This window comes from Mirounga leonina, unplaced genomic scaffold (genome assembly GCF_011800145.1).
Source record: "Mirounga leonina isolate KUSES-001 unplaced genomic scaffold, KU_Mleo_1.0 Mir_173, whole genome shotgun sequence".
Lineage (NCBI taxonomy): Eukaryota > Metazoa > Chordata > Mammalia > Carnivora > Phocidae > Mirounga > Mirounga leonina.
In genome coordinates, this window is record NW_023270447.1 from 7741104 (window position 1) to 7885282 (window position 144179).

Sequence of the window (144179 nt, forward strand, 5' to 3'; positions counted from 1 at the left end):
AGGGGGCCAGAAATAATCACACTCTGAGTGTTTTAAAATAATCTTTATTATAATTATAAAATAGTACAGAGTAAAAATCATAGTATTATGAATCCCATACCCATTACTCATAAAGGAGAATTATCAGGATTTTGTTATATTTTCTTTCTCCCTCTTTATTATGTTCTTTCTTACAAAATATCTTAAGGCAATCCCTAAATATCTCATAATTTCCCCCCAATTGCTTTATTATGAGTTCCCAAAGCTACAGAGTTATCATGCTCAATAAAAGTGATGATATTCCATAGTATCTTCTAATATCATAATCAAATTTCCACAATAAAATTTCTTTCAGTTCCTTTAAAATGTACTCATACAGTTGCTTTCTTGGAATGGAATCTAAACAAATTTCTTACATGGATTTTTGTTTTATTGTATCTCTTAAATCTCTTCATTTTAAAACAGATGCCACTTAAGTTCTTTCAAGTGAATCTCTAGTAGACAACATATAAATAGATCATATTTTTAAGTTACCTATTTTGCCAATTTCTGCCTTTTAATTAGAAAATACATTTACATTTACATGTAAAGTAATTAGTGATAAGGAAGAATTTCTGCCATTTTGCTCTTTGTTTTGTGTATGTCTTTGTTGTTCCTTATTTCCTATTATTGCCTATTTGTAATTATTGGATTCTTCACAGTGTACAATTTTTATTCTGTTCTCATTTCCTTTCCTGTTTTTTTTTTTTTCTAGTGGTTTCCCTGGGGATTACAGTTAACCTCTTAAACTTGTAGCAATCTATTTTGTACTAATACTGCCTTAACTTCAATAGTATACAACTTCTCTGCTCCTATACAGCTCCTTTATATTGATGTCACAAATTGCATCTGTTTATACTGTTGCCCATTAACATAGATTTTTAATTAATGTTTTATGGGTTTGTCTTTTAAATCATATAGGGAAAGAGAAGAGGAGTTACAGACCCAAAATACAAGAATACCAGCTTTGTATTTACCCATGTAGCTACCTAAAGAGTGTTCTTTATTCTTCATATGGCTTAATGTGCTTGTCCAGTATCCTTTAATTTCAGCCTGAAGTACTCACTTTAGTATTTCCTATAGGCAAGTCTACCAGGGACAACACCCTCTGCTTTTGTTTTTCTGGGAATGTCTTAATTTCTCTTTCATTTTTGAAGAATAGTTTGCCAGATATATAATACTTGGTTGACTTTCTTTTTTCTTTCAGCACTTTAAATATGTTATTCCACTGCTTTCTGACCTCCATGGTGTCTAATTGTTTTTTACTCTTATCAAGGATTTCTTACATATAATCAATTTCTTCTCTCTAGCTGTTTTCGAGATTTCTCTTTGCATTTGTCTTTCAACAGTTTGATTGTTTTATTTTATTTTTAAATTTAATTTTATTATGTTATGTTAGTCACCATACAATACATCACCAGTTTTCGATGCAGTGATCCACGAGTCATTGTTTTCATACAACACCCAGTGCTCCATGCAGTATGTGCCCTCCCTAATACCCATCGCTGGTCTAACCCCTCTCCCCAAACCCTCCCCTCTAAAATCCTCAGTTTGTTTCTTAGAGTCCATAGTCTCTCATGGTTCATCTCTCCTTCCGATATCCCCCCCTTCATTTCTCCCTTCCTCCTCCTAATGTCTTCCATGCTATTCCTTATGTTCTACAAATAAGTGAAGCCATATGATAATTGACTTTCTCTGCTTGACTTATTTCACTTAGCATAATCTCCTCCAGTCCCATCCATGTTGATGTAAAAGTTGGGTATTCATTCTTTCTGATGGCTGAGTAATATTCCATTATATATATGGGCCACATCTTTATCCATTCATCTGTTGAAGGGCATCTCGGCTCTTTCCACAGTTTGGCTGTTGCGGACATTGCTGCTATGAATATTGGGGTGCATATGGCCCTTCTTTTCACTACATCTGTGTCTTTGGGGTAAATACCCAGTATGCAATTGCTGGGTCATAGGGTAGCTCTATTTTTAATTTTTGAGGCACTTCCACACTGTTCTCCAAAGTGGCTGTACCAACTTGCATTCCCACCAACAGTGTAAGAGGGCTCCCCTTTCTCCACAACCTCTCCAACATTTGTTGTTTCTTGCCCTGTCCATTTTTGCCATTCTAACTGGTGGAAGGTGGTATCTCAATGTGGTTTTGATTTGGATTTCCCTGATGGCTAATGATGATGAACATGTTTTCATGTGTCTGTTAGCCATTTGTATGTCTTCTTCAGAGAAGTGTCTTTTCATGTTTTCTGCCCACTTTTTGACTTGATTATTTGTTTTTTGGGTGTTGAGTTTGAGAAGTTCTTTATAGATCTTGGATACCAGTCCTTTATCTGTAGTGTCATTTGCAAATATCTTCCCATTCTGTGGGTTGCCTCTTTGTTTTGTTGACTCTCCTTTGCAGTGTAGAAGCTTTTTATCTTGATGAAGTCCCAAAAGTTCATTTTTGCTTTTGTTTCCCTCACCTTTGGAGATGTATCTTGAAAGAAGTTGCTGTGGGCGATGTCAAAGAGGTTACTGCCTATGTTCTCCTCTAGGATTTTGATGGATTCCTATCTCACGTTGAGGTCTTTCACCCACTTTGAGTTTATCTTTGTGTATGGTGTTAGAGAATTGTCAAGTTTCATTCTTCTGTATATAGCTGTCCAATTTTCCCAGCACCATTTATTGAAGAGACTGTCTTTTTTTCCATTGCATATTTTTTCCTGCTTTGTCAAAGATTATTTGACCATAGAGTTGAGGGTCCATATCTGGGCTCTTTATGCTGTTCCATTGGTCTATATGTCTGTTTTGTGCCAGTACCATGTTGTCTTGGTGATCACTGCTTTGTAATATAGCTTGAAATCAGGCAACGTGATGCCCCCAGCTTTGTTTTTCTTTTTCAACATTTCCTTGGCAATTCAGGGTCTTTTCTAATTCCATATAAATTTTAGGATTGTTTGTTCTAGTACTTTGAAAAATGTCATTGGAATTTTGATCAGGATGACATTGAAGGTATAGATTGCTCTGGGTAGCATAGATATTTTAACAATGTTTATTCTTCCGATCCATGAGCATGGAATATTTTTCCATCTTTTTGTGTCTTCTTCAATTTCTTTCATGAGTGTTCTGTAGTTCCTAGAGTATAGATCCTTTACCTCTTTGGTTAGGTTTGTTCTGAGGTTATCTTATGGTTCTTGGTGCTATTGTAAATGGAATCATTTCTCTAATTTCTCTTTCTACAGTTGCATTGTTAGTGTATAAGAAAGCAACTGATTTCTGTGCATTGATTTTGTATCCTGCCACATTACTGAATTACTGTATGAGTTCTAGTAATTTTGGGGTAGAGTCTTTTGGGTTTTCCACATAAAGTATCATGTCATTTGCAAAGAGAGAGAGTTTGACTACTTCTTTGCCAATTTGAATACCTTTTATTTCTTTTTGTTGTCTGATTGCTGTCGCTAGGACTTCTCGTACTATGTTGAAAAATAGTGGCGAGAGTGGGCATCCTTGACGTGTTCCTGATCTTAAGGGAAAGGCTCTCAGCTTTTCCCCATTGAGGATGATATTCGCTGTGGGTTTTTCATAGATGGATTTTATGAACTTGAGGAATGCTCCCTCTTTCCCTATACCCTGAAGAGTTTTAATCAGGAAAGAATGCTGTATTTTGTCAAATGCTTTTCTGCATCAATTGAGAGGACCATATGGCTCTTCTCTCTCCTCTTATTAATGTGTTCTATCACATTGGTTGATCTGCAAATGTTGAACTAACCTTGCATCCCATGGATAAATCCCATTTGGTCATGGTGGATGATCCTTTTAATGTATTGTTGGATCCTAATAGCTAGGATTTTGTTGAGGATTTTGGAATCCATATTCATCAGGGATACCAGTCTGAAATTCTCCTTTTTGATGGGGTCTTTGCCTGGTTTGGGGATTAAGGTAATGCTGGCCTCATAGAATGAGTCTGGAAGCTTTCCTCCTGTTTCTATTTTTCTTTTAAAAAAACCTTTTTATTGTTATGTTAATCCCCATACATTACATCATTAGTTTTAGATGTAGTGTTCCATGATTCATGGTTTGTGCAAAACACCCAGTGCTCCATGCAGAACATGCCCTCCTCAATACCCATCACCAGGCTAACTCATCCTCCCACACCCTCCCCTCTAGAACCCTCAGTTTGTTTCTCAGAGTCCATCGTCTGTCATGGTTCGTCCACCCCTTCGATTTCCCCCCCTTCATTCTTCCCCTCCCACTATCTTTTTTTTTTTTCCTTAACATATATTGCATTATTTGTTTCAGCTGTTTCTATTTTTTGAAACAGCTTCAGTAGAATAGGTATTATTTCTTCTTTGAATGTTTGGTGGAATTCCCCAGGGAATCCATCAGGCCCTGAACTCTTGTTTTTGGGGAGGTTTTTGATCACTGTTTCAATCTCGTTACTGGTTATTGGCCTATTCAGGTTGTCAATTTCTTCTTGTTTCAGTCTTGGCAGCTTATAGGTTTCCAGGAAGGCCTCCATTTCATCCAGATTGCTCAGTTTATTGGCATATAGTTGTTGATAATAATTTCTAATAATTGTTTCTATTTCCTTGGTGTTAGTCGTGATCTCTCCCCTTTCATTCATAATTTTATTAATTTGGGTCCTTTCTCTTTTCTTTTGGGTAAGTCTGGCCAGTGGTTTATTGATCTTATTAATTCTTTCAAAAAACCAGCTTCTAATTTCGTTGATCTGATCTACTGTGTTTCTGGTTTCTAATTCATTGATTTCTAATCTAATCTTAATTATTTCTCTTCTAATGTGTGGCTTAGGCATCGATTGTTGCTTTTTCTCTAGTTCTTTAAGGTGTAGAGTTAGTTGGTGAATTCAGGATTTTTCTATTTTTTTGAGTGAGGCTTGGATGGCTATGTGTTATCCCCTTAGGACTGCCTTTGCTGTATCCCATAGGTTTTAGACCGATGTGTTTTTGTTCTCATTGGTTTCCATGAATTGTTTAAGTTCTTCTTTGATTTCCTGGTTGACCCAAATATTCTTTTTTTTATTTTTTTAAAGATTTTATTTATTTATTTGACAGAGAGAGACACAGTGAGAGAAGGAGCACAAGCAGGGGGAGTGGGAGAGGGAGAAGCAGGCTTCCTGCTGAGCAGGGAGCCCGATGCGGGGCTCGATCCCAGGACCCTGGGATCATGACCTGAGCCGGAGGCAGACGCTTAACGGCTGAGCCACCCGGGCGCCCCGACCCAAATATTCTTGAGCAGAGTAGTCTTTCGCTTCCAAGTGTTTGAATTTCTGCCAATTTTTTTTCTTGTGATTAAGTTCCAGTTTTAAAGCATTATGGTCTGAGAATATGCAGGGAATAATCTCAATCTTTTGGTATCAGTCAAGACCTGATTTGTGACCTAGTGTGTGGTCTATTCTGTAGAAAGTTCCATGCGTGCTCAAGAAGAATGAGTATTCTGTTGTTTTAGGGTGGAATGTTCTGTATAATATCTATGACGTCCATCTGATCCAGTGTGTCATTCAAAACTCTTGTTTCTTTGTTGGTTTTCTGCTTAGATGATCTGTCTATTGCTGAGAGTGGAGTATTGAGGTCTCCTACAGTTAACATATTGTTATCAATATGACTCTTTATTTTGGTTAAGAGTTGGCTTATGTAGATGTCTGCTCCCATGTTGGGGGCATAGATACTTACAATTTTTAGATCTTGTTGGATAGGCCCTTTAAGAATGATATAGTGTCCTTCTGTGTCTCTAACTACAGTCTTTAGTTTAAAATCTAATTTGTCTGATATAAGAATTGCTACCCCAGCTTTCTTTTGAGGTCTGTTGGCATGGAAGGTGGATCTCCATCCCTTCACTTTCAGTCTGGATGTGTCTTTAGGTTCAAAATGAGTCTCTTATAGACAGCATATGGATGGGTCCTGTCTTTTTATCCAATCTGCAACCCTGTGCCTTTTATGGGAGCATTTAGGCCATTCACATTGAGAGTGATTATTGAAAGATATGAATTTATTGCCATCATATTGCCTGTGAAGACCTTGTTTTTATAGATTGTCCCTGTAAATTTCTTTTCTATATCACTCTTGGGGTCTTTCTCCTTTTATAGAACACCCCCCCCCCCTTAATATTTCTTGCAGGGCTGGCTTAGTGGTCACATATTCTTTCAGCTTCTGCCGGTTGTGGAAGCTCTACATCTCTCCATCCATTCTAAATGACAGCCTTGCCAGATAAAGTACTCTTGGCTGCATGTTCTTCTTGTTTAGTACCTTGAATATGTCTTGCTAGGCCTTTCTGGCTTGCCAGGTCTCTGTGGTAGGTCTGACATTATTCTGATATTCCTGCCTCTGTACATAAGGAATCTCTTCCCCCTAACTGCCCTTAAGATGGTTTCCTTGGTTCTAAGATTGCGAGTTTTACCATAGCATGCCGGTGTCTTGGCCTGTTTTCCTTGATCTTGGGAGGGGTCCTCTCTGCCTCTAGGACACGAATGTTTGTTTTATTCCCCAGATTGGAAGTTCTCAGCTACGATTTGCTCAAATATATCTTCTAGTCCTCTCTCTCTCTCCATCCCCTAAGGGATTCCAATAATTCTGACACTGGAACGTTTCATGGTGTCACTTATTTCTCTGATTCTATTTTCATGGATTCTGCGTTGTTTTTCCCTGGCCTCCTCTTTTCCATTTTGTCTATTAATTGGTCTTCTAGGTCACTAATTCATTCTTCTTTCTTGCTTATCCTGGCCTTTAGATTACCTAGATTAGGTTGGATATCATTAATAGCATTTTTAAATTCTGCCAATTCAGCTTTCATTTTTGCCCTTAGAGCTTCTATGTTGCCATTAACTGATTTCTCCATTCTAGCTATTGTCTTCACAATTACTACCCTGAATTCCATCTCTGACATCTTGATTATATCTGTATCCATTTGTAAATCTGTGGCATAAATCATAGTCTCTGAGTCTTTCCTATTTTGGGGGTTCCTCCTCTTAGTCATTCCGTTGAGGGGTGGTTGAGGGAATATATAGAGTCCAAATTACTGACCATGATCCAAGCAAGATGCACCTGTTTTAAAGGGACCTTAGGGTTCCTGGCCTCTAATGTTCTCCCAGCCTGTCTTCTGGGGGAGGGGCCTGCCATGCTGTTACTCAGGCAACCCTGTTTGAGCAGAGTTGCCCTGCCCCCTGTGGCAGGGGATGGGTTCAGTGGAAACTGGTTTTGGGGGCCTTTTGTTCCCTGGTGGCCTTCCCTGGTGGTTTTCTGTGTCTCTTCCAAGAGAGCAAAAGAGATCATTTCCAATCATCTGCCTCAGAGCAGAGAGATCAAGTCTGTTCTTCAATGAGCTCTCCAGGCCACACCATCTCTGTTTCTGTCTGTGCTGCTATAAACTGCAGTCCTGGGATTGTGCACCCCTCAGCAGCGCTCCCAGTCCTCACCTCCAGGTCGGGGCACATCTCTGCCCTTTGTGCTTCTAAAACCACCAGCCGTCCCCAGGTTGCACATGCGGCCACACCCCCACTCCAGTTTCTGTCCAGGAGGCTTCCCTAAAGTCCTTTCCCCACCACTACCAGTCTGCAAGTCTGTGCCCCATCCCCAGCATGGGGAGGCTATAGCTCACCGGCGGTATAGGATCCCGATGGCCAGGTTTCCTCCCCCTTCCAATTATCCTCTGACATTTGCCCATGGAATCACAGCTCCCTGCTTCATACCTTGAAACCAACCACCTGCAATATTCTGTTTGTAGAGATCCAGATCTATTATCTTACATCTCAGGCTGATTTCTTGGGTGTTCATAGTGTTCTGGTAGATATCCAGCTCAATTCCAGGACCAGTTGGAATAGGGTCCCCTACTCCTCTGCCATCTTTACCCCCAACCAGTTTGATTTTTTTATTATGGATCTCTTTGTGTTTATCCTTCTTGGAATTTGTTGAGCTCTTGGGTGTTTAGATTCATGTCTTCTATCAAAAATGGGAAGTTTTAGGCCATTATTTTTTTTTTCAAATATTCTTTCTTACCCTTTTTCTCTCTTTTCTCCCTTTCTGGGATTCCCATTGGGTGGTATACTTGGTCGTGTTGCACAGATCTCTTAAGCTCTGCTAATTTTTCTTCATTCTTTTTTTCTTCTCCTTAGAATGGATAAGTTCATGTTTAGGTTTGCTTACTCTATTCTGCCTGCTCAAATATGCCATTGGAAAACACCCCCAAGTGATTTTTTTATTTTAGTTATTGTACTTTTTAGCTCCAGAATTTCTGTTTTTTTTTTTTCTTTCTATAATTTCTATCTCTGTATTGATATTTTATATTCATTAAGGCATATTTCTCGTGGTTTCTTTCAGTTCTTCGTCCATGGTTCCTTTAGTTCTTTGACTTTATCTAGTAAGTTTAGTGTCTCTGCTCTCTCAGGGACGTTTTCTACTAAATTCTTCTGTGATTGGGCCATACTTTCTTGTTCTTTGCATGTTTCATGATTTTTTTTTTGTTGAAAACTGAACATTTTGAAATATTATAATGTAATAACCCTGGAAACCATTTTCTCTTCCTTCTTGTGACTTGTTTCTCTTGATTGTGTGGGTTATAGCTCTTTGTGTAGTGACTTTTCTATACTATTTTTGTAAAGGTTATATTCTTTATTATGTGTGGTCTCTGAGATCTCTGATCCTTTAGTTTTGGTTTAGCTATGGTTTTAACAGATTTTTCTTAAATACCTGGAGAAAAAAAAAAAAAAAAAAACCTCTTCTGGTCTTTGCAAACTGGTTCTATGCTGGGGTCTTCTTTAATGTTTAGCTAGGCTGTTTACAACTATGCTTTAGCCTTCACTTCTTGTTTTTGCAGAGGCTAAAGATCAGGCATAGATGAAAGCTTAAGTTCTTCTCAAGGTCTTTTTTGAGCATGATTCCTGCTATGGGCATGTGCATGGCTTTCTAAATCACCCCATATACACAGAAAATCTCAATGCCCTAATTCTCAAAAAAAAAACCTCTTTCCAGTTTTTCTCTTTTGCCTCAGAGGGAAGCAGGTTGTTTATTTCCTTTTCAGTGTTTTTAAGAAATGTCATCTGTGTAATCACTTTTCTGTCATGAGGAAGTTCTAGTTAGGAAAAACAAAGACCAGTATTTTGCATCAGTTTCTCAGGTAACTCTCAGATCAGACAGAGAAATGCAGTCCTTTGAGAACAAGGTCTGCCATGCTCTTTCTGGAATCAGGAAGCAGGATTCTATATTGGGAACATGAACTGTCATCTTTAAAATCACAGTGGAGCCAAGGAGAGAGGTGGTGCATAGAGAAGTAAACATGACACCAAGTTCTTCTGCTCTTTTTTCATTGTCTCTTTCTTGATTCAGTATTTGCTTAGTTGCTATAGACCTTTGCTTATTTTTCTAGAATTCTGTTAATATTGATTCTGACAGCTTTCACTCATATTTCTTTTGTGTGGAAAGCTATGCCTCTGGAGATACCTACCTACTCCACCATGTTCACTGGCATCACTTCATTTGTTTAAATTTTAATGTTTCTTATTATGAATAAAATTGAACATCTCTTTCTATGTCTGAGGGCCATTTTTATATTCTATAAACTGTTCATAATTTTTGGCCATTTCTCTCTCAGGATGAATATATTTTGAAGGAGAGAGTGGCAAAACATATCAATTATCACCAGCCAGTGTCCAATCTTCCCTTCTCTGTCATAGTACAAGACTCTCTAATTTTTTATTTACTTTTTCTGTTTTTAATTTTATTCTATGAATGTGCACATATAGTCAAAACATACTTTTTATTTTATTTGAGAGAGACAGAGCGTGGGGGGAGGTCCATAGGGAGAGATTCTTCAAGCAGACTCCCTACTAAGTATGGAGCCAGAGGTGGGGCTCAATCTCATGACCCATGAGATCATGACCTGAGCTGAAACCAAAAGTCAGACACTTAACCAACTGATCCACCCAGGCACCCCTAGTCAAAACATATTTTTAATATTTTACTAAAATTTGTTATTTCTCAATTATCCATGCCCTTTTTTAGAAAGCAAATATATTAACATAAGCAAAAAGAAGAAAATAAAAATCATCTACAACCCCACAATCTAGAGATAACAACTATAAGCATGTCGGTATATAATACTCTGTCCTTTCGAAAAAATACAAAAAAAAATGACCATACTTGTACAGAATTTTTTAAAAACATGACCATATATAGAAAAATATAGCCATTCATATATTTTAATAGAGAATTGTTTTTAAAAGATTGTTATGTTTAATTGAACCAAAAAACTAAAATAAAATCTGTATGTAAAAACAATATAGGCATTTTAGCAAATGATGCTGGATCAATTAACTATCCATAAACCCAAAAAAGTGCCCCATATATGTCATCACATGAAAAAAATAACTCAAAATGTATCACAGACTTAAATGTAAAACCAAAAACTGTACAATTCCTAGAAGAAAAAACAAAATAAAATCTTTGTGACTTGGTCTTAGGCAAAGATTTTTTTTCTTCAATTTTTGTATTGTGGCAAAACACACTTAACTTTTACTATCTTCACCATTTTAAAGTATACAATAACTAGACCAATGGCTGACTAAAATAAACTCTATATCTCCGAGCCTTTCTTGTAGCTAAGTGTAGAGTGATGATCACATCCTGGCCAATGTTATGTTTGCAAAGGTAATGTAAGCAACTCTAAATTTTACCATGTAAGGGAAGGGGTATGCGTTTCTTATTCCATTCTTTCTTCCAATCCATTGCCTGGAATGCGAGTGTGATGATGATACATTTGGGACCATATAAAATAAAGGCAATTTTCTATCACAAAGCCACAACATAGTAAATGCTAAGTCCCTAGAAAATGTCATGGAACATATCTGCCAAAGCAGCCTTTAGCCTCTATTTGCATTTCATTACCTGAGAGGGAAAGCTAGTTCTCATTTAAGCCACTGTTATTTTTTTTTTTTTTTCATAAAGTAGTCTATATCCCAACAAATACAAATATTCACTAAGGATGCATCTAGCTGGCAGCAGCCATTAACACTAGAAGATCAAATAGACCTGACAGCTAAAGTATCTAATAAGGACAACACACAAAATGAATATATAATCATTCATACTTTAAACAAACACTGTTATTATCTATTAGAAATGGAGGGAAAAAATATTTTTAAAGAAGAAAATTCTTATGATAAGGGCATTCTGCTTTTTATTTAAAATACATAGATTTTAAGAGATATGAATTATTTTTATTGCTGAGGTGGCATAGTGGATATTAGGATATAACAGTAAAGAAACAAAGTTAGAGCTAAATTGTTTGTTATTGAAAAAAATAAGAGAGATATCAGTAGCAAAGTAGGTTGAAGACAGTAAGGTTTGGAGACAGAGTAGGGAAAAGGTCAAGAAAGAAATGGTTAATCAAGAAGTTACTCTGGGAAGAGATGGCTACTGAAGATTTTTGGAGAAAAACTGATACATACTATATGATGTAACCTCTACCTTCTCACTTAATCTCAGTAAAGTCTAAATGGTTCACTAGCATTATGGAAATCATAATTTCCATTTAGTAACTCAAAAATATGTTGAATTCTGTTTCAGTGTTGGTATAGATTCAGTGAAAACCGTCTCTCTCGAGACTCAATCATATCTGAATTATATATTATGTCACGTGCCATTATAAGTACTAGGTATACAAATATAAATAAGATAAAAGTTCCCATCCTCCAAGATTTCACAATCTAAAAAATTATAAAGCAAATGGAGCAAAAAGTGACAAAACAATGTAATAAATTTTGGATACTAGGAATATGTAGCATGCTAAGACAGTGCAAAGAGAGAAAGACTAAATCTAGCGATAGGGTAAGGAAGGAGGAAATGCCTTTTGTGGATGTAGATTGGAATTTTTCATGAAGTGAAGGGAAAAGAAACTTAGGTAAAGGGAATAACTACGTAAAATGTAAAGAGCTATGAATAAGTCAATATGCTACTTCAAACGCCTACAAGTGGTTTGGAATTGTGAGAGTTCAGGATACGTAAGGGGGACTGAAAGTAGATGCATTGGGAGACTTATACAATTTTTCAAGCCATCTTTTTTTTTTTTTTTTAAGATTTTATTTATTTATTTGACAGAGAGACAGCGAGAGAGGGAACACAAGCAGGGGGAGTGGGAGAGGGATAAGTAGGCCTCCAGCTGAGCAGAGAGCCTGATGCGGGGCTCGATCCCAGGACAGTGGGATCATGACCCGAGCTGAAGGCAGACGCTTAACGACTGAGCCATCCAGGCACCCCCTTTCAAACGATCTTAAGGACTTTTGAATTCACCCTTCATGTAGTAGAATTAAAACAACATATTCACTTACCCACTAAATAGCATTTTTTAGAACATCTATTTGTGCCAGATACTGTTTTAGATACTAATATATGGAAGGAGCAGCTTATATCCTAATGGGAGGAGAAAGTGTTTTTAAAAAAAATATAAAGAATAATATGATATAATATGAAAAATATATTGAAAAACATATATAAGAAATCAGATGCTTTGCTTCTGGGGGGGAAATGAATTAGTGTTATAGAGAACATAGTGTAGGCAAGGAGGAGAGAGAGAGATTTGTTCTAGCTTGAGTGCTCATGGAATTCTCTGAGGAAGTGACATTTATTGAGACTTGAATTAAGAGATGGAAAGACATGTAAATATCTGCTGGAAAAATTTCAAAGCAGAATAAACAGCCATGGCACAGAAACAGAAATCAGTTTGAAGGTTGGAGGGGTATAAAAAAAGCTAATGCTATAGACTGAATGATTGTGTCCTCCCCCAAAATCCATGTATTTAACTCTAATCCCCAGTGTGATGGTCTTTGAAGGTGGAGCATTTGAGAGGTGATAAGGGCATGAAGATAGAGCCTTTATGAATGGGATTAGTGCTCTTATAAACGAGATCTGAGGGAGGTCCCTTGCCCTGTCTGCCATGTGAGGATACAAAGAGAAGACAGCCATCTATGAACAAGAAAGTGGGGCCACCAAACCTGCCAGCACCTTCATCTTGGGTTTCTCAACCTCCAGAAACATGAGAAATAAATTTCTGTTGTCAAGACAGACTGGGTAGACAAGTCACCCAGTCTACTGTATTCTGTAATAGCATCCCAAACAAACTAAGACAGCCAATATGAAATGAACATAGTAAATAAAAAGTAAGAATGAGTTTGGAGAGCCAGGTTGGGGCCAAATTATACAGAAATACATAAACTAGGTAAATGAATATAAGTTTGATTTCAATGGAAATCCATTGGAAGCTTCTATGCGTGAAATGGCATGATCTGATTTACATTTTAGAAAGATACTTCTGGTTTCTATGTGGAGGATAAACTAAGCCAGAATGAAGTAAAGAATTCTAGTTAGGAGGCTATTTCACAATCTTAGACAAGAGTATTATGGAAATGCAGTGAGAAATGGAAAAAGAAATGGTGACAAATGTTTGGATTTGGAATATATTTTGGCAGAAGAGATATAACAGGCTATCCAGAGGAATAGGTGTGAAGTATGAGGAAATATGACTCATATTTTGCACTGAGCAATAGAGTAGATAACTATGCCAATACCTGGCTGGGATGGAGAAAATTGGGGAAGAGTGAATTCAAGTAAGAACAGATTGAGAAAAGATGAGAATTATTAGTTCTGTTTTGGCCTTGTTAGCTTATATACGTCTACTAAACAGAGTGGAAATGTTGTATAACCAATGGAACATAATAGTCTAGAACCAAGAGGTCTAGAAATATAAACTTTAGTGTCATTAGCATATGCCAATACTTAAGTCGTGCAACTGAAAAGATCATCTTGGAAGAAAACCTAGAAAGAGAAAAGACAGGAGGCTAATGGCCAAAAACAGGAGTCCTTTAGCACTAAGAAATCTGTCAAAGGAGTAAAAGTGACAAAGGAGATTTCAAAGGAGCCACCAGGGAAGCAGAGAGAAGGGAAAAAAAAGTAACAACAAAAACAGTCAAATGTTATGTCGCAGTGGACTTAGAAGAAATATTTTAAGAATGGAGCCAACGATCAATTGTGTCAAATGCTATTGACAAGTCAGATAAGATAATTACAATGAACCATTGGCTCTGGCAAAATGCAGATCATCATTGAATTTGACAAGAGTCAATTCAGTAGAGTAGTAGATACTAAAAATTCACTGTGGTGGTTTGAGAGAAGAATGGAGGGTGAGGTAAAAGTGCTTTTAACTATTTTAAGGGATATTACCATGAAAGAGAGCAAAGAAAGGGTTGGTAAATGGAAAAGTTAAGGGTCAAGGAAGGATCTTAATTTAAGGTTTTATTTTAATCCAAGTTATGCATCCACATAATTTAAAGAGTTAAATAATTCTGAAAAGCTTTTACACAATGTAATTGTTCTCTGCTTATATCACACACATGCTCCCCTTTTGCTCAATCCTCAGAAATCCTAGAACTTAGAAATCCTTCAACTATTTTAGCTGTTGCTTTTGGTTTCCTCTTGCTTTTGTATCTGCATTTGCTTCCTTTGTGTATGTTAGACTTTCCCTCTCCACTATTTTTCTTTTGTTTTCCTCACTCCCTTTTTCTTTCCTTTTATTTCTATTTCCAACTTCCTTTAATCCTATTCCTATTACTTTCCTTTTTCTAACTTAACTCTACTTTATTTTCTTCTTTTCCTTTTCCTTTTCCTTCTCTTCATCCTCTTCCTTCTTTCCCTGACTTAGCTCTGTTCTCTCTCTCTCAAACATGACTAGCCTGTGCACTAAAATGTCACATACATTGGCACTTCTTAAATAAAGATTTTTAGTCCATATTCTTAAATTTGAGTCAAGTTGGCCAAAGAATTGTAGTTCCTTCTCTAAGGAGGAAAAACAGGTTTTTTTAATGTCACATTATTTTTTTTCAGTATCAGTATTATTCAATAGAAATAATAAATAAATGACATGCATAGAATATATTTCTAATAAGTTCAAAGATTTCTGAGAATAAAAAGCCTCTTTCACTCAGTTGGTATTTTCTTAAGGTCAACTACTTTGTCTTATTCCTCTAACCCTAGCTCACACCTAATACAGTGCCTGGTAGGTTATAGCTGTTCGAAACTTTTATGTTAACTGTATTAGCAATCCCCCTAGTAAGCAGAATACAGTGTTAGCATATTGATAAAATCTGGTTGTGTCAACATAAACACAATTACAGCATAGCTTTTGTTTGTACTATCTTTCATGTCAAACCTTGATCTTCAAAGTTAAGTTATATTTAATGAAAAACCCATACTACCATTAAACTATATGGCAGATTTTGTTCATACACTCTATTGCTTACTTGATATGGCTTTTGCATTTACTCAATAACATATGCCAGATCCTTATGCTACCCTCTAGGGCTATTACAAAATAATGTGATAAATTGTATAAAACAGAGGTTAGAAACAAAGGAGAAAGCCACTGATTTTCCTTGCGAGTCTGGGTAGGCTCTGGAGAAGTAATAACTTTTGATCTGAGGCTGAAAGTGTGAATGCTGAGAGCCATGTCAATGCAATCTTTATAACAAACAGTTGCAAGATGCAGTCATAGTTTTAGTGAAAAAAATAACATTATGTTCTTAAATGCTTCCTACTTTCTTTGAGTAGAGCACATAAAGAAATATGGACAGCAGGAAACATGCCATCTAGAGACAAGAGCAGTTTAAATGGAGCCCACTCAGTGTGGAAGCATTTAATTCAGAATCTTCACATAATTTCATTTGATTTAAAGCATTATTAAGAAATATCCTCCAGCTTATCACATGTGAATTTTAAGCTTCGGTGCTATTAGGTTTGACACAGAGCACTTCTGGGATTATATTAATTTAGGCAGTAGTACCTGTTAGTAAGCATTTGATTGCCCACAATACAGAAGGATTTAATCATGTTATTGATTTGTTGGCAAATATCGGGTAAAATCCCCTGATATTGCTGGTAGTCGTGCATTCCAAATTTTATTGGATTTGTGAGTCATTTTCCTTTGTGTTTAAACTTGTGATATCTTCCTATAAATAGAAAAACCCAGGTGTTAACTGCAAAAGAACATTCACTGTTATGCAGTTGTACCCTAGGCTTGTGCCTCTGATGCTCAATTACAACAAGTGCTTTGACTCCTTTTCAATTTTAGTTTTGTCATTTCTAAATCATTCAATAGAAGAGAAAGTATAAAATGATTATAAGTTATCTAAGCAAAGACAATCCCTTCAAGGAGGTGTTCTAAAGACCAAAAGGGCTAAATGGCATGCTTAGATATTTTTGGCTAAATTATAAAATTTCCTTTCCAAACACATTGCCTTAGATTTGTCTTTGAAAACAAGGAAACTGAATTAAAACTTATTGTATATTTAATTTCAAGTAAAAGTGTGTGTGTGTGTGTGTGTGTGTGTGTGTATCTTTCACATGCCAGAGTATACTTAGGCCAATTCTACTTCTAGAACAAACCAAGTCCTCATAAAACCTGTTTTGGCAAATCTTATGCCATAGATTTTCATAGCCCATTGCTAAGGTGTAATAGCAATACTCTTCACAGTGGTTATAGAACCTCTATTCAAAAGTAAAAGGGCCCCAAATTGTCAAATTTGATACTTCACAGTGGTTATAGAACCTCTATTCAAAAGTAAAAGGGCCCCAAATTGTCAAAACCTAAGGTTGCTAGCATTTACAATTTGGTGATCATGGTATCAGAGATAGAATTTACTTAACCTTTGCAGTGTCCTTGAACATGTAGATTAAGTCCACAGAATTGTCAATTGGCTGGACCTCATGAGAGAACACAGTCTAGGGTGAAACAGTAACTGCGAAAAGGAAAGAAAAGAAACTATAACCACAACACAATAACAAAGAGTTGCTTCTTAGTCTTTCTAAGAGGAAAATGATGTATATTTTTACATTAGGCTTTACATTAGGTTACACAGTATTGGGGTAGGTTGGATTTAAACCTAGGCAATCTGATTCAATAATTCATAGGTTTTACGTTAAGTTTCTAATGACATGTTTTAATAGCTAATGGTTGTGGTGGTAATTTTTCCCAGCCCAGATTTCTTTTCCTGTTTCACTCCTTTTTCCCTTTAGGCATTAGAAGAAACCTGGGAAACTTGGGAATGAGAGGAGTATCTATCAAAGGAAGTGACTTCAGAGATCACCGGGAAAGTAGAAACTTGAGTATTTGAGATCATGAACTTAGAAAAATAAGCACACAAGAATGAAAGACAAGAAATGAAGTTTAACCATAACTTTACACCTGTGTGTATTTTTCAAGTGTATTTTTAGACACACGTAGCAAAAGTTTTCATATTTCAAATGGTATCTATGCAATTAATTTTTCCCTGATTCTGTTTAAAGTAAAAGAAAGCACTGGATTAAATTCTTATCCCAGTTCTACCACCAATAAGTGGTGTAAATTTTGACAAATGATTAAACTTCTCTGACCCCCAGGTTATTTAGGCTCAATTTGAGTTGGTGAATATGTATTGTTCTCATATTAGGTGCTAGTCCTTGTGTTCAATTCTGGGAGCCCAAAAATGAGAATTGCTTCTACTTGAGTTGCTGTAATTCCCAATTCCAATCTCACCCCACACAATGATTTCTAAATTGTCCACATTGCTCCAAAGTGATCTCTTTATAATGGAAATATTCTCAAAGGTTTTTAAATGCTGTGGCCCCCATTAAAACATACATACATACATACACACACACACACACCTTTAATTCCCTAGAAATGTATACGTGACTCTTTGTGGTCGGTCTCTCTTTGCCTCTCTTTAACTATTTCTCACCCCTCTTCACTAAGCCTCATAATAATAGCTATGCTGTTTGAGCAATGCTTTCATTTTTTCTTTTGCTTCTTTGGAGTATGTGTACTTCTTTCCACCTAAAATAGCCTCCTTTATCACCCCACTTATCCCTAACTTGTGCTAATCCTTTGTACCTCAGTGCCTAAGTTTCTCTTCAGACCTAAGCCTCTTCTGATCCTGCCAATTGATGTGTTGTAGAATTTATCAGTAGTACCATAAATCTGTTTATGAATCTGTTTGCAAACTATATTAGAAATCTCAGAATATTAAGAGTAAGAATTATTGAATCAGATTGCCTATGTTCTAATTTAACCTACTTCAATATTATGCAACTTTGGGCAAGTTATTTAACCTCTTCTATCTGCTGTTGCTTTATGTGTAAAATGGGAAGTGATAATTAGTATCTAGATCTTAAGAATGTTATAAAGATTAGAAAACAAACAAATATAAAACCAAACAAGCAAAAAAATGAAAATCAAATCAATGCACATAAAATGCTGTACCCAGAGCCTGACATGTAAGTGCTTAATAAATGTAATTTATCATTTTATTGTTGCTAAGGATGTCTCATCTCTATATCTCTAGTACCTTACATATTTCCTGACCTGACACTTTACTAATTCATTAGTTATGAGGATATTTGTTGTGCATCTCTGTGCCATATATGTAATTGCAGAACATAAAAATATAAAGAGTAGGTATGAAAAATGAATGTAGGAATGAATGAAAGAATGAACAAAGACAAGTTCCGTCTCTATCCGTGGAGAGTATTTGATGTCTAGTAGGGGAAAAGACATGCAAGTGAAGACTATAACAAGGAGCATGTATCAGTTCTGGTTTAAATCTTTTGTAAGGAGGCAAAATCGTTTTCAAAGTATGTCAAGCAGAAAGGAATTCTAATTCAGGGAATTGTAGCTTAGAATATTGTTGACCAGGCTAGGAATGGAAGTCAGGATCAGCCACTAGATTCCTAAATTTAATGGCCCATCACTAAGGTTGTAATCCAGGAAACAGGCTGCTCCTGTTGCCAAAACTGCCTCTCATCCACATAATGCTGATAGCTAAAGGCTGGGAAGCTGAGTGTGGCTTTCCTCAAATGACTTTATACTCTCCAAAGTCCATGATTTTGCTTGCCATGACACCTAGGTTTCACTGTCCAAATCATGTGAGAATGTATCTAGCTAGACCCTCTTGAGCAAGTCTGTGAAATGCAATGTTTTACTTTCCAACCTCTCCAAAAACAAAGTAGCCATGTAATTTGTAGGAAAATTATTTTGCTTTTAAAAGTCTCTACTTTAAGGGACGCCTGGGTGGCTCGGTCAGTTAAGCGTCTGCCTTCAGCTCAGGTCATGATCCCCGGGTCCTGGGATCGAGTCCCACATCGGGCTCCTTGCTGAGCAAGGAGCCTGCTTCTCCCTCTGCCTGCCTCTGTCTCTCTCTCTCTCTGATAAATAAATAAAATCTTAAAAGTATATATATATATATATATATATAAAAGTCTCTACTTTAAAATCTATTTTGAGTATTTTCATAGAAAAATCCTACCATTCCAAACTCAGAAGCAGTCACTTCACAGGCTCATATAGAAAAGTATTCTTTTAGATCTACTTAGTAGCCCAGTGATAGATACATTCTCAGCATTTTATGAAGCAAGCGCAGGCGCATGTAAACCAGATGAGGGTGGAAGGTGTAGGTTCAGGAGGACTTTATGAAATAAGAGATCTGTGGGGAAGAAAGCAAGGAAGCAGTTAAAATAGTATTAATGATGTCTTCCATTCAAGAGTTCCCTTACAAGGAGACATCTCCCTGCTGAGGATGTTTTCTTATTTGAAAATGTATTTGTGAAATACTATTAACAAAGTATCAATTTAAGAAGCCAGGTGAAGAATATAGAATAATTTAGTCTAGTCTTACCCACAAATGCTTAGTAGATTCTGATTAGATTTCTTTTATTTATTTATTTATTTATTTATTTATTTATTTGACAGAGAGAGCGCAGGAGAGCACACGCAGAGGGAGCGGCAGAGGGAGAGGGAGAAGCAGGCTCCCCGTGGAGCAGGGAGCCCAATGTGGGGCTCGATTCCAGGACCCTGGGATCATAACCTGAGCCGAAGGCAGTCGCTTAACTGACTGAGCCACCCAGGTGCCCCTCTGATTAGATTTCTATGCATTAAGGTCATATTGCCTAACACCGCTAAACATTTGCAAACAGATGATTGTGTCTGCCACATTCACCAACTACTATCTTAAGGAATAATTTGGAATTTTATTAATGCAGGCTTTCCTAAATTATGCTCTCTGTTTAACCATGCTCAAACAAAACCAAAACTAGATATGAGAACTTGACAGTATTGTTGTTTTCTTTCATTTCTTATTACACATTCAAAGCAAATTTTCATCATGGGACAATCATTTTGTTTTTTAGAAGAGGTAACTGGGGAGATAAACCTGATAAAATTCATTTGGTTTTTGTAACATATATGGCTTTTGTTTTTATTCGGAAATGAGACAACCACTTAAAAATGTTTCCTTAATTCACATTCCACATAATATTATTAATTAGCATTCCATAGTCTCCCAAGAGCTGAGAAATCAGTTTTAATTTACCATAACTGTAGATCTTTGTAGTAGAGCTGTGGCTTAGCTATAGAAAACAGGTAGGTAATTCATTAAAAGCCACTTTACCATAGAAAGCAGCAAATGAATTTTCAAACAAATGCTTAGCATTATATCCTATATGATAAATCTCCTGACTAATCTTGACCTTCTCAACTCCTGAAATTTATTATCTGCTCAACCACAGTGAAAGATATGTAAGTTATTAAAAATTACCTCTTAGTGGGGCACCTGGGTGGCACAGTCAGTTAAGCGTCTGACTCTTGGTTTCAGCTCGGGTCATGATCTCAGGTTGTGATCTGGGTTGTTATCTGGGTCGTAATCTCAGGATCCTGAGATGGAGCTCCCTTTGGGCTCTGCACTCAGTGCAGAGTCTGCTAAGCTTTCTCTCCCCCCTCCTTCTTTCTCCCTCCCCAGCATGCGCTCACATGTGCTCTCTCTCATTCAAATAAATAAATAAATATTTTTTAAAAAAAGAAATTACTTCTTAGATATTAAAAGATCTAATTGATAGTATTTCTTAACTACATTGAGAGTGTTTTTTTTTTAATTAGCGTTGAAAAATTTGATATTTATATCACTTTTATTTTTTTTTTTTTAAAGATTTTATTTATTTATTTGACACAGAGAGAGACAGCGAGAGCAGGAACACAAGCAGGGGGAGTGGGAGAGGGAGAAGCAGGCTTCCCGCCAAGCAGGGAGCCCGATGTGGGACTCGATCCCAGGACCCTGGGATCATGACCTGAGCCGAAGGCAGACGCTTAACGACTGAGCCACCCAGGTGCCCTTTATATCACTTTTAAATTCTCTTTGAATCACGTTTGTTTGTTTTAGTTTTTGGTTTTGGGTTTTTGTTTTGTTTTGGTTTGGTTTTTTGCTCCTCTATGAACTTTTAGATTTACATAAGGTGAGAAGAAACTTGTTACCTTACATCTCTTTATTTTCTAGAATTAAAAATATCCCTTCCTTATGCTTTTTTTCTTTTTTCTTTTTTTTTAAGATTTTATTTATTTATTTGACAGAGAGAGACACAGCAAGGGAGGGAACACAAGCAGGGGGAGCAGGAGAGGGAGAAGCAGGCTTCCCCGCGGAAAGCAGGGAAGCCAGATGCAGGGAGCCCGATGCAGGACTCGATCCCAGGACTCTAGGATCATGACCTGAGCCGATGGCAGATGCTTAACAACTGAGCCACCCAGGCACCCCCTTCCTTATGCTTTTATAAGTAATAGTATACTAGTACCTTTCCCTATTTTTTAAAGCAAATATAAACTATGAAAGTAATACTATTTTACACAAAGCAGATTATAAAATATCTTCACTTTCATGATAAACTGTCATAAATATCTTTTCTTACCACATTGTACTCACTTTATCATAATCTAAGAAATTTTAGAACTATTCTCTGGATTTAAATAAAATTTTAGCAGACCATTGGATGAAAGTCAAGCATACGGAAAATTATCTTCAAGATTTGCAATATTTCTTAAACTTTAGTTTAAAAAGTAATTCATCTTATCGTATAATAATAGCAGTAGTAAGCAATACTATCACAGACATGTTGGTTGAATAGCACTAATGTGGCTTATGAAACTGACTTGAGTTTAAGGGGTGAGCCTGATGGGCTGAACTGCAAAAGCATTAGCCTTGTCAGTAATTGGCTGAAGATTCATTATGTTGTCAAACTTTGGCTTTGAAACACAAAAAGAGGACTGTTGGAATCCTTGTTCTTCGTTGAGAGAATTTCTACCATCCTTGAAAAAAAGCCCTTTCTGCTATTGGCAATCATTCTACAATCATGAGGGGTGGTGTGAATTGCAGATGACAGAAGAATAGGAAAGAACATGGTTCCTCAGTAACATAATTGAGCCAGTGAGTCAATCAGCCCAGGAGCCTAGTTTCTTTCTAGCTTTCCTGTTAAATGAGCTAATAAACTTCTTTATTGTTTAAGCGAATTTTTTTTCAGTTTTCTGTCACTTATACCTGAAAATCCTGGTTGATAAAAAGCAGAAAGTGAAAGTCTCTCCTTCTACCTCCCTAACATACAACCCTAAGGTAATCATTGTTATCATTGTATATGAAATCTTTCATATCTTGTCTCGATTCATACAAAAATAGATTTGCCTCTCTCACTATATATATACATACACACACACATAGAGTGAGAGAGCTCTTTTGATGTAGTTATTATTATTATTATTTTAATAAATGGGATGAGAGTGTACACAATGATATGCATCAAGCTTTTTTTCACTTAACAATGTAAGATGGGCAATTTTCATATCACTATACATAATAGGAAACCCATTCTTTGTAATGACTGCACAGTATATCATTATGTGAGAGATCTTTTAATCCCTTTAGCAATTGCCCTAAAAATAGAAATTCAAATTGTTTTGAATTTTTTGCTATTTTGAGCAGCATAATAAGTACTTCTATACATATGTCTTTAAGAAAATGTGAAAATATTTCTTAGGATAGATTCATCACAATAAAAATGATGACTCTCCATTTTGATTGTTTTATTTATTCAGTTCAATAGTGGTGACTATACTGAGACACAAGGAGTTAAATAATTTGCTATCACAGAGCTGGTAAATGTCAGTATTTTGCTCAGGCCATTTGGTTTTAAAGCCATCACTCCCTTTTTTTTTTAAAGATATATTTATTTATTTTAGAGTAAGGGAAAGAAAGAGAAAGTGCACAGAAGCAGGGGCAAGAGCAGAGGGAGAGGAAGAGATAGAATCTCAAGCAGACTCCCCACTGTGTAGGGGCCTGATGTGGGGCTCAATCTCATGACCCTGAGATCATGACCTGAGTCAAAATCAAGAGTTGGACACTTAACTGACTGAGCCACCCAGGCATCCCCAGCGCTAGCACTTTTATGCATTATATTATCCCACCTCCTATTTAGGATTTTGTTTGGACGTACTTCTCTTTTTTAGATTTTATTTATTTATTTGACAGAGAGCACAAGCAGGGGGAGCAGAGAGGGAGAGGGAGAAGCAGGCTCCTTGCTGAGCAGGGAGCCCAAAGTGGGACTTGATCCCAGGACCCTGGGATCATGACCTGAGGCGAAGGCAGATGCTTAACCAACTGAGCCACCCAGGCACACCTGGAATTACTTTAGATTTATGAATAAATTTGGGAAGATTTATCTCTCTATTTCATATCTTCATTTTGGTTTTCCAGAAAAAAATATTGGGTTTCTTATCCATGTAGGCAAGACATTTCTCATTAAAAATAATCCTGGGTATTTTGTCCTTCATATTAGACCATTGTAATTATATTAAATTAGATGTTTTTAACAGGACCCCTAAGGAAAAAAAAAAAGGATAAAAAAGGCTATCTTCCTAAGACATCCATCTAACTTATGGAGAGAAATCTAAAGCATCATTTTATATTAAAATGGGATATATTATATAAAAACAGAGTTCACACAATTTGTTTCCATAAAATATAAGGCAAAGGTATTTTGTGTCCATACGTTAGTTAGCTATTGGTACAAAACAAATTAAATCTTGGAACTTATAGTGACAAGCACTTACTACTTCACACAGTTTCTGAGGTCAAGATTCTGATGAAGCTTAACAGGACGGTTCAATCTTGGGTCTTTCATAGGCTGCAGTCAAGCTGTTGACCAGGGCTGCAGTCATTTAGAGATAAAAGATCTGCTTCCCTGTCCGCTCACTCCCATAGCTGTTGACAAGAGGCTTCAGTCTCTGCTGCATAACCCTGTAGGATGATAAAGCTACTCAGCTACAAGCAAAAGCAATTTTTTTTTTTTTTTTTTTTTTACTGAAAAAGAGGGTAGAAGAGCCCAGCAAGCTGAGCCAAGGGTAATGGGGAACCACTCATAAAGAGAAGAACTGAGTATAATTAAGAAACATTCCCTGTAGGGAAACTGGTTACATGAGCCTGACTGGATTTCAAAATTTCTATGTGTCTTTTTTCCTCTCCTCCTTTCTGAGTGACACTATCTAGTGTGATTATCTTCTATGTTACCATTGTATGGACCATGTGTAAAGGGCTGGTAATTTACTTTTCTAGTTTATAGGCCTCTACACCCAACAACTGAGCCCAAGTAACTGCATGTGAGGGATCACACTGAGCATTATTCAGATGTGGGCTCTTAAACTTCACGTTTAGGCCTGATGACATAAAGAGATGAGACTTTTGGAGCCTTGAAAATGACATGAATTTATTTTGAATGTGGAAGGGGTGGATCATCATGGACCAGAAGAGATCATGGTAAAATGTTAAATGAGTCTAACTCCCAGTACCAGCCCTTGTGCAATCCCCTCCCATACTGAACCTAGGCTTGGTCCTATGACTTGATTTGGCTAATGCAGCATTTGGAAATTGATGCAAGCAGAGGATTGATAAGCATTTGCATTTTGGAGCTTGTCCTTTTGGAATATTCCTACTAAGAGCTTAGTCATCTAGCTGTAAGGTAGTATAGACCAGGCTACTGAATCTTTAGTGGTCACATTGGGATAAACCCTAAAGCACTAGAAACCATCTTGGACCTTCTAGCCCAAAGAAAGTCCAGCTGAAGGCAGCCACATGAGTAATTTTAACTATATCATATGGAGAGTAAAACTACCCAGATGAGCCCATATAGCACACAAAATGATCAGAAATAATTAATTAGTACTTAGTCTCGAAATTTTAGAGTGGCTTGTCACACAGCAATAGATAACTGAAACTTATTTTGAAAAACTCCTTACATGGAAGTTTTCTTAGTTTCCTAAACTACTTGAATAAGTGAAAATAGGCAAATTCTTTTTGTTTTTCCTACTAAGGTGTAACAGAGTGCAAGTGCAATTCCTAATGATCTAAGCAGAATTTTCCAAAGTTCTCTACATAAAGAAATTCATTGATAAATGGAGGATCTGGCTTTAAAAAAATCTGCTAGATATGCAATGAATTGTGACCTATTTACCTAATTAAGAGAGGTGATCACCCCAATACTGGCAGTTGTGAAGCAATTAACTAACAAAACCTGTTAAGCATCCTGCCAAAATAAAGTGCCTGACTAATAATTTTGATCATTTTCAGTTGCATCATCACCTTATGAAAGCTCATTAGAAATTTATCATTAAATGTGTAGATTGCTTTGAGTAGTATAGACACTTTTAAACAATATTTGTTCTTCTAATCCACGATCATGAAATGTTTTTCCACTTCTTTAATGCAATCCCTATCAAAATACCACCAGCAAACAATCCTGAAATTTGTAGAGGAGCCACGAAAAACCCCAAATAGCCAAAACAATCTTGAAAAAGAAAAGAAAAGTTGGAGGCATCACAATTCCAGACTTCAAGTTATATTACAAAGTTGTAGTGATCAAGACAGTATGGTATACTGGCACAAAAATAGACACATAGATCAATGGAACAGAATAGAAAATCCAGAAGAGAATCCACACCTATATGGTCAATTAATCTTCAACAAAGCAGGAAAGAATACCAATGGGAAAAAAGTCTCTTCAATAAAAGGTACTGGGACACCTGGACAGTGACATGCAGAAGAATGAAACGCCCACTTTCTTATACCATACGCAAAAATAAATTCAAAATGGATGAAAGACCTAATGTAAGACAGGAAACCATCAAAATCCTAGAGGAGAACACAGGCAGTAACCTTTTTGACATCAGCCAAAGCAACTTCTTACTAGACATGTCTCCTGAGGCAAGGGAAACAAAAACAAAAACTATTGGGACTTCATCAAAATAAAAAGCTTCACAGAGAGGGAAACAATCAACAAAACTAAAAGACAACCTTCAGAATGGGAGAAGATATTTGCAAATGACATATCTGATAAAAGGTTAGTATGTAAAATATATTAAGAAAACATAAAATTCAACACCCACAAAAATGAATAATCCAGTTAAAAAATGGGCAGAAGATAGGAATAGACATTTTTCCAAAGAAGACATCCAGATGGCTAACAGACACATGAAAAGATGCTCAACATCACTCATCATCAGGGAAATACTACAATGAGATACGACCTCACACCAGTCAGAATGGCTAAAATCAACAACACAAGAAACAACAGGTGTTGGTGAGGATGCAGAGAAAGGGGAACCTTCTTACACCGTTGATGGGAATGCAAGTTGGTACAGCCACTCTGGAAAACAGTATGGAGATTTTTCAGAAAGTTAGTATAGAACTACCCTATGATCCAGCAATTACTCTATGAGATATTTACACAAAGGTTAAAAAATATTGAATTGAAGGGATATATGCACCCCAATGTTTATAGCAGCATTGTGAACAATAGACAAATGATAGAGCCCAAATGTCCATCGACTGATGAATGGATAAAGAAGAAGTGGTATATACATATACAGTGGAATATAACTCAGCTACCAAAAAGACTGAAATCTTGTAATTTGCAACGTGGATGGAACATATTATGGAGAGTATTAGCTAAGCGAAATAAGTCAGTCAGAGAAAGCCAAATACCATATGATTTCACTCACATGTGGAATTTAAGAAACAAAACAGATGAACACAGTGGGGGAAAAAAGAGAGGCAAACCATAAAACAGACTCTTTACTATAGAGAACAGAGGGTTACTAAAAGGGAGGTGGGCAAGGGGATGGGTTAAATGGGTGATGGATACTAAGGAGGGCACTTGTGATGAGCACTGGGTGTTGTATGTAAGTGATGAATCACTAAAGTCTAAACCTAAAACTAATATTACACTGTATGTTAACCAACCAGAATTTAAATTAAAAAAGACATTTATCAAACATCTTATTTTTTTTATATTTTATTTATTTATTTTAACAGAGAGAGAGAGACGGGGAGAGAGGGAACACAAGCTGGGGGAGTGGGAGAGGGAGAAGCAGGCTTCCCACGGAGCAGAGAGCCCGGGACCCTGGGACCATGACCTGAGCCGAAGGCAGATGCCCAACTGATTGAGCCACCCAGTCGCCCCTCAAACATTTCTTAATTTTAATTGTTTGCATTTCTTCAATATTGGTTGTGATCTCTCCTCTTTCATTTACGATTTTATTTATTTGGGTCCTTTCTCTTTTCTTCTTAATAAGTCTGGCTGGGATTTATCAATCTTAATTCTCTCAAAGAACCACTCCTGCTTTCATTGATCTGTTCTACTGTTTTGTTTTTGTTTTTGTTTTTTTTTATTTCTATGTCATTGATTTCTGCTCTAATCTTTATTATTTCTCTTCTCCTGATGAATTTAGGCTTTATTTTTTGTTCTTTTTCCAACTCCTTTAGGTGTAATGTTAGGTTGTGTATTTGAGACTTTTCTTATTTCTTGAGGAAGGCCTGTATTGCTATATACTTCCATCTTAGGACCATCCCAAAGGTTTTGCACTATTGTGTTTTCATTTTCATTTGCTTCCATGCATTTTTTAATGCTTCTTTAATTTCCTGGTTAACCGATTCATTCTTCAGTAGGATGTTATTTAACCTCCATGTATTTGTGGTCCTTCCAAATTTTTTCTTGTAGTTGACCTCAAGTTTCATAGCATTTTGGTCTGAAAATGTGTATGGTATGATCTTAATCTTTTTGTACCAATTGAGACCTGATTTGTGACCCAGTATGTGATCTGTTCTGGAGAATGTTCCATGTGCACTCAAGATGAATGTGTATGAAATGCTCTGAATATATCTGTTAAGTCCATCTGGTCCAGGGTGTCATTCAAGCCCTGTTTCCTTGTTGATCTTCAGCTCAGATGATCTGTCTGTTGCCGTGAATGAGGAGTTAAAGTCCCCTACTATTATTGTATTATTATCAATGAGTTTCTTTAATTTTGTTATTAATTGGCTTATATATTTAGCTGCCAAGAAATTTTTTGTTTGAAAATTTTAAGTGTAATATAAGTCAATGTTGCAAATAATAGTAAAAAGTCAGAGAAATTGGGCGCCTGGGTGGCTCAGTTGGTTAAGCGACTGCCTTCGGCTCAGGTCATGATCCTGGAGTCCCGGGATCAAGTCCCGCATCGGGCTCCCTGCTCGGCGGGGAGTCTGCTTCTCCCTCTGACCCTCCCCCCTCTCATGTGCTCTCTCTCATTCTCTCTCTCACAAATAAATAAATAAAATCTTTAAAAAAAAAAGAGAAATTGCATGTTTTAGTATTCATATTAATTTTATTCTAAGGTTATAAAAAACTGATACTTTACTATGATCTTATAAAGTTGACATTTGTTTTCATAAATTCAGTTTTAACAGAAAAGTTATTTGAGCTGTTTTACTTTATTTGTTGGTCTAATTGAGTAATGCTTCCTAGAAGAGAAGAAAATCCAGGAAATATATATCAGCTCAGCAAAAAATCCTTACAAAGTTTCATTCCATAAATGTATAAAATAATATGATCATTCACAACAGGAGATTCAGAGAATACTTGGTACACATTGCAAAATGTAAATCTCTAAGATTTCTCATAAATACTTGCTTAAATAAAAATATATTCAATATTTAATATTTTGGGTTAGCCTATATAAAAACATAATTGTTTTACATTATTGAGAAACAATTGTGCCAGCTATTAAGATAAATCTTTCAGTTATCTACTGCTACTTTCAAAAACTTCAATTAAGTTTAATTTTCCTTATAATTACAAATAATCTATTTTTCAAATAATATGTAAATAAAAATCATGAGAGAGTTAAACAAGAACAGAATGATACCTTGAAAAATCTGCGTCTAAATCTGAATCTGAACAAAAGTATCAAAGGATATGCTTGGTATATACCTAAGTGCTTTTAAATTTGTGATTTATTTAGATATCTGCATTCTCATCTCTAAGTTACCTTGTCTGTAATTACTTATGCTAGCTAATGTGATAAGAGAAATGAAAGAGCTTTATAGACCATGAAAATTCTTTGTTCTTCAAATACAAAATATCATTACCATTATATATGATGAAACTTTTAGTAACTATTTCAAAAATGTTACTTGTTTGAATATTTCATAAACCTCTTATCTTTCTTTGAGTACCCCAGAGTAGTAAACAAATCATTTTCTCTCAGGTGGCAGTTTTTTATAGAAAAGAGGGAATCAGTGTTCAATTGAGAAAGAAGAATCAGACTCTATGAAGTCAGAGAGCTCTGACACATTAATCCTGGGCTGGTTGCCTACACTACGAAGCTTCATTGCACATACAGAAGAAAGAAATGTAAAGATAATGCATATAAAGCACATAACCAGCATCTGCTACAGAGTAGGTACACGACAATTGCTAACACTCATTTGTTCTTCCACATGAAATTTTAAGGTTGGGTTTCCTGGTTATCTTTAATCATATTTTGAGGTTGAAATGTGTTTAGGTCATCCAGGTGGAGATGTTACCCTCAAGAAAGTAACACTGTAGGTTCTAGGCTATCTTTAAATATATTTGCAAGTCTTCAATTCAACTCTTAGTAGTTCTTCAGGACTCTTAGCCTTCCTTAATGCTCAAGGCTGGGTTTAGTATCCCTTCTTTCTATTCTTATATGATTTTGTGTTTATTCCTAGGAAAGCCTGTTGTATTGTAATTATTTGTTTTCTTTCCCTGCTTCTCTGTAACTGTAAACTCTATGTCCTGTGCATCACCGTACTCCACATGCCCAGCACAGTATCTAGCACAGAGAAATACATAATTGTTAAATGTATGGACTGGTTAAATATTTTATCAGGGTTGTTTGTATCTCTGCATAAAGTCCGACTCTCTCCTTCCATTTACAAGATACTGTCTCTGTGCAAGGTAAATGGATCTAATTTCATCCCTTGCTTCATCCTGTCTGAGGTGGCCAGGGCTTCTTTCCACTCATTTTTAGATTACTTGTTTGAATTTCAAATCTAACATTTATTAACTGTGCAAATTTGAGACAGTTACTTAACTTCTTTGTGCATTACTTTCCTCATATGTAAAATGACTGTAATTTTAATAATAGCTAATAATAGGATTTTGTGAAAATTAAACGATTTACATGCATAAGTGAACCAGTATATTTAGGACACTGCCTAGTATGAAATAGGTGGCTATAGTTTCTCCCGCATGCTCTTCCAACACCACTGATCTTAGTCTAAATTAAATGTAAGTGGGATCCTTCTATAATTAATGACTCAGTTTTATTTATAAATAATTTAATCCTAAAGTCATGAGAAGGGGTGTATCTTGGCAAAAGGGTTCAACAGATACAGCTTTTCTTATGCATGTATGTATGTGTCTGTGTATGTACTTTTCGATCAAGGGTGTGAGAAGAGGGATATATATGCTAAAAACTGTTATTTCATAGTTGTAAAACTCTAGTCATAGGAACCATCTAATAAAATAATTTTTAAAAATGTTGATTTGGACAAACTAATATAATACATAAGTATTAATAAAATACATATATTTAAAAGAGAGTTTAACTAAACAATTCCATTCATTTTACTCCGTTACAGATTTTTCTACTAATTTTATTCTTATAGTGTTATGAGGGTGAATATATTTAGTGGAATTTTTATTGTATTATGATTATGACTTTATTATGCTTTCTACTTTTTCTATTTTTAAATAACACTGTGTCTACACATGCAAAGTACAGTGGATAACTGAAACAAGTGTCTATATATTCTAGATTTAAAAAATCCTTTGGTTTCAATTATCTAAATCTGGGCTCTCCAATGCAGTAGTCATAGACCACATGTGGCAATTGAATACTTGAAATGTGGCTGGTATGAATTCAGATGTTCTGTAAGTGTACAAAAAGAGAGTTTGTAGACTTAATCAAAAATTGTAAAATAGCTCATTAATAGTTTTTATATTGATTAGATATTGAAATTACATTTCAACCTATTAGGTTAAATAAAATATATTATTAAAATTAATTTTACTTTTTTCTTTTTCCTTTTTTTGACGTGACTACTAAAACATTTGAAATTACATATGCAGCTCACATTATATTTCTATTGGACATCACTGATCTGACTAGTTTATTTTTTTTTAAGATTTTATTTTTATTTGACAGAGAGAGAGAGAGCACTCACGCGCACACGCACAAGCAGGGGGAGCTGCAGGCAGAGGGAGAGGGAGAAGCAGACCCCTCCGCTGAGCAGGGAGCCCGCTGTGGGGCTCAATCCCAGGACCCTGAGATCATGACCTGAGCCGAAGGCAGACGCTCAACTGACTCAGCCACCCAGGCGCCCTGATCTGGCTAGTTTAAAAGAAAAATGTATCTTTTTTTTATTTTGTTGGTTGAGAGGGAAAACTCTTTAATTGTCCATTATCTTGTGAGTAGTTTAAACACAATCTAAAATACTGTATTTCTTTCTAAAACTGATGTTTGACAGAGTAAAATAATTATATATGTTTTACGTCTAAAAGGGCAAGAAGTCCAACCCAGATATTTTTATAATTATAATGTCCTGTCAAGTACACAAGTTCCCAGATTCTCACCCCTAATTTTTTCCTCTAATTTGCAATCTATGCTGATATCAATGCACGGATAGATTGCATACATACATATATAAATGAAGGGAAAGGGAAAGCTCTTCCTTACATTAGATTGACAACTAATAAATGTAGAAGAATTAGAAAAATCTCCATTTGCGATCATTATAATGATAATTTATTCAGACAAGAATGAATCATCCATGACTACTAAAATGATTGGGTAAAAATTTGCTGAGGACAAAGATATTTAAATAGGTAAACAAATAGCAAAATTATTTATTACAAATGGAAAAATGTAACTTTGTAACAGAGAATCCTAGCAAAAACTGCCCCAGCCAAGTGATCAAAGGTAACAAACATCACCAGTAATGGAATCAACATGATGCTGATATGTTGTAAAGAAAACAAAGACTCACTTCTGTGATATTCCTGTTCAAATGCAGAAGTTGAATTAATTATGAGGGAATATTAGATAACCCCAAATGAAGAACACTCTACAACAGAATTGGCCTGTACTCTTCAAAATATTAGAAGTCATGAGGGGGTGCCTGGGTGGCTCAGTCAGTTGAGCCCTGGACTCTGGGGTGATCTCAGAGTCCTGGGATCCATTGGGCCTGGTTGTTCTCAGCACTCAGCAGGGAGGCTGCCTGAGAATTCTCTCCCTCTCCGTCTGCCCCTCCCCTCCCCCCCTTTCTTGGGTGTGATCTCTCTCTCTCTCTCTAGAATAGATAAATAAATCTTTAAAAAAAAATCTTAGATGTCATGAAAGATAAGGGAAGGCTAAGGAACTATTGAAAGAACCCAAGAGACATTTGGCCTATTGCAATATATAATCCTGGACTAGATCCTGGATAAAAAGAAAAACTTTTTTTTGCTATATGAAGTGTGTTGAGATAATTGGTAAAATGTGAATGGAGCCTGTGAGTTTGTTGGTAGTATTGCATCAGTGTTTATTTTCAGATTTGAATGATTATGCTGTGGCTACATACAAGATGTCCTAGCCTTTTGGGAAATATTGAAGCATGCAAGAATAATGGGAAAAATGGAACTTACTCTCTACTGAACTACTGAACTTTGGTTCAGACAAAAACATGACATACACACATATATAGACATGCACACATGCAGAGAGACAGAGAGACAGAATGATAAGGCTAATGTGGTAAAATATTAACATTTGGCATTTTACTTAGGTGAATTCTTTGCTCTATTTTTGTGCCTTGTCTATAAATCTAAAATTATTTCACAATAAAAAGTTTTTAAAACACTTAAGTGGCATCCAAGGTAAACCTTGGGAAAGTGCAGGTAACTTCTTCTCTGAGATCAGAGGAAAGCTATTTTAGAATGGACAGGAAGCACCTAATGATACGCAAATATTCTGAAAAATATTAGAGCCAGTAATTTACTTTGCTTAAGCTCCTGCAATGCCCTTTTCTGATCATATGCAAAGGTGGGGAAATCTCTCTTAAAATGCTCTTTCTTTGAGCTTAGAAAAGAGAGAAAAGTTTTACTGCATTTTCCTTTTTGATTAATCTCAGTCAGCTCAAATAAGAGGAGCTCAAATAAGCCTTTTCCAAGGTAAATAGCTAGCTTCACAGACATCCTTACTTCCTTAGCGTTGCCATCTGTGTTTTGTAGGGCTTCTCCACACTCTTCTTTGGCACCTTTTGAGAAGGTTTGTGGGGAATGGAAGGAATGTGTAAGTGCTCTTGGGAAAACTATCCTTTGCTTACTTTTTAGATTTTACATCTCTAAAACTATTTTACTTTTTTAAAATGTCCTTTCAATGTAGAATCTATAATCTGAACCAAATACCCACTTATTTTAACTTGACCTTCAGAGCATCTTTCTTTATTATGATCCCATCACTATAAAATAAAATTGCATCTTAAAACAGAAAATAAACTGGGCGCATGGGTGGCTCAGTTGGTTAAGCGACTGCCTTCGGCTCAGGTCATGATCCTGGAGTCCCGGGATCGAGTCCTGCATCGGGCTCCCTGCTTGGCGGGGAGTTTGCTTCTCCCTCTGACCCTCCTCCCTCTCGTGCTCTCTGTCTCTCATTCTCTCTGTCTCAAATAAATAAATAAAAATCTTAAAAAAAAAAAAACAGAAAATAAACTAATAAGCATAGTTATCAAGATAACCCCATTAAGCCTTTTATAAGTTCCTTGTTATTTGAAACCAATAACAATCTCTTAAAGGTTGATTCATTCCTTTGTTATTAAATGTTTTGTTCAAAATGTTGCTTAGTTAGCAGTAGTAAGACAAGAAACTTAGCAACAATTTTTAGATGTACGTTAAATTCTAACAAAACAACAAAAAATATCCAGAAATGATTCTTTTTTTTAATCTTTTTTTTTTTAAGATTTTATTTATTATTTGACAGAGAGAATGAGAGAGAGAGAGCACATGAGAGGGGGGAGGGTCAGAGGGAGAAGCAGACCCTCCGCTGAGCAGGGAGCCTGATGTGGGACTCGATCCCAGGACACCAGGATCATGACCTGAGCCGAAGGCAGTCGCTCAACCGACTGAGCCACCCAGGCGCCCCAGAAATGATTCTAAATTAGATAATACAAAAATCTGAGTCTAGAAAAAATTCTAAAATAGATAGTAAAGCATTGTGTATGAGGACAGCCTCTGGCATTTCCTCTCCTCGTGACACTAGACAAACCATTTGGTCTTTGAGCCTTAAACATAAGATAAAGAAGTGGAAACAAATCTAATCCTTTGAATTTATTGCTCTATATGTAATTTGAAGAGTCCTAAAACTTCTTGAAAATGCAGTGGTCTATTTTTTTTTCTTAACATATATTGCATTATTTGTTTCAGAGGTACAGACCTGAGATTCAACAGAAGAAGAAGGTAGCGGGAGGGGAAGAATGAAGCGGGGGAAATCGGAGGGGTAGACGAACCATGAGAGACGATGGACTCTGAAAAACAAACTGAGGGTTCTAGAGGGGAGGGGGGTGGGAGGATGGGTTAGCCTGGTGGTGGGTATTGAGGAGGGCACATTCTGCATGGAGCACTGGGTGTTATGCACAAACAATGAATCATGGAACACTTCATCTAAAATTAATGATGTAATGTATGGGGATTAATATAAGAATAAAAAAAAAAATTTTTTTAAAAGAGAAAATGCAATGGTCTAATCCTAATTTACATTTTTAAACCTCCAAATACTTTGCTGAATTTCCAATAGATTTTATAAGGCCTTTTCCTGAGTTTTGCTATTTAAGAAATTACTCATTATCAAACTACTTTATGTGACACAAATAGAATTTTATAATATGCATTTCATATAAAATTTAATAGAAAAATGCAGATGACTTACAGTTCAGTTCTGGAGGTATAGTATTCCCAGTGACCTATTTACTAAATAAAATTCAGCTACTGTTATGCTCTATACCGCACAGAAGACTATAAACAAACAAACAAACAGAAAATCCATTTTTAGTTCATTTGAATCACATTTTACTCATCTTTATTCAGCAGGGAAAAACAAAATCCAAACCTCTTTAGTAATAATGTTATTTCTTAGGAGATGCAAAAATAGTTTTGACATTTTTTACCCTATCAAGGACAAGAATAACTGAATATTACTGAATGAAAAAAGATTGCCCATACTATGTGGCTTATCCTGAAAGTAAAACAACAAACCAATCAGGTTTCATTTTCCAAGGACAGGATTTCCTCTCTTTCTCAGGTTTTTTCTTTTTTTTATTAAACTTTTTATAGAAATAATACACAGAGTTCCTGTGTACTCTTTTCAGTGTTCGCCTAATGGAACCTCTTGCAAAACTACAATGCAATATCACAACAAGAATATTAACATTCAGGGCGCCTGGGTGGCTCAGTTGGTTAAGCGACTGCCTTCGGCTCAGGTCATGATCCTGGAGTCCCGGGATCGAGTCCCGCATCGGGCTCCCTGCTCGGCAGGGAGTCTGCTTCTCCCTCTGACCCTCCTCCCTCTCATGCTCTCTGTCTCTCATTCTCTCTCTCTCAAATAAATAAATAAAATCTTTAAAAAATAAAAAAAAAAATAAAAACTCATGAAGAATATTAACATTCATACAGTCAAGATACAGAATATTTCTATCACTACTATGATCTCTCATGTTATCCTTTTATAACCATATTTATTTCCCTCACTCCTTAACCTTTGTCAACTACTAATCTGTTCTTCATTCTATAATTTTGTCATTTCAAAAATATCTCATAAATAATGTTCTCACTCAGCATAATTCTCTGTAGGTTTATTATCAATAGTCTATTCTTTTTTATTGCTAAGTAATATTTCATGGCATGAGGGTATCACAATTCATTTCACTACCACCCATTGAAGAGCAATCTCCATTGTTTCTGGTTTGGGGCTATTAGGAATAAAAATGATATAAACGTTTTTGTACAGATTTGGTATGAATGTAAATCTTCATTTCCCTAGGATAAATGCCTAGGCGTGTGTAATTGCTTGATCATATGGTAGTTGCATGTTTAATGTTATAAGAAACTACTAAACTGTTTTCAAGAATGACTGTACTATTTTTTTATTTTCATCAGCAATATACGAACAAACTAGGTGTTCTGCATCATCACCAGCATTGGTGTTGTCACTGTTTTTTATATTTGACATTTTTGTAGGCATAGAGTGATCTCTAACTGTGGTTTTAATGTGCATTTCTCTAATAGATGACGGTGTTGAACTCTTTCTGTGCTTACTTGCCCTCTGTGTATCCTTTTTTTTAAGAATTTTTATTTATTTATTTGACAGAGAGAGAGCACAAGCAGGCAGAGTAGCAGGTAGAGAGAGAGAGGGAGAAGCAGGCTCCCCACTGAGTAAGGACCCAGGACCCTGAGATCATGACCTGAGCCGAAGGTAGTCGCTTAACCAACTGAGCCACCCAGGTGCCCCTCTGCATATCCTTTTTAAAGAAATTTCTTTCCATGTCTTTTGCCCATTTTCTTTTCTTTCTTTCTTTTTTTTTTTTTTTTTTTGCCCATTTCCTAATTGGAGTTTGTTTTAACTTTCGAGTTGTTTTTTTGTTTATTTATTTGTTTGAGTTTTAAGTGTTATTTATATATTCTACATTGTAATTCTTTATTGGAAATTTGTTTGTAAATATTTTCTCCACTCTGTAGCTCATCGCTTCATTCCCTTAACAGGGTCTTTCCAGAGTGAATTTTTTTTTAATTTAAATGAAGACAACTTACTGGGGAGCCTGGGTGGCTCAGTCCTTAAGCATCTGCCTTCGGCTCAGGTCATGGTCCCAGGATCCTGGGATCGAACCCCGCATTGGGCTCCCTGCTCAGCCGGGAGCCTGCTTCTCCCTCTCCCACTCCGCCGCCTGTGTTCCCTCTCTAGCTGTCTCTCTCTCTCTGTCAAATAAATAAATAAAAATCTTTAAAAAATAAATAAATAAAAATAAATGAAGACAACTTACCAAATCTGTATTCATGGATTGTCTTTTTGATATTATATCTAAAGACTCTATGTCTAGCTTTAGAGCCTTAGGATTTGTTCTTAATGTCTTTCTAAAAGTTTTGTGGTTTTGCATTTTTACGCTTAGGTCATTGTTCCATCCTGAGATAATTCTCTTTTTTTCTTTTCTTTTTCTTTCTTTGATTTACTTGTTTATTTGTTTTTGCCTATGGATGTCCAATTGTTCCAGCACCATGTGTTGAAAAGACTTTCTTCCATCCAGTTGCCTTTTCACCTTCATCATAAATTAGTTGAGCATATTTGTGTAAGATATTTCTGGATTCTCTGTTCTGTTGAATGACATTAAATGTGTCTGTCCTTCTGCCAATACCATAGAGTCTTGATTAATGTAGTATATAAAAAATCTTAAAGTCAGATAATTAGTCCCACTTTATTCTTCCTTATCAAGACAGTTTTCAGCTATTCTTTGTCTTTGTATATAAGTTTTAGAACAATGTAATCTATATTAATGAAATGTATTGCTGGAATTTTGATAGGAATTGCATTAAACCTGTTTATCAATTTGGAGAGATTGATATATTTACTACTTTTAGTCTTGCAACTCCTGAATACAGTATGACTCTCCATTTTTTAAAGATTTTTTTTCTATTTATTTTATTAGCACTGTGTAGTTTTCAGCATGCATGTTCTGGACATGTTTTGTTATATTTCACAAATTTTTTTTTAAACAACAATAAATGGTATTGCTCACTTGCTCATTGCTAGTATATAAAAATACAACTGATTTTTGTGTTTATCTTGTTTTCTATGGCCTTGCTGAACTCATTTATGAGTTCTAGAAATTTTCTGGTGGATCCCTTGGAATTTTCTATGTAGATAATCATGTCATCTGCAAATAAGGGCAATTTTATTTCTTCCTTTTTGATCTGTATGTTTTTTCTTTTCTTGCCTGTTTGCACTGGCTAGAATGTTTAGCGCCATGTTGGAGAAGAGTAGTGAGAGTAGGCATCCTTGGCTTGTATCTGATTTTTTTTTCCTTCGCTTTTATTTATTTATTTTAGAGAGAGAGAGACCACAAGTGGGGAGGAAGCAGAGGGAGAGGGACCGAGAATCTGAAGCAGACTCCATGCTGAGTACAGACCAGGGTTCCGTCTCACAACCACGAGATCATGACCTGAGCCAAAACCAAGAGTCAGACGCTTAACTGAGCCACCCAGGTGCCCCACCTTGTATCTGATTTTAAAGGGGAAGACATTCCATCTTTCACCATTGAGTAGGTTAGCTATAGATTTTTGTAGCTGCTTTTTATTCAATTGAAATTCCACTCAACTCATATTTTCTCAGACTTTTTTTTATCATGAATGGGTGTTGAATTTTGTCAAATGACTTTTCTGCATTGATTTATATATGTCTGTGTGAGTTTTCTTCTTTAGCCTGCTTAATATGGGGTAGTACAGTGATTGATTTTCAAATATTGAACCAGCCTCACAACCTTGGAATAAATCCCAGGTAGTCCTAATGTACAATTATTTTTAAGTATTGCTGAATTCTATTTGTTAAAACACTATTACGGGCTTTCGCATCTATATGTATATAAGGGATTTAGGTCTGTAGCTTTCTTTTTTCTTTTTTTTGTATTCTTCTTGTCTGGTTTTGGAATCAGGTTAATATTATTCTTTTTAAAAATTGAATTGGGAAGTATGCCCTCCTCTTTTATTTTCTGGAAAAGATTGTGTAGAATCAATGTTAGTTCTTTAAATATTTGTTAGCATTCTCCAGTGAAATGACCTGGCCCTGGAGATTTCTTTCTGACTATAGATTCAATTATCTTAATAGTTGGAGAGCCATTCAAATTATCTATTTCATATTTGGTGAGTTGCAAACTATGTTTTTCAAAAACCTAGTCTGTAATTGTCGAAGATGTCAAACTTACAGGGGCAGCATTTTTCATGGTATTCTTTTATCACTTGGATGCCTGCAGGATCTGTTTCATTCTCTATTTCATTCCTGATATTAGTAATTTATCTTTTCTCTTTTTTGTCAGTCTTGCTATAGTTGTCAATTTTATTGATCTTTTCACAGAATTAGCTCTTTAGTTCATTAATTTTCTCTATTGATATTGATTGCTGCTTTTATATTTACTATTTCCTTCCTTTTGCTGACTTTCAGTTTATTTACCTCTTCTTTTTTCTAGGTTCTTGAGGTAGGGCTTAGATTATTGAATTGAGAATTTTACCTGTCAGCACTAAGTTAGCTTTCCCAATGAATTTTGATGCTGTTGTATTTTCATTTTCATTCAGTTCAATGTATTTTTTCTTTTACATTTCCCTTGAGACTTTCATTTTCAGACCTGTAGATTATTTAGATGTGTTTTGTTTCCAAATTATTATAGATTTCCCTGTTACTTTTCTATTATTAATTTCTAATTTGATACCACTGTGTTCAGAGAACACACTCTGTGTGATTTCAATTATTTTTAACATGATTTATTTATTTTTATTTGAAAGAGAGAGAGAGCATGAATGGAGGGCAGGGCAGGGGCAGAGGGAGAAGCAGGCTCCCTGCTGAGTAGGGAGCCCAATACAGGGCTTGATCCCAAGACCCTGGGATCATGACCTGAGCTGAAGACAGATGCTTAAATGACTGTGCCACCCAGGCACCCTTCTTTTATCTATTTTATTTTTATTGTAAGACAGCCTGTAATTTTGTATTTGGCCGAGTAATATGCCATTTTATATATACCACTTCTTCATTATCCATTCATCAGTCGATGGACACAGGATGTTTCCACAATTTGGCTATTGTTGATAATGCTGCTATAAACATTGTCAGGGTGCATGTATCCCCTCGAATTAGTATTTTTTGTATCCTGTGTGTAAATATCTCATAGAGTAATTTCTAGATCATAGGGTAGTCCTATACTAACTTTCTGAAAAATCTCCATACTGTTTTCCAGAGTGGCTGCACCAGCTTGCATTCCCACCAACGGTGTAAGAGGGTTCCCTTTTCTCTGAATCCTGTTTCTTGTGTTGTTTTGATTTTAGCCATTCTGACTGGTGTGAGGTGGTATCTCATTGTAGTTTTGATTTGTATTGCCCTGATGATGAGTGATGTTGAATATTTTTTCATGTGTCTGTTGGCCATTTGGATGTCTTCTTTGGAAAAATGTCTACTCCTGTCTCCTGCCCATTTTTTAACTTGATTATTCATTTTTGTGGGTGTTGAATTTTATGTTTCTTATATATTTCAGATACTAACCTTTTATCAGATATGTCATTTGCAAATATCTTCTCCCATTCTGAAGGTTGTCTTTTAGTTTTGTTGATTGTTTCCTTCACTGTGAAGAAGCTTTTTATTTTGACGAATTCCCAATAGTTTATTTTTGTTTTTGTTTCCCTTGCCTCAGAAGACATATCAAGAAAGAAGTTGCTATAGATGATGTCAAAGAAGTTAGATATTTCACTTCTTTGGTTAGGTTTATTCCTAGGAATCTTATGGTTTTGGGTGTAATTGTAAATGGGATTGATTCCTTAATTTCTTTCTGCTGCTTCATTATTGGTATATATGCAACAGATTTCTATACATTGATTTTATATCTCATAACTTTACTGAATTCATTTATCAGTTCTAGCGTTTTTTGGTGGAGTCTTCTGGGTTTTTGAAATATATTATCACGTCATCTGCAAATAGTGAAAGTTTGACTTCTTCCTTGCTGACTGGGATGCGTTTTATTCCTTTTTGTTGTCTGTTTTGCTGTGGCTAGGACTTCCAGTATTATGTTGAATAAAAGTGGTGAGAGTGGACATCCCTGTGTGATCCTGACCTCAGGGGAAAGGCTCTCAGTTTTTCCCCATGCAGTATGATGTTATCTGTGGGTTTTTCATATATGGCCTTTATAATGTCGAGGTATGTTCCCTCTAAAGCTGCTTTGTTGAGGGTTTTTATCAGGAATGGATGATGTACTTTGTCAAATGCTTTTTCTGCATCTATTGAAATGATCACTTTCTTTTATTAATGCGATGTATCATGTTGGCTGATTTGCAAATATTGAACCACCCTTACAACCAAGGAATAAATCCCACTTGATCGTAGTGAGTGATTTTTTTAATGTATTGTTGGATTCGGTTTGCTAGTATTTTACAGAGGATTTTTGAATCTATGTTCATCAAGGATATTGGCCAGTAGTTCTCTCTTTTTTTTAGTGGTATCTTTATCTGGTTTTGGTATCGGGGTAATGCTGGCCTCATAGAATGAATTTGGAAGTTTTCCTTCCTTTTCTATTTTTTGAATAGTTTGAGAAAAATAAGTATTAACTCTTTAAATGTTTGGTAGAATTCACCTGTGAAGCCATTCTGGTCCTGGACTTTTGTTTGTTGAGAGTTTTTGATTACTGATTCACTTTCTTTGCTGGTTACCAGTCTGTTTGAGTTTTCAATTTCTTCCTGTTTCAGTTTTGGTAATTTATATGTTTCTAGGAATTTATCCGTTTCAGGTTGTCCAATCTGTTGGCGTACAGTTTTTCACAATATTCTCTTACAATTGCTTGTATTTCTCTGATGTTGTTTATTTCTCCTTTCATTGTGATTTTATTTATTTGAGTCCTCTTTGCTTTTTGATAAGTGTGACTAGAGGCTTATCAATTTTTTTTCAAAGAACCAGCTTCTGGTTTTGTTGATCTGTTTTATTGTGTTTTTAGTTTCTATATCATTCATTTCTGTTCTAATCTTTTGTATTTCCTACCTTCTGCTGGCTTTAGGCTTCATTTGTTGTTCTTTCTCTAGTTCCTTTAGCTGTAAGGTTAGGTTGTTCATATGAGATTTTTCTTGCTTCTTCAGGTAGGCATGTGTTGCTATTACTTCCCCTTAGGACCACTTTTGCAGCATTCCAAAGGTTTTGGGCCCTTGTGTTTTCATTTTCATTTGTTTCTATGTATTTTTTAAATTTTTTCTTTGATTTCCTGATTGATCCATTCATTGTTTAATAGTATGTTGTTTAACCTCCATGTATTTGTGGTCTTTTCAGATTTTTTTCTTGTGGTTGACTTCTAATATCAGAGTGTTGTGGTCAGAAATGGTGCATGGTATGATTGCAATCTTTTTGTATCTGTAGAAGCCTGTTTTGTGACTTGCTATGTAATCTATTCTGGAGAATGTTTATGTGCCCTTGAAAGGAATGTGTATTCTGTGTTTTAGGGTGAAATCCTCTTAAGTCTATCTGGCCCAGTGTGTTATTCAAAGCCATTGTTTGCTCATTTATTTTCTGTTTAGATGATCTGTTTTATGATGTAAGTGGAGTGTTAAAGTCCCCTACTAGTATTGTATTATTATCAAATAGTTCCTTTATGTTCATTACTAATTGTTTTATATATTTGGGTCCTCCCATACTGGATGCATAAATATTTATAATTGTTATATCTTCTTGTTGGATTGTCCCCTTTGTTATAATATAGTGCCCTTTTTGTCTTTTGTTACAGTCTTTGTTTTAAAGTCTAGTTCGTCCAATATAAGTATTGCTACTCTGGCTTCCTTTTGACATCCATTTGCATGATAAATGTTTTTCCATACCCTCACTTTCAATCTGCATGTGTCTTAAGGTTTAAAATGAAACTCTTGTAGGCAGCATATAGATCGGTCTTATTTTTTTTTTTTTAATCCATTCTGATACCCTATGTCTTTTGATTGGAGCACTTAGTCCACTTACATTCAGAGTGATTATTGATAGATATGAATTATCTGTGCCTTCTTGGGTGGAACCCAGTGTGCTGGGACTGAAGCAAGTGTGACTGAGGAAGGCATTTCCACTGGAGTGCAGGGGGGTGGGGCTTCATGTATGCAAGTTAGGCAGCCAGTGTCTCTGATGCTCTGCTTCCTGTAGGTGGCTCTGTGTTTATGCTGGGGTGGGTGAGGAAAATGACACCAGCCAGCAACTTTGTTCCCAGAGAGGTGTCTTTTTGAATGCTACCTCTGAGTGATGTGCTCTGAAAAGAGCGACTAATTTCCCCATTGTGTGTCCCAGACATTCTTCAGATCACTGTTTCCATGCTTTCTGCCGCCACATTGTTTGCCTGCCTTTGTTCCAGGTTCAACAGGATGCCCTCTGGGTTCTATCCCAGCCAAGCCTGCTGACCTTTAAATTCTAGGCTTTCAACCCTACTTGTTGCAAGAAGTCATGAAATTCAGCCTCTCTTATTTTACAAGCCAGTGGTTTTGGGGAAACATTCTTGTGCCTTCCCATCAGTGCTCCTCCCTCTCTCACCCTTTTCCCTGACCACAGCTCCCTCCCCTCCACAGTACCCATGATCCATTTCTCCCCTAAACCCAGTTTTCACCCTTCCTACCTTCTTCAATATGGCCTCTTCTCTTGCTTTCATTGTGGAGTTTGTTCTGTCAGGTTTCACATATTTCTGTGATATTTAGGATGATTTAATAGTTATCTAGGTGTGTTCCTGGGACAAGGCGTGCCTAGGTTCCTCCTACTCTGTCGTCATCTTCCTCTACCCATATTTTTGTATTTGAAATGAGTTGTTTGTAGGCAACAGAGTTGGGTCATGTTTTTAAATCCATTCTGCAAATCTCTTTTAATTGATGTATTCAGACTACTTATACTAAGTAAGTATTAATACATTAGAGTTTAAGTTAGCCATTTTATTTTTGTTTTCTGTTTGTTCTGTTTCTCATTGTTCTAGTTGCCTCAATTCAGAGACTCAAGAAATTGCCTCATTTTGTTCTGCCTCCTTGTGAGTCACATGACCCTTTTCTAGAATTTCATTTTTATCTATCTATGTTTTTAAATCTATTTCTTTACATAGTTTTTGTAATTTTTGCTGTAGGCATTAAATTTTACTAGTACAGTATTGAAATATTACTTCTTTTATTGTTCTTTTACCCTCCTTCTCCATTTATAGCATATCATTTTAAATATTTTCTCTGTACATGTTTAAAACCACATCAGATATAATTTTTGCTAAAAGCATCAACTATACTTTTTAAAATTCAAAAGGAGAAGAAAAGCCCAGGGTATTTATCCTTAATTTTGGCTTACTGTGTTTTTTCTTCTTTCCTGATTTTCTAAGTTACATTAGTTTATCATTTCCTTTCTGTTAGAGAACTTCCTTTAGCTATTCTTTTAAGGTACATCTTCTGGTGAGATAACTTAGTTATCTGTTTAACCAAGGTGTCAATAAGAGATTCTAAAGGCAAATACAGAAGGGTACATACTTGTTAGCAAAACTTAACTCTTTAATATTGAGGAGACTTAACCTTATTAAGTAGTCAGACAGTGGATAAAGACAAAATATGGAAACTTTGTTTTCTGGGCAGATAAAGACAAACTGTGTTTACAATTTTTTACCAAGAGCAGACCAACAATTCAAGAAAAATAGAGAAAAAAAAGCCAAATCACAATCTTACACCAGTGCACTTTTATTTTTTTATTTTAAGTTTTTATTTTAATTCCCATTAGTTAACATACAGTGTTATATTAGTCTCAGGTATACAATGTAGTAATTCAACACTTCCATACATCACCCTGTGCTCAGTACTACAAGAGCAATCCTTAAACCCTATCACCTAGTTAACCCAGCCCCCACCCACCTCTCCTCTGGTAACCATCAGTTTGTTCTCTATATTTGAGTCTGGTTTCTTGATTTCTCTCTCTCCCACTCTGTCTTATTTTTTCCCTTCGCTTGTTTGTTTTGCTTTAAATTCTACATATGAGTGAAATCATATCGTATTTGTCTTTCTTTGACTGACATTTTACTTAGCATTATGTGAAATCCATGTCATTGCATCCATGTCATTGCAAATGATGAGATTTCATACTTTTATGTGGCTGAATAATATTCCATTTTGTGTGTGTGTGTGTGTGTATATATATATATATATATACCATCTTCTTTATCTATTCATCACTTGATGAACACTTGGGCTGCCTCATAACTTGGCTGCTGTAAATAATGCTGCTATAAATATAGTATCCCTTTGAATTAGTGTTTTTGTATTTTGGAGGTGATACCCAGTAGTGCAATTACTGAATTGTAAGGCAGTTCTATTTTTAACTGTTTGAGGAATCTCTATACTGTTTTCCACAGGGGCCCCATCAGTTTGCATTCCCACCAACAGTGCACAAGGGTTCCCTTTTCTCCACATCCCAGAAGTTTTTCATTTTAATGAAGTCCAGTTTATCAATTATTTATTTCCTTGGGATCCTTCCTTGGTGTTGTATCTAAAAAGGCAATGCCATACCCAAGGTCATCTAGGTTTTCTCCTATGTTATTTTCTAAGAGTTTTATATTTTTTTTATTTTGCACTTAGGTCTATGATTCTTTTTAAGTTAGTTTCTGTGAAGGGTGTAAGATCTGTATCTACCTTCCTTTTTTTTTTTTTTTTTGCATGTGAATGTCTAGCTGTACCAGCACCATTTGTTAAGGAGACAATCTTTGTTGTATTATATTATTGCCTTTGCTATATTATATTATTGCCTTTGATTGTTGGATTTAATTTGCTAATATTTTGTTTAGGATTTTTGCATCTATATACATGAGAAATATAGGTCTGTAGTTTTCTATTCTTTAAATTTTTTAGATATGTCTTGTAACCCAGATAATGGTCTATCTTGGTGAATGTTCCACATTAGCTTGAGAAAAAAATGTGTGTTCTGCTCTTGTTGAATGAAGTAGTCTATAGATGTCAATTATACCCAGTTGATTGATGGTGTTGTTGAATTTAACTATGTCCTTACTGATTTTTCTGTCTGCTGAATCTGTCTATTTCTGATAGAGAGATATTGAAGATTCCAACTATGATAGTGTATTCACCTATTTTTCCTTGCAATTTTATCAGTTTTTGCCTCATATAGTTTGAACATTCTCCTTTTTTATTTGCCTTATGTGTATTTTTAGTTGCTTGTTTAAACATTTTTATCATGGCTGCTTTAAAATTTTGTCAAATAGGGGCACCTGTGTGGCTCAGTCAGTTTTGCATCTGATTCTTGGTTTCAACTCAGGTCAGGATCTCATGGGTCATAAGATCAAGCCCTGCACTGAGCTCTGCACTCAGCAGGGAGTCTGCTTGAGATTCTCTTCCTCTGCCCCTTTGCCCCCCACTCTCTCTCTCTCAAATGAATAAATCTTCTTAAAAAAGCTTAAAATTTCGTCAAATAATTCTATCATCTCTGTCATCTCATTGTTGACATCTATTGACATCTTTTTTCTAAAATTTAGATCTTTTTGGTACAATGAATGATTTTCTATTGAAATCTGGACATCTTTGTATCATGTTATGAGACTGGATTTTATTTGAACCTTCTTTTGTTATTGGCTTTCCCTGATAACATTTTGACAGGGAAAATGGGATGTTTGCATTGTGTCTAGCAGATTAAAAGAGTTTTGGGTTGATTATCACTGAAGCTGGGTGATGGTATATAAGAGTTCATTATATCAATTTCTCTACTTTTGTGCTAGTTTGAAGTTTCCATACTAAAATTTAAAGAAATAAGGAGAAATATTATGTACATTGAAGATGTTTTTTGTTTATCAGAGCCTAACATATTCACTGGACACTCAACAAATAATAACTGAATAAAATAACATAAAATAAAATGTCTATACAAAAAAAAATCATATTGGGGTTTCAATGTGAAAACATAATAAATTTTTAGGCTATGTTATGAGCATTAAGCTTATAAAGAAGCTTTAGATAAGTTTAAAAATGACCAAAGCTGAGACTTCAAAATATGAATTACTAGAGATGAGAAATAGGCTCTTGTTTTTTACATAAAAAAATATCTCATTCTTTATTTTACTTTGCCATAATTTCAATGTTGGGGAATGTCAGTATGACAGCACAGTTCATATGTATTTAGTGCCAAATGAAATCATCTCATTTTGGGTTCTTCTCTTATTAGAGTTTCATATTAATTGCTTGTCACCTTAGAATATATGCTTTAAAATGTCACACTGTAGTCTTGAACTTCAGATAAACTCATATTATACAACATTTTGTTATTTATTTATAGTTTCTCCTGTCCTTCCAAAGTAACAAACTTCCTACAGATATTTTTAGGGACTTTGGAAGAGGTATATATTCAGAACTAGATGGTACCTCAGCAATCATGTAATTCAAAGATTTCATTTTACAGATAAAATCATTTAGTCCCCACAAAGAATGTGTATGTGATTGTTTGCACAACATCCTTTCTCCCAGCTTTCCTGAGACCTACATTTCACCTATTCCATCAACATGATTCCTTTTTTTTTTTTAAAGATTTTATTTATTTGAGAGAGAGAGAGTGAGAGAGAGAGCACAAGAGGGGGTAGTGTTAGAGGGAGAAGCAGATTCCCTGCTGAGCAGGGAGCCTGATGTGGGACTCGATCCCAGGACTCCAGGATCATGACCTGAGCCGAAGTCAGTCGCTTAACCAACTGAGCCACCCAGGCACCCCATCAACATGATTTCTATTTCTGTATTTTTAAATTTTTTCATTTTACCCCTGACCACAGTTGATTGTTCCAGAAGTTGGTATCTTTATGAAGAGTGTTAGATTTTTATAAACTCTAAGTTTTAAAACTGTTAACATCAGTGTTTTCTATCATTTAAGAGAAAACTTCTCGACAACAAGAGAGGCCATTAAAGAGAAACAGAGATGAAAGCTCCATCAGGACTCAAGTCTCTGACCCCTGAGTCCCTGAACCTCTTGCCCAGTGCTTGTTTATTCCATTAAATACCCCAACATCCTTCAAATAAATTTCCTCTTTTGCTTTGGCTGACCTAAGTTTAGTATAGGTCATTGCCACACAAAGAACCCTAATTAACACAGTACCATGAAGGTTAAGTAACTTAGGCTTCAAAACCAGTTCAAAATTTATTTTGGAAGCCACACTGTCTCCCAGACCAGTAAAAGGCACTGATAAATTTCTGCAGAATCAAGTAGATTGTTATTTCATATGTTATTATAGGACATTATAAAATATAAAATATTTTGGAAATATTTTGATGCATTTCATATGCATTTATGACTTATGTGGCACTGTCTTTTTTTATTGTATCTATTTGAGAGAGAGAGCATGCACGCATGAGAGAGGGTGAGTGGCAGAGAGAAAGGGAGAAGCAGACTCCCCACTCAGCAGGAAACCCAATGCGGGGCTCCATCCCAGGGCTCCAGGATCATGACTTGGCCAAAGGCAGATGCTTAAACAACTGAGCCACCCAGACGCCCCTGTTGCACTGTCTTCAGTAGAAGTTTGTCTCAAGTAATAAACTAATATACTATATTTGTAACTTTTAACACAATTGGGTGGTTTTCAGAATGGGAATAACATTATATCTGGAATTTGCTTTAAAATACTTTAGAGCACAAAAAAATGAGGAGGCAGCAATACCTAAAACAAGATTAGTAAAATAATAATAATTGTTAGAGCTGGGATATGGGTAAATGCAGTTCATTACACTCTTCACCCTTCTTCTGTGTGTGCTGGACATTTTTTATTATAAAACTATTTTAAAATTATATCATATTATCTGACATATTATTGATTCTCACTAAATACTGTTTATCTCTAGCCCCATAGCCCAATTTTGGGGGAAAAAAATAAGAAGAAATAAGAGTAGCTAACAGAAATAAAGGCCTTACTTGCTAACCCTGGGTACATTTGCTTTCTGAACTGTAAGTAATAGAAGGAATTATAAAGTTCAGATTTCCTACTAGCTAGTCCCAAATTCTAGCCACTTTTCTCTTTCATTATTTGACCATTTCACAATCTGACAATTTCTGTGATACGTTTTTAATGCATTTTATTGCAATTTCACTTTTTGACTCACACTTTTACAGGCATAGGAAATGGAAATATTTCATTTGTAAAAATAGGATTTTTATCACTTGTACTTTGGTACATTTTAAGTACATGGGTTTTCCTCTAAAGCTTCTTTGTTGTAGCTAAATTTAAATGAAACTGGGGAGATTTTCAAACTGTATTCACTGGGGAAAATATGTATAAATGAATACATATACAGTATATTTTCTTTTTTTCTTCAGTGTTTTGTTTTTAAAAAATGGAGGAAAAACCTCAATTGATAGTAGATATCAATCTAGGATACCAAATTAAACAATTCAAGGAGGCTTCATTCAGACTGTGTGACTGGATAGTACAACTATAATGGTTTCTATTTATTTCTGTATTCTTTTCTATATTGTACACATATTCTTAATTAAACAGGTATTGCTTTTATAGTCAGAAAAAATGTATAAAATCTTAAGTAAAGACTTCTGTAATGTATTTCTTAAAAATATTATTACAGTTTGGATAGCAAGACCATTTTGGTTGGGATAGAAAATCATCCAAGCAGAGCTAAGATGAGATAGAATCCAGTACAGAGAGGACAGAAATCCATCTCTTTCCTCAAGGAGAGAGAAGTTAAAAATCAATGGAAGCCCGTAAGAATGAGCACTTAAGGGCAGTTGAAGAATTCCTCAAATGCTTACGAGTGACAGTAGATGAAGAGCCGGCCATACCACCTGTGAGTTGGCCCTCTTACCAGATTGTGCTACTATTCCTGTTACCTAACAATGAAACTGAACTCATGATCTTCCCTTCCAACTTGGCCCTTTTTGGAGCAGGGGGAGAAATAGAAAGAAAATAGCACCAACTCAGCAAATGAAACAAACACCCATCTTGTTCCACAAGCCAAAACGTAGGAAAACTTAGACTTTATTTCCTATATATTCATTCTTGAATCTACTGACTTCCCACCATCACCACCTATTGCTATTCTAATCTAAATCATTATCATCCCTTGCTTGGATCACCGAAGTAAGTGACTAATTGGTCCTCCTTATCAACTCTAGCTCTCTTCTATCCTGCAACCAAGGTAACTTTTCAAATACAAAGCTGATCTTGTCACGTTTTCAGCTTAATAATCTTCACTGTTCTCATAATAAAGGCCAAAGACCTTAATACACCCTTAATATATTCCACAAGATTCTGTTTTGCTATATATTGGAGGGATAAAGAAAAGAAACAACTTTATACAAAATGACTTAATTTTTATAAAACTGTCTCAGAAATTATACACACACATATATGTGTATGTATATATGCTCAGGAAAGTCTGTGTGGTGTGTGTGTGGGGGGGTGTGGGTGTGGGTGTGTGGGTGGGTGTGTGTCAGTGAAGCAGTCAGCATACACACAATATTTATCAATTAAGTTTGCCATCTTATATGGATGTGGTTCACGGAACCCCAAAACAATAGTAACATCAAAAGTCTGTCAGTTTTCTCTTCCGTAAAATTGTAATAGTAAATAACATCTTGAACATAGGGTCAATGAAACAACTGATTGAAATAATCCAGGAATATTTCAGTACTGGATGTTGAAAGTGACCAATCAAGAGTAACTATTATTATTATTCTAAGATGGAAAAGAATTTTGGTTGAGAAAATCCTAATAGAAGTGGCTGCATGTGATGAGATGCTGGTACTCATCAGGGAGGAGGTACAAGTAAATTAGACTGGTCTTCATGATTATATTATTTTTCTGTTGCTGCATAACAAATCACCACAAACTTAAAAAAATATGCATTTATTGTTCTGTAGGTGAGTTGTTCAAGTTTGGGCTCTTCGTTCAGGGTCTCAAATCAAAGCTAAAATCAAGGTTTCAGTTGAGCTGCATGCTCAACTGGAGGTTAGGGATCTCCTCTGAGCTTATGTGTCTGAGGCAGGATTCAGTTTCTTGAAGTAATAGGACTGAAGTCCCTATTTCCTTCCTGGATCAGCAAGGGCCTGCTCTAAGCTCCTAAAGACCTCACATTCCTTGCACATAGTCCTTTCCATCTTCAAAGCCAACAAGAGAGAATCCCCCTCACATCAAATTCTTCTCTCACATTGAAATCTTTCTTTATGAAAAAGGACTTACCTGTTGGATCAGTTCTCTCTAGGATAATTTTGCTTTCTTAAGGTCAACTGTGGCATATAACATAACCTAATCATGAGAGTGACTATTCCATAATATCCATATGTCGCTATTTTAGGGAGAGAAAATCTTGGGAAACCATCTTAGAATTTGACATAACACGATGATAATCCAATGAGTTAGACTGTTTTTATTTATTTGAGGATCAGATATTAAGATTTTTTATTCCAGCAATTCTTCTGGTGATGCTATATCCTTTACTAGGGTTTGGCTTGGGACCTATTAAGATAATCAGAGTCTCTTGAAGGCATATTTGGTGACACTGACTACATCAGTGAACTGGGAAAGGTGGGTGGGAGAAAAGGTAGTTACTTCCATCTACGCTTAATTTTATGCCTTATGTGTTGAATTCCATTACCTTTAATGCTTAAGATGACATAATGATATATGGAAGAACCAACAATAATCTCAAGACAGCAAATTTCCAAATTTCAACATAAGTTTACTTCCTTATATGTTCTTCTTTGTCTTTCTCAATGCTTTCACACAAAAAGATGCAGTTATAGAGGGAGAATTTTTGAAAGATAAACATATATTAACAATGACAAATAAAAGCCTAGTGTAGAAGTAGCATTAAGTACTTTTACCCTCTGAAAGTTAGCCATATATAATCAGGGCAGAGATATGCTCTGGTAATAAATTCAGGTAGGAGCATCATTTTTTTCTTTCATTATTTGATACCCTTTAAACATTTTAACATTCTTAAATCTGGGGCATCTTACAACTGACGGATACATTTAAAGTGGCTTCTGTCTTTTCAGAAAAAAAAAAAAAAAAAAAGAACGGTTAAGATATTGATAGAGTATCTTACAAGCAATGGAGAAAATGCTAAATAACTCCTAGCCAGCAAGACTAAAGTATTAACATTTCTAAAAAAAAAAAAAAAAAAAAATGCCATTTAACAATGTCAGATTTTTAATTGAAATGACAAAAAAAATGGGGGAAGCGGACTTCAATAGTGCTCATTTAAGTATTTTCCGGGGTATTCTGGTTCAGACTCTTGATGTATCTATCACAATAACATGCATACCTCTTTGGAGATGGATTTTGCAAATACACTTAATTTTTCTCTTCATGCCTCCTTTATTCTCCTTTATCTGTCTCTCTCCACTTGAATCCTACTCATCTAAGAAGGTTTTCCTGATAAAATTTCTGCTAAGTGAGGCTACATACCACCCCCCTCTCCAATGTTCATACCAGCCTGTATCCAATTCTATCATTGCATTTATCACATTGTAATTTGTTTATTAGTTTGTCTCCCAAACATATTGCACAGTACTGGGCACATAATAGGTGGACAAATACATAAATGGATGAATGATGGTGTAAGCCACATTTCAAGCTGAGTGCTGTGTGTCAGTGGGATATGAAGCCACGGGAGAGAACAGCAATCCAGAGCATCATCTTTTGACAGTAAGGTCAGAACATTATTTTTATTATAAAAGAAACATAGATATGTTATAAACTATAAAGTGTGTAAACATATTTTAGTTATAGTCTTAGAATTCAAGGTAAATTATTTCAAGCTATAATATCCAAACTCTGTCCATAGAGGCATATAGAGAAAATGTTTGGAAGACACACTTATGCTTAGGCCTAGGCTGAAGCACTCTGCTTCACTTTATCCATACATTTCTTCAGTCGCCCCCCCAACCCTCTCCCGGGAGTACTTTGGCTGTAACACTCAGCCAGCTATCCCCAGGAGCAAGTATGCCCGTTTGAGAAGTTAGAGTAGTTTAAATTATTATTCTGGAAATAATATAATCTCCAGTAAGAAGACTGAATAACAAGATTGATTGACTGTTTGCCTAAGGCTGAAATCAGGCCAAAAATATGTTGAATTTACCAAGTTAATGCCCCTTGGTGAGTCCCCTTGGTGACCACACCCCAAATATCTTGATTCACCAAACTTCTACATATGTCTTATATGTTCTATGTCACAGATTAATCAGAGAAAACAACGACAACAACACAAGTTTCCAAGGCTCTGGTCATGTAAAACCAGACTTTAGGCATTGTCTAATAATAGTACGCCAAATTCATGTTTAGTAAATAGCTACTACAGATTGCTTATTATTTTTTTTAAAAAAATCATATCCCTACACACATGTATAAAAATTCATTTATTAAACAAATATTTATTGAGATACCTATTATGTGCTGAATGGACACTGAGGATGCAACAGTGGACAAAACAGTATTTCTGCTCCCACAGAGTTTATAGTCTAGTTAGGGAGACAGGCAAAATACAAGTCCATATCTGCCCTATTAGGACACTGGGGTAAAGAGCGAGGAGCAGTCAAGGAAGGGGCTCTCTGATAAGGTAACATTACTGCTGGAATCTCTAACTGGAGGGTTTTGTCTTTTCATGTAGAACTATACAGTCTTCTCTTCTCCTCTTCTTTTTCTTCCTCCTTCTTACTTCCAAGTAACTAATAAAAAGAATTTTCAGAGGACTGGCTCATTGCAGATTAACTGCAGAAGGTATGCTTACGAGACTGCCATCGTCCACAAATGCTAGCATGACTGAATCATGAATTAAATCCAAAGACAAGAACACAAGCGCTTTATAAATGGCAAGCAGGTTCATTTAGGATTTGAGACCTAACTTAATTATCCCTTGAGAAGATACAATTTGCTAAGCTTAAAAGCTGTTATGCTATCTTTTCTAAAATTATATTTTTAAACTAATCCCATCTCTCTTGGTAACTTCAGGCAGGAAGGTTGTTTTTGGTATTATTCTTTTTCTCTTTACACTTGTGAAGGTGACTGTTTGCCTTTAGCAAACTTTTATCCTTATTTGTCTTCTCAGCCTGCTTAATGAGCACCACCTCTCACCTTTGGCTTCTGTAGCTCAGATACTTTATTCTGAGAGTACTGTTTCCATGTAAAAAATAAATACACTGTAATTATAGCTATAACTATAAAAACCGTGACTATTTATAGAGTGAAAATAAGCCTAAATGAATGTTTCTCACAAAGAATATAAGAACATATGATGTTATTTTACTCGGTTTTTATTTCAACTTGTGCATATGAGATACGTTTAATAAGCTCTTGTGATACTCCTTTTTTTCCAAAATACCAATTCAGAATCTTAAATATTTCCTTTTTCCTAAAATTAATCATTACTAACTTGGACAAAAGTTGACTGTCACACCCTGATAATGACATTTAGAAAAATGGAATCAATTATTTTCTTAACAAGTTGATAAAGAAATGAAAGTAAAAAAATAGACGTATTATGGTCTGGAATGTCCGTCTGCTTATTTTTTTGCCCCAGAGTATTAGATTATATTAGTATAACTAAATTTAATCAAAGCTGGATGTTTGAGACTGGGAACTTCAACATGCCTTGATTTTAAAAGAAAAAAAAATCTGCAAAAAATAAAAATTATAGCCAGTAGGCAACATTAGTTGTGAATGTTTCTCTTTAAAAGTTTATCTGAGGGGCGCCTGGGTGGCTCAGTCGGTTAAGCGACTGCCTTCGGCTCAGGTCATGATCCTGGAGTCCTGGGATCGAGTCCCGCGTAGGGCTCCCTGCTCCGCACGGAGTCTGCTTCTCCGTCTGACCCTCCTCCCTCTCATGCTCTCTGTCTCTCATTGTCTCTCTCGCAAATAAATAAATAAAATCTTTAAAAAAAAAAAAAAGTTTATCTGAGATCTAAGATCCTTAAAGTAGTATGAAGTAGTTTTAAAACATTTTAAACATTTTAAAAGATCACCCAAAAAAAGAAAAGTGCTGGACATAGATAGCCTCATATTTGAAACAGCAGCGCCATCTTGTGACAAGATATTTCAATATAACTGTATGCATATTTCGCTATTCTTAACGAATTCTCTTGACTATACCATGTATTTATTTATTTATGTATTTATGTATTCATTCATTTATTTTTATTAACATATAATGTATTATTTGTTTCAGGGGTACAGGTCTGTGATTCATCAGTCTTACACAATTCACAGTGCTCACCATAGCACATACCCTCCCCAGTGTCCATCACCCAGTCACCCCATCGCTCCCACCTTGATCTATACCATATAAAGATATAATGAGAAAAATAAAGTACTTTGACTCCTTTAGGACATTTTAAAATAACTTATTAAAGGAAAAGAGTCAACTTTCCTTTATTTATTAAACTAACAATCATCAGCACTTTTAAACAGCCACTATATTTTAAACATTTTTCTATGCTTTACAAAATTTTGTAAAGGAAGTAGTAATTGGTTCTAAGTACTGCTAACATAAGCAAATAGAAAGGCTGCCAAAAACAGGCTCAATAAACAAAAAAAAAAGGAAAATCAATTAAATAGTGAAAAGTAGCATTTGTCAGAGTACCTCAAACAAGAAAGGCATCCTGGAGAGGAGAGAAAATTTCTATTATCTCATAATCATTTACTTAGAATGGAACAGATATTTTAATAGAAGCTAGTTGGAAAGGACATTTTCTTTATCTTAACACTTTTGTTTTGCTCTATATTTCTATTCCATTTTTCCAGTGATAAAATATGCAAAAATTTTTTGAAAATTTAAATTTCTATAAAAAATGAAAAGGACCCAATACAGTGGGATTTTGTGTGGGTGTGCACGTTTGTGTGCCGGAGGCCTAAACTAATGGACCCTAAAAACTTTTTAATGTTTTCCAGTGTATATTTTTTCTCCCAGCATGCAGTTGTTATGTTTAAAAGGAGATTTTTTTTTAATCTACAGAATATTTAAATCATATAATATGAACTAAAGTGATATGGAAACTACAATGAGGTTTAGTGCATATGATTCAACCCAAATCAACAATTAGATTAAATGTTTACTAGACAATAAAAGGAATAACAAGTACTTTTATCTTCCTGATGTGCAAGTTACTTTTACAAAATTCTAGCTAATAACAAGGGAAATTGCCCATTCCTCTGCCTTAAAATCCAACTCTATCACTCTCCCATCTGTGGGGCCAGACTAGACTCTTGGCTGGACTACAGAGCCCTAATTTTGGAACACTAAAGAGAGAGGAAAAGAAGCAATACCAATGACAACATGTCTAGTTCTCTTCTTCATCCCAGTCATCAGTCTTTTAATTTAATCTTTTTCTACAATATTTAATTCAGCAATCAAAAAAGCAATCAACAAGAGCAAAAGGGTAAGTAAACTGGGCAAAAAGTTTCTTTTTTTAAAATTTAAGCTTCTTGAAAACTGACCATTTTGTTCTCTGTGACCCAGTGTAGGCTTGAACAATGATAAATGTTCATATGCACCCATCAAAAGGAATGAAATCTTGCCATTTGCAATGACGTGGATGAAACTGGAGGGTAATATGCTGAGCGAAATAAGTCAGTCAGAGAAAGAAATGTATCATATGACCTCACTGATATGAGGAATTCTTAATCTCAGGAAACAAACTGAGGGTTGATGGAGTGGTGGGGGGTGGGAGGGATGGGGTGGCTGGGTGATAGACATTGGGGAGGGTATGTGCTATGGTGAGCGCTGTGAATTGTGTAAGACTGTTGAATCACAGACCTGTACCTCTGAAACAAATAATACATTATGTTAAAAAAAAAAAAAAGAAGATAGCAGGAAGGGAAAAATGAAGGGGGGGGAATCGGAGGGGGAGACGAACCATGAGAGACTATGGACTCTGAGAAACAAACAGGGTTCTAGAGCGGAGGGGGTGGAGGGATGGGTTAGCCTGGTGATGGGTATTGAGGAGGGCACGTTCTGCATGGAGCACTGGGTGTTATACACAAACAATGAATCATGGAACACTACATCAAAAACTAATGATGTAATGTATGGTGATTAACATAATAAAAAAATGTTCATTAAATTTTTTAATTCCTTCATCAATGCTGTTAAGCCCAGTATATTTCAACATTTTGGAGCTATTTTATTATGCTGTTGATAAGAAATTTAGCCATCATTATCCCTAAAAATAAAGCCTTATCCTCCAAAAAAATTTTTTATAACAGATATTTTCAGACATTAAGTTGCTTATAATTCATGTCTATTCATAATTTTAAAATAATCTAAGAGGTTCTTTACTCTCTCAAGACTGCTGAATATAAACCCCTTCCTAAATCCCTTGATATTTTAATACAGAAAATTAAAGAAGTATGTTTTTCCCCTAGGCTAGATTAAGTAGAAAAGAGAGAGATTAAAGAAGAAATTCCTCACTACATAGAAATTTGGTGAGAAAAATAGAACATTTTTCCCCTGGAAATTTGTTCGTTGATGAGGCACTTTCCCTCTTGACAGTAAAAGACATTTATAAGCCAGAAGCAAGACAAAAAAAAAGAAAAGAAACAATACACAAACCAAGAAGACAAAGAATGAACCTAGAGGGTAAAGAACTGGGGCTGGTTATAATCATTTCAATTTGGATTTCCTCAAATTTTTTTTGTTTCTTTTTATTGGTTTTCACTCATATCAAAAACATACTTATTTAATATCTAGCACTATATCTATCAATATAAAAATTCAAATGTAAAAGAACAATGTATAAAACTTTAAAACAAAGTTAATATTAAACTACAGCTTATTTTTAATGTGATTTAAGGAAAAAACTAGAGAAATATTTAACAGTTCAAAATTAACAAGGATTTTAGATTTCTATTTCAAAATTTTAGCCATGAGAATCAGCTATGTCACAAGTAATGCTTATACATATTTTTAGGATGAAAACAATATCAAATGTAGCAACAGAAAAAGAAAAAATTGGACAAAAGCAACACAACAATGTTTTTAGTTGTAGTTTTAGATTTGCATTTTGAAACACATTAATCCATCCTTAATAAAGTCAGCAGGCATCCACTACTTAATCATTAGACTGAGAATAGTCATATCAATGTATGAATGTACGAGGCACCGATTTATTGTCTCTACCAGATGTTAACTCCAGATAACAGTTAAAACTGTTTAACTCCAGGTTGTATACATTAATTAAAAAATTATTAAAAGACACATTTCTATGTTTCCCATTTTCATATTTTCCATATTTATTAACTGCGTATTAAATCACTTAAAACAAAACTAGAGAAGGAAAAGATGACTTTCATTTTCCCTGCCCTCCCTCACCCAAGCAACAAATGGCTGAAAATATGGTTCTCTGTGTGTTCCTGATGGTCTACAAAAAGTTTCTTCTTGGCAGCTTTCATGTATCTGAGAGCAGTCTCCAGCAAGTCTATTCTTCACTGCAGGGGGAGATGGGGATGGGAAGGCACGTATCTGCAGCAACTCCCCAGAGAAATGAATCTCAGCATTGGGAGAGGCGGAAAAGGAGAGAAGTTTCCCTAAATTCTGAGTTGGTTCACAGTTCAAACTTCCCCAGTCCTAGGGGTGGCACAGCCTTCTGTAGTTGTTAACCCATTACACTTAGAGCTTACTTTTACCCCTTTCTCTAGTTAACCCCTTTTTACCTGGTTAGCTATTCTTTATGTTAAATACATTTTATTGAAGTTATTTGTGTAACTAAAACCTAAATGATACAAGTACCGAGCATAATAAAAGCAATAAACAGTCATTGTTTGAAAGAAGTTTAAAAGTTGGGAGATATGGGGGGGGGAACATCAAAATTAAGTGGAATCATAGCAGATTATTAACTTTGCTTTTGATTTCCCTTTTTCTGTATCATCTTATATACACATATATTATGTAATACTATATTACTTACATTATATTATATATATGTTTAAGCATCTGTTTCCTGCTTATTATAAATTATCTTATTCCAAAGTCATTATAAATTCTTTGAATCCATGCTTTTTAATGACTGAATAATGAGTCACTATACAGCTAGATTTTAATTTATTTACTCCATTTTCTTTTGTTTTTTGAAATTTAGTCTGCTTTCAACTCTCTTAACCTTTAAAGTGATACTTTAAGAGATAACATAAATATCTTTATTCATGGATAATTATTCTTTCTCCCCCAACCCTGCTCCTTCCTCCAAACCCATGCATCTCTCTGTCTCTCAATTTGGCAACAAAACTGTTAGCGATTAATGTGCAATTTTATAGAAGAGAATGAATTCCATAAACGGTGATATCTATTTTTAGTAAGGAAAAATACCAAATGTATCTCTTAATTATACAACCTGTAATATTTAAAATCTTATAAAATCTGGTGATTCTAGAATAAGAACTGGCATTCGTCCAACTAATACCTAATCTGTTACCCTGTAGCTAAGAGAGTTGCTTCTGTTACAGTTTTGTAATTTTTTTCATGGTATTTGAGCTTTGCCTTTGCTTTCGTTTTATATCCAATCTCCCCTAATGGTTTATCCCCTACATCCTGTAGTTACCCAGTGATGGGAAGCCAATACCTCTTTGTTCCACATCTGCTGCAGCACTCGATTTAGACCCACCTTCCCAGACTGTTTGTTTCTCTTTAACTTTTTCAAGCTATAATTTCTTCACCTTCAGAGTTTGGATCTAACTAGATGACAGCTAGCTATCTTCCTGATATAAGATTATATGATTCTAGATTCTGCCCTCCCATGCAATCAATTTCTTACCAAAACTAAACATGGAGTCATCTAAAATTCAATAGATAATATTGAGAACTCTAATTGACCTCCCTGCCACTTAATAAAAATATCTGGCTCTGAAATTTAAAAAAAAAATAATAATAATCCTGAAAACTCAACTCTTTCTTTTTAATTAAGTTTTATCTGTAATAAATAGTTGCTGCAATTTTTCCTTCTTTTGTACAGGAGGTTATTTGAATATATCAAATGTTCAAATCTATATTAGCTTCCTATATCTAGGCAAACCACTTCCTTCCATATTAACTTGTCCAGGTAATAGCAAAAAGTAATTTTGAAAGTCATATTTGTATAATTGGAGGTATTCATAGCACAGCTGCAAATCTCTTAAAGTTGTTATAAACCATGCAACACCACTTCTTTGAGACAGTTTGTTGAGCATTTAAATGGAAATCAGAGAACCTAAGCTATCTATTTCAATTCAGCTAGCAATTCTACAAAGCTTAAAAATCTAAATGCCACAGTACTGTGAAAACACAAACTATCAAAAATTTATACAATTAAATTAAAATCTATAAAAATAACTTCATTTTCCAGCATTTACTAATCTCCTTGTAAATACACATTTCTTTTACAAAATCATTTAAGGTCTATAATGCCTCTATTATGGATATTGTCTTCAAATTACTCTTACGTTCTGAGTGAATTTAAGCTTTAGTTCAGGGTTTTTGTTTTTTTGGGTTTTTTTGTTTGTTTGTTTTCTAAAGTTAGCTCCATGTCCACTGTGGAGCCAAACGTGGGGCTTGAACTCAAAACCCTGAGATCATGAGCTGAGCTGAGATCAAGAGTCGGCCACTTAACTGACTGTGCCACCCAGGCGCCCCTAAGCTATGGAATTCTAAACACAGTTATTTGAAATTGTTTATCTTCCCCATATAAATCTTAGAGTAGGCTTCCAGTTGACCACCCTACTGCTACTGTTAAGGTCACCACTAGCAAGGTAGCCAGTTGTCTCTTCAACCTTTCTGCCCCTTATGTCTCTCTTATTACTCTTTTTCCTGATTTTAGCTCCTTTGTTTTTATTACACTGATAAACCCTAATTCTGACCTCCAAAGCCATTTCTTATCTCCTTCTATTAACTCCTTTTTCCAATCTTTCACTATTTCTATTCCCATCTTTTCCACCCTCTTTTCTTTCCTTCCTTCCCTTTTCCTCCTCTCTTTTTAGTCTATAAATATAAGTAAAACTCCACTTAAGACTTCAACCACACTTATATATTGAAAACTCCCAAATACATATTTATAGCAAAGATTTTTCTTGTAAAGCCAGCTGTCTGTTGAACGTCACTACCTGGAAACTCATGTGTTCAAATCTGAGTTAATTATTATATTTATCTCATTTTATTCACTTCCATTCTGTATCCTTTATTCAATTCTTTATTAACCTCCACTTCTCCATTCATATTCACTATGTTCCCCGTTATAGTAATGGCACCATCTATCTCCTAAACTAAATCAGAAATGTATAGATTATTTTTAAAGCATTCTTCTTCACCATCCACATTTCATTCCACTCTCTTAATTCCACTTCTTGAATACTTTTAAAGATCATTTCCTTAATTTCTATCTTCATAACACTGTCTATATTCAGGTTCTCCCCATCTCTCACTAGCAACTACCTGACTAGTTTCCCAACCTCATCAAAATCATCATCCTCACTAATAATAACAACCCATTGCTTTCTTTGTCTTTTTTTTTAATAAAAGTTCCTTGCTATCTCCCTTATCAAGTCATAGATATAATAAATATAAAATATAATAATCTCTGGAGAACTAACACAAATAAAATGGTCTTCTCCTTTTCCCACTCATGTTTTGCCAAACATTTGACAGTGAATCTTTACACTACCTAATCAGATGTCATGTAGTTGGTGACAGAAACACAAATACTGGCTTCCCTGGAAACATGTCTGATTTGTAATGCTGGGCCCTGTCAACCTATATTTTTTTTTCCCTCACTTGCCATGCTTTTAAGCATTCCACTCCTACACCATTTTGGTGGCATTTCTGCAAACATCTCTAGTTACTAGCTGCATTTACTCTCTCTTAGAATTTCAATGATCAGGGTGCCTGGGAGGCTCAGTCGGTTAAGCATCTGCCTTCGGCTCAGGTCATGATCCCAGGGTTCTGGGATCGAGTCCCACATCGGGCTCCCTGCTCCGCGGGAAGCCTGCTTCTCCCTCTCCCACTCCCCCTGCTTGTGTTCCCTCTCTCACTATGTCTCTCTGTGTTAAATAAATTAAATCTTTAAAAAAAAAGAATTTCAATGATCAACTATATTATAGCTACAGAATATGGATGGAATGTGATGGGGACTTTAAGCCATCAAACAAAAATGTTATGGGCTACCTTTGAGCAAATCTCTAACCTGTTAAGAAAGCATGTGTTACATATGAATTTTAAGATTGTTTTTTCCTTTTCTGCGAAAAATGGCATTGGAATTTTGATAAGGATAGCATTGAAGTCTGTAAATTGCTTCAAGGAGATGGACATTTTAACAAATTAATTCTTTCAATCCATGAACATGAGTTATCTTTCCATTTATTTGTGTCTTCTTCATTTCTTTCAACAATGTTCTGTAGTTTTCAGCATACAGGTCTTTCACCTCCTTGATTTAATTTATACCTAGGTATTTTATAGGTTTTCATGCTATTGTAAATAGGATTGCTTTCTAAATTTCCCTTTCAGATAGTTCACTGTTAGTATGTAGAAAATGCAACTGGTTTCTGTATGTTGATTTTGTATCCTACAACTTTACTGAATTAGCTTATTAGTGCTCATAGTTATTTTGGTGGAGTCACTATGATTTTCTGTATATAAGATCATGGCATCTGCAAAAAGAGACAATTTTACTTCTTCCTTTCTAATTTGGATGCCTTGTATTTCTTTGTTATGCCTAATTGTCCTGGTGGGACTTTCAGTGCTGTGTTGAAAATAAGTGGCAAGAGTAGGCATCATTGTCTCGTTCCTGGCCTTAGAGGAAAAGCTTGTAATTTTTCACCATTGAATATGATGTTAGCTGTTGGCTTGTCACATATGGCCCTTATTATGTTGAGGTACATTGTTTCTATATCCAATCTGTTGATACGTGATATCATAAAAGTATATTGAGTTTTGACCAATGTGTTTTTTAATTTATTGAGATAATTTATTTTTGACCTTCATTCTGTTAATGTGGTGTGTCACATTTATTGATTTGGCATATTGAACCATCTTTGGCACCAGGTATAAACCCCACTTGATCATAGCACATGATCCTTTTAATGGACTATTAAATTCTTTTTGCTAAAATTTTGTTGAGAATTTTTGCATCTATGTTCATCAGGGGTAGTGGTCTATAATTTCCATTTCTTATATTGTCTTTGTCTGGCTGTGGTATCAGAGTAATGCTGGTCTCATAAAATGAGTCTGAAAGTGTTTCTCTTTGGGTTTTTTTGGTGGGGGGGAAGAGCTTGAGAGGCATTAATAGTAATTCATTTAATGTTTAGTAGAACTCACCAATGAAGTTACATGGTCCTGAGCTTTATGTTGGGAGATTTTTGATTACTCCTTACCTACTATTGGTATGTTCAGATTTTCTATTTCTTCATGACCCAGTCTTGATAGGTTGTATATGTCAAGGAATTTTTTAATTTCTTCTAGGTTTTTAAATTTCTTCTAATCTGTTAGCATATAATTGTTAATAGTAGTCTCTGAATATCCTTGGTATTCTGTGGCATCAGTTATAATGTCTTCTCTTTCGTTTTTGTTTTTATTTGGTTGAGTATTATCTCTTTTTTTTTCTTAGTTACTCTAGCTAAAAGTTTGTCAATTTTATCTTTTCGAAAAAAGCTCTCATCTTCACTGATTTTTTTTTCTACTGTGTTTCTAGTCTCTCTTTCATTTATTTTTGCTCTGATCTTTGTTATTTTCTTCCTTCTTACTTTGGGCTTAGTTTGTTCCTCTTTTTCTAGTTCCTTAAGGTGTAAAGTGAGGTTGTTAATTTGAGATATTTCCTTTTTCTTAATGTAAGCATTTATTGCTAATTTTTCCCGTCAGAATTGCTTTTGCTGCATCCTATAAGTTTTGGTATGCTGTGTGTCCATTTTCATTTGTTCAAGATATTTTTTTACATCCTGTTGATTCCTTCTTTCACCCATTGGTATGGTGTGAAACCACAAAGACCCTGTATAGCCAAACCAAACTTGAGAAAGACAAAGCTGGAGGCATCACACTTTCTGATTTCAAACTACATTACAAAGCTATAGTAATCAACAGTATGGTACTGGTATAAAAACAGGCATATAAGCCAATGAAATAGAATACAGAGCTCAGGGGTGCCTGAGTCTGTCAGTTGAGCTTCCAACTCTTGGTTTGGGCTCAGGTCATGATCTCAGGGTGGTGAGACTGAGCCCTGCAATCAGTCCCACATCGGGCTCTGTGCTCAGCAGGCAGTCTGCTTGAGTTTCTCTTCCTCTCCCTCAGCCCTTCCCCCACTCACTCATGCACGCCCTCTCTCTCTAAAATAAATATATAAATCTTAAAAAAAAATAAAGAGCCCAGAAATAAACCCACACATATATGGTTAATTAATCTTTGGCAAGAGTGCCAAGAACATACAACGGGGAAAGGGTAGTCTCTTTAATAGATAGTGCTTAGAAAACGATATCCACATGCAAAAGAATGAAACTGGATTCCTATCTTACAGCACTCACAAAAAATAATTAGAAATTAATTAAAGACTTAAATGTAGAACCTGAAACTATAAGACTCCTAAGAGAAATCACAAGGAAAAAGCTTCATGACATTGGTCTTGGCAATGGTTTCCTGGATATGACACCAAAAACATAAGTTAAAAAAGCAAAAATAAACAAGTAAAATTACATCAAATTAAGCAGTGTATACATAGCAAAAGAAACAGGTAACCTACAGAATGGGAGAAAATATTTGCAAACCATGTATCTGATAAGGTCAAAATATATAAGGAACTCTTACAACACAATGGCAGAAACAAAACAAAACACAAATAACCTAATTAAAAATGGGCAAAGGATCTGAATAGACATTTTTCCAAAAAGGGCATATAAATGGCCAACAGGTGTATGAAAAAGTGCTCAACAATACTAATCATCAGGGAAATGAAAATCAAAACCATAATAAGGTATTACCTCACACCTGTTATCAAAAAGAGATAACAAATGTTGGAGAAGATATGAAGAAAAGGGAGTAATTGTACATTGTTGTTGGAAATGTAAATTGGCACAGCCAATATGGAAAACAGTATGGAAGTTCTCCAAAAAATTACAAATAGAACTACTATGTGATTCAGCAATTCCACTCCTGAGTATATATCTCAAAGAAACAAAGTGTCATGAATTGATACCTATTCTCTCATTTTCATTGCAACAGTACTCACAGAAGCGAAAATAAGGAAACAACCCAAGTTTCCATCAATGGATGAATGGATTAAAGATATGGTATATTTATTCAATCATAAAAAAGAAAGAAATACTGCTATTTGTGATGACATGAATGAAACTGAAGGATATTAGGCTAATTGAAATAATCCAGAGAGAGACAAATACTCTCTGATTTCTCATATATGGAATCTTAAAAAAAAATCAAACTCATAAGAAAGAGAGTAGAATGGTGGTTGCCAGGCCTGGGGAAATGAGGAGGTGTCATTTATAGGGTACTCACTTTCAATTATAAAATGAGTAAGTTCTGGGGGTCTATGTACAGTATGGTGTCTGTAGTTAATATTGTATTTGAATATTGTATGCTTGAAAAATTTGCTAAGGGAGTGTATCTCAAGCATTCTCACCACACAAACAAATAAAAAATAAAATAAAATAACTATATTAGGTGATAAATGTGTTAAGTAACTTAATTGTGGTAATTATTCCATTTTTAAAGACAACTCAAGTCTTTTACTTTGTTCCATGTGTCCAAAACTTTGTTACTCCTGGCTTAGTTTAAGAGTGGTGATTTACTTGCCATTTGCAATGACGTGGATGGAGCTAGAGTGTATTATGCTAAACAAAATAAGTCAGTCAAAGACAAATACGTATGATTTCATTCATATGTGGAATTTAAGAAACAAAATAGATGAATGTAGGGGAAGGAAGAAAAAAAAGGGAGAGAAAGGGAGGCAAGTCATAAGAGACTATTAACTACAGAGAACAAATGGAGGATTAATGGATGGAGGAGGGTGGGGGATGAGCTAAATGGGTGATGGGTATTAAGGAGGACACTTATGATGAGCACTGGGTGTTGTATGTAAGTGATGAATCACTAAATTCTACTCCCAAAACCAATATTACACTATATGTTAACTAACTAGAATTTAAATAAAAATTTGAAAAGGGGGGAAAAAGAGTGGTGATTTAATTCAAAGCCTTAGTTCACATGATCCTGGATGAGCCCCCAAATTGTGGTCCAGATGTCATTTAGGGTTTGCTTGCCCCTTGAAAGCTAGGTAAGACTTGATAAAACTCCCAGTCCATCTTACGTTGGAAATCCAAACCATCAAGATTTCTGTTAAAGGATGGTAGGGAGGGAATGATTTAATATGCTCATGGTCATCTCACAGTGTTTCACTGACTTTTTTAACTCTCTTCCCTCTTCAGTCCCGAATTTTATTTCCTTTCCTAGAAAAAAAAATCCCCTCCTTTCTAGTACAGACTAGAAAACCATATTTACTCTTGAGGTCTTGTCTTAGAATCTCCCTCTCTATCTGCCAGTGGATTTTCAAGATATCTTCTTAAAGAGGAACATTTTACCTATGAGAGAATTCACATGCCAGATACTAAAATAATACATTTTCACCTTCTTATAACTGTCTTTTTATTTAAATTCCATAATTTGGGAAGTTATTTCTTAGCTGTAAAGTTGGCCATAGAAAGGAGGCCCTATCAAGTATTATAAATATCATCTTGTCCAACATCCTGAGACCTATAGAGGAAAATGTCTTTCCCAAGATCCCACTATTAATCAGAGCCATAATGCATCTTGAGCCTCTGGATTCTCATTCCAGCGTTCTTTCTATTACTCCATACTGCACTGATATTCCAAATAAATGCAATCATTATTTAGGCAACTCACTGAATTTTCTTCATTTAATCAAATGATAAAAATTCAAAGTACTTAAGAAGAAGATTTAAACTTATATTTTCCTTGATATTGATATTTAAATTGATAGTAACCACTCATGGACCAGATGTTCTTTGTGAGTTTACATTTAAAAACTGATTATGTATGCGTATGATTTAAATCATAGTTTAAATCATAGTTTCACTTACAAATCATAGTTCAAAATGCCACATTGTGAGCCATCTGGGTGGCTCAGTCAGCTCAGGTCTTGATCTCAGGGTCGTAAGTTCAAGCCCCATGTTGGACTCCACGTTGTGCATGAAGCCTACTTAAAAAAAAAAAAAAAAGCCACATAGTAATACAATTGCTAAATCAAATTCATCAGTACTGTGAAGTCAATTTTTATTTACATTTTTAGTTCAATATATGTAAATTCAATTTAAAAAAAATTTTAAAAAGATGTTTAAGTGGAAAGAATCCATTGAAGTAACTAAATTAAATTGGTTAGTATCTACTCAATTTATATAATTATATAATTATTTATTTATTCTTTCTAGTCAAGATAAGAAGGTTTTATTATAATAATAACTATAATTTGTTGCACATTCATTGAGGCAGACACTGTGTCCTATATACTATCCCATTTCTGTAACTTCTCAGTAAGTTAGTATTACTTAGAATAATTAACTAAGGGGCGCCTGGGTGGCTCAGTTGGTTGGGCAATTGCCTTCAGCTCGGGTCATGATCCTGGAGTCCCTGGATCGAGTCCCGCATTGTGCTCCCTGCTTGGCAGGGAGTCTGCTTCCCTCTGATCCTCCCCCCTCTCGTGTGCTCTCTCACTCTCATTCTCTCTCTCTCAAATAAATAAATAAAATATTTAAAAAAAAAAGAATAATTAACTAAGAACACTAAGGTTCAGAAAAGTTAAATAAATTCCTCCAGCCACACAACAAAGTAGAAGGTATTAAATTCAAACCCAAATCTATCCCACCCAAAACCCACACTTCTACTAATGTGAAAATTGATTATTTAATGAAGAATTACATTTTCTTTCAATTACTCATCAATTCACTCAACATATATTTATTTAAAGCCTATTTTGTGGGGTGCCTGGGTGGCTCAGTTGGTTAAGCGTCTGACTTCAGCTCAGGTCATGATCCCCGGGTCCCGGGATCGATAAAGCCCAGCATGGGCTCCCTGCTCAGCGGGGAGTCTGCTTCTCCCTCTCGCCCTCCACCCACTTGTGCTTGCTCTCTCTCTTTCTCTCTCTCTCTCTCTCTCTCTCATAAATAAATAAAATCTTGAAAAAATAATACAAAACCTATTTTGTATCAGATATCATGTTAGGTGCTAAAGATTTAGTATATCTTTAGATGTATATAGGTATTTAAATAATTATAAAGATTTGTCCTCCTAACAACATTTTATGAGCTTTTCTCAAATTATATATATTTATTAAAATAGATAACTAGAAATACTTAATGCAATAATAAACTTTGAAAATCTTTTTCTAAGCTGTCTGAGGTATTTTTCCTTTATAAGCCTTGCCAGTTCCTCATTTAAATTTTTTTTCCCCAAAATCTCTGGAATAATGAGAATGCAGTTTTGCCTGACCTGTACATGAACCCAATCTCCCAATTATATTTTCTTAGCTTTTTTGACTGTCCCTAACATATTGGTTCATACTTGCACAGTATTCATCTTTAGGCAATAAAGTCTAGGATGGGGTGACGGGAAGACTCTACCTAATTGGCAATATGTCAGCATTTTTCTGGGTGAATGTAATGATGGACTCGGCAGCAGTAAGAGCATGGGCATAACTGACCTAGCAGCATGTAAAGCACTCATGTAACACAGATGATTTAACTACATGAACAGCCAACATTCCCAGCATCAATCTTTTTTTTCCAAAATAAAGCAGTCATTTTTTAAAGTTTTAAACTCATGTATTAAAATACAGATTTGACTTTAATCATCTATCAAAGATAAGCTAAATGATACAAATCTGTTCCAAAATCGAATATGACTTCAGTTAATTTGATGGGAGATAGAAGGTCAAGAGGAGCAGAAACTTTTTTGGACCTACTTTAATTTTGCCTAAACTAGGAGATTTCAGAGAAACCCTCAATTTTGGGAATTGTCTAGGACCCACACCAGGGCCTCCATATTAGCTTGTGCACCTCCTTCCACATCAAAGACAAAATGATATAAGGTATTGTCTGAGACATGTGAGAAAAAGAGAGAATACAAAATTCTTATAGGGATAATTCTAATATACACCCAAATACCAGTGTCACCATTTTATGGTATATAAATAGGAAAAGAACAGTTGTCCCACATCTATCCCTGGATGGTCCAACATACAAATTCTCATCCTTACTGCCTCAAACTCCATTGTAGGCCACTATTCATGTTTATCCTTTCAGAATTCTTTTGAAGAATATTGCCCCTTACAGTTAAATGGAAGAAGTAAGGACTGGCCACACTTGCCTGTTACTGCCCTGAACCTTTTTCCTCTCCTGTATAATTCAGTCATTACTGAAGATTGGGAGAAATTAGAGCAAATATAGGAGAGGAAGAATTCAAGACAGTAAATTTGATTTTCCTCATAGTTCAAAGAAAAGGTACAAAACCAGATAAACACTAAATACAGAGTTTTTTTCCCAGACATGGCTCATTCTTAAAGACTAAGCCATTCATCAAGCTAACTCTTCACTAGGAGTACCTATTTCTTTAAAGTACCATATTACAGATCTATAACACTCAGTAAAATCCAACTCTGTCTAATATGTTGATCATGCTCTAAGAATGCATGTTTTTCCAAATCCCCATTATGCAGTGTGACATAGATCCCTAGAATTTTCCAAAGTCTGTTTAATACTCTGAGGAGACTACAGCAGGACTGCCAAGGTTTTAACCTAAGACTGATCATGCAATAGGCAAATTAGTCTATGCTTGTGGCTTTGGAAAAAGGGAAATAGGAAAAAATATATATATAGCTTGGAAAATTTTATATTTGTATTTTTTTCTTTTTTTTTTTCTTTTTAAGATTTTATTTATTTATTTGAGACAGAGAGCATGAGAGGGAGGAGGGTCAGAGGGAGAAGCAGACTCCCTGCCGAGGAGGGAACCCGATGCGGGACTCGATCCCGCGACTCCAGGATCATGACCTGAGCCGAAGGCAGTCGCTTAACCAACTGAGCCACCCAGGCACCCAATATATTTGTATTTTTAAAAAGAAAAACATTTAAATATAATACAAAACTCATAACTTTGTTAGAGTTCCTTGCATTTATATGCACTTTAGTATTTCATTTGTTTCTTTTTAAAAATTTATTATCACAGGGACCCCTGGGTGGCTCAGTTGATTAAGCCTCTGCCTTCAGCTCAGGTCCTGATCTCAGGGTCCTGGGATTGAACCCCGCGTCAAGCTCCCTGCTTAGCGGGGAGTCTGCTTTTCCCTCTGCCCTCCTTCCCACTGCTTGTGTGCTCTCTCTCTCTCTCTCTCTCTCAAATAAATAAATAAAATCTTTAAAAAATTATTATTACAAAGGAATGTGGGTTTCAAAATGATTTTAGTAGTTAATGACTCTAAAAGTTTGAATCTAGCAATGGCTTTAGCACTCTAATTCAGGTGGCCTTTGATATTTAGAAATAAACTTGAAGTGAAAATAAGGATTCTTCTATTTGTTTAGGGTACACCTATTACAAAAATGTCTGTATTGTCTCTCTCTCTGTCTCTCTCTCTCTCTCTCCACCTCTCTCTATTGTGGATATTATGCATTGACTTCTAAATTTAAAAGACTATAATTTAGCAATATAATACATCCCTCACATATGCACATTTTCTTTTTCCCATCCTCCCAATTTGGTTTTATTAGTTAAATCCAATATTATGTCTATGTAAACATTTTTCATTCTGAGCCAAGCATTTCATTATCTTCCTTAGACAATAATTTTTACTTTTCCAGGTTAATTTTTTAATTTACTTTTACTTGTTTGACAGTTTTCAAACACCTACTAACGAACCGTCTGGGTGGCTCAGTCAATGAAGTGTCTGCCTTCAGCTCAGCTCATGATCTCTGGGTCCTGTGTTCAGGCCCCATGTCAGGCTCACCACTCCACAGGGAGTCTTCTTCTCCCTCTCCCTCTGACCTCCCCCCGCCCATGCTCTCTTTCTCCTCTCTCAAATAAATAAATAAAATCTTTAAAACAAACAAAACAAAAAAACACAAATATCCACTAAAGTCTTCTCAAACTTCCAACAGTTCTCTATATAATGCCTTTTAATCAAATTATTCACATGGCCATAACTGTCAGATAATGGATCAAGTTTATTTTTCTAAACACACCTTTCTCACAAATCCCACTAATGTCCTGATCCAGTAGTTACTTGTTTACCTCTAGCCTGCTGGAACCCTACTGTTTGGAGACTTTCTGTCATTATATTGAACATTCCTTTAGTCTCTTTTTGGTATTTAATTCTATCTCAGAAATTTTCCTCCTTCTGAGGTTACTACCTCATTTTGGTGAAAAAAAAGTACATGGGAGTTATAATTTTTTAGGTTTTCACATGTGATAAATATCTATGCTCTCCCACAAGTTATGACTGATAGTTTGGCTGGCTACAAAATTCTAAGTTAGAAATTCTCCTCAGGATTTTGAAGATACTGCTCTACTATGTTCAAGTTTCCAGTGTTGCTGTTAATAAGTTTTTTTTATTATGTTATGTTAATCACCATACATTACATCATTAGTTTTTGATGTAGTGTTCCATGATTCATTGTTTGCGTATAACACCCAGTGCTCCATGCAGTACATGCCCTCTTTAATACCCATCACCAGGCTAACCCATTGTTAATAAGTTTTCTAATAATACCTAACATTAACATTCCTAAATTCTAAATTCTATTCCAAGTTCTATACTAGCCTGTTCATTCCTTATAACAAACTTATGAAAAAGTAATATCCTTAATGACAGACAAGGAAATTGAAGTCCAAAGAAATTAAGTTTCCCTTTTCCCCCTTAATTTTCTGAAATATTACAATATGCATCACTTTCAACATTTCAATTTTTAATCTATATGCTCATATGCTTGAACTCACAATTATCTTTCGTCTGTTTTCCCTATAGTCTCTTCAGAAATCACCATAATTAAATGCTGAAATTCCTGGAATAATCCTCTAATTTTCTATCTACTTTATTTTATTTTCTCTCTCTTGTCTTTTTCCTCTGTTTCCTAAGATATTTCCTTAGTTTTACATTCCAACATTCTATTGAGTTTTTTATTTTAGTGATCACATTTTTAATTTCAAAATATTTAATTCTCTGAAAATTTAATTTTTCTACTCATATGTATAAATATATTTCCATTTCATTTTTGTGTATCTTAAAACATTCTAGAATTTTCTTTATAGTATCAATTTCCATCTTTGTTACATTTATTCTTACATTCCTTATGGTTTTGTTGTTATTGTAAATCATGTTTTTAAATTACTTTTTCAAAATTTTTTGGTGTTTTTTAAGAATGCCATTGATTTTGTACTGCTGTCTTTTGTTTATATTCCTTTCCTTCTCTTATAATTATTTAACATGGGCCATATGTCATTTAGTTTTTTATTATTAACAATTTTTATTATGAGTGGGTCTCAATCTAGCTAAAGCTTTGCATTTGTGTGTTTGGGTTTAGGTGGCCCATGTGAGCTGGGACAGCATCATTTTGTGTACATTGTCTCAGGGCCCTTTTTTCATCAACTTTTCTGTGTCAGCTCTAAGATCATTTATTTTCTTCTTTGTACTTTTGCCTGTTTCTAAGTATGTTTTTGGAATGAACAGAAAATCTGTATGGCTCATTATGAAGCTTTTTATGTTATAGGTTTCCTCTGTAGTATTTGTGCATTTTGTTCCTCCAAGTCAAACATAGAACTGGATTATCAAGTCAGAGATCTTATTTCAGCGTTACTCTTACTAGTAATTTCAAAGATAAAGTCAATCAGGAGGTTTAGACAAAACAGAGAAAGGCCTAAGATATCCACAACAGCTCCCCAGGTCCCATCTTCCTGCACTGGATCAGAAGGAAGATAGATCAGGTCTCTAAATAAGGATCATAGATTCACGTCACACACAGGAGATTTTAAGATATAAAATATCTCCATTTTAAATCTGAGCATTGTATAACTTATAAGACATCACCATGCCTCATAGATTATAGATTCCAGTTATTATAGGTAACCCTTAGCCAGAGACATTCTACAAAGGGCATTTCAAAGATAAGGTTTCTTCCTCCCACCAAATATCAGTAGAATCTTTCCCCAGAAATATAGCTGGTAAAGGGATGCCAGGGCACCTACCTCCTATTCTTCTTCGCAGGGCATCTGACAGTCAAGAGAGTTAATAGATTTCAGGTGAACTGCTTTAATTACTTCTAGACAGCCCTAAATGGACTTGATACAATTATCAGGCTGATCATCAGACATGTTCCTTGCTACTACTTGCAAATCTAATTAACTTCTTCTGGAAAAGATAGGTTCTCTTTGTGGCTCTTCTATTCTCCCACCATGGAATAGGATTTGTGCATAGTTTCAAACCCCCCACTACATTCTAGTAACTCACTGTTCAAAGAAAGAAATCTTCGATTAGATCTTTAAGGTCAGAGGCCACTAGATTTCTAAGAGGTTTGGGCCATGCACAAAATCTGGTGGTACTACTTCCTCTATAGGTTATTCCAAATCCCACTTGATTGGCATCTCTGTGCCAGTTTTATTGTTTATTATTTGGTCTGGAAATCCCACAGTTTTATTAGAGATGAAGGGGATTTTTTTGCTATGATTTTTGTTCTTGTTATTTTCTGTTTTCACCAAGGTGGGGGAGGTTGGAGTGGGAATAACTTTGTAATCTTCAAACATAAGAAAATGAAATATTGTCTTAAAAGCCTTCTATTGCTGTGACTCAAAGTTCTATGATTTGAAGAAGTTTCCAAAAACAAAATTTGCTTCAAACTCATGTGTTTGATTTTTTTGTAAATCAGTTTTTAAAAATTTACAATCAGCAAAAACCCTATCAACTTAACTTTTAAAATATGCAAAAAGTTTTTGGAAAGTAAATGTTAAAATAATTAAATTTTAAAATAATGTTACCTGTCAATAATTGGCAGACAAATATAAGGGTAAATAAATACAAACAGAACTAAAATTTGATTCATTTTCAACTATTTCAAATCTATCTACAGTGTGAAATTTTATCTGCAGCAATAAGGGATTTAATTCATTTCAAGGATACAGTGGAAAATATTGTATTTTACTATATGGTTCTTTTTTTTTAATTAAACTTCTTATATATTTTTGCGTTAACAAGAGAATAAGATGCAAAATTCTCTGATCTGCAGGGAACTACTAGCCAGATTTCAGTAAATGACAGGCTCTTCAGAGCACCTTATCTTTTTACCTCTCAAACCTAGCATTTTATCTTGCTGGTGGTAGTCACTCTTCCAGTATGTGTGCATTGAACTGCTGTAAAAAATGTGCTAGAAATATTTAAACAATATCCTTTTATTATTATCATTATTCCAATAATTGTTATATGTCAATTATAACATCGGTACTTTTTCCATAAGCGCCATCTCATTAGTCTCTATGGACTCTAAATGTTATTTTCAATGAGTTAAAAGAAAACAAACTATTCTTTCTTGAAAGGCAAATAGAAAATCTTCAGCAAAATAACACTTGTCAAAAAAAAAAAAAAAAACAGAGAGAGAGAGGGAAAGAAAGAGAAAAAGAAATATCCCAGTCAAATTAAATTACAGAGAGGATTGACATTGATAGAATACAAGTGTCTAAGATAGAATTGTGCAAAATTCCTAAAGTAACACCCAATTCTTATAAAATGTACCGCTAGGAAACAGAGGTTCCATTTTACATCTCATTGCATCTGAAAAAGCAATCTTCTTTAGCAGAGTCCCAACATCCCTTTTCAATTTCAATATGACATTTTATTCTGAGGTTAATAGATATTAATAATACGTACAACTACAGAATATCAGCTACAACAAGACACTAAATATAGAGAAGGTAATTCTGTGGCTTCTATTCCATTAGGACACTATCACAGGGCCCAAATCTGACCAGAGGTAAGATCTTTACACTTTAACTCACTCAGTCCACTATGGCACCATAGAGCATCTGAGCAAGCCCCTCAGTGACAGTGTTTTACTGTACATCTTTCCTGACTTAGTTTGCTCTCTCACAGAATCTCATAGGAACAAAAGTGTGGAACCTATAGCTGTACCATCAAAAACAGTGTCATTGCAAAAAGATTTGGGGTTTAAATAAGATACGTTACTAAATGCTAAGAATTATCACAGTACTGAGTTAAAGTATATTTCAAAATATAAGCATTGGTGTATTTAAATGTTATAACAACTGTATTGGTAACCAAATAAATACATTAAAATAAGTGAAACAACAAGTCAATTCCCAGTAGAATTACTTAAATATATGTGCTCAAGAGTAGGGGGCTTGGAGCAGAGTTAGGTGCTAACATGTGTCCAAAATAACCATCCCAGGTAGTCAAAAAAGGAAGCAAAGGGTAAGTCTGATGATTGAAATAATTCTAATAGGGCACCTGGGTGTCTCAGGCAGTTAAGCCTCTGCCTTCAGCTCAGGTCATGATCCCAGGGTCCCTGGGATCCAACCCCACATCAGGCTCCCTGCCCAAGGGGGGAGTCTTGTTCTCCCTCTGCCCCGCCCCCTGCTCGTGTGCATGCTCTCTCTCTCACAATAAATAATAAATAAATAAATAAATAAATAAATAAATAAATAAATAAATAAATAAATTGTAATAGCTCCCTAATTTCTATCAAAGAATGACGGATCCATTGAGAAATCTGAAGTGTTTCTGCTTGCCTATATTACTCCATTATATTTTAGTGTTAAGCTTCTGTGATCTTAACCTGCATTGATCTATTTGCTTGTATTCTGAGAATAGGATGGGATAATGAAACAAATTTAGCCTGTAAGTTCAATGCCTGTAAGAATCTATGAAGCCAATATATCCAATCTGAAAGGTTTTATTTTTTGTGGTGGATTTTCAACATAATCAGAAGCTGTAATAATGATAGAATTCTACCAATGAAGAAGACTGACTGCAAGGGGCAAGTCCTCTCTCTTTCCCAAAAAATCAAGAAAGCTTGAGGAGAGAACTCCTAGAAAGAAAAACAAAACCTGGAGCACCTGGGTGGCTCAGTCAGTTAAGCATCTGACTCTTGATTTCAGCTCAGGTCATGATCTCATGGCCCTGAGATCGAGCCACACATCGGGCTCCATGCTGAGTATGGAGACTACTTAAGATTCTCTCTCTCCCTCTCCCTCTACCCCTACCCCTACCCCTGCTCTCTCTCCCTATATATATATATATAAATAAAATCTCAAGAAAGAAAAAGAAAGGCAAAACCTGATCAAAGGATTAAAGGAAAGGAATAATTCTGAGTACCATAATATTGCCTCCATCTCTCAAATGTTTTTTTGACAAGTACCCATAGATTAATTGGTAAGGTCTAGAGAAGGAAACTATGCATGTAAATTGATAATCTTTGTGATATATTTTAATTAAAAGGCAATGCTGATTTGAGACTTATGGTATGTTTATCATTGTTGGGAGTGGGAGAAAGGGATTCAAAACAAGACTTTGGCACATCAAGAGCTCCCATTCATCAGTAAGCACACGAGCTCTATTAGTAGTTTGGGGATAGAAGTGTGGCTTCACGACATCATGGCCTTTTTACAAGGAGACTAGGCATCAGCAGGGAAGGAGCTGGCCATCTATATTGATCAAAAGGCAATTTCACATGGTTTCTTAACAAGCACTGAGGGAGCCAGAAAAATGGCAGGTACCACATGGCTTAGAAGAATATGTTCAGCCATGAGATATGGCATCAAGTCTTCCAGACACAGAATTTAGGAGACTTTGAAGGGAAGCTGTCAATGACACAATAATAGGTATAGTCAGCATCTAAGATATACAATGAAGTACATAAAGTTTGGGATACACTTTCACTGAGATCTGGAGGTTAATATGAATGCTTAACTGAGGAAATAAAAGTATTGGTTAAATAGCCATTTTATTCAGCAAGTTGGCACTTTTAGGAAAAATAACAAATGCATTAGGACTATGGTGAAAAATTAAGATCATAAGAAAGTAGATGATTCTTGAAAGATACAGGGACATGTGTGTGCAAGCAAGGTGATATGACAAGTGAGTCCAGAGAAGGAGGATTTTGGAGAAAGACTACAGAACAAAAAACAGCGAAAGATGTTAGTATGAATGGTATGGATTTCAAGTAACAAACTGACTCAAGCACAATGAAAATTTGTTAGTTTTATAACCGGGAAATACAGGAATGCAGATGGCTTCAGACTGAAATTAGTAGCTCAGAAAAACCTCAAAACATTTTCTCTCTCCATCTCTTGGCTCTGCCTTCCTATGTCTTGGCTATATTTGGTCATGCTTTTCCCATGCAGTGGCAAAGTTGTTCAAACATAGTGTCAAGCTTACTTCCTAACAGATTGGCAAACTCAGGGGGAAAAAAGTAAACACCTCTTTCCCAACAATTTAAGCCAAAGACCAAAGGGTGACTCTTAATTGATTTAGCTCCATTTATAAGCCCATCCTGGAACCCAAACTTTGTGAGAGGGGAATGGAATGTTGTGAAAACAATCAGCATAGATCACGTTCCTACCCCTGGAGATGAGAAATGAGGTCAACTGTGCCTTCCCAGCATGGGTGAAACATGGTCTCTGGGTGGTTTATTAGCAGGAAGGTGATGTACTGTTACCAATAAAGAAATGATGTTTGATTCACTTCTGGTTCAGTTGATCCTAGAAGATACTATCACCAAAAGTTATTGCTAACCAAAATAATTATAAAAGGGAACTATAAAATCTTAGAATTATGGTAGTGGAAAGTGTGTACATGCATGTAATGCTGTCTAATATGTTCAGAATTCAGAATCATATTTGTCCTGAAGTATCCATGATAAAACCTGAGTTTGGTTTTTTATTTTGTTTGCTTTTGATATTTTTCATTTGGATTGCTATTCCAAACTCTTTAGTTTCCACTGTTAAAGAAATACATACCCATGTCTCTTGCTATATGACTTTGCAATTCCTATTGGAATATACAGAGTATTTTCCCACTCAATCAACTCATACTGGGGTTGTTCATGTGTCTTCTTTTGACCAGTGGAATTTTTGCATATTGAGGCAAGCAAAGCCTAAAGTGTCCTTTCAACGACTTGGTCCCTTGTACCATGAAAAGAACATACCTTGAGTAGCCACTGATTAATGAAAATAGATCAGACTTAACTTTACCTCACAGCCTGGAGTCAAGCCCAGGTAATTGCACCAGTCTCCTCAGATAACCTGCAGACAAGAAAAATAATCATTTGTTGTTTTTAAGTTACTGATATTTTGAAACTGTTGATTTTACAGCATTATTGCAGCAGAAAACTAAATATTAAACTTCCCTGCTACACTACTTGTGAGTTATATTCCACTTATTTTCAACATAGTATATTGTATAAAAATGGTGCTGTTAAAAAAATGGTGCTGTTAAAAATAGTAAAAAATTTTGACATGTAACATTTATTTTAAAATATGATTTAACACAGTTTAACTCTTAAACTGCTCAAAAACAATTTCCATATAAGATAGTGAAATTTAAAAGATATAAAAAATGCATTTTACAGATTTCTTCCCATACTTAAGTTTAAAAACAATGTATCGCGCCCCTCTAGGTGCTGTCAAGCTGTTCTGAAGAGGGAGGGAAAAGATGGAGGCAAGCTATCCAGTCCCTCACCCCATCACCCTGCAAATTTAGAGAAATCTCATTGCTAGATTTTTTATACACTGAGATTCCACATAAAGTTTCAGTTTTTAAGGAGGGGGAGGGAATTCTTCTGCTATGTTAAAAAACAAGTTTGTAATCTATTCACTACACAATCATCTTACCTAGAAAAATAAAAATTTTTCTCCCTACTCATAAAAGTAATTTGTTTATATATACTGTAATTAAATCCAACTATAAATAGTTTAAAAATAATAAATAATTATGCTAAATTGTGCATCTTGGAGGAAATCCTCTTTTCCCCCACAGCCTAAACAATCATGTTATGAAAAGCAGGTGTTTTTATTATCACCCCTTTAATCATGCCTTTACCAGAGTATGTCTCAGGTTAAAAATGGTTTATTTTAAAAATTTGTATTCCTTGGGAAGGATACTTTTGAGGGAGGAAATGAAACATTCTCTGTCATTTGCACTCTGAAAGGTCTACACCTGTGAAAAATATATGCTACTAATAAGTAAAAAAATTAAAAAAATATTTTCATGCCACTTTTCAGTTGATGTATGGGTAGAAATGATTATGACAGATTTTGACATTCAGAGCATTCTTTAACCTTAAGTGGAAAATGAAATAGTAGGCAGTGATTGACATTTAGAGATTGGAAGTCTACCCAGAGCCTACTTACATATCTTTCCCATTATGATGTCAATAATTATTACCACTGAAGTCACACCTTTGAGTTAAGACATTATCTCCAGATTTTTAAATAATTATTAAAATTTAATTCAGTTAAAAAGTTAATTTATTTAATAAAAACTATATTAAGCCATTAACATCAATTAAATCTTTGAGGCAGTAAAGTGAGATAAATTCAATTTTCTTTGAAGGCTCATTTCTTCTGTTTTGATAGCTTACCAACAAGCTGACACCACAGGTCTGAGCAAACTCAGTGGGAGAAAAGGTATTACCAGAAACTGGACTCCAGAAGCCACTTTTTCTAACAGAGTCACTTATCTACTCTTACCTCTCCATATTTATGTCACATTGTTAGGAGTGGGGGGCCCTTTTTACTGGAGTACTGTGCTAGTCAAAGCATAACTCTCAGTGGAATAATAAAATGTCTATAATATGTGTTTGTAACACTCCTCAGTAATCCCTTTTTTATATTTACTATAATGAAGTTAGAATCTCCTTTGAATGACAAACATGTTACCTTTGAGATTACTTAGCAAAAAGGAAAAATGTTTTAATGAAAGAATTTTGGAGAGTAAAATTGTATAATTTCAGGATGCTCTTCTTGTTCCATAAGGGTGGGAGGGTTCCAAAAAAACAAAAGAAGACCAACAACAATCATGGGGAATTCAAAAGCAAATTTACTACTCTAGAAAGCGCTGAAATTCTATTTAAAATGTCACTAGCAAAGAATAATGAAAGAATAGAGAAAGAAACTATAATTCAGAATCTTTTTTCGTATTCTTTTTCTTCTCCTTCCTTCTTTTCTCCTTTAAAATTGTTGATTTTAACACAAAATACTTATTACCCTTCTAAAATACCAAAAAGCATGAACATGATTTTTCCCTCTTCCTTGTTTCTTTTCCTAAGGAATAGCTACAGTCACAGAACACTCTGGCTTCACTGTGGTACTTCACTCACTAGTGCAAGAGGGTAGCATCTTCTTGATTTTTGGAAAGAAGTATTGGACACATGGAGCCCAGCTCCTTCTTCTCTTTCCCTTGGGAGGAATTCAGATATTCTGCTGATAAAGACATTCTGCTTTTTTGTTTTCTAGAGATGCTTTGCTCCTCTCTTTGGGAGAACTCTGCCCCATTTCAGGCTGTTGAGTGGGAATGCCTAATTAAGTCTTAGGTTCACCATTAGAAATGCCACTTGCCCATTGATACAAATTGCATTCTCCTATATCAGCTTGTTAATAAAGGTGATGTTTTGGTTTCCATCTTCCTTATTCTTGTTTGCTTTTTAGTTTGACCCCAGGACCCAGAAAAATGTACTACATATTGGGAAGCATTTAAGCCTGCATACAGTACCTCTAAAATATTTCCATATAGTATCTCTAAAATTAAACCTCTGTAATAAAACACTGCATTTTGCTGAAACATTCACTTTTTAAGAAAAATTTCTACTGAGATATCAGTCCTTTTTTTCTACCCTTTTTAAGCTGCTTTTGTTAAATGCATACACATTTCTTCATTGGTTTGTTACCTTTAGAATAAAAGGCAGACAATATACCAAATGCTTTTCCTCTCAAATGAAAATTATAGGTTTACTTTCACTGAAGGGGAATTTTACTGGACATAATTCCATATTTTAATTTTAAAACATATTAATACTCATTATATTATAGGGAAGCATTTTATATATGAACATTCTTCTACAAAGCCAGGAGTATTACAAAAATCATTAGTTCCTGGCAGATTGAGGGGCTTTGTTTGGTTTATAGTATGTTTGAAGTACCACTTGACTGACAGTTAAATCAAGAAATAGTTCTATTATTTCCATCCCCAAACATGTAAAAATAGTAAGCAGGAAGCAGTTTGTCATTCAAAATCAATTATTTCAACATATGACAATAGAAGCCTGGAGTGAGGACTGACAAATACAGGTTCAGGCAAATCTGAAAAAATTCAAAGACTGGCAGACTTATGAGCTAGTGGACTGCAGAATTCAGTTTCATTTAAACTACATAGCTGGGAGGGACGCCTGGGTGGCTCAGTCGTTAAGGGTCGTCTGCCTTTGGCTCAGGTCATGGTCCCGGGGTCCTGGGATCGAGCCCCGCATCGGGCTCCCTGCTCCGCAGGAAGCCTGCTTCTCCCTCTCCCTCTCCTCCTGCTTGTGTTCCCTCTCTCGCTGTGTCTTTATCTGTCAAATAAATAAATAAATAAATAAATAAATAAAATCTTAAACTACATAGCTGGGAGATGGTGGGAGGAGGGAAGCAAACCATAAAGTTTATACACTAAAACTTAATAAACTAATTCTGTATTAATATAAGGAATGATAGTTCCTAGAATTTCATTATCTTGCATAGATAGTGATATCCTTTATATTCAGAAATGTCATTGCTCGTATCAATATATAAAACCTAATAGGGAAGTCTTGAGAGAAAAATGTATTGTTTTTAGTCTTACTTTACCTTTCTAACCTATGTTCCATTAGTATCCCATAAGTCCCCCTCTCCAGAACTAATCAATTAATCTCTTCCTTGCTATGTAGTCTCATTTCTTTGTGCTTTTGTCGTGCCTTTTTTCTTCTTGGAATATCCCTGCCTCTTTTCTCTTCCTTACAAATTATTCTTACCCATATCAAGACCTTCCTTTTCCATAAAGCTGTCTCAGACCATTTCAGCACATGCATTATCTTCCCCCTTTGAAATCAAACAACCTATTATCCATACTTTATTATGCATAATTTTAAATATTTTCTTCTAATTTCATTAATGTATCATGTAGTTATATTTTGCTTTCCCAATCATACTTTGTACTTAAACGTGGGTAACATATTTCAAAGTACTTAAAAGAGTGCTGTGCACTTAATTAATGTGTTGGATTGATTGATGTGCATTTTCTTTTTTTTCCCTAATCTTTGTTTTTTTTAATCTTTTTATTATGTTATGTTAGTCACCATACAGTACATCATTAGTTTTTGATGTAGTGTTCCATGATTCTTTGTTTGCATATAACACCCAGTGCTCCATGCTATACGTGCTATCTTTAATACCCATCACCGGGCTAACCCATCCCCCCACCCACTCCCCTCTAAAACCCTCGGTTTGTTTACCCGAGTCTGTAGTCTCTCATGGTTCATCCCCCACTCTGATGTGCATTTTCACTGTCACATACAGATTTGTTTAATCTTTACTTATAGCTCTTATAACACATGTAAGATTATAATATACAAAGCTGAGACTGAAGTTTCTGATAGAGGAATTTCTACAGATCTTATACAGGACCTAGAACTGAATTAGAAACACTATATTCAAGACAAGGATTTTCTGTCAACTAACTTTCAGTGAACGGCACATAGGTTGAACCTGGCAAACTTTCAAATTAGAATAGATGTTATTTTCTGTTCCAATTCCAATGTTTTGTGGGATTTTTTTTTTTTTCTCCTTTTTTGAGTTACATTTTAGGAGAGTATCAAGTTGTTAGCCCTCAGTGTTAAGGACACATCTTTACTGAAGAGATGAAGAAGTGTGCATTTAACCAGAAATAGTGGTTAGTGTATTATATACAATTTCTCATTCAATACACCAAACTAAAAAAGTAGATATTACTTTCCTTTTATAGATGAGGAAACTGAGGTCCAGAGAGGTGTTTTTAAAATGTCCATTGAATTGATTATGAAAATATAATTATTTCATGACTCAAAAATCTTTAAAAATATCAAAGAAAAATATTGAGTTGGATTTGACAGATTTGCAATTATAAGGAAATAATAAACATCACCTTATATTCTAGTGTAAGTGGTGCTGTTTCAACCTAAACCCTTTCAACACAACTATTTCTTCCTAAATAGGTTATGTGAATGGCTCCAAGCCACACGTTGTGTTTTTATTTTTTTTCCCCCTCAGACTTATGTTCAAGGGCAAAAAGAGCAAACAGATTGTATTTGCCCATCTGTTCCATTTCTTGTGAAAGACCTTTAAAGGTCTTTTAATATATCACTTTTGAGATGGTGTAGGCTTATAGACCCCTTGCAGGCCAGGGTCATTTGAGGACTGCACTGAGGTTAAGGTCGGCCAGGCAGGCCTAGGCCAGGAGGAGAAAATGTTCTCTTCCCCTTACCTCATGTTGCAAGGCCTAAATGCCTGGATCAGCAGGAAGTGGCTCTTGCCTCGCTTAAAGTGTGTCTTTCTAAACAGAAGTGTTCTTTCTAAAGACAAAGAACATGTTGTCTCCAAAGGAAGGATGGCTAAGAGAATTCTTTATTCTGCAAGCATAAACAGGATGTATTTTGTTCTTATTGAATTTCGTGTATATTTCACTTCACGGATGTTGGCTTGATACTTTAAGTACACATTGTTATGTTTATCTGATCACTGCGAGTATATAGCTATGTGAGTAATAAACGGCAGTATGCAGTTGCAAGTGCTGCCTTTGCTCTGCATCCCCTGTGTCCTGGTGATTTCGTAGACCCTTACCCAGGGACCCCAACGCACTAGACGTTGACAATTGGCGCCCGAACAGGGGCCCTGAAGGACGTACAGGAAGGGTGAGTAACTTAATTAAGTACAGGGTGATGGGACAAGAAACTTCTACTCCTTATGTTCGAATGCTGAAGCATTCACTTGCTGTCTATGGTATTACTGTCGCTTCTAATGATATTGAGCTGTGTTTGAAGGTGGTTCGAGAATGGAATCCTTGGTTTCCAGAGGAGGGAACTTTAGATTTGGATAATTGGCGGCGAGTTCGACATAATGTCGAGAAGGCAATGAGACAGGGAGAAAAAATTCCCGTGCGGTTTTGGTCTATTTGGTCGATTATTTTTACAGTGCTTAAAGCTATGGAGGACGACCGCACGGTCGAAGATTTCCATAAGGAGATGGCTCCTTCTATACAAGACCTCCCTTTAGATACGGATGAGAAAAGGGCGGTAGAGAAAGATACCTTTAAGCTTACACCATCCCGTGAGCCTAGCGAGTGTGGTAATGAAGAACCAAAACCGAAAGTAAAATCGGATCCCGAGGTGGAGCGTGTGTGGAAGGTTTTTCAGCAGGTTATGGCTATGACGGAAGAGTCTAAGAAACCCTCTAGGAAGCCCTCTGCTCCGCCTTTGCCGTCTGTACCAGCTCTTTCTTCTAAAAATCCTTTCCTTTCTGCTGCTTTAGCTGAGCTTGATGCGCTAGAGGATAACGATGATGAGGCTGGCGCAGGTAATTCTGTCTTTGCTTTTCCTGTTATTAGGCCTCCCCCGATCCAGGGAATGGCACAAGCACCATATTATGAAGGAATAGGTATAGAAGATATTGGTCGCTTGAAGAAGGCAGTGTCTTTATATGGACCACAATCACATTATGTTAAGGAGCTAGTTAATAGTCCAGCTCGACATTATAACAATTTTTCTCCTGAGGACTGGAGGGTCCTCTGTCGGGCTCTTCTAAAGGAGCCTGAATATCTGCAGTGGCAGATGTGGTTTTCTGAACTTTGTATGTATGTACATGTGGTAATAGATACATATTCTCAATTTATATGGGCCACAGCACAAAGTGGCGAAACTGCACAACATGTTATCACCCATCTCTTAGAAACTTTTGCTGTGATGGGTTTACCATCCACTATTAAAACGGACAATGGACCTGCATATAGCAGTAAAAAATTTCAAACTTTCTGTAAACAATATGGTATAATGCACAAAACAGGCATTGAGTATAATCCTCAAGGGCAAGCTATTGTAGAACGTGCACATAATACCTTAAAGTTACAAATTAAAAAATTAAAAAGGAGGAAAAAGGACCATATTTTAGCATTCACTCAATCAAATGCATGTTCCATTTTGCAACAAGCTCTGTTCACATTAAATTTCTTGAATCTTCCGCAGGGAGATATCCTTTCCCGTGCAGAGAAACAGTTCATAGAGGGAGAGGTCGCTCCCCCTCCATTAAATGAACATATATGGTTTAAACCAACCGCAGATGCAGAATGGCGACCGGGGCTATTACTTTACAGGGGGAAGGGTTATGCTTATGTCTCCACAGAGGATGGACGGACCTGTTCCTGGCTCCCCGCGCGATGGATCCGGTCGAGGGCCAATTCGAACGGCACCGTATCCCACCAGACGACGGATGGGGAATCCAGACCAAGATGAACTTCCATTACAGGCCATGACACATCTGAATTTGGGAGGACGACGTCGCCGTCGGCAGATATTTGCTACTGCTTTGCCAACTTGGGGGCAAATTAAAAAGCTTAGTGGGGAGGGGCAAAAAATCCTGCAGCGAACAGGGAAGGCTTGTACGCCTGAAAATTTATTTTTGGCTATGTGTGCCTTGCTTACTGTATTATCCTCTGCCGAGGCGACAAATGTAAGCTATTGGGCCTATATACCTAATCCACCTATGATGGAACCTGCACCTTGGGGAAGTGCAGATATTCCTGTCTATACCTCCCCTGTGATACTTTCGCCTCCTTGGAAGAATCTTACTTATCTTAATCAGGATGATGGCACCTCATTTAATTTTTCATACAAAGGGGATGGTCCTTACATTTGTCTGGGCCCATCACCGTGTGCCGAGATGGATTGGCAGAACTGGATCCTGCCGGGGAATAAGTCTAATGGATCCCGAACTCATTTACAAAGAGTTGAAGCATGGTCTCTTAACATGACATGGGGAAATGTTACATTTGCTGAATTCCCCTCATTTCCTGCCTGTCCTGATTTCACTTATATCGGACTGGCCTATGAACCATTTGTGTGGCAGGAATATGTTGGAAAATTCGTGAAATTTTATAAGAATTTACTTATGTGGGGACCATATGGTCAATTTCTTCGGAATTGTTCCGAATGGAATAAGACATGTTGTGATTTGTCCTTATCCTACAGGATGCCACCACGGAACAAATGGAATGAATCAATGGTGAATCATCAGTTGATGGCCTGGGGAGATGGCGGCATCGCAGACCCTCGTATAGCACATCAGAAATTTCCTGACCATATCCAAACGCACTTGTGGAAGATTGCAGCTGCGCTTAAGACTGTTAGATTTTACGAGGGAACCTTTTCTGGCACCGTGAATTCTGCATCAACTTATAAATTCACCTCATTTAAAGAGATAAATGTAACCACATGCGTACCTTTACCATATCTATTTCTGTATTACTGATTGTTATCTTATGCTTTATGCTGTTGCATTTTTGCTATCTAAAGCCTTCCCAGAATTCTATGGCCATCCTTTGGAGGGCACTTTTATTAAAACAAAAGAAAAAAGAGGGAATTGAGATGGTGTAGGCTTGTAGACCCCTTGCAGGCCAGGGTCATTTGAGGACTGCACTGAGGTTAAGGTCGGCCAGGCAGGCCTAGGCCAGGAGGAGAAAATGTTCTCTTCCCCTTACCTCATGTTGCAAGGCCTAAATGCCTGGATCAGCAGGAAGTGGCTCTTGCCTAGCTTAAAGTGTATCTCTCTAAACAGAAGTGTTCTTTCTAAAGACAAAGAACATGTTGTCTCCAAAGGAAGGATGGCTAAGAGAATTCTTTATTCTGCAAGCATAAACAGGATGTATTTTGTTCTTATTGAATTTCATGTATATTTCACTTCACGGATGTTGGCTTGATACTTTAAGTACACATTGTTATGTTTATCTGATCACTGCGAGTATATAGCTATGTGAGTAATAAACGGCAGTATGCAGTTGCAAGTGCTGCCTTTGCTCTGCATCCCCTGTATCCTGGTGATTTCGTAGACCCTTACCCAGGGACCCCAACGCACTAGACGTTGACACACTTTACTTCGGTTGTTTTTTTTTTTTTTTAATTTCTATTTTTACTAGAGTTCTTAGATTATTTCATCTAAAACCTTGATATTTTCTGCAAAAAAAAAATGTGAGCTACATCTGACATATCTAGATTTTTCTGCTTTATATCTACTTTTGTGTGTGTGTGTGTGTGTGTGTATGTGTGTAGAAAGATTTGCAAGGGCAAATAAAACAGAAGAAAAACTAAGACTCTCTCAAACTAGCCTTGAGTTAGGCCCCTGAATTTTTTTCCAGGCAATTCCAAATTGGAAGAAGGAATTTACTTTAATATATCCATAAGAACAAAATACAAGTGTTCAAAAACTTTGGTTTAAATACTCAGAGATTTTTCTATCTTTGTACAAACTGTTTCATTTATCTCTTAATACCACAGAGAGTGATCTCTTTAGAGATTTGGTTTATTGAACATAAGTGTCTTTTTGGAAGCTTTTATCATTTATTGGTCCAACATCTAGATGTACTTTATTTGGAAGCTTAATGATAATAATAATGCTACTATTAATCACAATGTTGAGATTAGTCTGGAAGGGCACTGAGCTTGTTTCAATCATTCTCTGTGATCATATTCCATGATGATGTTTAGTGGTTCAGTTTTGACTTGCAAGTGAGAGTCTAATCATGAACAATGATTCTTCAACATATTTTCCCTTCCATGAGAAGAGAAATAGCTCAGGATTCACAGGCAGAATTGCTTCTATACGTTAAGTTCTTAAGTATGAGAAATCACTAAGAACATAGCATAAATGGATTTAAAATGTGTTATATCCAGATCAATGTGGCATCATTTTTCCTGTTTTAAGAATACTATGTTGACAAAAGAGGGGGATAATTTACAAAAAAAATTGGCTGCTCTTATAACTTAGAGATCCTGAAAACATGACGGGATTTTGCTAAAGTACTTGACTTCTCCATGATTTTGTTTCCAGCTTTACTGAGGAATAATTGACAAAATTGTATATATTTCAAGTGTACAACGTGATGCTTTGATATACATTGTGAAATAATTACCAAGATCAAGTTAATTACCACATTCATCACCTCACGTAATTAATTTTTTGTGTGTGTGTGAGAACTATTAAGATCAATTCTCAGAAAATTTCAAGTAACACAATACCCTATTATTAACTATAGTCACCTTGCTGTACATTAGATTCTTAGAACTTATTCATCTTACAAATAGAAGTTGATTATCATTTACCTTACATCTCATTCTCTACCCCCATGCCCTGACAATTACCATTTCCACTTTCTGTTTCTGTGAGTTCAGCTTTATTTTTTTTTAGATTTCATATATAAGTGATACCATGCAGTATTTGTCTGCCTGGCTTATTTCAGTCAGCATAATGCCCTCCAGGTTCATACATGTTCTCATAAATTACAGAATTTTCTTCTTTTTATGGTTAAATAATATTCCATTGCATATATATTTTTTCTTTACCCATTATCTGTTGACATTTAGATGGCTTCTATATCTTGACTATTCTGAATAATGCTGCAGTGAACATGGGAGGGCACATATCAACCAAAATAATGATTTCATACCCTTCAGAAATATAGCAGAGATTTCTGGGTCACATGGTAGTTCTATTTTTAATTTTTTGAGGACCTCCATACTGTTTTCCATAATGGCTGTACCAATTTACATTCCTAACAGCAGTGTACAATGGTTCCCTTTTAACCTTGCTAACATTTGTCATCTTTTCAACAATAGACATCCTAATAGGTGTAAAGTGACATCTCATTATGGTTTTGTTTTGCATTTCTCTGATGATTAGTGATGTTGAGCACCTTTTTATGAACCTATGGGACATTTGTATGACTTCTTTGGAAAAATGTCTACTTAGGTCTTTAGCCCATTTTTAAAATGGGTATTATTGTTGTTGTTATTATTACTGCTTTTGAGTTGTAAGAGTTCCTTATATATTTTGAATAGTAACCTCTTATCAGATATATGGCTTGCAAATATTTTCTCCCATTTTGTAGGTTGTCTTTTTATTTTGTTGACTGTTTCCCTTGCTATGTTGATACTTTTTAGTTTGATGTAGTCTCACTTATTTATTTTTACTTTTTCTTGTCTGTGCTTTTAGGGCTATATCCATGAAATCATTCGAAGACCAATGTCATGAAACTTTGTTTTCTTCTAGGAGTTTTATGGTTCCAGCTTCTACAGTTAAGTCTTTTTGTTTTTAAGATTTAATTTATTTTAGGGAGAGAGAGAGTGAAAGAGAGAGTGAGCACAACCAGGGAGAGGAGCAGAGGCAGAAGCTGAGGGAGAAGCAGACTCCTTGCTGAGCAGGAAGCCTGATGTGGGGCTCGATCCCAGGACCCTGAGATCATGACCTGAGCTGAAGGCGGATGCTTAATGGATTGAGCCACCCAGACGCCCCTACATTTCAGTCTTTAATTCATTTCTAATTAATTTTTGTGGGTGTTGTAAGATAGGGGTCCAGTTTCATTCTTCTACATGTGGATATAGTTTTCACAGCACCATTTATTGAAGAGACTATCCTTTCCCCATTGTGTGTTCTTGGCACTCTTGTCAAAAATTAGTGACTATATATACATAGGTTTATTTCTGGGCTCTGTATTCTATTCCATTGGTCCATGTATGTGTATTTATGCTGGTTCCATACTCTTTTGATTACTATACATTTGTAGTATAGTTTGAAATCAGAAAGTGTGATGCCTCCAGCTTTGTCTGTCTTTCTCAAGATTGCTTGAGTTATTTGGAGTCTTTTGTGGTTCTGTATGAATTTTAGGATTTTTTTCTATTTCTTGAAAAAATGTAATTGGAATTTTGATGGGGATTGTATTGAATCAAGAGACCACTTTCGGTAGTATAGACATTGTAACAACATTCTTTTCTAATCCAAGAACACGGGGTATCTTTCCATTTATTTGTGTCTTCTTCAATTTCTTTCATCAATGTCTTACAGTTTTCAGTGTATAGATCTTTCACCTCCGTGGTTAAATTTAACCCTCAGTATTTGCTTTGCATGATATTACAAATGAGATTGCTTTTTTTTCTTTTGCTAGTTCATTGTTAGTGTATTGAAATACAACTGATATTTGCATGTTTACTTTGTATCTGGCAACTTACTAAATTTATTAATTCTAACAGGTTTTGGTGGAGTCGTCAGGAGTTTCCATGTATATGATTATGTCATTTGCACACAGAAAATTTTACTTCTTATTTTCTGATTTGGATGCCTTTTATTTTTATGTCTTGCCTAATTTCTCTGGGTAGGACTTCTAGTAGTATGTTGAATAGAAGTGGTGAAAATGGGCATCCTTGTCTTGTTCTTGATTTTAGAGGAAAAGCTTTCAGATTTTCGCCATTGAGCATGATGTTAGCTGTGGGCTTGTTCATATATGGGATTCACTATGTTGAGGTGAATTGCTTTTATACCTAATTATTGAGAGTTTTTATTATGAAAAGATGTTTAATTTTGTCAAATAAATTTTTGTTTCTATTGAAATTACATGGCATTTATGACCTAATAAATCAGAGTAAACAGGTATTAATTTAATTGGGGAAGAACTGGGGAGGGAATGAGAAGAATCACTAGCACTCCTTCTCAAAACCTGATAATTTTTTTCTTCTTCTCCTTCATTATCTCAATTTATTTCATAAATAATTATTGAGCTCCTACCTAATATGTGCCAAACACGGTCTTGACTCAAGGATTCAATAAAGAACAAAATAGACATTGTCCCATAGTACTATGATGAGTGATAAAAAGAAAATTACAGAAAGTCATGACGTAATAAGAGGACTTGACATAATCCTGGGTAAATGTCCATGTAGAAATGGTCTTTGAGCTAAGATTTGAATGATGAATAGAAGTTATTAGGAGAAGAGGTGAGAAAAAAACTTTCCAAGTAGAAGAAGCAGAAGTGCAAGGAACCAAGAGATAATTTGAAGATACAATTAATAGGTCACGCTAAAATTTATGCGAGGGGATTGGGCATTGTTGAGAGAAGGGGAAAAGTCAAGGAGAAACCCTAGGTTTCTAAGTAAGTGGTGAGACAGGGCATCAGGGAATAGTAAAAGACTTGAAGAAAAAAAAAATGAAGGTTGCATTTTGAATAAATTAAGTATAAGATGTCTGTGAAATCTTGAAGTGGAGTCAAACATCTGTTGGAAATGTGAAGCTAGAGTCCAAAAAAAGATCTGCATTGGAGATATAGGTCTTCATGTAAAAGTCTGTGTTTTAAATCCATGGAAAAGGGCGCCTGGGTGGCTCAGTTGGTTGAGCGACTGCCTTCGGCTCAGGTCGTGATCCTGGAGTCCCGGGATCGAGTCCCGCATCGGGCTCCCTTCTCAGCGGGGGGTCTGCTTCTCCCTCTGACCCCCCCCCTCTCATGCTCTCTCTATCTCAGTCTCTCTCTCAAATAAATAAAATCTTAAAAAAAAAAAAATAAATAAATAAATAAATAAATCCATGGAAAAGATTGCAAATACTTAGAAAAGAGAGGATTAAAAAAAAGATGAGAATTAGATCCAAATGAGTCTTTAGGTCAAACAGAAGATAAGCCAGTAAAATCGGAGTGGGAGACGAACCATGAGAGACTATGGACTCTGAGAAACAAACTGAGGGTTCTAGAGGGGAGGGGGTTGGGGGGATGGGTTAGCCTGGTGATGGGTATTAAAGAGGGCACGTACTAAAAAAAAATAATAATAAAAAATAAAATAAATAAATAAGTAAAGAGGGCACATACTGCATGAAGCACTGGGTATTATACGCAAACAATGAATCATGGAACACTACATCAAAAACTAATGATGTAATGTATGGTGATTAACATAACATAATAATAAAAAAAAGATACAGTAATAAATAAATAAATAGATAGATAAATAAATAAATAAATGTTTGGTAGAATTTGCCTATAAAAAAAACCAGAATATGAAAAAGAGCAACCAGTGAGAAAGAAGGAAAACCAGAAAGTAGATAGAGGCTGAAGGAAGAGAGGAGGAGAGAGGTTGGCTCACCATGTTGAATACTGTTGCAAAATGAAGTAAAATGAAGATAGAGAAGCACATTGGATTAGTAACATCAATGTGTTTGGTGATGTTGACAAGAGCAGATTCAGTGAAGTCATGATTAGAAACTGGACGATGAGGAGATGAAAATGACTAATATTGAAGATGTAGAGACTATGTGGTAAAAACAGAAGCTTGACTAGGAAGGGAAGCAAAGAAGTGGGTTATACCTAGAAAAAATCTGGGAGTCACGGATTTTTTAATTGGAAGACTAATACATGTAATCTAAGGGGACTAATCTAGCAGAAAGGGAAAGATTATTCAATCAGAAGAGAAAGGATTTTTTTTTTTTTTTTTAAGAGAGGAAGAGTGAGAGGTGGGGAGGTGGGGGCAGGTGCAAAGGAAGAGGGAGAGAGAGAGAATCTTAAGCAGACTCCATGCCCATTGCAGAGCACACACGGATCTTGATCTCACAACCCTGAGATCATGACCTGAGTGGAAATCAAGAATCCCATGCTTAACCAATGAGCCACCCAGGCACCACGAGAAAGGGTAATCTAAGAAATAAAATCCCCCATGAGATAAAAATGGAATGGTATTAACACAAGTGAGGAGAATGGCATTTGGTAAAATGAAGTACACCTTCTTCATTATGACAGGAGGAAAGAAGAAAATAATAGGGATGGGGTGCCTGCATGGCTTAGTTTGTTAGGTACCTGACTCTTGTTTGGCTCAGGTCATTATTTCAGGGTTGTGAGATCAAAACCCACGTGGGGCTCCAAGCTGGGCTTGGAGTCTGCTTAAGATTCTCTCTCTCCCTCTCCCCCAACCCTCTTGCTCTCTCTCTCTCAAAATAATAATAATAATAATAAGGATAAGGATAATTACAGATAAATTTACAGGTGAAAAGAAGAGGGAGTTTCCAAATTATGGCTTTTATTTTATCACTCAAGCATAAGCAAAACAACTGAGACTTATAAAACACAGATGAGATCCTTATCAAATTCCACATTTAAAGTCAAGGTGAAGGAGAATAAATAGCTAGAGGATCAAGAAGAAAATCCAGAACATATGGCGCAATAAAATCCTAAATGGTTGCATCCATCCATACGGGGGGTAAGAAATGGAACAAAAAAACCATACATCTGGGCGCCTGGGTGGCTCAGTTGGTTGGGTGACTGCCTTCAGCTCGGGTCATGATCCTGGAGTCCCGGGATCGAGTCCCGCATCGGGCTCCCTGCTCAGCAGGGAGTCTGCTTCTCCCTCTGACCCTCCTCCCTCTCATGCTCTCTGTCTCTCATTCTTTCTCTCTCAAATAAAATAAATAAAATCTTAAAAAAAAAAAACATACATCTACATCAAGTTAAAGACATTACAAAGAGAAAGAGAAAAATAGAGAAAGTAGAAGATTCCTATGAGTTCCATATAATTGAGACTTATATCTTGCATAATTCAAGTTTATTTTTTAACTTATTAACTGTAAAAGTGCTTTCATAAGTTGAAGTCACTCAAATGCTCTAACTTTGTATGGGAATAATTAAATCAGCTATCCCTAACTAATTATTAGAAACACTTGATGGAAGAAATACATAAATACATACTGGGAAATAGTGTTAATGGCAAGAAACATATTTGTTAAGATGCCTCTCTGAATTCTTAGAAATTCCTTTGACAAGTCATCATGAGCCTTCTAAAATATAACATGGTGTTAATTGTAGCTATCTTGAAATTATGTAATTATATGTGATTTTTATGCTTTTCTGAGTTTTTTCAAGTTGATCACTTAAAGCTTTTACCAAAAATTAATGAATTGTAAGAATACACACACACACACACACACATGAAAAGAAATGCACTTGGTTATTTCTCTGTGTATGTGTATTTATTTATTTCAAATTTTATAATTTAGATTCAGCATGAATTGCAATAAACGGATCTTCAGCAGAGTTACTAATGGAAAAATGAGCATTTCCATCCCCAGAAACAGAGATTTGAATTCCTGTACAGTGGCCATTAATTTTATCTCCAGAAATAACATCACAATATGTGCCAGCAGGAAGACCAGTTTGCAAAGTTAAAGATAATGTCCTGAAAATAAAATTTAAGTTGAATTCAGCACAATAAAAAGCAAGAATTCAGACTATCTCTAAAAGCTTAGCTTTGTGCCAAGACCTCTCCAGTAGATGTGAACAGTTTTCCAGGACTAAAAATAATCTTACAGAAGACTTAGCAATTTCCTAGTCAGCAGTGAGTATTAACACAAAATTACGGTTGAGGAATATCAGTAAAGATTTGAGTGACTTGTCATCCTTAGATAAAAGTACTTCCTTTGGTAAACATAAATATTTTAAAATTTTCCCCATCTAAACGTAAGCAAATACTAATTATTTTCAATAATTTAAATTTGGTTATTTCTGCAAAGATCTTTTTCACAAGAGGAGAAAATGAATTTGGGCTGGAAATAAAAATAATCTAGCATTTTATGAAGAGGTATATGGTTTTAAATATAAAGCTGTCTCCTAAATTTATCTTGCTTCTCCCATCCAAAAGACAGAAATTAAAGGATTAGCCATAGCTTCTTTTGGTGGCAAGAAAGAGATATATTTGATTTATCTTTTTGTCAGTAAAATATAATATAGGATAAAATGAGCTAAGCATGAGTGAAAGTTGGCCTTGGAACGGAGACATTTCAACTGTTTGCAAAGACATCTTCTAAGTCATAGTTCTATATATTAGGGAATCAATATACTAGAGGCAGAGGATGTAAGTATAACCAGTGAAGGTAAGAAGAAGTCTCAGAACTAAAACTTGAAAATCTCCTGAGGTGAATCACTGACCAACCATAAGATACAAGTTCTTTATACAGATGCTTTAAAAAATATATTATTTGTCAGAGGGACAGGGAAGTGAAAAAAGAAGACAAAACAAACAGATACAAGAATACTGAAAAAAAAAAAAAAAGAGCTAAAAAGAGGTACTTCAGTACTGAGGCAATATTTTTCCATTATTTAAAAAGGGAAGGGGGGCTATAAGACAGTTCTTCTAGTGATTTCACAACCTTTATATTAACTACTTTGTGTATTTTGTGTGGGGTGTATATGTGAGCATATATGTGTGCCTCATACCTGCACATGAAATGCAAGGATGCACATAACATAACTCTACTTAGAACAGAAAGCCCTTATAAAGAAGAGATCAGAAGAATAAAGCCATCATCATTTTTCTTCTGATTTCTGTGGTTTCTTTTTTTTTTTAAAGATTTATTTATTTATTTATTTATTTATTTATTTATTTATTTATTTGAGAGAGAGAATGAGATAGAGAGAGCATGAGAGGGGGGAGGGTCAGAGGGAGAAGCAGACTCCCTGCTGAGCAGAGAGCCCGATGTGGGACTCGATCCCGGGACTCCAGGATCATGACCTGAGCCGAAGGCAGTCGCCCAACCAACTGAGCCACCCAGGCGCCCCTGATTTCTGTGGTTTCTTAATCCATTGACTAAAGGATTTTTCAGATACAAAAAAAGTAAATGTACAAGAAGAGAAAGTGGTAAACCAAGAACATATTAGTATAAAATGTTATCTGTAATTGATATCTACTTACCAGTCATCATTGTTAAAGACAATGAATCCTCTGTTTCCTCTTCCAAAAGCTACTTGGTTGCTACCATTATCCCACCAGTTTGTAAAAGGTTGGCCATCAACTACATTACGGAACATAACCATGTTCCTAAAAATAAAATACCACATAAAATGCTGATGAATACATTAACAGTTTAAAATAAAATGTTAAGAATGTTTATGATTAGAGGATGTCTCTAAATAAGAATGCCCACCTTATCTGACGCCATCGATGTTCACAGACCCAATCATTACCACAAGTAGTGTCTGGATTAATAGTAACTTCTTTAATTACCCCATTATCATTTGGTGGCCCAATCCAATTATTAACATCCTTAAGTAAAGAGAAAAAAAGAAAAAAACTGAAAAAGCTCCAATTTTTAACATTTCATGTATTTGTCTCTTTTCTCTCCAGTACACCAAACCCAGTCTGTCATGTGTCTCTGCATTGTCTTCATTTAGAATCTAACTCCCTCAGTATTTTTAAAGCCTTTTACCAAGTCCTCACCATTTTCTCCCCAATTTTTCATTCTCTAGTGCCATATTTTGAAGGTAGGATTTTTTTGCCCTTTCCATTTTCTTTCCAAGGAATTGCCATGGAATTCTTAATATCACTGTCAGTAGTGCAATGATATTGAAATGGCAAGGACTTCAGTGTCAGCAACAGCAGAATGGAAACAAAGATTGTATTACTATTAGTTAAGAAAGCTTAGTTAATATACATATCTTCTCTGTGCCTAATTTTCTTCTTCTGTGGGGATATTGCTTAGTTGCTATAAAAATTAAATAATGTATGTGAAAATGCCTTGAATATGATAATTGCTAAATAAGTATTCATTTCTCTCATTCTTCCTTCTGGATAAATGTGCTAATCAATACATCACAATATTCTTTACTAAACTGATCAAAGTTTTAATTTTGTGCTTTTCTGATTGGCACTTTTAACAATAGTCATAGAAAAAAAAAAAAAAAAAAGGAAGAAACCAGGTAAATATCAGCCTGGTTTGTAGTGAAGTGTTTTTTACTTTAGGTATGAAGTTGCTGTACAATGATGCATCTGAAATCTTCAGTTTAAAAAAAAAAAAAAAACTTTCCACTAACTTTGCAAATACATTCATAATTTTATTTCTCAGTTTCTTTTTAAAATTGCTACTCAATACCCCATACATTACCCCAAATATTTTTCTCATCTTTCCCTTTCCCAAATAGTCTGCAAGTTTCTCTTCTCTAATACATATATTTTCCTTTCACTTATAAGATACTTTCCCTATTTAACCCCAGTTCAACTGAATAGTTTCTTTGCATTCCATACAACTTCTTTTCCAAAGTATTTAAAAAAATATATTGTTCATATTATGGGCAGGTGCTATTTTAAGTTCTTTAAAACTGTTAACTTCTCCTTATATCAACCCCATGAAGTAGGCACTTAGGAAAAGTACATATTTTACTTACTATATCCTTATTTTTAAGTTCTTCTTTGGGGTGAGGGTGTGTTTGTCATATTTCTGATATAGCTTGCATATTCTGACAACAGAAACCATGAATTTTAATTCTTAATATCTACTGCTTTACTAAAAGTGTCCTATATCAGGTTTACACTTCAATATTTGATAAATAGTAAATATACTAGCATCATGTACAATCACAACAAAACTGCCTTCCCTTCCTTGAGAAAAATATATTTTGGATAACACCAAAACTTACTTGTCCATTTACAAAATGTCTTGGCCAACGGAAGCTTGACATTACTCGTGTAAATCCATATGGATGAGCAAGCATAAATCCAACTCCCATTTTGTACAGTCTGAAGGTTAAAAAATGATATCAGCAGAGAAGAAAACAGTATTTTTAGCGCCATTAAAAGGTAGGTAAAAAAAAAAAAAAAAAAACGGGGTGGAGGGGTCTTTATTTCCTACCTAGAGTCCCAGAATGTAAGAATAGATGCTCCTCCAGCTCCATGACCTCGCTGATTGTCATGGTTATCCACAAAGACAAGTGCTCTATCAGAAGGCATGAAACCCCATGCTTCTCCCCAGTTCCTATTAAAACACATATACACACACAAACATATGTATTCTTTTGCAATAGCTTTAGGGTAACCTAAAGGTGTATTTCTTTTGGTATGGCAGGCCTAAATGAAATTCTCTAATTAAAATGATTATTCTCTAGGAGTTTTTAAAAAATATATACAAACTATATATAGATATATTATACATTCTTTGTATGTATATATGTATGAATTACTTATATTACATTCATGTTACAGTTATACGATTTTCGTTATAAAAAAGTCATTTTAGAGATTTCACTACATTATAATTTAGATAAAACTTCAGAATGATCGGAGGGGGGAAAGATGGCGGAGGAGTAGGCGACCCGTTTCAACTGGTCCCCTGAATTGAGCTGGATATCTACCAGACCACCCTGAGCACCCACGAAACCAGCCTGAGATGGAAGAAGATCCGGATCTCTATAAACAGAATATCGCAGGTGGTTGGTTTCGAGGTATGAAGCAGAGAGCCGCGATTCTGCGGGCAGATATTGGAGCATAAACGACAGCGGGAGGGCGCCTGGCCATGGGGATCCTACACCGCCGATGAGTGACAGCCTCGCACGCTGCAAACGGGCACAGACTCGCAGACCGGTAGCGGCGGGGAAAGGACTTTAGGGCAGCCCCCGGGGTGGAAACCTGGAGCAGCAGGGTCGCACCTGCGAACTGCAGCCCCTGGGACGGAAACCCAGAGCGGCGGAGTCACGTGCGCGCGAACTGGGAGTGACTGGTGGTTTTAGAAGCACAAAGGGCAGAGACGTGCCCGGACCTGGAGGCAGGACTGGGGGCACTGAGAAGGGGCGCACGACCCAGGACTCTGCAATTTATAGCAGCACGGACAAAAACAGAGACAGTGTGGCCTGGAGAACTAACTGAAGAACAGACTGCGATCTCTCTGCTCTGAGGCAGAGGGTTGGAAACGGTCTGTTCTGCTCTGACTTGTGAAAGAGACGTGGAAACTGCCAGGTAACGGCGCCAGAGAACAAAAGCCCCCAAAATTGATTCCCACTGAGCCCATCCCCCGCCACAGGGGTGCAGGGCAACTCCGCCCAAACAGGGTTGCCTGAGTAACAGCGCGGCAGGCCCCTCCTGCAGAAGACAGGCTGGGAAAACAAGAGGCCAGCAACCCTAAGGTCCCAAGAAAACAGGTGCATCTTGCTTCGGTTCTGGTCAATAATTTGGACTCTATACATTCCCTCAAACACCCATCAACAGAATGACTAGCAGGAGGAGCCCCCAAAACAGAAAAGACTCAGAGATTATGACTTATGCTGCAGATTTACAAATGGATACAGATATAACCAAGATGTCGGAGATGGAATTCAGACCAGCAATTGTGAAGACAATGGCTAGAATGGAGAAATCAATTAATGGCAACATAGAGTCTCTAAGGGCAGAAATAAAAGGTGAATTGGCAGAATGTAAAAATGCTATCAATGAGATCCAATCCAATCTAGGTAATCTAACAGCTAGGTAAGTGAGGCAGAAGAACGAATAAGCGACCTGGAAGACAATATAATAGATAAAAAGGGAAAAGAGGAGGCCAGGGAAAAACAACTCAGAATCCATGAAAATAGAGAAATAAGTGACACCATGAAGCATTCCAATGTCAGAATAATTGGAATCCCGGAGGGAGTGGAGAGAGAGAGAGGACTAGAAAATGTATTTGAGCAAATCGTAGCTGAGAACTTCCCTAATGGGGGGAATGAAACAAACATTTGAGTCCTAGAGGCAAAGAGGACCCCTCCTAAGATCAAGGAAAACAAGCCAACACCCCGGCATGTAATAGTAAAACTTGCAAATCTTAGAACCAAGGACACCATCTTAAGGGCAGTTAGGGGGAAGAGATTCCTTACGTACAGAGGGAGGAACATCAGAATAACATCAGACCTATCCACAGAGACCTTGCAAGCCAGAGAGGCCTGGCAAGACATATTCAGGGTACTAAATGAGAAGAACATGCAGCCAAGAATACTTTATCCAGCAAGGCTTTCATTTAGAATGGATGGAGAGATGCAGAGCTTCCACGACCGGCAGAAGCTGAAAGAATATGTGACCACTAAGCCGGACCTGCAAGAAATATTAAGGGGGGTTCTATAAAAGGAGAAAGACCCCAAGAGTGATATACAAAAGAAATTTACAGGGACAATCTATAAAAACAACGTCTTCACAGGCAACATGATGACAATTAATTCATATCTTTCAATAGTCACTCTCAACATGAATGGCCTAAACACTCCCATAAAATGGCACAGGGTTGCAGATTGGATAAAAAGACAGGACACATCCCTATGCTGCCTACAAGAGACTCATTTTGAACCTAAAGATACATCCAGACTGAAAGTGAAGGGATGGGGATCCATCTTTCATGCCAGCGGACCTCAAAAGAAAGCTGGGGTAGCAATTCTTATATCAGACAAATTAGATTTTAAACTGAAGTCTGTAATAAGAGACACAGAAGGACACTATATCATTCTTAAAGGGTCTATCCAACAAGAAGATCTAACAATTGTAAATATCTATTCCCCCAACATGGGAGCAGACATCTACATAAGCCAACTCTTAACCAAAATAAAGAGTCATATTGATAACAATACGTTAATTGTAGGAGACCTCAATACTCCACTCTCAGCAATGGACAGATCATCTAAGCAGAAAATCAACAAGGAAACAAGAGCTTTGAATGATACATTGGACCAGATGGACCGCATAGATATTTACAGAACATTCCACCCTAAAACAACAGAATACTCATTCTTCTCAAGCGCACATGGAACTTTCTCCAGAATAGACCATATACTAGGTCACAAATCAGGTCTCAACCAATACCAAAAGATTGAGATTATTCCTTGCATATTCTCAGACCACAGTGCTCTAAAACTGGAACTCAATCACAAGAAAAAATTTGGCAGAAATTCAAACACTTGGAAGCTAAAGACCACTCTGCTCAAGAATGTTTGTGTCAACCAAGAAATCAAAGAACTTAAACAATCCATGGAAATCAATGAGAATGAAAACACATCGGTCCAAAACCTATGGGATACTGCAAAGGCGGTCCTAAGGGGGAAATTCATAGCCATCCAAGCCTCACTTGAAAAAATAGGAAAAATCCCGGATTCACTAACTCAACACCTTAAAGAACTAGAGAAAAAGCAATAAATGACGCCTAAGCCACGCATTAGAAGAGAAATAATTAAGATTAGAGTAGAAATCAATGAATTAGAAACCAGAAACACAGTAGATCAGATCAACGAAACTAGAAGCTGGTTTTTTGAAAGAATTAATAAGATCAATAAACCACTGGCCAGACTTATACAAAAGAAAAGAGAAAGGACCCAAATTAATAAAATTACGAATGAAAGGGGAGAGATCATGACTAACACCAAGGAAATAGAAACAATTATTAGAAATTATTATCAACAACTATAGGCCAATAAACTGAGCAATCTGGATGAAATGGAGGCCTTCCTGGAAACCTATAAGCTGCCAAGACTGAAACAGGAAGAAATTGACATCCTGAATAGACCAATAACCAGTAACGAGATTGAAGCAGTGATCAAAAACCTCCCAAAAAACAAGAGTCCAGGGTCTGATGGATTCCCTGGGGAATTCTACCAAACATTCAAGGAAGAAATAATACCTATTCTACTGAAGCTGTTTCAAAAAATAGAAACAGAAGGAAAATTTCCAAACTCATTCTATGAGGCCAGCATTACCTTAATCCTCAACCCAGGCAAAGACCCCATCAAAAAGGAGAATTTCAGACTGATATCCCTGATGAATATGGATTCCAAAATCCTCAAGAAAATCCTAGCTAATAGGATCCAACAATACATTAAAAGGATCATCCACCACAACCAAGTGGGATTTATCGCCGGGATGCAAGGGTGGTTCAACATTTGCAAATCGATCAATGTGATAGAACACATTAATAAGAGGAGGGAGAAGAACCATATAGTCCTCTCCAATGGTGCAGAAAAGCATTTGACAAAATACAACATCCTTTCCTGACTAAAACTCTCCAGAGTATAGGGATAGAGGGAACATTCCTCAAGCTCATAAAATCCATCTATGAAAAACCCACAGCGAATATCATCCTCAATGGGGAAAAGCTGAGAGCCTTTCCCTCAAGATCAGGAACATGTCAAGGGTGCCCACTCTCACCACTGTTGTTCAACATAGTACTAGAAGTCCTAGAAACAGCAATCAGACAACAAAAAGAAATAAAAGGTATTCAAATTGGCAGAGAAGTCGAACTCTCTCTTTTCGCAGACGACGTGATACTTTATGTGGAAAACCCAAAAGACTCCACCCCCAAATTACTAGAACTCATACAGCAATTCAGTAATGTGGCAGGATACAAAATCAATGCACAGAAATCAGTTGCTTTCTTATACACTAACAACACAACTGTAGAAAGAGAAATTAGAGAAACGATTCCATTTACAATAGCACCAAGAACCATAAGATACCTCGGAATTAACCTAACCAAAGAGGTAAAGAATCTATACTCTAGGAACTACAAAACACTCATGAAAGAAATTGAAGAAGACACAAAAAGATGGAAAAATATTCCATGCTCATGGATCGGAAGAATAAACATTGTTAAAATGTCTATGCTGCCCAGAGCAATCTATACCTTCAATGCCATCCCGATCAAAATTCCAATGACATTTTTCAAAGTGCTGGAACAAACAATCCTAAAATTTGTATGGAATCAGAAAAGACCCCGAATCGCCAAGGAAATGCTGAAAAAGAAAAACAAAGCTGAGGGCATCACGTTGCCCGATTTCAAGCTATATTACAAAGCTGTGATCACCAAGATGGCATGGTACTGGCACAAAAACAGACATATAGAGCAATGGAACAGAATAGAGAACCCAGATATGGACCCTCAACTCTATGGTCAAATAATCTTTGACAAAGCAGGAAAAAACATGCAATGGAAAAAAGACAGTCTCTTCAATAAATGGTGCTGGGAAAATTGGACAGCCACATGCAGAAGAATGAAACTCGACCATTCTCTAACACCATTCACAAAGATAAACTCAAAGTGGATGAAAGACCTCAATGTGAGACAGAATTCCATCAAAATCCTAGAGGAGAACATAGGCAGTAAGCTCTTTGACATCGGCCACAGTGACTTCTTTCAAGACACATCTCCAAAAGCTAGTGAAACAAAAGCAAAAATGAACTTTTGGGACTTCATCAAGATAAAAAGGTTCTGCACAGCAAAGGAAACAGTCAACAAAACAAAGAGGCAACCCACAGAATGGGAGAAGATATTTGCAAATGACACTACAGATAAAGGGCTGGTATCCAAAATCTATAAAGGACTTCTCAAACTCAACACCCAGAAAACAAATAATCAAGTCAAAAAGTGGGCAGAAGATATGAAAAGACACTTCTCCGAAGAAGACATACAAATGGCTAACAGACACATGAAAAAATGTTCATCATCATTAGCCATCAGGGAAATCCAAATCAAAATCACACTGAGATACCACCTTACACCAGTTAGAATGGCCAAAATGGACAGGGCAAGAAACAACAAATGTTGGCGGGGATGTGGAGAAAGGGGAACCCTCTTACACTGATGGTGGGAATGCAAGTTGGTACAGCCACTTTGGAAAACAGTGTGGAGGTGCCTGAAAAATTTAAAAATAGAGCTACCCTATGACCCAGCAATTGCACTCTGGGTATTTACCCCAAAGACACAGATGTAGTGAAAAAAAGGGCCATATGCACCCCAATGATCATAAGCAGCAATGTCCACAATAGCCAAACTGTGGAAAGAGCCGAGATGCCCTTCAACAGATGAATGGATAAAGAAGATGTGGTCTATATATACAATGGCATATTACTCAGCCATCAGAAAAGATGAATACCCAACTTTTACATCAACATGGATGGGACTGGAGGAGATTATGCTAAGTGAAATAAGTCAAGCAGGGCGCCTGGGTGGCTCAGTTGGTTAAGCAACTGCCTTCGGCTCAGGTCATGATCCTGGAGTCCCGGGATCGAGTCCCGCATTGGGTTCCCTGCTCGGCAGGGAGTCTGCTTCTCCCTCTCCCACTCCCCCTTTGTGTTCCCTCTCTCGCTGTGTCTTTCTCTGTCAAATAAATAAATAAAATCTTTAAAAAAAAAAAAAGAAAGAAGTCAAGCAGAGAAAGTCAATTATCATATGGTTTCACTTATTTGTGGAACATAAGGAATAACATGGAGGACATTAGGGGAAGGAAGGGAAAAATGCGGGGGGGGGGAATTGGAGGGAGAGATGAACCATGAGAGACTATGGACTCTGAGAAACAAACAGGGTTTTAGAGGGGAGGGGGAGGGGGGATTGGTTAGCCCAGTGATGGGTATTAAGGAGGGCACGTACTGCATGGAGCACTGGGTGTTATACGAAAACAATGGATCGTGGATCACCACATCAAAAACTAATGATGTATTGTATGGTGACATAACATAATAAAATTAAAAAAAAAACACTTCAGAATGATCAATATCCATATGATATCATACGGGATGGAAAACTGGGTTAAAAGTAGGTTTCAATCTTGGTTTGTATTAATATGAATATTCTAATATTTGAAAATAATTGATGATAATATATGTAAACTATTTGATGTAAGATATGTAAATAAATATAAGTAAATTAAAAATAGCCATGTAGTAAGTACTTCATAAATGATACAATCATTTTACTAATAATGTGGCCTTCACATATTATATTCAAACATTAGTCAAATCTTGTATAGTTATATAATACATAAAGTCTCTATGGTGTGTTTTGGGTTTCTCAATATCCTCACGATTGACATTCTTAATAATAAAGATGATAAATTGGAATTTGAGGAACTGTAACCCTTATTACCAGTAACTGAATCCTTAAAAGTTCTAAATAAGTTCCTAAGATAACTCAGATTGGTATAATAAGACTAATGCATCTGTGAAATAATTTAAAAGACAAATCATATTTCATTTACTTTAAGTAGGCCATCTTCTCTCCATTCCACTTGCGCAGAACTGTACCTAGTTTTGCACCATACTTGAATTCTGTCACACGGCCATTTCCAAAGTACTCGTTGCTTTTAATTGGCTCACCGCCCAGATCGATTACCTAGTAAAAATATAGGGAAAATATCATTTTAAATAAGAACTTTAGAGGCTTTTAACCAGCAAGTTAACATTATACAGAAAATGGCTTGAAACTATTTATATTATTTGAAATACCTCAAATGGTTTTCCTTAAAGGAAGATTCTTTTTTTGTGCTAAATTATATGCTACAATATTAAAAATAACACGATAACAAGGTGATCTGTTGTCCTGCGAGAATGTTGACCTAACTTTAGTCTTGCACATAAATGATAATAACGATGGCTTGCATTTCTATAGCACTTGATATCTGGTTCACAACATTTCTAAGTGCTTGACAAATATTAACTCATTAATATTTAGACAAAGACATAACTATTATCATCATCCTTTTTATTCATATAAAAAAAAATGTTGCCTAGACAGGTTAATCAGTTTGCCTGTGTGAACACAGCTAATAGTGCTATAGCCAGGATTTAAACTCTGATAGATGACTGGCTCAAGAAAACCACTATAATATTATCTGTCTTGGGGAGATGGCAAATGACACAGATGTTTGCAGCCTAAATAAATCCTCTGCACTTCCATAAAATCTCTTGTGATAAAGAGTTAGATGTTAGATACTGTCTCAACAAAAGAGGGTTCATGAAAACTCTTCTATATAAATGATTCAGCCCTTAAACAACAGAAATTGTTTTAATTAAATCTATCACTTATTTTCTAATGAATTATATGATATTATTTCATATACACATGAAATATAGATACATATATGAATTAATATACCTCCTGGTAAATGAAAGGTTTACTTCCTTCAGAGAACCACTTTGTATTTAGATTATGCAGTTTATCCAAAACTGCCTTTATGTCTCCAGGCCACATGTGCTTAGAAGCATCAATTCTGAACCCTGCTACACCAATGTCAATGAGGTGGTTCAGATATTCAGCAACCGTGGAACGCACATAATCTTTCTCCAGTGCAAGATCAAGAAGACCAACCAGACGACAATCTCTGACCTATTGCGGTAAAAAATTTGTGATTGATACACAAAACATTGCTTTTACCTGAGAATCCATTTGATTATGCATTCATCTATTCATTCACAGATATTTCTGTAGTGTCTTCTTTGCATTGGGAACTGGAGATACTGACATTCTAGTATGGACATACCTCGGAAATATTTTCTAGTATAAAAACGGAGTATGTAAGAAATAAAGTAGATGAGCTTTTCTGACTGGGACAAATTAAATTGGGAAAAATGTTTTAAATATTGATTTGCGTTTCTTATTTTTAAATAGTCAGAGTTGGAATCCTATTTTCCTAAGGAATCCAGGCCAGTATTTAAAATGAAGATCGGGGCACCTGGGTGGCTCAGTCAGTTAAGTGTCTGCCTTCCGGCTCAGGTCATGATCCCAGGGTCCTGGGATCCAGCCCTGCATAGCATCAGGCTCCCTGCTCAGCAGAAAGCCTGCTTCTCCCTCTCCCACTCCCCCTGCTTGCGTTCCCTCTCTTGCTGTGTCTCTCTCTGTCAAATAAATAAATAAAATCTTTAAAAATAAATAAAATGAAGATCAATAAACTACATGTAGATGATTAAAGGCACAGATAGCTCTTTATTCAGATCACTGTGGTTTTTTTCTTTAATCACCTGATAAGGATCATTATAGCTCTCAATGTCTGCATTTCTAGTTCTACATTTACCATCATTAAAATCCCAACCAGAGAATGGGACTGCTGGAAAATTTCTATTTCCAGGGTCGAAGTAACTTCCACAAGTACTGCTGGTTCCCGCACTCACACTATTCCCACACATATGATTAATTACAGCATCCGCATAAATATGGACCTGAAAAACAAAGTTTCTATTTCAGTTTGACTTACAGAGAGGTAGAAATCTATAGTATTATTGACTAAAGTTTTTGGTATGTTAATCACACTCCAAAATAGGTCTTTGTTATTTTTTAGCTTATCTTCTTAGTAAACCAAAAGTCAAGCGTGAAGGGAAACCATTGTGAACTGAATACCAATCTGCATTCTACTGTCTTGGTAAAATACTTACGTATATGATAAACTAATAAACTATAGAACTAAAACTACCATAACTATGAAAAAATGCAAACAGCCTTTTTTTGGGGGGTGAGGGGAAGTAAGAATCAGCTGAGACAGGAGAGAGTAGTGGTCTTTGAAATTTCCACGCATCATCCTAAGAAAGAAGCAGCTAGCCTCTATTATCTACCAAGCATCTGAAGGTAAATATTGTCTCTCATGCTCCTCATCAAAAAGAATATAATTATTTACCATCAAAAACCCCGTGGGAAAGAAGACCCAGAAATTATAGGTAAAAATACAAGTTACATAAAAATTACAGCAAATATTGCAACTGGAATTTCCAATTCCCCACAAATGTGTATGGGATTCCCCAGAAAATGTGTATAGTTATAGGGCTAAAAGCTGATACTTGCTTTATAAGTAAGTTTGGCTTTAAACTTTGACTTAAATTTCTTTAGTAGACAAAGAGCACATATACAAAAATTTATAAAAGCTGAACATAAGGTAATAATTAAGTTTTAGCTATAGCTTAAATGTAAAGTAAAATAAAAAATAAATATGGAAAAATTTCTGCTCAAAAGGAACAGGAGAGAGGAGAGAGAAATTATTTTTCTAAATATTTTTTTAAAGGAAACTTTAATTCACTTACACCAACGTTGTTACATCTAGTCACCATGTCTTTGAATTCATCTTCATTTCCTGATCTTGTGCATATCTTGTAGCTAATTGGTTGGTATCTTTCCCACCAAGGTCTTGAAGGGTTATGAATCACAACATTTTCATTGGGTGGAGAGATCTATAAATAAAAAAATCATAATAAGTATCAAATTATGGGTTACTTTATATCATTGGATACTCTCAAAACTAATCAATAATCTAAAATAATTTCTGAATCTTTGCATATATAGTTACATTTTTAACAACCACATGAAAATATTAACAGTATATTGGAAATGTCCTGCTTAAGAAAGATTATATCAGAAACAAAACATAAAGTTGCCAACAATACTAAACTTTTTTCTTTCTCAGTAAAATGTTCCAGCTTCACAGATACAGATCATAATACCATTTACTATAAGCATAGAAAACTGCAATTTATACTATGAACAATACCCACCTGAACCCCTCCAAATCCTTTTGGAGCTAGGTATTGCTCACATTCAAGAGCAATGTCATTCCAGCGCCACTCAAACAGATGAACAATAGATGTCCGTCCAGATTTGGTGTTTGGGGCATACTGAGCCCAGCAGAACCCAATGATTGAAAGCAATAGAAAGAACTTCATTTTGCTTTTAAGTTGCCAGCATTCTTTCCGGCAACTATTTATTCCTGTAAGAAACATATTTTACTAAGTAAATGTTAACATGAATAAATACATAGAGCATAAAGTGTTTATTCATAATCAGAAAATGATTATCAATAATAATATTAACAGGTGAAGAATATCTATAAACAACCTGCCAGGAAAACAATCTAAATGACCTTTTAGACCTTAATGTTTTCCTTATTGAGGGAATATTAACCTTTTTAAACATCTGGCAGTTTATATGTAAAGAATCCTTAATCATGTATTATTTAATTAGGATTAGGTTTTATTTCTGAAGTCCTTCACTAACAGAAGGAAAATCACAATGAAAGCCAACTGAACTTAGAGTCAGAACATTGCCTTAACTATCTATTTGCAAAAATTATAGTGTTTCAATTTCAAAAAGAAATAGGATATTCAATTCAGTTCTGTTTTTACACCACCAACCCTAATTTTTAGTTATTTAAATTTCTGCATTAACATTTAAGAAATTATTTGGAAGGTGAATGCCCATGAATTGAGGAAACAGACCTTTCCCCACATCCATCAAATCATGTGCTTAATGCAATGGCTATAGCAGTAGAATGTTTGGTTTTTTCTCCTTTTAGCTAAATATCTCTTATACCTAATAGGACACTACAGTCATGAATTCAATCCCATTTTCTCCTTAATGTAAGTAAAAACCTATAAAAGACAATAGTCCAGGTGGGGAAAACTTAATCCATTAATCCAACAAGCATTAACTGAATACTGCTTTTTGCTTAAGCATGTGGATGATACTCAAGATACAGTGATGAATAAGACAGGATTCTTATTCTCAAAGAACTTGCATTCTACTGTGAAGAAAACATATGAATGCCCAACATCACTCACCATCAGGGAAATACAAATCGAAACTATAATGAGCGATATATTACCTCACACCTGTCAGAATGGCTAAAATTAACAACACAAGAAACAACAGGTGTTGGCAAAGAGGTGGAGAAAGGGGAACCCTCTTACACTGTTGGTGGGAATAAAAATAGGAGCACTGCGTATTATACGCAAACAATGAATCATGGAACACTACATCAAAAACTAATGATGTAATATATGGTGGTTAACATAACATAATAAAAAAAAAAAAAAAACAGGTGCAACTACTATGGGAAAACAGTATGGAATTCCTCAAAAAGTTAAAAAAAGAACTACCTTATGATCCAGCAATTGCACTACTAGGTATTTACCCAAAGGATAAAAAATACAGATTCAAAGGGGTACATGAACCCCTATGTTGATAGCATTATCAACAATAGCCAAACTATGGGAAAAGCCCAAATGTCCATCAACTGATGAATGGATAAAGAAGTAGTGTGTGTATATATATGTGTGTGTGTGTGTGTATTTATTTATTTATTTATTTATTTATTTATTTATAATGGAATATTAACCATAAAAAAGAATGAAATCTTGCCATTTGCAACAATGTGGATGGAACTAGAATGTATTATGTTAAGTGAAATAAGTCAAGCAGAGAAAGACAATTATCATATGGATTCACTCCTTTGTGGAACATGAGGAATAGTGCAGAGGACCATAGGGGAAGGGAGGGAAAACTGAATGGAAAAAATTAGAGAGGGAGAAAAACCATGAGAGACTCCAGACTCTGGGAAACAAACTTAGGGTTACAGAGGGGAGGGGAGTAGGGTAATGGGGTAACCGGGTGATGGGTATTAAGGAGGGCACATGTTGTGATGAGCACTGGGTGTTATACACAACTAATGAATCGTTGAACACTACATCAAAAACTAATGATGTACTATATGTTGGCTAACTGAACATAATTTAAAAAAGGAAAAATAAAATAAGATAAAAACAGAAAGGGAGGCAAACCATAAGGGACTGTATAGGTAATAGAACAAACTGAGAGTCGCTGGAGGGGAATTGGGTGGGGGATGGGCTAAATGGTTGATGGGTATTAAAGAGAACACTTGTTAGGATGAGCACTGGGTGTTATATGTAAGTGATGAATCACTAAATTCTAATCCTGAAACCAATACTACAGTATATGTTAACTAACTTGAATTTAAAATTAAAAAAAATGAAATCTCGCCACTTGCAACAACATGGATGGACCTAGAGTTTATTATACTAAGCAAAGTAAGTCAGTCAGAGAAAGACAAATATCATATGATTTCACTCATATTTGGAATTTAAGAAATAAAACAGATGGGGTACCTGGGTGACTCAGTCGGTTAAGCATCTGCCTTCAGTCCAGGTCATGATCCCAGGCTGGGGATCGAGTCTCACATTGGGGGGGGTCCCTGCTCAGTGGGGAGTCTGCTTGTCCCTCTCCCTCTGCCACTCACTTCCGTTCACGCTCTCTCGCTCTGCAGTCTCTCAAATAAATAAAAATCCTTAAAAATAAAAAAATAATAAATTTTTTAAAAAAGAAATAAAACAGATGAACATATCGGGGGGAAGAGCAGAGAGGGAAACAAACTATAAAAGACTCTTAACAATAGAGAACAAAGTGAGGGTGGAGGGAGGGAGGTGGGTGTGGGATGTGCTAGATGGATGATGGGCATAAGGGAGAGTACTTTTTATGATGAGCACTGGGTGCTGTATGTAAGTGACAAACCACTTAATTCTACTCATGAAGCCAATATTGCACTATATGTTAACTAAAATTTATATAAAAATTTGGTAAAAGAAAAAGAAAGAAAAAAAAGGAAATATATGAGTAAATAATAATATAATAATAATAATAAAACAATTGAAGATATCAATAAGAACTAGTATGAATTAACATAATAAAATAGAAAGTGATCTAATCAAGGTATTTTAAACTGGATAGTCTGGAGGATTTCTCTGTGGAAATGATTTTCAGCTAGGATTTGAAGGATTAGAAGGAGCCAGTCATTTGAAGATGAGAGAAAGAGCAATCTAGAGGAAAGTACAACAGAAAAAGCCCACGGAAAGAAAAAACCCAAGTGACATTAAAAAAAAAATTAAAAATCAAAACAAAACAAAACAACAGTGTAGCTAAACAATGTGTAATAAAATGAAGGGTAAAATGGGAAGGGTAAAATGATATGAGGTCTATTAGGCCAGATCATGTAGGACCTTGTAGAATATAATGACAGAGCCTTTGAGTCTGTAAAAAGCAGAGCTAAGAAACTTTGGTATACTTTAAAAGGAAATCACTCTTGCTGCCATGAAGAAATTGGATTATGTCAAGACAACAGTAGAGGTGAGGAGATCAGTTAGACTTTTTTGGCAGTCTAGGAAAGAGGTGAGTGGCTCAGACTAAGGGCACTGACAGGATATGTTTCAGAGACAGAAAGGCAAAAGGTTTATGGATAGATTAGAGCTGAAGAATGAGGGACAGAGAAAAATTACAGAAAGGTATTTGGCGATATCATTCATTAAGATGAGAAAAAACAAGGAAGTACCTGTTTTAGGGAAGGGTTATGTAGAACACTTTGGTCCTTAACTATTCCTCTATCAACCCTAATGCTCTCCTTTGGTCCTTCTAACCCACCATGTAAACACAATTTGTCCTACTTTCTTAGCCAGTTCAAGTTGTTAAAACAAGATCATCATAGACTGGATGGCTTAAACAACAAATATTTATTTGTCATATATCTGGAGGCTGGGAAGCCTGAAATCAAAATGTCGGCAGTTCCAGGGTCTGGTGAGAGCCCCCTTCCAGGTTCACAGGTAGCCATTTTCTTCTGTATCTTTATATGGTGGAGAACAGAGAGAGCTCCAGTCTCTTTCTCTTCTTATAAGGAAACCGATCCCATCATGGGGCTCCACTCTCATGACTTCATCTAAACCCAATTACTTCTCAAAGACCCCACAGCCTTATACCATTGCACTGGGAGTTAGGGTTTCAACATGTAAATTTTGGGGGAAAGGAGATACAAACGTACAGGCCCTAACACTTATCCATTACCAAACTAAAATTCCCTCATATTTCACAAGGAATTTCATTGCTCCATGATTTTCCAAGTATTTTCCTTCTTTCTAGAATCACCGTCCAACATCCTTGGGTACTGAGTAACTATTCTTCCTTCCAGACGCAGTTGAAGCAACATCTTTTGAAGCTTATCCTGATATTCCCAGGCATAGTTAATAATTCCTCTGAATGAGAGCTTTTTAACTTATATGACATTAAGCTGTATTTGATTTATATTGTAAATACATTATAAATAACTTAGGATTTACATGTTCATCAGTCTGTTACCAAACTTCTTCTTTTTTTTTTTTTTTTTAAGATTTATTTATTTATTTGAGAGAGTGAGAATGAGAGAGAGTACATGAGAGGGGGGAGGGTCAGAGGGAGAAGCAGGCTCCTCGCTGAGCAGGGAGCCCGATGCAGGACTCGATCCCGGGACTCCAGGATCATGACCTGAGCCGAAGGCAGTTGCTTAACCAACTGAGCCACCCAGGCGCCCTGTTACCAAACTTCTTAAAAGTAGACTTCCTATCTAATATTCTTAGAAACTAGCAAAACAAAAAGCATAATGGCTTATGTGATCAATAAATTGTTGTAACATAAGACTCTAAATTCCAGGGATACCTGGGTGGCTCAGTCAGTTAAGCGTCTGCCTTTGTCATGATTCCAGGGTCCTGGGATCGAGTCCCACATTGGGCTCCTTCCTCAGCAGGGATCCGGCTTCTCCCTCTACCTTTGCCCCTCCGCCTGCTTGTCCTCTCTCTCTCTCTGTCAAAATAAATAAAGTCTTAAAAAAAAAAAAGACTCTAAATTCCAGGCACTGTACAAGACATTGGTGTAACTTGGGTTATGTCCTCAATGATTTTTCAAAGTAAACAAACACTCTCAGAAATTATGTGATACAATCTAATCTTTGTAAAACCTTTGTACACATGAAGGAACAAACCGAATAAATTGTCCAGGCTCATATGGTAAATAGAGCCAGTGATTTGATAATAGATCCTATGACAAACCAACATTCTCTGTATTATACCAATATTCATCATAGAGTTCTAGAGATGTAATGTCCAGTATGGTAGCCACAGGCAATATCTGGTGAATGAGATCCTGAAATATTAGTCTGAACATAGATGTGCTGTAAGTGTAAAATATACTCCAAATTGTGAAGAATTAGTATTAAAAATTAATGTAAAAATTAATTGTATGGCATTTATGTTGAAATAATATTTTGTGATGCATTAGGCTACATAAAATTTATTAACATTAATTTCCCCAGTTTCCTTTGACCTCTTTTTTTAAAAAAGATTTTATTTATTTCAGGCAGAGAGCGGGAGAGAGAGAGAAAGCCAGAGAGAGAGAGAAAGCATGCACAGGAGCAGGGGGAAGGGGCAGAGGGAAAAGCAGACTCCCCACTGAGCAGGGAGCCTGACACCGGGCTCAATCCCAGGACCTTGGGATCATGACTTGAGCCCAAGGCAGATGCTTAACTGACTGAGCCACCCAGGCACCAGAGAAATGTTTTCAAAAACAAATAGGAAGGAAAATTTGCAAGGAGGACAAGAGACTAACTGGATGTAGATGAATATTCGAATGAGAAAAAAGAGAGAAGACTGACTAGACAGTGGTTGATATAAGGCTGATGGTGATAAAGAGTTGAGAACTAGATAAGAGCATGGTTTGAACTTCATACTTAAGCTTCCAAATGTTAAGAAAATGACCTTAGGAGTTAGATAAACTACAGTCCAAATCCTGATCTTGTCATTTATTATGTGTGACCCTGGAAAATAATCTTTTTTTTTTTTTTTAAATAATCTCTTTTAAGTTTATGAACTAGAAAAAGTACTATGTACCTCATAAAGTTGTCATTATGATTGAGTGAATTAACACAAATAAAGCTGTTACCCCAGTGCATGATACATTAAAAACCCAATATATTTGGTCTCTGTAATGTTGTTATTACTGTTTTATTTTTATTGCTGGTACTATTCAAACTGCTCTAAACTTATGCTCTCTTTCCACTTCCACTTATAGTCACTTGGACACTCTCTCTTTCCATTCCACTCTTTCCAAATTCTAATAATACTTTCTACTCCCCCTCACACACAGGAATAGATAGTGATAAGAAGGAACTAGCAATGTTTTCCATCTGCTCTTTTTTCCACACTTTTTTTTTTCTTTTCCTCTCTTTTTGTTTTAACCTCTTCAGAGCTTCTAGATCACATGTTGATTTTGAAATAACTTCTCATCACTGCCTCATCAATTAACTCTGAAATGTTTTTAATAGTGTTTCACATGAATTTTAGGATGTTATTAAAATAACAGATAACTTGCAGACATAAGCTGAGAAATTTTACGAACATCACAACATAGGTGTATGTATACAATTATACAATCATCTTCTATCAAGGGTCAGTCATTGTCATAGATTTTCTCATTTAATCTTAATTTTCATCTCAATCAATCTAAAGAGATATAAACTCCATAGGAGAGGCATTAAAACAACTAAAGCAGGGCACCTGGGTGGCTCAGTCGGTTAAGCTTCTGCCTTCAGCTCAGGTCATGATCTCAGGGTCCTGGGATCAAGTCCCACATCGGGATCCCTGATCAGCGGGGAGAATGCTTCTCCCTCTCCCTCTGCCTGCTGCTCTCCTTGCCTGTACTCACTCTTTCCCTCTGTCAAATAAATAAATAAAATCCTTAAAAAAACAAACAAAAAAAAAACTAAAGCATATTTATATCTTTGAAGTAAAATCTGCAAACAAATCCTTGACATCTTTGATATCAATAACAAAACAAAAAAGGGGCACCTGGGTGGCTCGGTTAAGCATCTGCCTTCAGCTCAGATCATCAGGCTCTCTGTTCAGTGGGGAGCCTGCTTCTTCCTCTCCCTCAGTCCCTCCCCCCGGCTCGAGCTCTCTTTCTCTCAAATAAATAAATATTTTTTTAAAAAATAACGAAACAAAAAATAAGAACTTGAAATAGTTGTTATGTCTACTTTCCATTATGGATTTCCTAAAATTGTTCTCCTCAGAGAAGATATTCACAGTTATTAATACTAATATCAGTGCTCTATTGCCCACATCTCCTATTGCTTGGATTGTCTTACAAAGAGGAAATTTCCTTCTATTTTAAAGCTTTAAGGGCTACTACAGTATGTCAAATGAGTTGTATTGGGAGTTCTTTAAAAATATGAACTAGGACATTTGGTAAAAAGCAATCCTCTTTAAGAAGTATTTATATTTGAAGTGCCAATAAAACATATACAATGTTAAGAAGAAAAAAATACTATTAACTTAGACTTCTCCATAAGTTTGCTAGTTTCTGATGTTCTCAAGTATTTTTTTCCTCAATCAGTATTGAGATATTTGTTATTTATTTACTGTCCACAATATAAATGACATCATAGGGGAAAGGCTCTAGAATAAATCCAGGATTTCTCTTAATACATGAAATACCATAAATTTAGTGATTCAGCTTAAATGCTACTGAAATCATACCATGTCATAAATAGAATAAAGGAGCTCTATTAAAATGCTAGGCAAAAAGTAGTAGTAAAAAAAACTAGTATCTATTTCTATAGCTTTCTTCCTACTTATATAAATGCCAGTTACCTATATAAGTATTAGCTATGACAATGTTCTTTCCCCCTATCCTAAGCAGCCTCACATCTCAGGCAGATAGTAGTGTATTTCTTAACATGTAAATAAATTAACATTAACCAAGAAGAGACAAGTCATCTACTCTTGTCATTTGTAGTTATTAGCCTAGATACCTCATAGTTAAATATCTTTTAACAAGTTTTTTAATTAAAGTACCATTAAGCATTTCAATGGAAATACCTTAAATGTCACATCTATACTTATTTTGTCACTTTTATTTATCTCCAAGTGTTTTTTTTTTTTTCTCTCTATTTTCATAGTTTTCAATATTCTAGAGCTTCAGGTAGTATTATTACTACAGTATTTGGTCAAGTTAGTGGTTTGTCTTACTGAAAAAAGTGATAATTCCTCTAAATTTTACATTGAATCATGTACAAATTTCTCAAAACTGTCTCCCACAAGCTCTCTATCCCCACAAAAAAAAAAGAAAAGAAAAGAAAAGAAAAACAGGAAAATGAACCTGAGCTCAAGATAATAAATCACATGTGAAGGTTAGAGAAAAGAGGCAAATATACTCAAGTTTGCTTACCAGATTTCTTAAATGAGAGAAACATTTTTAGCTACAGCTCAGACACACTTCAAACAAAAGAGCACAAATAGTACATTTTGTGCCACTGGAAACTGAAACTTGAGTTGTCAACAAACCTAGAATAGATTGTGAAACTCTGAATAATATCAAGTCATATGACAGAAACCATTTATTTCAAGACAAAAAGTGGGGGGTAGGGACTACATGATACTCATAAAACATTAAAATAACTTACCACATCATTTCTTTAAATCAGCAAACTCAAATCCACATCAGTCTTTTCAATTATAAAATAACAAAAATCATGCAGTTCTTATTTTGCTTCTCTTCCCAGGGGGAAAAAAAAATGCTGAATTTAGGACTTCAGAGTCCTATTACAGCCTAATTCTCCGAACCTAATCTGTAAAAAAAAAAGTCTCATGTGAACTCTACAATGATTCCTTAACAAACCACTGTCTTCTCTCCTCTGCTCAATTTGCTGCCCTGCCACCTCTCCTAATTACACTGGACCTTGGTTGTTTGCTTTCTTTCTCTTTGCTATCTTTCTTCCTTTCTCTTTCTCAGTATCCTCTCCCAATCTCAATTCATCTTTTTTTTCCCCTGAACCATCTATAGCAATCTGTAAGAATTTTTTTTTGATAAAATAGCCTTAAAGACATAGATTAAAATGATTATGTCAAATTAAATAAGTGTGACTAGGATGTAAACAAGACTCTAAACCAAAAACCTAATTTTGAATCTGTGCTTTGCCATCTACTATGTGAACCTTAGAGAAACCAAACACTGTAGATTGCATTTAGGTCTCAGTTGGAAAATGGGGGGTAATAGTATTATTGATAAATATGATAAAAATACAAAAATAACTAAAAACAGCTAACAATATGAATTGTGTTACTATGTGTCATTTCAGTATATTATCATTTTGATTCCTCACATAAACATAAATACAAGATAGAATTATGATTATACCCACTTTTAAAAGAATGGAACTGAAGCACATTATGTAAGGTCATTTGTCCACAGTCAAATTTCAGTAACTGCTGAGACTGAAATTCAAAACCAAGCAGTTTAACTCTATAGTGAGTTCTTAGCCACTACTCAGGCTTATCAGTCTCCACCACTGAGTTGTAAAGAAAATCAAATACTCTATGTGAAGATACTTTAGAATTTGGAAATTTCTGTTTAGCTAATATTAATGTTTAGAAAATTGCAAAAGTAGGAAGTATTCATCATAATTTCCTGTTTTTCAAATTTTTACACTAAACAAAATTAATATTTCTCTGTTACAATATGGGTTTTGTTTGTTTGTTTGTTTTAGAGGGAAAGCATGAGCATGAAAGGCAGAGGGGGAGAGAGAGAGAGAATCTTAAGCAGACTTCACACTCAGTGCAGAGCCTGACACGGGGCTTGATCTCACGACCCTCAGATTGTGACCTGAGCCAAAATCAAGAGTCAGCTGCTTAACCAACTAAACCACCCAGGCACCCCTGTCTGTTACAGTTTTTATTCCTGATCTCACACCCACAGAACGTATTATTATTCATAAATATTCAGTGCTCCTCCCTGCAGGTGAAATACACACCTTGTCCTGTTCAGTTTGGGAATGTCCATGTCATTTGCTTTGGCAATGAAATAAAAGTAGAAGTAATATGTTTTACTCTGGGGCCTCTGTGATTGTTAGCATATATCGAAATGAAGTTTCAGTGACAGATCGTAAAGCGACTAATGTGAAGAGTCTCCTTGTTGATCTAAGGTAAACATGAGAAATAAACTTGGCTATTGTTAAGCCACTGAGAATTCAGGTTTTTTGTTATTGTGGCATCACCAATTCTATCCTGATTGATACAACCATTAAGTTCCCTTAAGCTCTTTGATTCTTAGACATTCTCTTTGACATCTCTTTTCTCTTGGGATATAGGAAGAAAGAATAAATCATAAGATCAGAGAACATTAATACTGAAAGAGACTACTGGAATAAGCTAGTCCAATCGTTTCCAGATTTTGAGCTCTAAGTAATCAGTAGAATTTTTTTAAAAATTGTGTAAAAACATATTTTCATATGAAAGTCATGAAATTCAGTTTCATAAAAAAAAATCCACCATTAATATATTATTTTCATCTTGTTTAAAATTTGGAGCCACTTATCTAAATCTAATTCTCTTATTAGGAATGAGACAAGCAGTATTTATTTATTTTTTATTTTTTTTTAAAGTAGTATTTCTTTTTTTTTTTTTAAGATTTTATTTATTTATTTGAGACAGAGAGGATGAGAGACAGAGAGCATGAGAGGGAGGAGGGTCAGAGGGAGAGGCAGACTCCCTGCTGAGCAGGGAGCCCGATGTGGGACTCGATCCAGGGACTCCAGGATCATGACCTGAGCCGAAGGCAGACGCTTAACCGGCTGAGCCACCCAGGCGCCCCTCCCAAACTTTTTTTTATGCTTAAGTACTCCAGTGTGTATCTTTTTAAATTAAAAAAAAAAAAAAAAAATTAAGAATTTATTTATATGAAAGAGAGAGAATGAGAGAGAGAGAGCACAAGAGGAAGGAGGGTCAGAGGGAGAAGCAGACTCCCTGCCGAGCAGGGAGCCCGATGGGGGACTCGATCCGGGGACTCCAGGATCATGACCTGAGCCAAAGGCAGTCGCTTAACCAACTGAGCCACCCAGGCGCCCGAGACAAGCAGTATTTATATTGAATAAATAACAACTTAAAAAAAATGGACTGTGATGTCAGCATCATGGTAGTGGGAGTCATTCCTTTTTCCTCTCCTCTTTGATTACAATTAGTCACCTATAACTGAATTAAAGTGCCTCTCTACATTATACCAGGACACCTAGGAAATTTCAATCTACTTGTGCATCCAAAAGTAAGTGGAGAGGATCTCAGAGGGGACTGTGGATTCAGGGGAGTTGGTGAACCTGCTCCACCTGCAGTTGCCCTGATTAGAGAGGAGGACCCTGGAGAGTACACAAGTGGACAGATACTCATGGGAGATGAAGAATCTGTGGAGGTCCAGTCAGCCTGACAGGAGAACCTGGCACACCATCAGAGTGGAATAGAAGTGAGTTTGGAGGCAGAGGACAGGGAGGAACCCACTGAGGCAGCCTCCCTCTCCAGGGCAACAATGCAACACCCCGAGCTTTGCAACAGAAGGAGCTACCTCTCTGGCAGAGGAAGTGATAAGTGAAAGAAGTGACACACTGCCTAGCTACATGTGGGTTGCAGCTGGAGGGCTTGTTTCTCTCCTGCGACACAAGAGTTCTAAGGAGGGACATCCATGACTTGCGGGAGGGAGAGGGAAGGGAAGGAGGCAGACAAGGAATATCAAATGGCACTGAAGGAACTTTATTTCCTTCTGTATGCTTCAGGATTTCAGCTGTAGGTCTGTCCATGGATCTCTTGAAGTTCCCTACACTAGGATCCACCTGATGGGCTGTAGGCACCCCCAAAGTTCCAGATGCTAAAACCACATGTCCCCCAACTCTGCTGCCAGCTCTTTTTGCATACTTCATCCCAAGAGCCATCTCCTGTAGGAGAAACCTAAAACTTGAGCTACAGTGCCCCCTTCTGGACTACCAAAGAAAGTTTTCTAATTGCTAGCCTGTTGAGCTGTAAGAGCCAAATTACACAAATTCTTAAATAAGAAAAGTGTTTCCTACTTCAAATGTAAAATGTAAAATCAAAATGACACATATTGTCAGACATAATGAAAAATCAAGGTAATATGATATCATGAAAAGAAAATAATTCTCCATATACTGAACTCAAAGACACAAAATACTGAGATGAAACTGATAAGAGAATTCAAAATAAATTTTATGAAGAATTTTAACGGGCTACAAGAAAACCGAAGAAAGGCAATTCAATGAACTCCGGAATAAAATTAATGAACAGAATGAGTTCTCTACCAAAGAGACTGAAATTAAAAACAAACAAACAAAAACGGAAATTCTAGAGCTGAAGAAGTCATAGAATGAAATAAAGAATACACTGAAGAGCATAGGTAACAGAGCAGATAAGAAGGAAGAAAGTGTAAGTGACTTGGAAGATAGGAATTTAGAAATGATTCAGTCAGAAGAGGAGAGAAAACTACGATTTTAAAAAAGTGAAGAAACCCTGTGAGTACTATCAGATTCTATCAGAAAAGCAAACAGAATAATTAGTGTACCAGAAAAAGAGACAGGGAAGAGGGCAGAGATAAATTAAAGATATAATAGCTGCGAACTTTCCAAACCTGGGGAAGAAACTGACCATACAAGTCCACAAAGCTAGAAGACCCTATTATTTCAATGCAAAAAGACCATTTCTGGGGCGCCAGGGTGGCTCAGTCGTTAAAGCGTCTGCCTTAGGCTCAGGTCATGATCCCAGGGTCCTGGGATCGAGCCCTGCATCTGGCTCCCTGCTCAGTGGGAGGCCTGCTTCTGCCTCTCCCACTCCTCCTGCTTCTGTTCCTGCTCTCAGTGTCTCTCTCTGTGTCAAATAAATAAACCAATAAAATCATTTTTTAAAAAAAGACCATTTCCAAGACACATTATAATGTCAAAAATTAGTTATAAAGAATCTTAAAGGCAGCTGTAGGCAAAAACAGAGGGGAAAAGGAACAATGAAGATATAAAACAACCAGAAGGCAAATGACAAGATGGCAGCAGTAAGTCCTTACATATCAATTATCATTCTAAATGTTAATGGGTTGAATTCACCAATAGAAAGGCATAGAGTGACTGGATAGATTAAAAAACAAGTCCCAACTATATGCTACCTATAAGAGACTCATTTAAGTTCTAAAGACACACACAGGCTCAAAGTAAAGTGATGGAAGAAGATACTCCATGCAAATGAAAGCCAAAAGAAAGCAGGGGTAGCCATACTTATATCAGACAAAATGGACTTCAAGCCAAAAACTGTAATAAGGGACAAAGAAGGTCATTATATAATGATAAAAGGGTCAACACATCAAGAAAATACAATAAGTGTATATATATATATATGCACCCACCATTGGAACACTGAAATATATTAAGCAAATACTAAATAGATCTAAAGGGAGAAATGGATAACAAGAATAGTAAGGGACTTCAGGGATGCCTGGGTGGCTCAGTCGGTTAAGCGTCGGCCTTTGGCTCTGGTCATGATCCCAGGACCCTGGGATCCAGTACTGCATTGGGCTCCTTGCTCAGCAGGGACCCTGCTTCTCCCTCTGCCTGGCACTCACCCTGCTTGTGCACTCTCTCTCTTTCTCTGACAAATAAATAAATTAAATCTTTAAAAAAAAAAGAATAGTAAAGGACTTCAATACCCCACTCTCAGCAATGAATAGGTCATCTAGACAGAAAAATCAATAAGGAAACAATGGAACTGAGTCATATATTAGAATAAATGTACATAATGTATATAGAATATTCCATTCAACAGCAGCAGAATACACATTCTTCTCAAGTACATATGGAACATTCTCCAGGACAGATCATCTGATAGATCACAAAACAAATCTTAGCAAACTTAAGATTGAAATTATACCAACTCTCTTTTCCTACCACACTGATTAAAATAAAAATCAACAAGAGAAGCTGAAAAATCTACAAAAATGTGGAAACTAAACAACACACTTCTGAACAATTGAGTCAAAAATCAAAAAGGAAATAAAAATTATCTCAAAACAGATGAAAATAGAAATACAATATATCAAAATGTATGGGATGCAGCAAAAGCAGTTCTGAGAGGATGAGAGGAAAGTTTATAGTGATAAATGCATATATCAAGAAATTAAAAAGATTTCAAATAAACAACCTAACTTTATATCTCAAGGAACTAGAAACAGAAGAACAAATCAAGCTCATAGTAGAAGAAAGGAAATATAAAGATCAGAGTGGAAATAAATGAAATAGAGACCAGAAAAACAATAGAGAGGATCAATGAAACAAAGTTTTTTTTTGTTTGTCAAATGTTGTTTGACAAGGTAAACAAAATTGAAAAATTTTGGCTAGCTAACCAAGAAAAGAGAGAAACTGAAGTGGATAAAATTAGAAATGAAAAAGGAGACACTGAAGCTGATACTATAGAAATGCATACAATCATAAGAGACTACTATGAATAATTACATGCCAACAAATTAAATAACCTAAAAGAAATGGGTAAATTTCTAGATATACACAAGCTACCAATACTGAATCAGGACGAAATAAAAAATCTGAACAGACCAATAATGAGTAAAAAGATTGAATCAATAATCAAAAACTTCACAACACAGAAAACCCAAGGCCTAGATGACTTCACTGGTAAATTCTACCAGACATTTAAAGGAGAATTAACATCCATCCTTCTCAAACACTTCTAAAAAATTGAAAAGCGAACACTTCCAAACACATTCTATGAGGCCAGCATTACTCTGATGCCAAGGCTAGATAAGGATGCCACAAGAAAATTAAAGACTAATATCCCTGATGGATATAAATGCAAAAATTATTAACAAAATATTAGCAAGCCAAATTCAAGAACACATTAAAGAATATACATCATGACCAAGTGGGATTTATCCCTGGGGTGCAAGCATGGTTCAACATATGCAAATCAATAAGTAATATATCACATTCATAAAATTAAAGACAAAAATTACATGATCATCTTAGTAGATACAGAAAAAGTATTTAATAAAATACAACATCCTTTCATGATTAAAAACCCTCAGCAGATGAGGTATAGAAGGAATATATCTCAACATGATAAAAGCCATATATGACAAACCCACAGCTAATATTATACTCAACGGAAAAAAAAATTGAAAACTCTAAGATGAAGAACAAGACAAAGATGTCCACTCTCATCACTCATTCAATATAGTATTAGAAGTCCTGGCTAGTCCTGTAGGAGAAAGAAATAAAAGTAATCCAAATTGTAAAATAAGGAGTAAACTGTCACTATTTACAGAGGATATGACTTTATGTAAAAAAAAAAATCACAAAGCCTCAACCCAAAAACAGTTGGAACTAATCAATTTCACAAAATTGTGGGATACAAAATCAACATGTAGAAATCAGTTGCACTAATAATGAAACATCTGAGAAAAAAATAAACTATCGCATTCAAAGTAGCATCAGAAACAATAAAATAACTTAGGAAGAAATATAACCAAGTGAAAGATCCGTACAACAAAAACTACAAGCCTTTCCTGAAAGAAACTGAAGATGACACACAAAAAAATGGAAAATCACCCTTTTTTCATGAATAGAAAGAATATTGTTAAAATGTCAATACTATCCAAAGTCATCTATGGATTCAGTGTAATCCCCATCAGAATACCAATGGCATTCTTCACAGAAATAGAAAAAAATATTCTAAAATTTGTATGGAAGGGCGCCTGGGTGGCTCAGTCATTAAGCGTCTGCCTTTGGCCCAGGTCATGATCCCGGGATCCTGGGATCGAGCCTCACATCGGGCTCCCTGCTCAGCGGGAAGTCTGCTTCTCCCTCTCCCTCTGCCTGCCGCTCCCCCTGCTTGTGCGCTCTCTCTCTGTGTCAAATAAATAAATAAAATCTTAAAAAAAAAAAAATTTGTATGGATCCATAAGACTCTGAATAGCCAAACAGTCCTGAGGAAAATGAACAGAGCAGGAAGTATCACACTTCCTGATTTCAAACTATATTACAAAGCTATAGTAATAACAACAGTATGATACTAGCATAAAAATAGGCACATAGACCAACAAAACAGAATAGGAAGTTCAGAATTAAACCCCTGCATTTTTGGTCAACTACTATTCAACAAGGGAGCCAAGAACACCCAAGGGGAAAGGATAGGATCTTTGACAAATAGTACCGGGAAACTGGAAAAACGCATGCAGAACAATGAAACTGGACCCCTTTCTTACACCATTCACAAAAACTAATTCAAAATGGATCAAAGATTTAATCATAAGACCTGATAATATAAAACTACGAAAAGAAACTGTAGGGAAGAATCTCTTTGAAATTGGTCTTGGCAATGATTTTTTTGGATATGACACCAAAAGTACAAACAACAAAAACAAAAATCAACAAATGGGACTACATCAAACTTAAAAGCTTTTGCACAGCAAAGGAAACAATGAACAAAATTAAAATACAACCTATAGAATTGGAAAAAAATATTGGAAACCCCAGATCAGAATATATTTAATATTCAAAATGTATGAAGAACTCATACAACTCAATAATGAAAAACCAAACAATCTAACTAACTAAATTAAATTTTGTGGCATAACTAAATAGATGTTTTTCCAAAGAAGACATCCAAATTGTCAACAGGTACATGAAAAGACGGTCAAAATTAGGAGTCAACATGGAAATGCAAATCAAAACCACAATGAGATACCACCTTACACTGTTAGAATAATTATCATCAAGAAGAAAAAAGATGGGGCGCCTGGGTGGCTCAGTCCTTAAGTGTCTGCCTTCAGCTCAGGTCATGATCCCAGGGTCCTGGGATCGAATCCCGCATCGGGCTCCCTGCTCAGCAGGAAGCCTGATTCTCCCTCACCCACTCCCCCCGCTTGTGTTCCCTCTTTCACTGTGTCTCTCGCTGTCAAATAAATAAATAAAATCTTAAAAAAAAAAAAGATAAAAGATGGTAAGTGTTGGCAAGAATGTTCAGAAAAGGGTACCCTTGTACCTTGTCAGTGGGAATGCAAATTGGTTCAACCATTGTGGAAAACAGCATGAAGGTTTCTCAAAAAATTAAAAACAGATCTATGATATGACTCATCAGTTCCACTTCTAGGTGTACACCCAAAGGAAATAAAAACGATTTCCAAGACATGTATCTGCACGCCCATGTTTATTGCAAGCATTATTCACAACAGCCAAGATATGGAAATGACCTAAGTGTCCCTCAATGGATGAATGGATAGAGAAGAGGATTATTATTCAGCCATGAGAATGGAGGACATCCTGCCATTTGTGAATATGGATGAAACTTCAGTACATTAAGTGAGATAAGTCACACAGAGAAAGGTAAGTACTATACAGTATCACTTACATGTAAAATCTAAAGAACCCAAACTTATACAGAGTAGAAGGGTAGTTGTCAGTGGATTGGCAGGGGATGGGGGGGGTGGAGAGGAGGAAATGACACTTAAGTTTAAGGGTACAAACTTACACTGAGTAGTAAATAAGTCCTAGAGATCTAATACACAGTGTACTGAATATAGACAACAATATTGTATTACAATCATCAAACTTGCTAAGAGACTAGAACTTAATTATTCCAACCACAAAAAAAGATAATTAATGTAACATGATAGAAATGTTAATTATTGCTACAATGTTACATATATAAATGTGTCATAATTAACATATTGTATACCTTAAATTTATATAATGTTACATATCAAATATATTTCAATTAAAAATAAATCAAAATAAAAAGTAACAGATCCTTTTTCCATGGTAAATAGTTGAAGAAAATAAAGCAGACATATCTTTGGCACTATCCTGGTTTTTTAGCAACATCTGTGATTTCTTAAATTTGCACTAGAAAGACTATTCAAGAAACAAATGATAGACTGGGAGAATGTACTTGCAATATATAACAAAGAAACAATAACGAGAACATAAGAACAACTCCAGGTAATCAATAAGAAGAAAATTTTTTAAAAAACTGGGAAAAGGAGCAACAGACAAATCTCAAAAGAGGAAACACAAATGTCCAAAAAAAAAAAAAAAAAATGTGAGAGGATGCTCAGCCTAGCTAGCAATTTGGGAAATGCAAATTAAAATAACAAATCAGTTTTCATCTATTAGAAAAGCAAAAATTAGAAGATTCATAATATTAATTTTTGGTGAGATTGTTATAAAAGGTACTCTGATATACTATAATACTACTAGAGGGTAAAAATTGGTACCTTTGGGCAATTTTACATAATATTAAAATATAAAAATGTATTTAAAATGCACTTCTACTTATCTACTTACAGAAATATTCACCCATGTGTACAGAGAGACATGTAAACACAAAAGCTCATTACAACATTTATCACAACAACAAAATCTTTGGAAAAAACTTAAATGTCATTACACTGAAAAATGGCTAAATAAAATACAGTACAGCCATACTCCGACAGGTAAAATAGTTTGCTTTTATTTCTTAAAAAGGCAGATTTCATTGTAACAACATGAAAGGTCATTTTGAATGAAGAAACACGTAACAGTATGTCTCCATTTATATATGGAAAAAAGCATTCCAAAAATTGCATATTTTATATGTGTACATATATGCATCGAAATAAACTGCATGTACATTCATACAAAAAACTAGTAACAAAGGTTATCTCTGAGGAAGCAGGGATGAAACCAAGATTAGGGATTGTGTTCAACTGAACTGAAGCTTAACTTGTAATGTTTTAACAATCCTGAACAATCAAAATATACATATATTCCATATATAATATTTTTCATTGGGGAAATATACTTCCCCAAAGATGTAGCAATTAATTTCATAAGCCATTCAGCAAGAGCCTGCTATGTGATCTTAGTACAATGAACATATTCTATATTATTTCAATCCTTTAAAAGATTTGCCTTATGACCCAGTATGTAGGCAATTATTAAAACAAACAAACAAACAAACAAACATGTTGCCTATATGTCCATTTGGTCAAGTTAATTAAAACTTGTTTAAATCATCTTGCTCTACTACTGAGATAGGTACATCTAAAATCTCCCATTATATATAGAATTGCTTATTCTTACCATTTCTTTCAAATTTTTTGCTTTATCTAATTTTAAATCTACGTTATAGAGGGTAAAAAACTTATAATTACTAATTTTCTAGTCAATGTGTTAAAATTATAAAGTCTAATATTTTTTATTATAACATATAACCATTTTATCTTTTGTATTGATTTGGCTTTAAATCTATTTCATCTAATTCCAATAAAGCTATACCAGCTTTCCTTTGGTTAGAATTTGCCTGGTATATTTTGTACTTGCCTTTACCTTTACCTATTTCTATGCATTTATTTTAATCATGTGTGAAAACGTTTGTCTTTTAATAGAAACTTTAAGTCCATTTACCCTGAACGTTAACTATTGATATATTTAAGTTTAAATCTATCACCTTATTGCCCCACCAATTTTTTTCATATTTCTTGTCTTCTTTTAAATTATCTTTCTGTATTTTATCATTTAACACAGTAGAAATTATACACTCTGTTTGTACTTTATTAATGGTTAACATGGAAATTATACCATGTGTTAATTTCAGAGTTCAAATGTAATGATTATGTCAGTTGTCAAAGAGAATATTCAACTCTATTGTAATTTATATTCATTGTTTTTATTTTTTAAATGTCTTATATTTTTAATCCTGCAAAACATTATTTTTAATAGAGACATTTTTATTTAGATTACCCAGATATTTACCACTTTGTTCTTCACTCCTCAGATCTCCTACCTGGGATAACTACAGACGTCTAAAATATTTCCTTTATAATTTCTTATAATTTCCTTTATAATTTCTTTTCCTTTATAATTTCCTTTAATATTTCCTTTATAATATCTGCTCACAAATCCTCTTTTTTTTAAGTGAAATATGTATTTCTTTAAATTTGAGTATAGTTGACATACACTCTGACAAACCCTCTTTGCTGCTTTTCTGAAAATGTCTTTATTCCTTAAAACTACTTTCTCTGTGTAAATTTATAGAAGTTATTTCTTTCACTACTTTGCATATATTCTAGAGACATCTGGCTTCCTTTGTTGCTATAAAGAAGTCAGATGTCAGTCTAATTGACATTCCATGGAGGAAATCTTTTTTTGTCTTTTTTTAATTATTATTTTTTTTTTACTGCTTTAAAAATATTGTCCCTGTGTTATGTCTAAATAAGGATTTTAAAAAATTCATCCTGTGTTCTTGGAAATCTGTGTGTATATGTGTGTGTATTTGTGTGTGTTTCTTATCAGATCTAGAAAATTCTAAGGGTATACTTTATATAGCCACTGTTTCCACAATTCATTTATTTATTTGGAACTACAATTGAATATATGATAGGTATCATTCTATCGACCCTGTCTCTTAATCTCTCTCCTATATTGTCAATCATTATTATTAGCAGCCCCCCAAAATGAGATATTTAGGTAAAAATCTAACAAGATATATATAAGATCTATATGAAGAAAATTACAAAACTCCGATGAACAAAATCAAGGAAGAACTAAATAAATGGAGAGATATTCCATGTCCATAGGTAAAAAGACTCAATATTACCAAGATAATAATTCTTTCCAATTTGATCTATAGATTCAATACAATCCCAATAAAAATACTAACAAGTTATTTTGTGGATATCTACAGATTCTAATGTTTACATGGAGATTAAAAAGACAGAACCGCTAACATAGTATTAAAGAACAACAGAGGACAGACACTACCTGACATTAACACACTATAAATCTACAGTATTCGGGAGAGTGATATTAGGGGGAAAAAAAAAAGGATAAATCAATGGATAAAAGGATAAATAAAAGGATAAAAAAAGGATAAAAGGATAAATAAATCTAAATAGACCCACAAATATAGTCAACTGATCTTTAACGAAGTAGTAAAGGCAGCACAATGGAGAAAAGACCATCTCTTCAACAAATTGTGCTGGAGCAACTGGACATCCACATGCCCCAAAAGGGGGGTGGGTGGGATTCTAGACACAGACTTTATGCCCTTTACAAAAATTAACTCAAAATGGACTGTAGACTTAAATATAAAATGTGAAACTAAAACTCCCAGAAGATAACATACGAGAAAATCTAGATAGCCCTGGGTTTGACAATCACTTCTTAGAAATGACACCAAAGGCACAATCCATGGAAGAAATAATTGATAAGCATAACTTTATTAAAATTTAAAACCTGTTCTGTGAAAAATACTATCGAGAGAATCAGAAGAAAAGCCACAGACTGGGAGAAAATATATGCATATGACATATTATACAAAGTATACAAAGAACTTTAAAAACTCAACAACAAGAAAATCAACAATGCAATTAAAGAATGAGCAAAAGATCTAAACAAATACCAAGGAAGATATACAGATGAAAAGATGCCCAATATCATATGACATTAGGGAACTGCAAATTAAAACAAGATACCACTACACACTGATTAGAATGACAAAAATCCAGAACACTGGCAACAACAAATGCTGAGGATGTGAAGCAACAGGAATTCTCATTCATTACTGGAGCAAATGCAAAATGGCACAAACACCTTGGGAGGCAATTTGGCAGTTTCTCATGAGACTAAACATACTCTTACCATGCAATCCAGCAATCATGCTCCTTGGTATTTACCCAAATAAATGGAAAACTTATGTCCACAAAAAAAAAGTGTACTCACAGATGTTCATAGCAGCTTTATTTATAATTGCCCAATTTCAAAGCAACATGTCTTTCAGTAGGCGAATGGATAAACTGTGTTACGTCCAGACAAGGAAAAATTATTCTGTGCTGAAAAGAAATGAGCTATCAAGCCATGAAAAGACATGGAGGAGTCTTGTATGCATATTACTAAGTGAAAAAAGCCGATATGAAAAAGCTACATACTGTAATAGGATATAACATTCTGAAAAAGACAACAGTTTGGAAACAGTAAAAAGATTAGTAGTTGCCAGAAGTTAGGGGTAAGAAGGGATAAATAGGTGGAGCTCAGAGAACTTTCAGAGCAATGGATCTATTCTGTATGGATACGTTTTATGCATTTATAAAAAGAAAATGTACAATGCCAAGAGGAAATCTTAATGTAAACTTTGGGTGATAATAATGTGTCAGTGTAGGTACATTAATTATAATTAACATACCACTCTAATGCAGGAAGTTGAGAGTAGTGGAGGTTGTACATTTGTGAGGGCAGGAATTATATGGGAACTCTAATTTCTCTCAATTTTGCTGCGAACCTAAAACTGCTTTTAAAAAATAAAGACTACTAAAATGTTTTAAATAAATAAATACTTTTTAAAAAGATATCAGGCCCTATTCTCTAGAACCCATAAATGTTTCTTTATTTTGAAGAAGCCTTTGCAGATGTAATTAAGTTAAGGATCTTGAGATGACTAGAGTAATCTGAATTATCCAGTGGGTCATGAATACCATCATATGTACCTTATAAGAAAGAGAGTTAATACACATAGAAATAGAAAAGGCATGGAGCATATGACCATGGAGGCATAGATTGGAGTGATGCAGCCACAAGTGAAGGAATGCTGGCAGCCACCACAGCTGAAAGAAAGGTTTGCTTTTTCCTTAAAGCCTCTAGAGGTTGCATGGCCCTGCCAACACCTTGATCAGTGAAAAAGATTTTGGATTTCTGGTCTCCAGGACTGTAAAACAATAAATTTCTGTTGTTCTAAGCCACGAATATTATGGTAATTTGTTACAATAGCCATAAAAAACTAATACAAATATGTACTGTTTTGTATATCAGTGGTTGTTTTAATCATATTTACTACTGTGGGTTTGGTAGGGTAAGGTCAGACTCAGATCAAGAAAGGGAAACCAGAAAGGTTTGCAGTTTGTTATGCTTACAGTCCCCTGAGGAGAAATAGGACACCACACAGGCCCACTCAGAGGAAGCACCAGGCATTCACCAAGCAGAGGAAGAGAAGGAAACTACCTGCAAGTTCCTTCTTTATGGTTTCCATAGGAAGGAATGGGTGAAGCGGGTAGGCAGGTTTAGGATGTCTCAATAATTTCAGTGGACTCTGGGGTATAGAGATTTTCCTTGTCTGATACCTGGTCCTTGGGTGATTAGAGAAGGTACATAGTGATCCAGAGTGTGAAAGTCTGATAAGGGAAGTGGTTTGGGATGTGGACTTAATCAGATGCCCAAGAAGGTCTGATTGACCTGTAGGAAGGGCCTCAAAAAATTGGATCAGAAAGCATTTGTAAAAAATATATTACAGTAGTCTGCTGCTGAGTCATAGTCTATTATATGCATGCACCATCATTTGTTTATCTTATGTGTTGATGGACATACAGGCTGTTTATATTTTTTGGCAATTATGAATAAAGCTGCTGTGAAGGATAAACAAGACTTTTTATAGACATGTATTTTCATATCACATGGGTTAAACCTAGACGTGAAATTGTTGGTTCTTATTATAGCTAAATGTAAAATTTATAGAATGTCAAACTGTTTCCAAAGTGATTGTACCACTTCACAATCTCGCTAGCAATTTACAAGCAATCCAGTAAAGTTTTTTTTAATGTATAAATCTGAGTTTTAATAAATTCATAGCATATACCCACCTCAACCACAATATCCAATATTCCATCACACCCGAAAATACTGTCATCCCTTTATAGTCAATTCATCCACCCACACCTGGCAACCACTCATCAGGTCTCTGTTTTCTCTTTAAAGAATTTCATGAAAATAGGAGTCACACAGTGTGTGACTTTGTGAGTCTGGCTTCTTTTACTAATGATGCATTAGAGATAGATCCATATTGTACCAGTCATTAATATTTCTATATAGAAGTATGACAGTTGAAGAACATTTGGGTTATTTTCGCTTTGGAGAATGATGAATAAAGCCACTATAAATGTGCACATATTTTTTATTAAAATTTTTATATCATGGTAAAATACACAACAAAGTTTACCATTTTAATTTTGTTAAATGTACAGTGCAATAGTATTAAATATATTCATAATGTTGTGCAACCATCACCACCATCAATCTCTGTAGCTCTTTTCATCTTGTAGAATTGAAATTCTTTATCCATTAAACAGAAACTCTCCATTTGTCCCTCTCCCCAGCTGCTGGCATTACTGTTCTGCTTTCTGTCTCTGTGATTTTGACTACTCCAACTACCCCATATAAGTGGAATCATATTTGTCTTTTTGTGACTGCCTTGGTTTATCATAATATCATCAAGTTTATCTTCATTGTAGCATATGGCAAAATTTCCTTTTTAAAGGCTGAATATCATTCCCTTGTATGGATATTACATGCGACTTATCCATTCATCTGTTGAAGTACACTTGTGTTGCTTCCACCTTTTTGGCTATTGTGAATAATGCTGTTATGAACATGGATGCATAAATAATTACTTTGAGAACTTGCCTTCAATTCTTTTGGGTATATACCCAGAAGTGGAATTGCTGGATCATATGGTAATTCTATTTTAGTTTTATTAAAAACTGCCACACTGTTTCCCACAGCAGCTATACTATTTTAACTTCCCACCAACAAGGCACAGCCTTTAATTTTGCCACATCCTCAAAAACACTTGTTTCTTGTTTTTTTGTTTTGATAGCAGACATCCTGAGAGTGAGGTGATATCTTTGTGCATATTGATAATTTGTACATCTTTAGGGGCGCCTGGGTGGCTCAGATGGTTGAGCGTCTGCCTTTGGCTCAGGTCGTGATTCCAGGGTCCTGGGATCGGGCCCCACGTCGGGCTCCCCGCTCAGCGGGGAGCCTGCTTCTCCCTCTCCCTCTGTCTCCCCCCCCCGCTCATGCTCTCTCTCCCTCTGTATCTCTGTGTCTCAAATGAATAAATAAAATCTTTAAAAAATATATATTAAAAAAATTTGTACATCTTTAGAGAAAAGTCTATTCAAATTATTTGCCCATTTTTGAATTAGGTTGATTTTTTTGTTGTTGAATTTTAGGTGTTCTCTATGTATTCTGGGTATTAATCTCTTATCAGATTTTATGATTTGAAATATTTTCTCTCATTCTGTACGTATCTTTTGATGAAAAATTTTTTAAAAACTTTTGTGAAGTCCAATTTGTCTATTTTTTTTGTTACCTATGCCTCTGACATCATGTCTAATGAATCACTGTCAAATCCAATGTCGTGAAGCTTTAGTTCTATTTTAAGAGGTTTTTTAGTTCTTAAACTTAGTTTTTTTTGATCCATTTTGAATTAATTTTTGTATACAGTCTTAGGTAATATTTCAAATGAAATCTTTTTGTGTGGATATCCAATTCCTACCACCATTTGTTGAAAGGACTGTCCTTTCCCACTGAATGGTCTTGGCATCATCCTTGTCAAGAATCATTTGCCCAGGGGTGCCTGGGTGGCACAGTCAGTTAAGCATGACTCTTGGTTTGAGTTCAGGTCATGATCTTGGGGTCCTGAGATCGAGCCCCATATCAGGCTCCATGCTCAGCAAGGAGTCTACTTGGGATTCTCTCTCTCTCTCTCCCTCTGCTCCTCCCACTCGTAGTTGCTCTCTAATAAAATAAATCCTTTTAAAAAAATAATCATTTGACCATATATGAGAGGATACATTCCTGGATTTTATTCTATTCCATGGATTTATATGTCTGTCTTTATGCCAGTACCACAATGTTTTGATTACTGTAGGCTTATAATAGGCTTTGAAACCAGAAGTTAGTCCTCTAGTTTTGTTCTTCTTGTCAAGATTGTTTTGGCTATTAAGGGTTCCTTGAGATATGAATTTTAGGATAGAATTTTCTTTTTTTTTTTTAGGTCAGTGGGATTTTAATAGAGATTGCATCGAAGCTATAGATTACTTTGGGTATACTAACATTTTGATATTACTAAGTATTCCAACCCATGAAAATAGTAATGTTTCAATTTATTTATGTCTTTAACATCTTTCAGCAATGTTTTATAGTTTTCACTATACGTGCTTTCCACCTCCTTGGTTGATTCCTAAGTATTTTATTCTTTTTCACGCTATTATAAATTATGAATTTCCATAATTTCCTTTTCAGATTGTTCATTAGTGTACAGAAATGCAACTGATTTTTGCATGTTGCCTTTGTATCCTACTATTTTGCTGAATTCATCTATTCTGACAAGTTTTTTTCTGACAAATTTTTTTGGTGGAATCTTTAGGGTTTTCTACATATAAGATTATATCTACAACTCAATAAATAAAACCCAAATAACTTAATTAAAAAGTGGATAAAGGGCCTAAATAGACATTTTTCCAAAGAAGATATACAAATAGGAAACTGGTACATGAAAGGTGCTCAATACCACTAATCATCAGGAAAATGCAAATCAAAACCACAGAGAGCTAACACCTCCCACCTGTTAGAATGGTTATCATCCAAAAGATGAGATAACAAATGCTGGCAAGGATGTGAAAAAAAGAGAACCCTGTACACTGTACATGGGAATGTGAAGTAATACAACCACTATGGAAAACAGTATGGAGGATCCTCAAAAAAGTAAAAACAGAAGTACCATATGATCCACCAATCCCAGTAATTTGTGACAACATGGATGGACTTGAAGGGCATTATGCTAAGTGAAATAAGCCAGAGAGAATAAGGAAAATACTGTATAGTTTCACTTATAAGTGGAATCTAAAAAAGGGAGGAGGGGAGAGTCAAACTTACAGTCAGAGAGTAAAGAAGTGTTTACTAGGAACTGGAGGGTGGCATTGGTAAAGGGTATAAACTTCCAGTTATAAAATGAGTAAGGTCTGAGGATCTAATGTATAAAATGGTGACTATAAGTGATAATACTGTGTAATTGAAATTTGTAGAGAGTGGAACTTAAAGGTAAATATGTCAAATGATGGATGTGTTAATTAACTAGATGGGAGGTGCAGATTCTTTCCACAATGTATGTATATATTAAATCATGCTGTACACTTTATCTTAAAATTTTCTCAATTATACTTCAATAAAGCTGAAGATCATATCATCTGTGAACAGAGATAATTTCACTTCTTCCTTTTCAATTTGAATGCTTTTTCTGTTATTGTTGTTTTCCTAACTCCTCTGGCTACAATATCCAGCACTAGGTTGAACACAAGTGGTCAAAGTGGGAATGGGAATCCTCGACTTGTTCCTGATTGTACAGGAAAACTTTTCCCTACTTTCCAGCATGGAATAGGATGTTCACTGTGGGTTTTTCATATGTGGCTTTTATTATGTTGAGGTAGTTTCCTTCTATTCCTACTTTACTGAATGCCTTTATCATGAAAAAATATTGTGTGAAATGCTTTTTATGTTGATATCTCAATTGATATCATGTGGTTTCTGTCCTTCATTCTTTTAATGTGGTGTATTACACTGATAAATTTTCATATGTTGAACCATCCTTGCATTCCAGAAATAGATCCCACTTGGTCATGGTGTATAATCTTTATAATATGCTGAATTCAGTTTGCTAGTATCTTGTTGAAAGGTTGTTTTTGTTTGCATCAATGTTCACAAGGGATATTATTCTGTATTTTTTCTCTTGTAGTGTTTTTGTCTGGCTTTGATATCAGGGTAATGTTAGTTTTACAGCATGAGTCAAGAAGTGTTCCCTCCTCTTCAAATTTTAGGATGAGTTTAGGAAGGATTGGTGTTATTTCTCCCTTAAATGTTTGGTAGAACTCAATAGTAAAGCTGTCAGTTCCAGGGCTTTTCATTATCAGATTTTTGATTACTGTTTCAATCTCCCTACTAGTTATAGATCTATTCAGAATTTCTATTTTTGTGTATAATTTAGTCTTAGTAGGCTTTGTATTTCTAGGAATTTGTTCATCTAGTTATCCAATTTGAGTAGAACTGTTCATCATACTCATAATCCTTTTTATTTCTGTAGAATCTGTAGTAATGTACTCACTTTAACTTATGATTTCAGTAATTTGAGTCTTTTTTATTAGTCCATCCAGTTAAATTTTTGTGTGTCAAATTTGCTGATGTTCTCAACCAATCAACTTTTGGTTTCATTGATTTTTCCTATTGTTTTTCTATTCTCTCTTTCATTTATCTGTAATCTTTATTATTTCCTCCTTCTACTAGCTTTGGATTTAATTGTTTTTTCTTTTTCTAGTTCCCTAAGTTGTAAAGTTAGCTTGTTGGGGTGAGAGCTTTGTTTTTCAGTGTGATTTATAACAATAAAATTTCCTCTTAGCAACACTTTTGTTGCATTCCATAGTTTTAGTACATTGTTTTTTCAGTTGTCTCTAAGTATTTTCTAATTTCCCATGTGATTTATTTTTTGACTTCCTGGTTGTTCAAGACTGTTGTCTAATTTCAATGGTAAAGTGAATTTTCCAACTTTCCTTCTGTTATTGACTTCTAACTGAATCCTGCTGTGGTCAGACAACATACTGTGTATGCCTCTTTCCATAAATCTACTGAAACTTAATTTGTGGCTTGATATGAGGTCTATCCTAGAAAATATCTCGTGTGCACTTGGGAAGAATGTGTATCCTACTGTTCTTAGGTAGAGTGTTCTGTACAGTTGGTTTATTGTGTGAGTCCTCTATTTCCTTATCTTCTGTCTCATTGTATCCATTATCATAAAAGGAGTACTAAAGTATTATTGTAAAATTGTCTATTTCAACCTTCAATTCTGTCAGTTTTGCTTCATATTTCATTCATTTCATATTCATTAGGCACATAAATGTTTACAACTTACATATTTAGTTTGTTTACAATTCATAAATATATTCTCTATTTAAACTTTTATTAAAATCCTTCTCTTGCAATCTTTTCAATTTAAAGTCTCTTTTGTCTGATATCAGTAAAGCCACCCCTGCTCTTTTGATTACTATTTGCATGCAGTATCTTTTCCCATCCTTTATTTTTAATTGTTTTTCCATCCTTTCACTTTAACTCTCTTTTTGTCTTTGCATCTAAAATGTGTTTCCCATATATAGCATATAGTTGAATCAGGTGTCTTTATACATCCTCCCAATTGTGTTTTGACTGAAGAGTTAAATTCATTTATACTTACTTAAAATGAGGGACCCGTCAATTTGCCTGTTTTCTATATGCCCTATAGCGTTTTTTGTTCCTCACTTCCTGCCTTACAGTCTTATGTTGATTTTTTGTAGTGACATGTTTACTTTCTCACTCATTTCCTTCTGTGTTTATTTTGCAGCTCCATTATTTGTGGTTATCATGGGGTTTACATTTAACAATCCTAGAGTTTTAACACTTAAATATCATACAAAAACTGTCTTTACAGTTCTGTCCTCACTTCTTTTCATTGAAGTCCCCCAAATGACAGCCTCATATGTTGTGTACCCCAAAACCCAAAACATAAACTAATAATTATTTTAAATGTCATTAGTCTCAAATTATGTAGAAAACCACATATGGGGTTACTAGCCACAGTCACAATACTGGCTTATAAACTAGTAATTGTTTAAAAAATGTATTAGTTTCTTAAATCATGTAGAAAACAGGTATAGTCATTAACCACTATGACAATATTAACTTTTATAATTGCCCATATATTTCCCTTTATTGAGTTCTGTAGATCTTCAAACAGCTTTGAATCACTGTCTAATGTCCTTTAAGTTCACTATGCAAGACTCATTTTGAGTATTTCTTCCAAAACAGATCTGATGGTAACAAACTCAAACTTTATTTGGGATTGTCTTAATTTCTCCCTCACTTTTGAAAAACGGTTTTGCTAGATACAGGATTCCTGTTTGGCAGTTATTCTTTTTCCATTTAGCACTTTGTATCTATCAGCCCAGTTCCTTCTGGTTCTCCAAGTTTTTGATGAAAAATCTCCTGATAATCTCATTTAGTATTCCCTGTGACAATTCACTTCTTAGTTTTCAAGATTGATTTTTGAAAGTCTGATTACAGTGTGTCTTGATGTGGGTCTCTGAGTTCATCTTGCTGGAAATTTGTTGAACTTCCTGGATCTTTATATTCATAATTTTTATCAGATTTAGGAAGTTTTCAGACATTATTTTTTTCAAATATTCTCTGTCCCTTTCTCTCTCCTTTTGGGACTCCCACGGTGTATATGCATCTGCTTGATGGTGCCCCACAGGTCCCTCAGGCTCTGTTCACTTTTCTTCAATCTTTTTTGCTTCTGTTCTTCAGACTTAATTATTTTCATTGTCCTATCTTCAATTTTGTTGATTCATTTGATACATATTTGAAAGCTGCAGTGCTCCATTCCTGATAAGTGTTGGTACTGTCAGAAGTAGAAGGAAGATTTTCCTTGGAATTCCTCTGATTTTTTTTCATTTCACTTACTGTATTTTTCAGCTCCAGAATTCCATTTGTTTTTTAGCTTTCTGGACATGTTTCTTTAATCTTTTGAGTGCCTTTCTGTTTTAAAGTCTTTGTCAAGTACATGCCATCAGGTCTACTTCAGGTCATTTGTTTCCCTTTTGAATGGGTTATACATTCCTGTTTTCTTTTTGCTTTTTGTGTGTCTTGTGGTTTTCTGTTGAAAACGATATTTTAACAATTCTGGAAATCAGATTTTTTCTTTCCCTGGGGTTAGCTGGTTTTGTTTTTTTGTTTTGTTTTTTTTTTTTGAGAGAGAGGTAGAGAGAGAGGGTATGCCCACATATGCCCGCGCAAGAGCTGGGGAGGGGCAGAGGGAGAGGAAGAATACTAAGCAGGCTCCACCCCCAGCATGGAGCCTGACACAGGGCTCGATCTCACAACCCTGAAACCCCGAGATCATGACCTGAGCCAAAAATCAAGTCAGATGCCTAATCGACTAAGCCACCCAGGCACCCCTATTGTTTACTTTTGATTATCTTTTGATCTCTGTGCCAAGGACCAGTCTGAGGTATGAAACTTTTTTTTTTTTTTAAGATTTTATTTATTTATTTGAGAGAGAGAATGAGCGAGAGAGAACACATGAGAGGGGATAGGGTCAGAGGACGAAGCAGACTCCCTGCCGAGCAGGGAGCCCGATGCGGGACTCGATCCAGGGACTCCAGGATCATGACCTGAGCCGAAGGCAGTCGCTTAACCAGCTGAGCCACCCAGGCGCCCGAGGTATGAAACCTAAGATCTTCTCAGATCTTGAGTCTTTCCCTGGGCATTCATGGTCAATTTCTAATTATCCCATATATGCAGTTGTTTATGAATGCCCTGGTCTTTAATGTCTGGCTCCCAAATGGAAAAAAAAAAAAAGAAAGAAAAAGAATGGGAAATAAAGGGGATGTCAGTCCTTTTATACCCTTGGAAGTCACTTCACAGGGTGTGTGTGTGTGTGTGTTTACAATGGAAAGAGGTAAACCATGGCTTCCCACTTCTTTGTACCTTTGTGATCAAAAGCAGAAATCAGCCATCAGCCTGATTCCCAATATTTGGAGGTGAAGGTTCTTTTTGCCTACCCTGGCTCCCACTAGTTGTGTGCAAGCTGCTCCAGGAACACATGCACAGTTGCCTGCTATATGGCTGAGGTTGGGAAATGGTAGCTACTACTACAATGAGCTAAATTTGAATGAATTAACTTCAATTTACTGTCCAAGCTTTTTCCTGTTAAACTGAAAGGTCTTAATAGATGACAGTTCCAAAATAGTTACATCAAATAAATCCTATCACTGCAATTGTCATCTAGGTGGGGAGATGGATTCCTGGTGCTTCCTATTCTGCCATGTTCCCAGTATTTTTTCACAAGTTTTTTTTTCTTCCCTGTGAACATACTTTTTGTTCCTCTTAAATACTCAGAAGTGTGATAGCCAGGTCACATATAAGTATATATTTCACATTATAATAAACTTCTTGAAACTTTTTCAAAGCAGGTGGACCACTTTGTACTTCAATTAGCAATGTTTGAAGCTGCAGTGCTCCATTCCTGTTAAGTGTTGGTACTATCAGAATTCATTTTAAGCCATTCTAATAAGTGTGTAGTGCTCTATTACTGTGGTTGTCTTACATGTGTCTAAGGGCTAACAATGTGCATCTTTTCACGTGCTTAGTTCCCATCTGTAAGTCTTTGGTAAGGTATCTTCAAATTTATTGTCTTTTTTTGGGGGGGGGGGATTTTTGTTTTCTGAGTTTTGGAAGTTCTTTATATATTCTGGATAAAATTCAAATACACGCTTTGAAGAAGTTTTTCCCAGTCTGTTACTTGCTTTTTCATTTTCTTAGTAGTGTCTTCTGAAAAGTACAAGGTTTTTATTTGATGAAGGCGTATTTATCTTTTATCTTTTTATAGTGTTAACTTGTCTAAGTAAGGTCATGCAGACTTTATCTTATTTGTTTCCCCCCTCCTCCAGGAGTTCTATACTTTTGCACTTTATACCTAGGACTCTGACTCATTTTTGAAGAAATTTTTTGCGTGAGAACAACATACTTTTATTTTCAATTTTTAGCATATGGATGTCCAATTATTCTAGCATCATATGTTGAAATGACCATCCTTTCTCCACTGAATTGCCTTCTCATCTTTGTCAAAAATTATGGTGTATGTGTGGGTCTATTCCTGGACTTTTCTGTTCCAATGATCAGTGTCCACCTGTTTGCCAATACCACAACCTGATTATCTGAGCTTTGTAGTAAGTCTTAGAATTAGGTAGTCTAAGTCATCCATTTTTTTTTTTCAAATTTATGCTGGCTATTCTAGTTGTTGCTTTTCCAAAGCAACTGCTCAGCAATATCAACAAAATATATTGCTAGGATTTTTTAGTAGTAATGAATCAATTTGGAAGAGTTGATATTCTTAAAAATCATGGGTCTTTTGACTCATGTACACAGAATCTCTCCCATTTAGATTTTCACCTTTCATTATCAAAATTTATGAAGGGTTGTCAGGTTCAGTACACATCTGGGTAGACTTCTACCTATTATTTCTTTTGGTGCTATTGCAAATGGCATTTTTTAGGGAAAAAATTCAATATCCAGTTATTGACTTTTTTTTTTTAAAGATTTTATTTATCAGAGAGCGAGGGAGAGAGAGAAACAGCATGAGAGGGCAGAGGGTCAGAGGGAGAAGCAGGCTCCCTGCAGAGCAGGGAGCCCGATGCGGGGCTCAATCCCAGGACTTTGGGATCATGACCTGAGCCGAAGGCAGTCGCCCAACCAACTGAGCCACCCAGGCGCCCCTAATTATTGACTTTGAATCTTGCAACCTTCCTTACCTTATTAGTTGTAGTAGACTCCTTAATTCTTTGGGATTTTCTACATAAACAATCATGTCACCTCTGAATGGGGACAATTTTACTTCTTCATTTCTAATTTGTATGGCTTTTCTTTTTTGTTTTATGCACTGGCTGTCAGATGTTGAAAAGAAGGGATTAGTGTGCACTTTCTTACCTTGTTCTCAATCTTGGAGGAAAACATTCAGTTTTTTAACCGTTAGGATAGCAGTTAAGTTTTGTAAACACTATTTACCAGATTAAGGAAGCTCTTCTCTATTCCTATTTTACTGAGTTTTTATTAGGAATGTTTAATTTTATCAAAGGTTTTCGTTCATTACGATGAGCTATGCTTTTTCTTTTTTTTCTTTACAGATTTTATTTGACAGAGAGAGACACAGCACAGCGAGAGAGGGAACACAAGCAGGGGAGAGTGGGAGAGGGAGAAGCAGGCTTCCTGCAGAGCAGGGAACCGGATGTGGGGCTCGATCCCAGGACCCTGGGATCACGACCTGAGCCGAAGGCAGACGCTTTAACTGAGCCACCCAGGCACCCCGAGCTATGCTTTTTCTTCCTTAGTCTGTTGATGGATTACAATTGATTTTCAAAGGTTGGACTAGCCTGCATTTCCCAAGATCAACTGCATTTTATCATGATTTATAAAATACTCTCCCCCCATATTATCGATTCAACTTCTTAATATTTTGATGAGGATTTTTACATTTACTCTCATGAGACAGAGTGATACATCATTTTCTTAGTATCTTGTCTTGTTTTAGCATCAGGGTAGTATAGGACTCATAAAATGAATTTGGGTGTGTTGTCTTCTAAAGAACTGTTGGTTTCAGTTAATGTTTAACAAAATTCACCAGTGAAACTATCTATGCCTTACGTTTTCTTTGCAAGAAAGAAAGGAAGGAAGATTTTTAACTACAAAGTAAATGTATTAAGTAGATATAGGATCGTTCAGGTCACCTACTTCTCACACAAGCTTTGGTAGTTTGTCACTTTTATGATATGGACCCACTTCATCAAAGTTGAAAATTTATGGAAATAAATTTGTTCAAAATATTCCAAATATTTTCTTACAGCTCTGGGGGTGTTTTTTTCTTTGCAATCTGGCTAGAACTTTTTCAATGTTATCGGTCTTTTCAGGAACTAGTTTTGTTTACAGTATTTTCTACTGTCCTGCTTACAAATTCACTGATTTATGCTTATTTTTATTTCCCTTATCTGCTTGTTCTGCATTTAATTTGCTCTTCTTTTTCTAGTTCCTTAAGGTAGAAAGCTGATCATCAATCTGTGATTTTTCTTCTTTTCTAATATAAGCAAATTCCCTTTAAACACTCCTTTGGTGTATTCCACAAATTTTTGATCAATTTGTACTTTCATTCAGTTCAAGTACTATCTAATTTCCCTTAAGAATTGTCTTGATCCATGTTATTTAGAAATATTATTTAATATTCAGAAATTTAAGCACTTTTCAAATCTTTCTATTATGGATACCTAATTTATTTATTTTATTTTTTTAAAGATTTTATTTATTTATTTGACAGAGAGAGAGAAAGCAAGAGCAGGAACACAAGCAGGGGGAGTGGGAGAGGGAGAATCAGGCCTCCCACTGAGCAGGGAGCCCGATGCGGGGCTTGATCCTGGGACCCTGGGATCATGACCTGAGCCAAAAGCAGACGCTTGACGACTGAGCCACCCAGGAGCCCCCCTCCTTTTCTTTGTTTTTTAGATACTGATACCTAATTTAGTTCAACTAAGGTCAGAGAACATTATATGATCTGTTAAGGTTTTGAACGTGTTAATATTTTATGGTATCAAATCATGTGTTCACTGTTTTAGTTCTTGGGATGGGAAAGATAGAAAATCTTCCAATTTTTATCCATAAAGACAGATTTTTACACAGTTCAAAATCAAAAAAGTGTATTAGGACATTAAAATTTCATGTGGATCAACTGTGAAAAAAATTCTAAATATGTTGCTTTGGGGAGGGCAATAAGAAAACAGCTGCAGTCGGGCGCCTGGGTGGCTCAGTCGGTTAAGCGACTGCCTTCGGCTCAGGTCATGATCCTGGAGTCCTGGTATCGAGTCCCGCATCGGGCTCCCTGCTCGGCGGAGAGTCTGCTTCTCCCTCTGACCCTCCCCCCTCTCATGTACTTGCTCTCTCTCATTCTCTCTGTCTCAAATAAATAAATAAAATCTTAAAAAAAAAAAAAAAAAAACAGCTGCAAAACACTGGATTAGAGATGTTCCGCTATTTTCATTCAAGTTATGATATATATGTCATACAGAAAAATGTAAAACAACAACAAAAAAATTACAGGCCCTATGCCCCAAGACCCAGATTTAACAGATGTTAACATTTTACCAAAATATTCTTCAAATACTTTTTAAAAGAAATGTACAATATATAGAGAACTGCCCAATTCAAACCTCAATCTTTCCCTTCCATCCTTTTCTTACACAGCAAGATATTATATGTCTCTGGAGAATAATTTTAATGGTATTTTGTGTATCTTTTTCTAAGCTCTGAGAAGTTTCATACAACAAATTAATCTCTTGCTCAGACTTTCTTGAATTCTTAAGATTTTCAAATATCTTGGTATATCATTGCTATGTCATAATTTGAAAAAATTAAAATTTCTTGTGTAAATACCCCTTTTCTCATTGTCAGTTGGTGCAGTTTTTAATGGATATAACCCCTTTTAATCACAGATGTTCTAAAGTGTTGTTTGATCCCCTAGCTTTACCCCAAGGCATTAAAGCTTATGCTTGTTGGGTGCAGGGTCTCCCTTTCCCAGTATTTTTTTTTTTTTTTCCTCCAAATTTACTGAATTTGAGCTATTTATTTTAGGTTCCCTACTGGCCTTTACATGAATGTTATACCTCTACAACAGTTTGCTTTCTGACGGATACATAGTAGCTTAAGTTCTTGGAGTGAGAACAGTATTCCTCCTGAGGATCATCAGTTAAGTACCTAACACATGTG

The 144179-nt window shown here is 35.6% G+C and overlaps 2 protein-coding genes and 1 long non-coding RNA gene across 5 annotated transcripts in view; all 3 read right to left on the reverse strand.

Moving 5' to 3' along the window:
- Positions 1-14662: 14662 nt before the first annotated feature.
- Positions 14663-67130, reverse strand: LOC118019072. Of its 2 annotated transcripts, none has more exons than XR_004681550.1 (3): positions 67027-67130; positions 23958-24144; positions 14663-16797 (listed from the first exon to the last, which is right to left on the reverse strand). It is a non-coding gene; the product is annotated as an uncharacterized LOC118019072 (long non-coding RNA). The 2 variants fall into 2 exon arrangements; XR_004681551.1 differs by lacking the exon at positions 67027-67130 and adding an exon at positions 35142-35155.
- Positions 67131-93960: 26830 nt separating this feature from the next.
- AMY2B (amylase alpha 2B) lies at positions 93961-116467 on the reverse strand. Of its 2 annotated transcripts, none has more exons than XM_035017900.1 (11): positions 116381-116467; positions 108061-108272; positions 107593-107739; positions 106543-106740; positions 105680-105910; positions 104784-104917; positions 97661-97783; positions 97449-97548; positions 95960-96078; positions 95728-95853; positions 93961-94215 (listed from the first exon to the last, which is right to left on the reverse strand). In XM_035017900.1, the coding sequence occupies exons 1-11, from the start codon at positions 116403-116405 to the stop codon at positions 94026-94028; spliced, it is 1605 nt and encodes a 534-aa protein (XP_034873791.1). In that variant the 5' UTR covers positions 116406-116467; the 3' UTR covers positions 93961-94025. The 2 variants fall into 2 exon arrangements, with proteins under 2 accessions (XP_034873791.1, XP_034873792.1); XM_035017901.1 differs by lacking the exon at positions 116381-116467 and adding an exon at positions 110467-110508 and having other exon boundaries at positions 93980-94215.
- A 23609-nt stretch (positions 116468-140076) lies between these two features.
- RNPC3 (RNA binding region (RNP1, RRM) containing 3) overlaps positions 140077-144179 on the reverse strand; it is a 39096-nt gene continuing 34993 nt past the window's right edge. Inside the window, exon 17 of the transcript XR_004681549.1 lies at positions 140077-140204. The gene's annotated coding sequence lies outside the window, so the exon portion shown is untranslated. The remainder of the gene's footprint in view (positions 140205-144179) is intronic.

Coding starts and splice junctions, on each gene's coding strand:
- AMY2B (XM_035017900.1), bottom strand. CDS start 116,405: ATGTTTCTCTCATTTAAGAAATCTG. Junction 108,273..116,380: donor TCTCTCATTTAAGAAATCTG/GTAAGCAAACTT, acceptor TGTTTCTTACAG/GAATAAATAGTTGCCGGAAA. Junction 97,549..97,660: donor CTTACATTCTGGGACTCTAG/GTAGGAAATAAA, acceptor TTTAACCTTCAG/ACTGTACAAAATGGGAGTTG.